The sequence below is a fragment of the Budorcas taxicolor genome, chromosome 11, assembly GCF_023091745.1.
Source record: "Budorcas taxicolor isolate Tak-1 chromosome 11, Takin1.1, whole genome shotgun sequence".
In the NCBI taxonomy this organism is placed as follows: domain Eukaryota; kingdom Metazoa; phylum Chordata; class Mammalia; order Artiodactyla; family Bovidae; genus Budorcas; species Budorcas taxicolor.
The window spans coordinates 139,249,118-139,393,296 of record NC_068920.1 but is presented as its reverse complement, the minus strand read 5'-3'; positions in this window follow the sequence as shown (position 1 = coordinate 139,393,296).

Here is a 144,179-nt window from a genome sequence, read left to right as displayed (position 1 = left end):
CTCTATGTACCAGGATACCTCCACTAGGCACATGGTTGATGCTAAAAGAGTGTCTGTTGTCTACAATAATGTATACTAAAATGATATGCAGAGTACATTGGGAAGAGGTTGCACTTAATACAGGACATGGAACTTTCTAGAGCTTCATGAGGACCCATGTAGATGACCTATTAGAACTAGACCTAGACCTAGACCTAGACTTACGTTCTAGGGTGTGGCCCAAGAATCGACACTTCTAACAGGTTCCCACATTGAGAACCACTGATCCAAGCCTGAAGTAATCCAGTCTTCCTACTTTTAGATGAGGAAACTGAGGTGCAAATCTGTGAAATAATGTGCTGGACGAAGCACAGGCTGGAATCAAGATTGCTGGGAGAAATATCAATAACCTTACATATGCAGATGACACCAGCCTAAAAAAGCAGAAAGGAACTAAAAAAGCAGAAGAAAGAGAAGAGGAACTAAAGAGCCTCTTAATGAAGGTGAAAGAGGGGAGTGAAAATCCTGGCTTAAAACTCAACATTCAAAAAACTAAGATCATGGCATCTGGTCCCATCACTTCATGACAAACAGATGGGGAAACAATGCAAACAATAAGAGACTTTATTTTCTTGGGCCCCAAAATCACTGCAGATGGTGACTGTAGCTATGAAATTAAAAAACAGTTGCTCCTTGGAAGAAATGCTATAACAAACCTAGATAACGTATCAAAAAGCATTACTTTGTTGACAAAGGTCTCTATAGTCAAAGCTATTGATTTTTCCAGGAGAAGGAAATGGCAACCCACTCCAGTATTCTTGCCTAGAGAACCCTGTGGACAGAGGAGCCTGGTGGGCTGCTGTCTATGGGGTCGCACAGAGTTGGGCTGACTGAAGCAACTTAGCATGCATGCATGCATTGGAGGAGGAAATGGCAACCCACTCCAGTATTCTTGCCTGGAGAATCCCGGGGATGGAAGAGCCTAGTGGGCTGCCATCTATGGGGCTGCACAAAGTCGGACATGACTGAAGCAACTTAGCAGCAGCAGCAGCAGAGGTAATCTGCTGCAGAGGTGCAAAAGTAACTGGTACAAGGTCATATAACCAGTCTGAGGCACTCAAAGTGTTCTTATTTCTAAATAGTTTATCAAAATGAACTCTTATCTCATATAGGGATTAGTGTGTGTGTGTGGAAATGTATAGGAAATAGGTCTTCTGTTTGTTTTTAGTTTATGTGTAAATGCTTAAGACTTGGGTCCTTTAATTCTAAATCTCATGGTCATTTTAAAACAAAGTCATTCACAACATGCTGTGATTATGTTAGGAGGCACTATAGTCATCCAACCTAAATACTGGCCAAATATTATCTTATGTGTCTCTTATATTCCTTATACTCAATGATGCTTTCAGAAATGTCTGAGGAGAAACTCACTGGTGAACCCAGATTACAGAAGAATCAGAGAAGGCATCTGAGCAGCACAGGGAAGACTTGGCCTCCCTGTCACTTAGGTCAGGTTAGGCATCACCTAGGTCAGGACTTTAACCCATCATGCTGGTGGGAATGTCGAGCTCCTACAGCAGCTGTCATAACCCTGAAGAATGAGAAGCAACAACCATTGCCTATGGAGGTGGGAGGTTTGAAGCTGGGTAGGCCAGCTTTTGTTTTCACTTCCTCATATCCCCAGGAGAACAAAATTGCTTACAGGATTTAACCTCTAGGAGCCTCATTCTGCTACTCTGTAAAGTAGTAGGGCAGGGAAACACTTCCCTGGTGGCTCAGTGGTAAAGAATCTGCCTGCCTAGAAGGAGACACAGGTTCGATCCCTGGTTCAGGAAAATCGCCTGGAGAAGGAAACGGCAATCCGCTCCAGTATTCTTCCCTTGGAGAATCTCATGGACAGAGAAGAATCTCATGGCTATAGTCCATGAGGTCGCAGAGTATCGGACACGACAGTGACTGAGCACACACATAAAGGAGGAAACGTCTACTTCAGGGTTATTGTAAGACTCACGACAAGCAATGTTTAGCCGTCTTATACCATGTCTGAAACTTACCTAGCATGTTTAATGAGGTCTTACCTTCTCTTTCTCTCTTCATCTCCTCCCCTTTCCTCTCCCACTATCACCTAAAAACCAATACTGGCAGAACATGAGTGAAAAATGTAACCCAGCTGGAAAAATAAGCAAAATATAATGTCTTTTTTTTTTTCAACTTATGTCTTTCTGATTTACTTACTGGTCTTTCCTCATCATTAATTTAGCTATGTTTTTTTTTTTTTTTCCCATAGAAATCCATTTACAACTTTTAAGAAAGAAATTATTTGTAGTTAAAATGATGACCTTTCCATTAAATATAATTTGGGAGGCAGTAGTACTAATTGTAACTATAATGGAATTTATGTCTGACACATTATACTTCAAGTGATGAAAGAAAGCCAGACATTCTTCAGAAATCAGTGACAAGTTTATCAGAATATTAATCTCCTTTAGTTACTCTTTAAGAGAATAAATAACTAATCAGTCACTGACTGCTAATATAACATTTTGCTAAGATGGATGATAATTTAAGCTTCAACGGACTATATTTATTTAACTGACAGGAATCAAGACTCAATTTTGTTTGTTTTAAATGACAATGCAGTAAAAGTCAGGCTAGCTATAATGCTTAGGAAATGAAAAATTTTGAGTAATTATTTTTTTAAGTTAAACTTTGTTAGAAAAGCATTGAACATATATGCAAAATGTTTTTTGATTATCCAGTTTGAGTAAGTGGTTTCTAAGAAACATTCTTTTTTTTTTTTAGGTAGCTTAATCTTTTTTTTTTGTTTGTTTGTTTGTTTTTTTTTTTTCATTTTTTTTTAAATTTTAAAATCTTTAATTCTTACATGTGTTCCCAAACATGAACCCCCCTCCCACCTCCCTCCCCATAACATCCAGAAACATTCTTAAGTCTGCGTCAGGTCTATACTTAGAGTGCGGTTATTTTGACCATTGTGTGCGTGCATGCTATGTGGCTATAGTCGTGTCTGACTCTTTGCGCCACCATGGGCTGTAGCCGCCAGGCTCCTCTGTCCATGGGATTCTCCAGGCAAGAATACTGGAGTGGGTTGCTGTGCCCTCCTCCAGGGGATCTTCCCGACCCAGGGATCAAACCTGCATATCTTACAGTATCAATCACTTTTGTTGTGATCACTTTTTTTCTCCTGTTGGGGAATAAGAGGACAAGGTCCCACTGAGAGAGGAGAACCCTCACTTGAATTCTGGTTAATTTGATTTTTATTCATTTTCTCCAACAGCAAGGGTAATCTCCATGGACTGTTGTTACTTTACCGTGATAATGCCAAAGCCTAACTAGCGAAGTAGGACCAGCTCTTCTCTTGCTTGGGGAGCAGCAGGTCACAGAGAAGTTGTATGCAAGTATTAGCCACATCAAGAGAGGGGAGTCCTCCTCTTTCTATATGGAGGAGCATTTAGCCAGTGTAACTCTCTAGGCCTCTCTACTGTTTATTCCTTGTCAGAGGAGGGAGAGTTCAGTTGGTGATCTGGGAAAAGCAACTGAAATCAGCATAACCTGTCTCATTTGAGACCAGTCTGCCTGCAGAGAGAGTACCATCTGGTTTGTGCTTGATTGTTTGGAGAGCAATCTTGGAGCAGAAGGTTCTGCCCCTACAGGGACTCCAAGAATTGTTGTGCACTGCCATTACTGGATAGTAAGTTTATCTAAAATGGGGTAAAATATTTGCAAACCCATTTAGTCAACAATCTAAAATTATGATAAGTATCTTGTGAATTAACTCAGGATGAAAGGGGGCACTTAGTTACTTTGTTGGGCCCTCTGTCAGTCCCCAGCAGAGCCTGTGGGAATCCTAATTCTCCAGGACCTGATGCAAGTAGCTCTGTATGCAAGTAGCTCCGTAGCCATGCATGAACAATCAAACCATGTTAGGGCTCACTCAAGGTTTAATAGATGAAAGACTGAATAAAAGTCTGAAGTCTTGTGATTCTCCGTCCCCTGATGTTCATTTGTCTAACAAAGCAAAAACAGTGATGGAAATGCCTCTGATGTCCCATGCCCTCTGTTCTTACCTAGCCCCTTCTTTCTATCTACACCTCCAGTAGAGGCATGGGTCTCCCCAGACTTCCATTTCTTGTTGATCAGGGCTGCTCTCAGAGATGGAGTTCGTGTTTAATGTAATGTGAACAAGAGAAGAAGACAGGCTAGTCTGTTTGTGAGCTTTCCTGAGACCAAAAGGAAGGTGCTCCAGATGGCCCTGTGGAAGCATTAGCCACACTTGTCATTTGGGTGTGTGCTGTTTGCTACCTCCAAGTACAGATGGGCCTTGGTGTTTCTTCTGAAAAATTGTCTTCTTAGGAGTGTAACTGGGCTGACAAGGGCAAGGCTCACTCTAAATCATGCTTTTGTCTGAGATAGAAGCAGCCCATGAAAATCCCAGGTGAGTGATGCTAGAAACATTTGAACAAAGGAGGAAGATAACCTGCTCAGTGAGGAAGCTCTGGCTGCTAAACAATGTTAATTCATCTACTCTCAAGGAAGTCGATTCTTCTCTGCATCTGACAGTGGTTTTCATGACTCCATGATTCCACAGGGTAGACTTTCACCCAGAGAAAAGGAACTCGGAAACTGTTGTTTCTTTGAGATGTGGTTTACTGAGGATTTTCCTGCCTGTGTTTTCATGGTGAGTGACAAGACTGGGGAAACCTGTTAATGACTCAGAAATCTGTCTGAACTTTCAGCTCAGAGATTAAGGAAATGGTTGTCCATTCAATCTTATTTATTCATACATTCATTTATTCAACAGATATATTTGAAATGCTTATTCTATATCATTCTATGTTAGCCAGGGGCTGAGTGGAGGATACAGAGATAAATAAGACATAAGTCCCCGGAAACTCACAGGCTAGCGGAGGAAACAGACATGGATGCACAAAATCATAATGAAGTGTGACTGGGGGGCACAGAAGAGGCTCAGGAGGCTTTCTGTCCTCAAGAACCAATGATGGCTTCTCGGAGGAGCTGGTGTCAAGGGTGAGACCTAAGGGATTATTATTAGGGAGCCAAATCCTTCTTCTGCAATGGGGGCTGTCAAGAGTAGGAGAAGTGTCAACTGAGTCCTGCTTGTTAGGGATCTGGTAGGGCTTATCTTACAGGTTTTTAGGAGGGTTATTTCTTTAGGGGCCATTATGCATATTGGCTTCCCTGGTGGCTCAGATGATAAAGAATCTGCCTGCAATGCAGGAGACCCGGGTTTGATTCCTGGGTCAGGAAGATCCCTTGGAGAAGGGAATGGCTACCCACTCCTGTATTCTTGCCTGGGAAATCCCATGGACAGAGGAGCCTGTCCATGAAGTTACAAAGCATCAGACACAACTGAGTGACTAATGCATGTATGAATCTTGGGGGCCTCCCAGGTGGCTCAGTGGTAAAGAATCCACCTGCCCATAGGAGACATAGGTTTGGTCCCTGGAAGATCCCCTGGAGGAGGAAATGGTAACTGACTCCAGTATTCTTGCCTGGACAGAGGACCCTGGTGGGCTACAGTCCGTGGGGTCACCAAGAGTTGGACACAACTGAGCAGGCATGCAGGAAACACGACAATGCCTCTTGAGACAGCTGCATATTGGTGACATTGCAGTTTATATCAGACACCGTGCTTAGCCATTTTACATGTTACTTTGATTTCTTACAGCAACCTTGTGAGTTTAAGACCATTATTCAGGGTGGATAAATAAATGAATATACCCAGGACCAGGACTACGGGGTTGCACAGAGTCGGACACGACTGAAGCGACTTAGCAGCAGCAGCAGCAGGACATAAAACCAGGGTTTCTCAACTTCACTGTCTGGGCTCTTTCCGTTATCCACGCTGCCTTTCTAAGGATCAGAAGGTGAGCAGGAGCAGAGAACCTGTGAGCAAGCAAATGCTCCTGCTGAAACCTGGCTGGGCTCCATTGCCTCCACTCTCAGGCCAGCAGCCTTTGAAGGGGAGCAAAGCCACTTATCTTTAGAAATTTATTATCTGTAGATTCAATTGCCCCTCTCCCTGTAGCACTACTCCCACCAATTTTAATTATTTTTTTAAATTTTAATTTAAAAAAGCTTTTTTTTTTTTTTTTTTTTTTTTTGCCACCGGTACAGTATGTGAGATCTTAGTTCCCCAGCCAGGGATCCAACCATCACCCCCTGCATTGCAAGTGTGGAGTCTTAACCACTGGACTGCCAGGGACCTACCAGTTTTAGTTTTGATTTCAGCTTTTTTTTTTCCCACCCCAGTGGAGTGTATTGCCAAAAATCACATCCCCTAGGAAGCTTCACTCCTCTGCCTCTAACATGCCAGAGAGTCTGGATGTCTCCCTCCTATGAAGCACTTTTCAAAATGTTTGAGGAAGCATAGCTCTCCTCTTCACTCACTTCTTTCCCCAAGCTGGTCCACACTTAGCATCTTTTACAAACAATGCCGCAAACCACTGGGGAGGAGGGAGGGGCTGTACAGCTGAGAAGTTGCTTTCCTGGTTGTTTCTTTGAGTTTCAAATGAAACTATGTTTAATCGGCCTCCTGGTTCTCAAAGATGGAGTGGGTATTGTTTGTGGCTCATTTTCTCCACGCGGTTTTAACAAAGTATGCTTTCAGAGATATCACATAACTGAAAGACAGAATTAAGCCAGAATGGCAGAACGCTGGCAGCAAGTCGCCCTCCCCTTGTGTTTTTCATTGAAAAACATATAGGATTACCTTATTGTTCCAGATATTAGCTTTCTGTACCCAGCGTATACATATTTAAACAGCATAACAAATGGGCTATATTACAAAGCACCTACATGTCACCAAGGCCCAGAAAGCCTGGGGTGTGCCAAGGCCTGGAGACATCCTTCCAAGTTCCCTTCCCCACGCAGAGGCAGATTGTCTCCGTGCTTGGGGTGGGCCAGTCAGCCTGAATTTAATAGCAAACATTCTCTCTTTTTTTTTTTTCAGATCCCATGTGCAAAAAAACAACTTTTATTTGAATGTGACATCTACCTGCAAAGGAGCAAATCCCCAGCACCACCAGTGTATCGTGTCATGCCAAAAGCCAGAGAAGCTCTATGTAGGGTTTTCTACCAAATGCCAGGGCTCAGACTGCAGACGATACCCTTGCTCATTCTGGAGAACGTTATCAAACTCATGGTTTGGGGTTAAGGGTTGGGGTTGGGGTATTGTTAGTGTTTTCATCACTAGAGGAAATGTATGGTCTGACAATCACCATGCCCGCAGATCAAAGGCAGAGTGAGGCGTTATCTGCCGCCGCCTGTGCTGCGACTCCAAGCGCATTTCTGGTGGGCTGACCCTGAGGTGAGCTGCGGTGGGAAAGAGTTCTGCAGCAGGATGGCTCTCTAGGCACGGGCTCATGTAGGGTCGCATTCTAAGAGCAAAATCTTGGTCTCTTCCTTTTAGGTAGTCCCACTCTGCCTAACTTTAAAAGCTCTGAATACTTTGTAACTGGTTTTTGATCAACAGGGCGAGAAACATCAGTTTGTGCAGAGATTGTCCTGGGAGAAGTAGGGTGCTCTGAATCATTATCCTAGTGTGCCACTGGTCTGCTTTTTGACTTGGGGAAAGATCCAAGCTGCAGTCACACTGACCCCTCAACCAGTCTCTTCGTGGAGCATAAAATGAGGTGAAAGTCACTCAGTCATGTCCGACTCTTTGACCCTATGGACTGCAGCCCTCCAGGCTCCTCTGTCCATGGAATTCTCCAGGCAAGCATACTGGAGTGGGTTGCCATGCCCTCCTCCAGGGGATCTTCCCAACCCAGGTATCAAACCCAGATGTCCCGCATTGCATGTGGATTCTTTATCATCTGAGCCCTTTACCCCTGCTGGTAAAGAATCTGCCTGCCATGTGGGAGACTTGGGTTTGATCCCTGGGTTGGGAAGATCCCCTGGAGAAGGGAATGGATACGCACTCCACTTATTATGGCCTGCAGAATTCCATGGATTGTATAGTCCATAAGTTGGATAATAGCTGTGTAACACCCGGAGGTTACTAAATACTTCCAAAAATATTTTTACATTGAGCACAGCCCTTGCCAATGCTGGTTTACACATGATGCCCCTGTGGATGATTTTGTTCTGTCTTCCCTGCAGGACAAACTGAAACTTTGTTCCCAAGCCTCAGTTTGTATGCACTTCGTTTCTGCTTGTGAGCATTTCTACTCCCTTAAAGGAATAATCTTTCCCTTCCTCTGTGCTCCCACTGTTGCACATTTCTGTGGTGTTCTCGCCTCCAGGCATTCTTCACATGTCACTGTTTGGTGTGAGCGCCTCAAGGGCCACCTAGTCATTGCGTTCACCAGGTGCCTATTACGACAATCATAGCTGAATAGATGTTGGATGAATGAGTGATTGAATGCAGGAGAAGACGGGTAGACGAAATGGATACAAAATACTCTGCATCCCTGTGGGAAAAAATCATTTCATTTGGGAAAAGGGGTATTTCTGCAGGAGGGGTGTCTCTGTTTTTGATGAAACCTGGGCTAACACACCTCCCTTGCCCACTTAGGTTAAATTGACCTCCTTTGTGCTCTCAGAATACCATGCGCATATTGTTCTTACTTTTCATAAACTATTGCGATTATCTATTTAGGTATATCTTTCTCCTTCTGGATTATATATCTGTTGAAGCAGAGACCACCATGTACTTATTTTTTGAATCTCTGGCCTCTAACACAGTACCTGGCATAAATTAGAACTCTGAAAATAGTAAATATTTGCCGGATGACTGCCTAAGGAAGAGAGCTAGCTTTCCTCTGATCAGAAGGAATTTCCAGCAGACCTACACAGTATTTTAAATGGTTTGCTGTTTCAATGGGTGGTCTCTTTTGGCTTCACCCAAATTGAGTCAGAGATTGTGCTAGCAATTGCCTCACACAAAAGATTATAATTATATCCAATGATTATGAGAATAATTGCTACAATATGCTTGGCACCTATATGTTATCAGGCTATTAGATATTTCACATGTATCATCTCATTATCACAGCAAACCTATTAGGTTGTTATTATATACTTTGGGCTTTTTGGAAATGTACCTGGACAACTGGCCTTGACCGAAGACATTCTTGAGAATATATTAAAACTCGTTTTAGTTACAATTTTTCAAGGGTGTTGAAAAACCCCTTAGTGGTTAACATTGCATCTACCATTTACCAGCACATGAACGTTCAAGGGCAGGACAGCTTTAAAAAAATATATAATCCTCACTTCATCCTTAACGTTAATGTGACTTTATATCCCAACAGCCTTACTCTACTTTTGTCCATAAAAATGTGCAGATTATACTATGACATTGCTTAGGGCCATAGAACTAGTCACCTCACTCACCCTCTTTCTCCCTGTTTCCACTGAGGTTATGGAAGTTAGCAAGATGTAATGGAGGCATCTGTTCCCAGGGCACAGTGAACAATTATGGGATTCACAGTTGATTTTAACCTACTGCATTAGTCCTTAGGAATCGCACAAATATTTTGCATGTATATTTTAAAGGTGTAATTTTCTAGAGTGAGGCTTATATCACATTCTCAAATAAGTTGAGAATCACTGTGTCTAATTCTATGTGAGCCTCCAGTTTGAGGTAGATTACGAAGAGTAGGGCAGAGCTCTCAACCTCAGAGGTCACCGTTGGCCAGCTGAACTCTGAATCATCAGGGCCCTCGGTAAAAACTGTCTAATCGCAAACTCTCTTTAGGCACCTGGGTTGGAGCTTTGCGCCTCTCGAGAGTATATGCTTTTCTCTCTTAAAAGCTGTGGGAGTCTATAAGACCCAACCTTTACTCTTTGCTTGTCCTCCCTGTAGTGTGGCTCTGTTGTCAAAACTTCATATTATGATGTAACCCAGCACAACTTGTCCAAAACAATATTAGATTTATTCCATTTGTTAAAAGGAAGATATCACTAGTATGTGGCCCTTTGGCAAAATCTCAACGCCTAGTTCTAGGCATGGGTTCAATCACCTGTTGCTAAGATACTGCAAAAAATATTATCTGTTTTTAAGTGTTTCTTTTTAATTGAATAAACTGTTGCTTTAAAAAAAAAATCAGTGCAAAGGTTAAATAGGTCTTTGAAATTGTGTGTTTTTTTTTAAGCTGGCAGAGACATTTCTGAACATTTTAAATGGAACAGCTGCCGTCTCAGTGGATTTCCTTGATGCTGTTTTTAAATTACGTATAAAGGAGCACTCACAGCACAACTGGATTATGGAAATAGCAGGGAAAGAGGCTTAGCTGGATGAGTACATACTGAAAATGCTGGCCACGGTCATTGATTCTGTGTCATACATGTGAGGGAAAATGCAGACATGGGTCTACAATCCTGATTAGCAAACCTAATTAGCCAGGTTCAGAGATTTCTGGTTTTCAGAACAGTACTACAGAGCATATATCCCAAGACGGATCTGGCGAAACATGATGTAATCCAAGATCATTAATGTTTGTCTGACAAAACGTTTTAGTACTTACACACAGTTCTCACATCAGTTCACATCCAGCTCTGTGGTCAAGTGACTTTGCTCAAACTCATGAAAACACTTGGGTTTGAAGAGCATCTTTGGGTTTTTTTTTTTTTTTTGGTATTACAAATAAGTGATTGTGAACCACTAAAATTGAGAGAAACTCAGGATACACATGATTCAGAATAAATCCAGAATCAACTTAGACCCTAAAATGGCCTGGCCTGTAAGCGTGGAAGACAGGAGACCAAGTAGGTGGAGAAGCCTGGAAGGAATGGGTTGAATACTCACACAAAGTCCAGACTAGGCAAAGTCAGGAGAGGTCAGCAGGGAGGGCCAGTGGTCCAGGACTGTGGGAAGAAAACACATAAAAAATTAGAAGTGTTGGCACTATCCTAGATGTCTGCTAAATCCAAGCACTTCTCTTTTCCACACTATAGTTGCACTAGACCAGGTTTTCTATAGATGCCTACCAGTCTCTGGACTGGTCTTCCTATTTTATTCCACTCTTTTTACCCAATTGGCCCTTTTCATCTGCCTCCATTGTGACTGTTCTATGATGTAAATCTTATCTTTCAACTTTCCCTATGAAACCTCTCAGAGGTTTTCCATGACTAACAGTGTAAATCCCTGATAATATCTTCATTTTGTCTCTAAGTGCTTTTTCCTCATCTTAAGCAACACAGTCACCTCTGGATCACGTTTACCATTGTCTCTACCTTTAGAAGAGACAGTACTTGTTTCTTAACTTGGGCAATGCCCACCTGTTCTGCAAGATTTGACATTCATTAACTTCAACCCTGAATACTCATTGGAAGGACTGATGTTGAAGCTGAAGGTCCAATACTTTGGCCACCTGATGTGAACAGCTGACTCATTGGAAAAGACCCTGATGCTGGGAAAGATTGAAGGCAGAAGGAGAAAAGGGTGACAGAGAATGAGATGGTTGGATAGTATAACCAACTCAATGAACGTGAGTTTGGGAAAACTCCAGGAGAGAGTGAAGGGCAGGGAAGCCTGCTGTGCTGAAGCCCATGGGGTCTCAAAGAGTCAAACATGGCAACTGAACAACAATAACAACTTCTGTGCCAGGCACCAGGCTGACCTAAGTGCCTCCGCAGGTACCCCATACCTATGTCAGTAGAGCTAACATTTTTCTTAAAAATGTTTTATTTGTTTACTTCCCTCTTTCATGTGGCTATGAGCTTTTAGAATAAAAACTCCATTTCTCTTCTACTGTATTACTTCTCATTGTTTAGCATAGTGTTTGGGATATGGTATATGCTCAGTAAAAAGATAATGAATTTTCAAGAGGAATGTTGAGGCAGGCGAAATGGAATCCACTCATCCAGGTAACATGAAGAAGCAACCCCTGACTTATGAACAAAAAAACTCCCAAGTGACACAAGTAAGGACAAGTAAGTGTAATGTCCTGGAGGTTTTAGAAGTGCTATGGAATAGTAAAGGTGGATCCTGTAAGTTACTCTGTCACCAATAACATGAGCTTTCATTTCTTCTGCCCCTAAGGATATGACAAGGGGCAGAAAAGTTACTTTAACCACATAGAAGAGGTTTTCTTATGGTGAAGTTGGGTGCATAGTGCAGTCACTTTAGGAGAGTCCTTTAGGCAATAGACTCTGTGCATATATGACCCTCGGGGCTTTCCAGGTAGCTAAGTGGTAAAGAATCCACCTGCCAATACAGGAGACACAATAGACACCAGTTCAATCCCTGGGTTGGGAAGATCCCCTAGAGTAAGAAATGGCAACCCACTCCAGTGTTCTTGCCTGAAAAATTCCATGGACAGAGGAGCCTGGTGGGCTACAGTCCATTGGGGTTGCAAAGACTCGGACACGGCTGGGCACGCACATGCGATAAATGACCCTCTACATATAAAGTGTGGAGTAACTAGGGAACTATGTGGTAAATCAGCTCGTCATGGTGCCTAAAATACAATCAATTTTTTTAATAGTTTCTTGCTGTACTTCCCCCTCTGTGGAGTAAGCTGGACTGTCTCACACAGGAGTCACACTGTCATGATGACCTTGGGATTTTAAGCAGAATCCACAGAAGTCAACTCTGATGGAGTGAATTAAGCACCAGTCCAGGAAACAGAAGTCCATCCAAACCCTAGATCTGTGATTTACTGTGCTCCTAGGATATTAATTACCATCTCTGTGCCTTTGGTTGTTCTCTAAAAAGGAGATAATACTGACCTGAAAGAGCTCTCTTAAATTTTGAATGAAAAATATGAGTGAAAGCATCTGCCAAATAACATGTACTCAAATATGTGTGGATGCTTTAGAACTTTTGTTACCAGGATGGTCAATGTAATAGATTTTTAAAATCATCCTATTAATATTATAGATGATTTTTAATGTTATGATAGAGAAATACATTACTTACTTTTTCTTTCCACTTTGATTGGAATATAAATGGGCTTCTCAGGTGACTCAGTGGTAACAAATCCACCTGTCAATGCAGACAACTTGGGTTTGATCCCTGGGTCAGGAAGATCCCCTCAAGTAGGAAATGGCAAACCACTCCAGTATTCTTGCCTAGGGAATCCCATGGACAGAGGAGCCTGGTGGGCTGTTGTTCATAGGGTCACAAAAGAATATGAAAGATCCAGCAACTAAACAACAGCAACAAATTGCCAAATAGAACTGTATAAATACAAGGTATGTTTGTAATGTTTCACTTTTATCTATCATGAAATGATTTTCACAATAGAGATAAAAGAAAAATAAAACATTTTTTCCCCTGTGAACAAGATTCTTAGGATTTTGCACTCTTAACTCATGATAATATGTGACAATGTTAATTATATTTATTATGTTGCACATTACATCTCTGGTACTTGCTCCTTAGAAGGGAAGCTATGACAAACCTAGACAGCATATTAAAAAGCAGAGACATTACTTTGCCAACTAAGGTCCATCTAGTCAAAGCTATTATTTTTCCAGTAGTCATGTATGGATGTGAGAGTTGGACCATAAAGAAAGCTGAGTGCCAAAGAATTGATACTTTTGAACTGTGGTATTGGAGAAGACTCTTGAGAGTCCTTTGGACATCAAGGAGATTAAATCAGTCAATCCTAAAGGAAATCAGTCCTGAATATTTATTGGAAGGACTGATGCTGAAGCTGAAACTCCAATACTTTGGCTACCTGATATGAAGAACTGATTCACTGGAAAAGACCCTGATGCTGGGAAAGATTGAAGGCAGGAAGAGAAGAGGGCAACAGAGGATGAGATGGTTGGATGGCATTATTGACTTGATGGACATGAGTTTGAGCAAGCTCTGGGAGTTGGTGATGTACAGGGAAGCCTGGCATACTGCAGTCTATGGGGTCACAAAGACTCAGACATGACTGAGCAACTCAACTGATTTGAACTGATCTATCTTATAATTGGAAGTTTGAACCTTTCGACTAACTTCATCCAATTCCTTCTCCTCTCAGCCTCCTGCCTCTGGTAACCACAAATCTGATCTTTTCTATGTTTTATCTTTTTTTGTTTGTTTTTGAACTATAATTGACTTTCAACACTATGCTGTTTCTAATGCACAACATAGTGACATATTCCTAAACATTACAAAATGATCATCATAAGTTTAGCTGCCATCTGTCACCATTCAAAGATATTGCATTATTACTGACTGCATTCCCCATGATGTGATTCAAGAAAAGTTTTTTTTTTTTTGTACCTCTTAATCTCCCTCACCTATTTCTCTCCTGCCTACAGTCTCTTCCTTCTGGCAACCACCTGCTTATTCTCTGTGTCTATGATTGTCTGTTTTGCTTTTTCTTTTGCTTTGTTTTTACAGATTCCATATGTAAGTGGATTCATGCTGAATTTGTCTTTGACTTTTTTCAGTTAGCATGATACTCTTAAGTCCATGTTGTTTCAGACTGTTGCAAATGGAAAAACTTCATTATTTTTTATGGAGGAGTAATATTGCATTGTATTTATATACTATTTATTATTTAAATATTAATCCGTTGATGGGCACTTTATTTAGTTCTGTATTTTGGCTATTATCCATAATACTGCAATGAACACAGAAGTACATATATCTTTTCAAATTAGTGTTATCATTTTTTTTTGGATAAATACAGGAGTGGAATTGCAAAATGGTAAAAACACATTAACATGTGGAAGCTAAATAATGTGCTACTAAATAATCATACATCATTGAATAAATTGAGAACTATCTGGAGACAAATGAAAACAAAAACCTGATGATGCAAAATCTGTGGGACTAAAACAAATCTAAAAGAGAAGTTTAGAGCAATATAAGCCTACCACGAGAAACAGGAAAAATATCAAACAACCATCGTTATACTTAAAATAACTAGAATAAGAACAAACAAAACTCTAAGTTAGTAGAAGGAAATAATACAAATCAGAACGGAAACACATGAAATAGAGACTAAAAACAGTAGAAATAAATTGATGGACCTAAAAGTTTGTCCCAGGGATGCAAGGATGATTCAATATCTACAAATCAATCAATGTGATATACCACATTAACAAGCTGAAGAATAAAAATAGTATGAGCATCTCAAAAGATGCCCAAAAAAACCTTTTAGCAAAATTAATTATCCATTTATGATAAAACATCTCAATAAAGTTTGTATAGAGGGAGCAAACCTCAACATAATAATGCCATTTATAACAATCCCTCAGCTAGCATCATATTCAGTGGTGAAAAGCTGAAAGCATTTCTTCTTAGATGAAGAACAAATAAAGAATGCCTACTCTCAAAACTTTTATTGAACGTAGTTTTGAAGTTCTAATCACAGCAATCAGGCAAGAAAAAAGAAATCCAGATTGGAAAGGAAGAAATGAAACTCACTATTTTCAGGTGATATGATACTAAATATAGAGAATCATAAAGACATCACAAGAAACTATTAGAACTCATAAATGATTTCACTAAAGTGTAGAATGTAAAATTAGAATACAGAAATCTGATTTATATAAACAAAAAAACACTCTTCAAATCAGAAGTTAAGAAAACAATTCCACTTAAAATTGCATCTAAAAGAATAAAATTCCCAGGGATAAATTTAACTAGGGGGTAAAAAATCTATACTGAGACAACTATAATACACTGTTGAAATAAAAAGGACACAAGAAATGCTCCCTGATAGGAATAATTGGTTTTGTTAATGCGACCATACTTCCCAAGACAATCTACACATTCACTGTAATCTCTATCAAACACCAACAGAATTTTTCATAGAACTAGAAACAAATAATCCTAAAACTTGTATAGAAACACAAAAGGCACCCCAATAGCCAAAACAGTCTTGATGTACCATGCTACCATGTTCCCTGACTCCAAACTGTACTAGAAAGCTAGAGTAATCAAAACAATATAACATTGGCACAAAAATAGAACAGAAGAGAGAGCCCAGAATTAAACTCATATTTATATGTGTAATTACTCTATAACAAAAGGGGCAAGAATATACAAGGAGGAAACAACAGCCTGTTCAAAAAATGGTGCTGGGGAAACTAGATAGCTACATGCAAAAACGTCAAAATGGACTATTTCTCATAACATATGTAAAAATAAACTCCAAATGGATTAAGGGCTTAAATGTAAACCTGAAACCATAAAACTCGTAAAAGAAAACATAGGCGGCATGTTCTTTGACATTTGTCTTAGCACTATTTTTTGAATATGTTTCCTTAGGCAGAGGGAACAAAAGCAAAAAATAAGCAAATGGGATGATATCAAACTAAAAGGCTTTTTAAGAGCAAAGGAAGCTATCAATAAAACAAAATAGCAGCCTACTTAATAGGAAAATATATTCTCAAATGATGTACCTAGTATGGGGTTGATATCCAAAATATACAAAGAAGTTATACAACTCAACATCAAAAGAACAAACAACCCAATTTAAAAATAGGCAGAGGCTCCCTGTGTAAAGCAATCATCCTTCAATTAAAAAATAATTAAAAATTTAAAAAAATGAGAATACCTGAATAGACATTCTTCCAAAGAAGAGATACAGATTGCCAACAGGTGTATGAGAATATGCTCAATGTCACTAATCATTAGGGAAATTCAAGTTAAAACCACAATGAGATATCACCTCAAACTGTCAGAATGGGTATTATCAAAAAGACAACAAATAAAAAGTGCTGATGAGGATATGGAGAAAGGAGAACGCTTGTGCACTATTTGTGGGAATGTAAATTGATACAGACACTATGGAAAATAATATGCAGGCTTTTCAAAAAATTAAAAATGGAACTTCCATGCACATATAATCCAGCAATGTTACTTCAATCATTTGCAAAATCATTAGCTCAAGAGTGACTTTAATTACCCACCTGGAGTATAATATTAAAAAGATTCTAAATACCTCAATATATTTATTAATAAAAAATCTCATGCTGTTTTTGGTTTTTGTCTATTCATACAAAGTTCAGTGTTATTTCTGCTCTCTAGGAACAACGTGAAGTCAACTCTATTCAAAGTAACTCTATCCAACTATCAGTAAGACCACATGTAGGTATCAATATTAGCCCTGCAAGGGTTCACAAAAAATATACAAACCAGGGACTTAACAGATAATAATCAAGTCAATAAGTACAACCCCAAGGTAACAATTTAACAAGGGGGTAGGGATGGGAAGGGAGGAATAATAGAGCTAACATTCCTATGACGCATGACAAGAAGATGAGAGATAATGTTTAAGATAGGTGAGTCAAGAGACCAATTATATGTGTGTTGTTAAACGTATGTGATAAATACCTGAAGGAACAATTCTAATCTTTGAAAGTAAGAGTGTCCAGGAAGAGAGCGTGTTGTGGACTGAAGAAGGAAATGTAGATGACTGTGCCTGTATATACACAAATATGTACGTGCACAAGTATAAGTAAATATGTATATAACCATACACATATCTACAGTTACATATGTAGATAAATAACATTTATACACACAACACATGGACACATTGTATACTTTTCACATTATGAGCTGTGTGTGTGTGTGTGTGTGTGTATAAATATATTGAAAAAGATCATCAAGCAAGTTTTAAACATAATTGTAGTACATGTACACATATATACACTTACATTTCCAGTAGCAGAGACCACACTATACCCTTTAAGATCCAGGACTCTCAGTTTTTAAGTGTTTACTGAATTTAGAAGAATCTTTCATTGTAGAATAATTTAAATTACTCAGGAAGATACCTTTATATCATTATTTTTGTAATTTTGTTGTTAATACCTAAGCTCAATGTCCTTGCTGACAGGTTATTGCTTAATACAATTAAATACCTGCTGTGCCCCCAGACATATTATATATGATGTTTAATTTAATCCTCTACTCCTCTGAGGTTAGTGTTGTTATCTGTTTTTTTTAGCTTTACTGAGATATAATCAATATACAAAAAATTGCACACATTTAATGTATAGTTCTTATGACACCATCACCACAACAAAGGTATTAAATATGTCCATCACCTCTATAACTTTGTAATGCAAGTCACTCAGTCATGTCTGACTCTTTGCGACTCCATAGACTGTAGCCCACCAGGCTCCTCTTTCCATGGAATTCTCCAGGCATGAGTACTGGAGTGGGTTGCCATTCCCTTCTCCAGGGGATCTTTCCGATCCAGGGGTCAAATCTGAGTCTTCTGCATTGCAGGCAGACTCTACAATCTCAGTGACCAGGGAAGCCACTGAAACTGTGTTCTTTTGTGGTTTTTGTTATTGTTGTTTTGGTAAGACACAGTATGAGATCTGTCTTTTTAACATGTTTTAATTCATAATGTCATATTAGTAACCGTAGACACTATGTTCTATAGCAGATCTCTAGAACTTACTCATTTTGCATAACAGAAACTTTATACACATTGAAAAACAATTTCCCATTTCCCTTTCTCTCTTCCTGATTGCTCAGCTGGTAAAGAATCTGCCTGCAACTCAGGAGACCCCGGGTTGATTCCTGGGTCAGGAAGATCCCCTGGAGAAGCGATAGGCTACCCACTCCAGTATTCTTGGGCTTCTCTGTGGCTCAGATGTAAAGAATCTGCCTGCAATGTGGGAGACCTGGATTTGATCCCTGGGTTGGGAAGATCTCCTGGAGAATAGAAAAGCTACGCCTCTCCAGTATTCTGGCCTGGAGAATTCCATGGACTGTACAGTCCATGGAGTCACAAAGAGTTGGACACAACTGAGCAACTTTCACTTCACTTCACTTCATTCCCCTTTCTCTCTAGCTTCTGGTAAACACAATTCTATTCTCTGCTTCTATAAGTGTGACTGTTTTATATATCCCGTATAAGTGGAATCACACAATATTTGTCCTTTTGTGACTGAATTATCTCACTTATCATTATGCCTAGTTTCATCCATGTCACAAAGGACAGGACTTTCTTTTTAAAGTTTTTATTTTCTTCTGTAATATGATGTAACACATTTTCTTTGTCTATACATCTGTCAATGGATATTTAAGTTGTTTCCATATCTTAGCTATTGTGAATAATGCTGTGATAAACATGGAAATACCAAAGCCTCTTAGAGATCTTCTCATTTCTTTTGGATATAAATCCAGAAGTAGGATTACTGGATCATATAGTAGTTCTGTTTTTAATATAGAACTCAGCACTCTTTTCCATAGTGGATGCACCATTCATAATCCCCACCACCAATAGTGTATAAAGTTTCCATTTTTTAACATCCGCACTGATACTTTTTGTTTTATGATAGTAGTCATCCTAACAGGTGTGAGGTGATGTGTTCTGTTTTTTTTTAATTTTAATATATCTGATTATTAGCACCATCAGGCAGCTTTTCATATGCCTTTGGCCATTTGTATGTTGTCTTAACTGGTTGTCATTCCTCTATATTCTTATTTGAAAGCCAGCATGGTGTAATAGTGGATTTTGGTGTATAAAATTTTGAATTTGTCTTCTAAGTACTCTGAGGCAGATTTCTCAATTCTCTCATGTAAAAATGATAACCATATATAACTTTTCTAGTAGCAGTAGAGACTTAAAGTATATGAAACTTAGAGCACAGTATCTGGGTCATAGTGAACATAATATAAATGCTAGGTAAGATTGAGTTAGGTATTAATAACAATAATAATTACAATATATTGCTATCACAGCTCACCTCCATAATAAGAACAATTGTCCTTGGTCTTTGCTACAGAAGTAAAGTTGAATATAGAAGCATTTTCCGTAGTTCTCATTGTTCTTAACCTTTTAAAGTCATTTTCTCAATTCAGCCATTACCTTACTTAGAAATTTAAAGCTATTACTCCTACCTCTGTCTTCACTGACTAATCTCTTGATCTGAGGTCTTGACATGAAATGAAAAAGCTGCAGTGCTTCTTCCAGTATTCATTTCTGCAGACTAAACATGTCCAAGTTGTCTGATTTTTTTTTAACCATATGAAATAATATGTATGTGCACAGTAGAGTTATTGAATTTTGAAGCTTTGAGGGGGCTTTAAACCGAAGGCCATGCAGCTAGTCAGCCGTTGAAGTTAGTCTAGAACCCACGTCCCCAGATTCTTACTGAGAACTAAACAATAACATGCATGTGATAGTAACAACCAGAAAATAAAAATATGAAAGAGTGCTTGGTAATCAAAAATATCTCCATCTAGAGGGCGCATGTGGGCTTTGATGTGGGGCTGATTTTGGTCTATCTTGTCAGGTTCTTTGAAGTTCATGTTAGTGCAAGATACTGATATATGCCCAATGGGACTTCACAAGCATGTCTTCCCCAGATGGAGAATTTCTCCATGAAGTTATTTCCAATTTTCTCCCCTGATTCTAAACTATACCAGGAGGGCTCATGAGGGCTGCAATGACACTCAACTCAAACTGCCATTTCTCAGAGGTTGGTCAGTCCTGCACCATGATAGCCCATGAAACAAAGCTGTGTGACTAGGAAGAAATATGAAACGCCTGCTTTTCTAGCACTTTTTTTTTTTTTTTTGCATTTCTAGCATTTTTTAATGGATTCACCATTTGTTACTTTCAGTTTCTTTTGTGGGAGGTGTTGAGTGCTAAGGGTGCTCCTTGTCCCCTGGTCCTGACCTTTTCTGAATACTGGAGCCTAGAGCACTGGGCTGCTGGGGCTGCTGGGTGGCTCATAGCCTGATGTACAGGCAAGAACTCTCCCCTGACCCTGAGTAGAAGTCAGACAAAATGAAACTGACTCTCTTGGAGTTTGAATAGGAACTCTTTAGTGATATGGGCTACTTACTTTTCCTTCTTCTAAACTGAAATATGTATATCTTATTAAATCCATTACAAACAGTGAACCATCCTAGGCACTGTTAGGGGGTTCAGTTCAGTTCAGTCGCTCAGTCACGTCTGACTCTTTGTGACCCCATGAATTGCAGCACGCCAGGCCTCCCTATCCATCACCAACTCCCGGACTTTACCCAAACTCATGTCCATCAAGTTGGTGATGCCATCCAGCCATCTCACCCTATGTCGTCCCTTTCTCCTCCTGCCCCCGATCCCTCCCAACATCAGGGTCTTTTCCAATGAGTCAACTCTTTGCATGAGGTGGCCAAAGTATTGGAGTTTCAGCTTCAGCATCATTCCCTCCAATGAATACCCAGGGCTAATCTCCTTTAGGATGGACTGGTTTGATCTCCTTGCAGTCCAAGGACTCTCAAGAGTCTTCTCCAATATCACAGTTCAAAAGCATCAATTCTTCGGTGCTCAGCTTTCTTCATAGTCCAAATCTCACATCCAAACATGACCACAGGAAAATCCATAGCCTTGACTAGATGGACCTTTGTTGGCAAAGTAATGTCTCTGCTTTTGAATAAGCTATCTAGGTTGGTCATAGCTTTCCATCCAAGGAGTAAGCATCTTTTAATTTCATGGTTGCAATCACCATCTGAAGTGATTTTGGAGCCCCCCCAAAATAAGGTCTGACACTGTTTCCACTGTTTCCCCATCTATTTCCCATAGAGTGATGGGACCAGATGCTATGATCTTAGTTTTCTGAAAGTTGAGCTTTAAGCCAACTTTTTCACTCTCCTCTTTCACTTTCATCAAGAGGCTTTTTAGTTCCTCTTCACTTTCTGCCATAAAAGTGGTGTCATCTGCATATCTGAGGTTATTGTTATTTCTCCCGGAAATCTTGATTCCAGCTTGCGTTTCTTTCAGCCCAGCATTTCTCATGATGTACTCTGCATGTAAGTGAAATGAGCAGGGTGACAATATACAGCCTTGATGTACTCCTTTTCCTATTTGGAACCAGTCTGTTGTTGTTCCATGTCCAGTTCTAACTGTTGCTTTCTGACCTGCCTATAGGTTTCTCCAGAGACAGGTCAGGTGGTCTGGTACTCCCATCTGTTTCAGAATTTTCCACAGTTTATTGTGATCCACACAGTCAAAGGCTTTGGCATAGTCAATAAATCAGAAATAGATGTTTTTCTGGAACTCTCTTGCTTTTTCGATGATTCAGTGGATGTTGACAATTTGATTTCTGGTTCATCTGCCTTTTCTAAAACCAGTCTGAGCATCTGGAAGTTCACAGTTCACGTATTGCTGAAGCCTGGCTTGGAGAATTTTGCGCATTATTTTACTAGCGTGTGAGGGGTTATAAAGAAGCAATTTCTCCTTCAATTACAAAAGGTAGTTGAAACATATGTATATAAATAGTGATATGAATGACAACTTAGATGGCAAATAATTGTTCAAAATGATGTTTCACAAGTTCCTCTCCCTAGTTTACTAGACAGAACAACTCAGATATTTTGTACTAGTTAGGAAGGTAAAGAGTTTATGAATAGCAGCAGTTTAAAACAAGGAGGGTTTTTTTTTTTCCCTAATAAACCAAGAAGCCTGTGATAGGCAACCATTCACCTATCAGTGTTTTGATAGTGATAAGACCAATTGCTCTGTGATTTTCCTGTACTACAAAGTGTTCGACTCTCCTTGTCAAAAGAGATCAAGAAAGACTCTGCATGCTTTTGAGAAGGCACTCCTTCCCTGGGATGACATTAGAGTGACCATCAGCTGAGGATGGTGGAATGGATCATTTATGAGAAGACCTCATTGGCCATATGCTGATGAATGTTTGATTTCAGCTGCGTAGCCCAGTGTCTCATGTCTACATTATAGCTGTTCCACCTACAGACCTGTGTTCAAGGCTGGAAAAAGATGACAGGAGAAAGGACCTATGCCAACCACATCTTTGAAAAACACAGACTCTGTCTTTGGACTCATTGACTGCACCTGGATTATATAGGAATTCTTCCAAAGAAGGCTTGGAAATTAGGGGAAGGGAATATAATAACTGGCCAAAATGAATTACAACTCATCCCTTGGGTCTTGGCACCTGGCTGTTCTGAATAAAGGTGGCATGGATGTTGCGCAGCCATTGTCAATATGTCACACTCTTCTGTGTCCTTCTAGGTCATTTGCTTTAAGTAGTTGAGTAGATACCCCATAGATGTATAATCAATTGCTTAACTGTTTTCTCTTCCAATTAAATCATAGCTTCTGTAGGGCAGGAACTGTGTCTTATTTGCTCTTCTATTATGCAATTTATCATAGGGCCTAAAATATAAATGTTGCCTAGCATTCTATTGAATTGAATTAAGTGCCTTGAGCTTAAGTGCATTGCCTGTGTTGAATTATAGAATTATAAGAATAGAGTACTAATATAGCATTATAGTTTAGAGGTGTGAGTGACCATGTTAACTTTTGGGTGGGGGAAAAAAAAAGGGATTTACAGTGTATCTCAAGGAATGGATAAGATCCTAGTCTGATTTAGTTTTATACAGCACCCATGGCACCTAGCCCAGTGTATTTCAATGTTCCTTGAACTGAATTGAATTTGAGTAAAGGTGGGGGGGGATCCAGGTAAGGAAACTTTGCAAATAAAAGTTTATAGGTAGAAACACAAAGAGGTGTCTCTCCTTTTTTTTTTTTTTTTTTTTTTTTTTGCTTTCCCTTCCCTCCTCACCTACAAGCCAAGGGTCCCAAGGGTTATCTGATGTTCATCTCTCAGGTACTCTTTTCATGGAATGTAGTGTTGATTTCTTGGGCTGAAAATAAGGCTGTTTTCCACCTGCATCTACTCAGAGATCTGGTACTCATCTAGTATTAATTGGAGGCATACAGGTAACAGAGCTGATACATATATAGCAGTTACTTTTGAACAAACTGAGCTGAACTCTAGTCCTTTGCTGAGAATGCTTGTTATCCAGAGGTTGAATGGAGCTCTGGTTTTAAGGTCTTTGATAAGATTCTCCAATACCAGCAGTGATGCCAAGTCAGCCTCTGCTTTATCTTGCTGAGGTCATGTCAGCTGGATCAAATTTATTGGGCGTTCAGATGGAGCTGTAGACCACATACCAGACATATTGCTAGTAGTTACCTATTGATTAGGAAGCAAATAGCAAAAAAATCTTACTGAGTTAGTTTGCTTTGTATGAACAGAGGTTCAAATCATCAAAGTTTTATGATTCTTCAAAAACAAAACAACAAGAATAGCAACAAAAACAACCCCCTCCCCACAAAAGCCCACACACTGTCTTAGAAATGATCTACTTCTATAATGTTTCAGCAGTACTAACATTGCTGACACGTATCCATCACAGAGATGTATCTTTTGCTAGAGCAGAGATTGAGTGGGTAGAAAAAGAAAGAATACTGGGACTTCCCTGGTGGTCCAGTGGTTAAGATTCTGCACTTCCACTCCAGGGGGGCACAGGTTGGATCCCTGATCAGAAAACTAAGATCCTATGTGCTGCCTGGCCCAAAGAATGAAAAATAAAAATTGTAGAAAAACTCTGAGGTTAACACAGAAAAATATGGCTAACCCTCACCTCTAGTCAAGGGATCTTGGTCCTATTCAAGCAAGGTTTCTTCATTGCACTTGTCAGTCAGAACCCAGAAGTTCTCAATGGGGCCCTCATCACATACTGTAACTTATCATTTGGAAATCTGTTTCTGTAAAATATTACTACTCCATTTATCCAACATGGTTTTCTGAAAATATGCTCCATGTGCCAAGCACTGCATTCCATATAAAAATTTCTATGCTTTTAAAGCAAAGAGCTTTTAAAATAATTATTTCATAAATGTGGCCTGGTAAAATAAGTCTGTCACTTCCCATCATAACACATTCGACAATAGAGAAGACTGTTTGAGTTAAAAATTGCATCTGACTGTTGATAAGAATGATGTGAAATAGTGTCTTAAGCCAATGGGGAGATTACTTTTCTCTTGAGTAAAAGAAATCAGGAAGGATACAGTCCAGAGACAGTGTGATGGATGAATGCTATCATCAATGTTCTGGGTCCCTTTTATCTTCATGCTCCACTGTCCTTAACACACGACATCCATCCTCAGGGTCACAAGATGGCAGCTGGAAGTCTCACTGTTGCATTCATATTGTGGGAAGAAAAATGAAGGAAGGGGAAATGAACAAAATAGAACATCTCCCCACTGAATCAGACCCCTTGAAAAGCTTTCCTGCCAGCCCCACCCAACTACTTCTGACTGGGGTCCTCTGGATACAAGAAAATCTATGAAATGTCTCATAGTTGGTAACATTGCTATGCTCAATAATGTAGAAATTTTGCTACCAAGAAACACTGAAGAAGATGAATATTAAGGATGTAGTTAGCAATCCCGGCCACAAGGCAGGCAGGAATAAAGAGAAAAACATAGACATAGCTGTCAGATAAATGTTAGCATTTACTAAGCTAATCTATGGAATCATTTGACCAACGATTCATTAAACATTTCTCAGTTTTCTCACCTATAAAACTGTAGTTTACGGTGAAAATCTTGCAGATTTGTCTTCAGGATTAAATAAGATGCTTCATAGTTTAATGTAGTGTTTGGAGAGCAACTTTTGTTCCTGGTTGTTTTGTTTTATTCTTCTGATTTTCTAACAAAATATGGCAAACATGTATGATGATCAAGATTAAAGACATTGACAAAAATGTCAAAATCTGAAGGGAATTTCCACTAACTGTAGGGTCTATATGATATTGAAGAAAGAAAAAAAAATCAAATAAAAAATACTTTGTTAGTCTTTTGGGGGAAAAACAAGACTACACAGAAAAAGATAAGAAAATACTTAATTGCATCATTCTTTTCTTCTGATACAAAACCCAACATCTGTATCAATAGGAAAAAAAATAAAGACATTGCTGTCTCATTAGAAGGCTGATATTGGTGGTTATCAAAAGACACTCCTTGTGTACTTCTGCCAAATATTACACAACTTCCTTCTTTCAATTTTTGTACAGATGTCACCATCTTAGTAAGATCTACCCAACATGCCCCCACCTAATACTCCCTTCGGCTTTGCCTTAGCTTACTTTTTTTCCTTAGAATTCTTAATCATCTACTATACCATATATATATGTTGGAGAAGACTCTTGAGAGTCCCTTGGACTGCACGGAGATCCAACCAGTCCATTCTGAAGGAGATCAACCCTGGGATTTCTTTGGAAGGAATGATGCTAAAGCTGAAGCTCCAGTACTTTGGCCACCTCATGCGAAGAGTTGACTCATTGGAAAAGACTCTGATGCTGGGAGGGATTGAGGGCAGGAGAAGAAGGAGACGACCAAGGATGAGATGGCTGGATGGCATCACGGACTCGATGGACATGAGTCTGAGTGAACTCTGGGAGATTGTGATGGACAGGGAGGCCTGGCGTGCTGCGATTCATGGGATTGCAAAGAGTCGGACACGACTGAGCGACTGAACTGAACTGAACTGATACCATATATTTTGGTCTTCCCTCGTGGCCCAGAGGTTAAAGCGTCTGCCTGCAATTCGGGAGATCCAAGTTCAATCCTTGGGTCGGGAAGATCCCCTGGAGAAGGAAATGGCAACCCACTCCAGTATTCTTGCCTGGAGAATCCCATGGATGGAGGAGCCTGGTAGGCTACAGTCCATGGGGTCGCAAAGAGTCGGACACGACTGAGCAACTTCACTCACTCACCATATATTTAATATTTATCTATTTTTGTCTCCTTCTAGTAGAACATGAGCTCTTTGACAATTTGGATTTCTGTCCATTTTTCTTTTCTTTATGCAATATTGTATTACCAGTGTCTAGAGAATCTTCTTGTATATAGCACATGTTCAATGAGCATTGAAGTTTTCATGCACTCAGTATTCCTCTTTTCATCTTTATTTTTTCACAAAGCACTTGCCACCTTCTTATTATCTATCTATCTATCTTTTTGTGTCATTCTCCTGAGTAGAATATAGTTTCCAAGAATTCAAGAATGTTGTCTATTTTATTTACTACTCTTTGCCTAGAACCTGCAACAGATCCTGACATATTGTAAATGTTTAGGATATATTTGTTGATCTCCTGACAATTCCCCCAGAAATAGCAACTCACTGAAGACATCGAGCCAGAAAATGTCAGATGAGAAAAACCATGATGCATTGTATCTTGAAGCTAGCATCCTTGTATTGGCAGGAGGGACAGAAACAGGAAGAACACTGGTGGTAGCTTTGCTAGACTTTTCATTTTGACATATTTTTCAGGTTTAAAATATTTTTTAAAATGGTACTTCAGAAGTATAAAGAGACAGTACTTGCATGACTGATCGAATGTTATAATTTCTCAAGGGCTGTGCAACCGCTGTGTTGATTGTAGCCATTGTATACATGTGTATTAATATTTATATTTGCTAGATACCCTCTCCCCTTGAAATAAATCCCTTGTAAGCGGGAATTGTATCATATTTTTTGACATATATATAACACCTGAAACACTGCTTATTGGACATCTGAGGGAAAAAAATATATTATTGGGTAATGGTTATAGATTTGGTAAAAATCCACAGAGAGTGAATAGAGAAACTTGGAAATCTGAACTGCATTAGACTTTAACCCAGCATCAGGAAAGAGAAGGGGAGGGAATATTTGAACAGCATTGGATCAAGCAAATCTCCTGGTGAGTTCTACTTTGATTCTGTTATAGTGAGAGTTCACTAGGACTTGATGACCACTCTCGAACTAGAAGCAACTGGGGGGTATTTTTGTGGGTTGGTGGAACATAGTGGCAGCCACCCCCATCCAGGGCTATGAGACCTCAGGATAAATAGAGAGCTGTTTCAGCCTGGTATATAGAGGAGGAAACACAAAGCATCACGGATTTGTTTAGCTTGAAATAGGAAAAAATAAATGATGTTAAATAGGTGTATCCTTGACTCTCATTCAATGAATCGGGATAAGATTCTGAGGCTAGCATGCTTGTATTGGTAGGTGGGTAAGAGAAGGATTAAGTCTCCAAGCTGAGTGTCTTAGGCATGTGAATGATGCCTGTGGGTTCCAGGAAGCAGAATGTGAACCTTGATGTGTTCGGTACAGAGACCCCAGTTGCCATGCACGAAGTTTGACTCCTATGTCCCCATTTGTTAAGTTCACCTTTCTGATTTCATGCAACTTACTTTCATCGATATCATGTCCTTCCTAGACCAGCATTTCTTTTGAAATGTCCATCTTTCCCTAAGCGTGGCTTTGTAAACTCCTAATTGTATTTGTTTGTTTTAATTGAACAAATATGTTCTGTGTCTTGAGTACAAGTGATGGCTCCTAATTGGTTACATGTTAGCTTGGCTCACAGTTTCAGAGGATGGGGTTTCTCTGATTTAGGCTGGATGTGTAGAGGGGGAGATAACTTTAGAGCTTGATTAAAGCAAGTTTCTCTAATGTCAGGGTTCCTATAAAGAAATAGACATAATCCTGGAAGAACAATGGAGGCTCGCTTGCATTTAGAAAGTTAGAACAGAAGTTTAAAAAAACAACCCTTGGTCCAATTTTCAACTGGATTGTATAATGTTCAAAAAATGAAAAAAATCCCCCCCACTTGAAACCACAGGAAGCCAAGCATTAAAGTCAGAAAAAATGAACCCCCCTAATCCCACCCCTAGAATGAACTGCACCATATTGTTTTCCTTTTGTGCCTGCCGATTTCAGATTTTCATTTTCTGTACATTAAAAAGCAAAGGAGACTTAAGAAAAATATATTCGTTAGCGGTTTCTGTCTAAATCTCATCATCTAATTATTTTCACAGTGAACATTTGAAATGGCAGAAGCAATTCTGCCAAGAGCCTTCTCTCTCTGGATTCCAGGAGATGTTTCACAATAATTAGAAACCCCAATGGGTCTCTTAAGAATCCTTAAAGGGTTCCATATGCAGAATTCCATATGAAGTGGTACAATGTGTAGTTCTTCGTTTCCCACAATAGGGCCTGACAGGTCTTAATGTATATTATTACATTAAATGAGATGCACATTAGTTGGTTAGACTGCTGGGTAGCTGGCCCCAAATTCACTGAGAAATACAAACCAACCTGGTAACCCCATTATTTGACCCACCCCACCCCACGCACACAAAATACTGTTAGTCATTGTGCAAGTACTCAAGTTCTAATTGGCCTCTTGGACCTTGTCCTTGAGTGTGGAGCACTAGTTTCATTGATTTTATGGAAACTCTTTTGTTGTTATTTAGTCGTTAAGTTGTATCCAACTCTTTTGTGTGAACCATGTCCTGTAGTCCACCAGGTTTCTCTGTCCATGGAATTTTCCAGGCAAGAATACTGGAATGGGTTGCCATTTCCTTCTCCAGCGGTTCCTCCCCACACAGGGATCGAACCCACGCCTTCAGCATTGGCAAGCAGATTATCACTGAGCCACCTGGGAATCCCTAGGAAATGTTTGGGCTAAGTTAAATATCTCTTTTCCATTGAACTGCCAGAAGAGTTTATTTGTCCTTTGGGAAGCAAAATACAGTAGTTTCAAAAGGTCAAAGGATCAGGGTGTCCTGTATTTAAAATATATGGTTTGGCTAGATCTTAGGATTCCCTTATGCATTGCTGCTGTGATATTCTGTACTCAGGTAGCAGAAAACAATTTTATGTAGACATACTGGATACCTTGTCAGATCTGTTATTTAAAATGTCCTGCTAAGCAAGTAGCACTGATTGCCAACCATACCACAGCCAAGAGAAGTTGAACTGGTACATGTTTGGTGACAGTAAAATGTTGTTTTCTTCTTAAAGGTTGTACATGGTTCACTGAGGGGGCAATGAATACAGAGTGTTTGGTCCACTGGTTGGGGGCAGTCTAGGAAACTTTGATTCCTGATGTTCATGCATCCTAATGAGGCCATACTATGTAACTCAACCAGGCCTCCAGAGAGCAAGGCAACTGCTAGATCAAGAAAAAGACATCTTTAATGCTTGAGGCTTTTATGTTCTTAGTAGACTAGATGGCTATAGTCTCACTTGAAAAAAAAAAAATTTGTGAACTTCTCTGAAAACAAAAATGCTTTACCACTATTTTTATCTTGATAAACTGTCAACCCACCTCTCACCTTCATCCTTAGGCAACAGCTCCTCTTTGCCATCATTATTTTAGTGCAATGACCAATATGTGTGCCGTTTGCAACTTTGTGGGAGAGTTGAGGCACAAAAGAATAGCAGACCATTTCTTTTTATTATGTAGAAGAAATGTGGCTCTGGTCAGCATTTGACACATGATTATTTGTTTCTCTCCCCTCTCCCTGCAAGTAAGTAGTCAAGATAGAAATGCTAAGTATTTCGAGATGATGTTTATCAATATTATTTTGAAAATGTGAAATGGCACCCTCCCACAGTGGAAAAAAGGCAGCAAGTAGATTGATTCATTGAGATACTTAAAATCCTCTTGGTCTGTGTGTATGTTAGTTGCTTAATCATGTCCAACTCTTTGCAACTCCATAGACTGTAGCCCACCAGGCCCCTCCATCCATGGAATTTTCCAGGCAAGAGTAGTGGAGTGGGTTGCCATTTCCTTCTCCACCTCTTGGTGTAACTAAGTACAAAACTTGGAATCTAAATGAAAAGAAAAGATGGTGTATTGCTTTTAGGAATCAGAGTATCAACATTCCATGTGCTGATAGTTTTTTTTAAATAAATAGATTATTTCTTTCCAGTAACAAGAGCTAATCAAAAGTAAGATAGTATAGGAGATCACTTCCTCCTAGCTCTTGAGCCCTCTAGTTCTTTAAATTGTCATATAGTGACATAAAAGGTTAAAATGTCTTCATCAAAAGCTATTAGTTAAACAGCCCTTAGCAGATCTGTTGCCTCCCTTGGCCCTGTAGCACAGAAATTAAGTTCTGCAACTGAAGACAATTTGCCTTAAGAGTAAACAGAAATAGGAGATAGAGTATGAAGGAGGTATATAGTAGAGAGCAAAATGTAAGAATCACACTCAATTGATGTTCCCATCCAATAAAGGGAACAGAGTATTGTATCAGGTCCTCTGAGAGATACAGAAATGCAAAAGCATTTGGAAAGAAAGGGAACTAGGGGGCCTAGATCTCTGATAGTGAAACAGAGGAGTCTACAGGTTTTTGCAGAGGGGCTCACAAGAGAATAGGAGAGTGGAAAATTCTAAGAGAATGAGGTTACCAGACTGCAAAGTATACTCCTAAAGACATTCATAAACATTCATATACACATGAATGTGGGCTTCCCTGGTGGCTCAGTGGTAAGGAAACACCTGCAATGCAGGAAATACAGGAGATGCAGGTTCGATCCCTGGGCTGGGAAGATCCCCTGGAGGAGGACATGGCAACCCACTCCAGTATTCTTGCTGGGACTATGCCAAGGACAGGGAATCCTGGCAGGCTACAGTCCATGGGGTTGCAGAGTTGGACACAATGGAAGTGACTGAGCATGCACACATGAGCATGTAGGTACCTCCTCACCACTCACACACACACACACACACACACACACACACACACACACACATATGCAATAACAGATTTCAGGGGGAAAAAGAATCTGATGGCAATTTTGAACTCCAGCTGCTCACACTTAGCATAGAGTTATTTTCAGGGTGGCCAAATCCTGTAACCAGTACTGATTCCCACTTGGGCATTTGGAGATCTGGAAATCAGTGGTGACAAGATAATCTATAGCATTGACTAGGAAAGCGTATCCTGTGACTACGGCAACAAATAGAAGAAAGAGCCTGCTTTAAACTCTGAGGTTTCTACATGTCTTTGTGGTGCTCTGTTTGTGTCTGAAATGTGGGAGAGTAGGAAGATAAACTTTATTTTGTGACAGCCTCATGAATAGTCATTGGAAGGATTGATGCTGAAGCTGAAGCTCCAATACTTTGAACACTTGATGCAAAGAACCGACTGATTAGAAAAGACCCTGATGCTGGGATAGATTGAGGGCAGGAGAAGGGAACAGCAGAGGATGAAATGCTTGGATGGCATCATCAACTCAATGAACATGATTCTGAGCTAACTCTGGGATATAGTGAAGGACAGAGAAGCCTGGCTTCCAGGCTGCAGTCCATGGGGTTGCAAACAGCCGGACATGACTGAGCAATAATGGAAGAACAACATGAGGTCACTGTTGGTTACAATTTTCAGATAAAAATATATTGTATCACAAAAACATTGCTGCGATTCTCATATACTTATTAATAGCAAGGGGACTTGAGAGAATCCACATCATCTAAACTTAGAACAGCAGCCTAGAGTATAGATGCTACTTACATGAATATACACTAACTCAGGGCTACTCAAAGGGTGAACTGGTGCCATAAGAAAATGCTTGTTACTGGTTTGCAATGACAGAAATCTAGAAGCTGAGTCTGAGTTTAGAAAATTTAATAGCAACTTAGAGTAATTTTATAATATCTACTGAATCTAGTAAGAAAAAAAGTATTATAGTGTCATAGTTTATGTCTTCAAATTATCTTCTTATTGAATTTTATGAATGTTTGAATCAAGATGGGCAAAAACAAAACTGATCCTCAGTCACAGTTAGTTTGAGAACACTTGCCTAATTGAAATGTTACAGCAATCCATGAAATGGACTAAGACTTTGCCTAACATTTGGGCTCATTTTTTATATTTTATTCTCAGATCTCTAGCTTCTTTAATAGCTAGATGCTAAAAACACATAGCATAAAGTATCTATTAAGATAATTAATGTTATTGGAACATTAGTGCCTTACAGCTGTTCTGCCAAAATAACCAGAGGCAAATACATTCGAGAAACCTTGCATATGCCACGCTCACCTTGCTTTTGCTGTAGTTCAGTCTCCGTCCAACTATTTGTGACCCCATGGACTGCATCGTGCCAGATTACCATGTCTCTTGAAGTTTGCTCAAAATCATACCCACCTGAGAGATTCACAATGCTTGTTAGCATCCTAAAGATCCTGAGAAATGTTTCAATAAACAAAAAATATCAGCTTAACAGAGTTTCCCAAAATTAATTGGTCACAGAACTCCTGGGTATTCTGTAGCACCTTAGCATATACTAACTTCTTGCGAACATTTGTGTTCCATGGACCATGAATTCAGTTTATTCATGACTGGAGACTTCAGTGAGAAATGAAAAGAAAAAGGATCATATGGCGGTAGATAATGTTAAAGAAAAGAAACAGATAATGCACACACTTTATAACCACATAATATGTTGATTTTCCTCAGACTGGATTCTACTATGAAATCTCGCATTTCCCCAGCCTTCTTTCATCCTCCCACCTGACTTTCCAAATAATTCTACCTTCTCAGCAGTCCCCTTATTCAGATAATTAGAGAAAGATTTCTGCTCCCCTTGAGTCTTCACAGTTGAGCCAGAAATTATATAGAATTTAGGATTTTGCTAGTTTCTTGATTTTTAGACACTTGGTTCTTTCTATACATTTCCAGGCATTTATTCAAACCCCAATGATTTGGACTAACAACAGAAAAGGTCAACCTAATTTGGTAAGAAGTCTGCTTTATGAGATATTTTAGAGGAGTTTTCATTTCATTGTTTTCTAACACCCATCATGTTAGAAGCTGATTTTGGATGTATACAGAGTAACTATTTTATAGAATGACTTCAATGATTGTATTAATTGAACTTAAAATAAGGTTTTATATTAAGTTTAAATGTCCTTTCCTTCCCCCCAACCCATTATAGTGATGATAAAATCTTTAATTTGTTTTAAAATATAGCTAATAGCTAAACATTTACTTTATTGCAAGTACTGTCTCAAAAACAACTGTTCAAATTAGTGGACCTTAGAGAATAAAGATAGTTTGCATTTGGTTTCTAGTTCCACAAGTGTGGGAAATATATGAAACATTGACAAAAGCAAAGAATTCAGAAATCTCCATGCTCCTACTTTCCAAATATTTACTTTGAAAATGAATCTATTTTTCAAAGAAAAATGTATGCTACCTCTCACTGCCTGTCCTCGTAATTATCACCTTATTTTATTTCCCTCATAGTAGCAATCACTGTTTGGAATGACATTGCTTATTGATCTTATGTATTTTCTGCCTCTCCACACTAGCATGTAAACTCACAGGAAGAGGTGAATGCAATCTATGTGGAATACTGTAGGAGATGGTCTTCTTAGGATTAGCATGTACAAAATAGGCGTTGCAAACAGAACTGTAGATCAGTAGCCCTGTTGTATATCTTCATCTTCACCTCCACCCTCACACAAGGACTTCCTGGCAAACCAATGAAGAAAAAACAAAACCAAAAAAGAGTATTCTCCTTTGACAGTATTCGATTTACTTCTTATGAAAGACTGGCTTCCCTGGTGGCTCACAGGGTAAAGAACCTGCCTGTAATATAGTCGGCTCGGGTTCAGTCCCTGGGTTGGGAAGATCCCTTGGAGAAGGGAATGGCTACCCACTCCAGTATTTTTGTCTGGAGAATCCCATGGGCGGAGCTACATTCTGTGGGGTCACAAAGAGTCGGACACAGCTGAGCGACCAACACTTGAGAAAGACTAAGGCTTCTAAAGGCTTTATCATGTCTAGCCTCGTAGCTGTCTTAACTGTACCAGCGGACTTCAAAGCAAAACCCTCCAACTGACAATTTCTACACTAGACAAAGTTCCCAGTAGCTCATCAAAAAGGAGGACTACAAGAAAAACATTATTCCAGGATCTAAAAAATCAAGTGTCCTTCTTGCTTAAAAATAATGGATAACCAAGATTTCACCAGAAGAATAAGGAAAATAATAGCACTAATGAAGAAAAAATTAAAGTCCAGATCAACTAAACTTAAAACAAATAGATAATTCACGTAATATAAGTGAACTTCTAAAAATTCACAACTATTAGAAAGATCCAGAAAGATATTGTTGCCTCTATAAAATAATAGTCTGTGATAACAAAAATAAAAATTGAGAAGTAAACTGCAAAAATCCTATTGGAAATTAAAGATTGTCTTTCTAAATTTGAATTTTAGTAGAATGGCTAGGAGCCAAAAATTGATAACTTTTTCCCAAATAGAGTAAAAAAAAAGAGATAAATAGGACAGAATGATTAATCTATATGAAATACTCAAAAAAATTTAATAAAATTTTAGAAAGAGGGAAAATAGAAAAGAATTTAAACGAATAAATGATAGAAAACAATTTACCATAGGTTTATTGTTGTTTTTCAGTTGCTAAGTTGCATCCATCTCTTTGTGATCCCATGAGCTGCAGCATGCCAGGCTTCCTTGTCCTTCTCTGTCTCCTTGAATTTGCTCAAACTCATGTCCATTGAGTCAGTGATGCCATCCAACCATCTCATCCTCTGTTGCCCTCTTCTCCCATTTTCCCTCAGTCTTTCCCAGCATCAAGGTCTTTTCCATTGAGTCAGTTCTTCGCATCAGGTGGCCAAAGTATTGGAGCTTAGGCTTCAGCATCAGTTTTTCCAAAGAATTTTCAGGGTTGATATCTTTTAGGATTGACTAGTTTGACCTCCTTGCTGTCCAATGGACTTTCAAGAGTCTTCTCCAGCACCACAGTTCAAAGTTTTTTAATTCAAAAAGTATACTCAAATAATCTCGTGGTAACACAAACACACATACACACACAGGTGCATACACTTGGAATACATTCTTTCTCCAGCATTTCAGAGCGCAAAAAGATAAAATCCTTAAAAGACATCATTGCATAACTTCAGAGAATTCAGAGAGTGGAAATCAAATTGGCATCAGAATTCTCAACAACAACAATGAGTGCTTGAAGACAATGAAATTGTCTTCCTTTCAAACACTAAGAATAACTTAGTTTGAATCTAGACTTCTATACACAGCTCAGTTAAAAGAATATGTGAGAAAAACAATTAAAATGTCTATAGAAATTCTTTATGCACTAGTCTCAGTAAGTTTCCAGATGCTACATAAAAGAAAAGCTTAAAAAGTTGAGAGAGAAATAGAAAACATGAAGAACAAGATACATGGAATTAGATGACAGCTGGCCTACTATAGAAGTTGGTCGGCAGCAAAAAGCAATTTCTTTTTCAAGAAAAAAGAATAAATTCTTTTAAATTAGTAGACTGAATAAGCAAGGTTTTTAGCTATAGTGCAAAAACCATCAAATATATTTTTCATCAAGGATAAAAAAATAAAATTAGCAATGCCTTATAAAGATGTATATACTAATCATGGTAAAGATAGGAAGCAAATAAAAATGTGTCATTGTTTAAAGAAATTTCATGGAATGTAAAAAATCTGCCATGATTTCATTTATGGTTTCTGGTTTCCTGTTTGGCTGAAAAGGCATTCCGTACCTTGAGGTTATATCAATATATTCTCCTAAATGATTCAGTTTAAAATTTTCTATTTTTATGTCCTTTACATTTAGATTTCTAACTCATATGAAATTTTATTTTACATGGAGTGTAAATAGGGATTACATTTATTTTTATCCCAGTGAGAAGATAACTATGCGAATGTCACTTATTAAGTACATCATTCCTTCTTTAATGAATTAAAATGTCACTTTTATTGTTGTATTCTGGATACTTTAGGAAACAGCTTATGCCAAATGTAAAAGAAACCTGAAAGAAAGCGAGAGGCTTGTCTTTTTAATGGAGAGAAAATTGATATTTAATAAGTCAAAATAATGACAAGTCATAATAACATATATATGGATGACATAATTGAAGTCCAAGAACCATAGCTATAAAAATAGAATGTAAGATTTTTAATATCAGAGAAAACAATTTTAATTATTCATAGGAATGCAGAAAAATGTAAAAGAAAATACAGAAATTTAGAAACCTGAAATGATGTGAAAATTTTACTGAGAGAACAGAACATGTACTAATTATAAACTGATTGATCTCCCTTAATAAAAGATCAAATGAAAGACAGGTTTGATAAAAAATGTATACATACATACACATAGGCTTGTATACACTCTACCACTTCATGCTCTGTGAATAAGATCAGGGACTTGACATCCTGAAATGGGGATTTTGTTTACTGAATCAAGATCTGCATTCATGAAGAATGTGGGGAAAGCTTTTGACAAGATGCCACATCCATTCCCAACTAAAAAATAAAGAAACAAAAAGACACCCGCAGCAAACAATGATAAAATGGGACTTCTTCAACCTCTGAAGAATAATAAAGGCCTCTGGGAAAAACCTACAGCTATTGTCATCCTTAATGGTGAAAGGCTCAATATTCTTTCACCAGTTATCAATAGCCAGACAAGGATGTCTGTTCTTCCTGCTATTCAGTTGGAGGTTTTAGCCACTACAATAAAGTAATAAAAAGACTATCTCTAGATTAGGGAAGAAGAAGTAAAATCATTTTTATTCATAGACAACATGATTATCTCTGTAGAAAATCCTATGGCATTCACAGCTACTAGACCTAAAGTGAGTTCAACAAAGTTGCAAGATTGAAGCTCAATATACAGCTATTAGTTGTATTTCTATATACTAGCAATGGACAATAAAAATGGGAAAAAAAAACACCATTTACAAAAGCATCACAAATGTGAAATACTTAGAGATAAGTTTTACAAGAGCCATGTACACCAAAACTACAAACACTGATAATTAAAATTAAGACCAAACAAATGGCCTGATATGCTGTGCTGGTGAGTCAAAAGACAGATTAAGATATCAGCCTTCCCCAAATTAATATATAATTTCAAGGCTAACCCGTTTAAAACCTCATTGCTATTTTTGTAAAACTGACAAGCTGATTCTGAAATTCAAGTAAATCCAAAGGACCTACAGCAATGAAAACTTTTGAAAAATAAGAACCTAATTTTGGAATAATAACACTCCCTGATATTAAGACTTAGTAAAGTCTTCATTAATCAAGGTTCTGTGGTATTAACATAAAAATAAATGAATAGATCAACTGAAAAGAATAGAGTTCAGAAACAGAATGACACATAAATGAAAACTGATTTTTCATAAAAGTACAAAGGCAATTCAGTGTAAAAATGGTAGTCTCTCTTTGTTGAAACAAATGGTGCTGGATTAATTGGATATCTTTATACAAAAAAGAAAATGAACTTCATATTTTCCACCACATATAAAATAATTAACTTAGAATCAATTTTAAATCTACGCCTAAAACCTCAACCTATAAACCTTCTAGTAGAAAACAGAAAAGAAAATTTTTATAACTCTCGGTTAGACAAGGAGTTCCTAGTTCAGAATTAAAATAAAAATGGTCTATAAATGAAAATAAATATGATAAACTTCATCAAATTTTAAATGTCTGCTCTTTGAAAGACAAATATTAAAAATGTAGACCGTGGACTGGAGAAAATATTTGCCTGTCATATGTCCAATGAAGACTTGTATCCAGAATATATGTTTAAAAATTCTCAAAACTAATGTAAGAAAATAATAACTAATTTTTTAAATATGTAAAATATTTGAACAGATGAGAGGTATGAATACTGATGTGAAAAGAAAATAATTATTGACACCTTTAATCATTAGGTATGTGTTCATTGAAACCACAATGAAATACTTTTACATGATCTTAGAATGCCAAAAATTAGAAAGAATGGCTATATCAAGTGTTTTATACAGAAACTGAAACTCTCCTATTCTCTTGGTAAGAACATATGGTGGGACAGCCACTGGTAAACAGTTTAGCATTCCCTAAAATGTTAGCCATATACCTGCTATATGATCCATTCATTCCACACTTAGGCATTAGCCTCTGAGAACTGAAAGAATATTACCATGCAAGACTTGTATATTAATATTCATAGAAACTTTAATTTTAATGGCTAAACTCAGAAAATAGCCCAAATCTTCATCAACAGATTAATGGATAATCAAATTGCAGTATATCATGTAATAGTTTATTTTTCAAAAATATAATAAATGAACACATACAACATGGATGAATATAAAAATAGTTAACACTTTCTGGAAAAATTCAGACAAAAGAGTACATGCAGTGTATTTTCATCTATACAAAATTTAGGAAATACAAGTAATTTATAATGGTAATTAAATCAGTGGTTGTCTATAGATGGGAGCAGGGGTTGGGAAAAATATTCCTTATAGAGTACAGGGAAGTTTGGGAGATCAAAGGGGAAAATGAACAGTTAAAATGAGAGAGCTACCGTATTTGAACTGATCATAATAAAGCAAATAAGTTTGCATAAAAGCAAACTTATTTGCATAAATAATTCAACCCTCTATACCTGAAGACCAAAAATAACAAACTAAGACAAAGAGAAAACTAAAATTTTTGCTGCTAACAAGTACTAGACACTGTAGTTTTGAACACTGATACTTAGATTTCATTCAAGCATCAGTGGCAGGAACTTGACCTTTCATTGTGGTCAATGCCAAGGACAGAGTTCACCCACCTCTCCCCACTTACATTATTACATTCTGGGTGAAACTATGACATGTCTGAGACTGATGGGTGAATCCCACAAGACAACCCTGTGCCCTAAATACCAGGAAGGCTGGAAAAGGGAGTATCTTATATTTTCATTATTCAAATTAGGTTTGGTCACTGCACTTTACAAAAACTGATAATTTGGGAAAAGTTACCTAGATGTGATGAAGTATTCTGAAGCTGGATGGCCAAACAAATCCCAAATAATATTTTTTGTCAATTTAAGAATTATTTGATTAGTTTGTTGGGCATGTCTCTAGGATTACTTTTTATATACTCTGCCTATTAACACAGTGTAACATATATTACATATCTGGAAATTTGTAAAACAGCACTGGCCACCAGACTGGAAAAGGTCAAAGGTCAGTTTTCATTCCAATCCCAAAGAAAGGCAATGCCAAAGAATATTCAAACTACCACACAATTGCACTCATCTTACACGCTAGCAAAGTAATCCTAAAATTCTCCAAGTGAGGCTTCAGCAGAATGTGAACTGAGAAATTGCAGATGTTCAAGCTGAATTTAGAAAAGGCAAAGGAACCAGAGATCAAATTGCCAAAATCCATCGGATCATAGAAAAAGCAAGAGAGTTCCAGATAAAAAGCTACTTCTGCTTTACTGACTACACCAAAGCCTTTGACTGTGTGCATCACAATAAACTGTGGAAAATTCTGAAAAAGATGGGAATACCAGACCACTGTACCTACCTCCTGAGAAACCTGTATGCAGGTCAGGAAGCAATAGTTAGAACTGGACATGGAACAACAGACTGGTTCCAAATTGGAAAAGGAGTACATCAAGGCTGTATATTGTCACCCTTCTTATTTAACTTATATTCAGAGTACATCATGCAAAATATTGAGCAGGATAAAGCGCAAGCCAGCATCAAGATTGCTAGGAGAAATATCAATAACCTCAGATATGTAGATGACACCACCCTTATGACAGAGAGTGAAGAAGAACTAAAGAGCCCCTTGATGAAAGTGAAAAAGGAGAGTGAAAAAGCTGGCTTAAAACTCAACATTCAAAAAACTAAGATCATGGCATCCAGTCCCACCACTTCATGGCAAATAGATGGGGAAACAATGAAACAGTGAGAGATTTTATTTTTGGGAGTTCCAAAATCACTGCAGATGGTGACTGTAGCCATGAAATTAAAAGACTCTTGCTCTTTGGACAAAAAGCTATGGCTAACCTAGTTCAGTTCATTTCAGTCGCTCAGTTGTGTCCAACTCTTTGCAACCCCATGAATCGCAGCATGCCAAGCCTCCCTGTCCATCACCAACTCCCGGAGTTCACTCAGATTCACGTCCATCGAGTCAGTGATGCCATCCAGCCATCTCATTTTCTGTCGTCCCCTTCTCCTCCTGCCCCCAATCCCTCCTAGCATCAGTCTTTTCCAATGAGTCAACTGTTCTCATGAGGTGGCCAAAGTACTGGAGTTTCAGCTTTAGCATCATTCCTTCCAAAGAAATCCCAGGGCTGATCTCCTTCAGAATGGACTGGTTGGATCTCCTTGCAGTCCAAGGGGCTCTCAAGAGTCTTCTCCAACACCACAGTTCAAAAGCATCAATTCTTTGGCGCTCAGCCTTCCTCACAGTCCAACTCTCACATCCATACATGACTACTGGAAGATAGCATATTAAAAAGCAGAGACATTACTTTGTGGATAAGGTCCATCTAGTCAAAGCTATCATTTTTCCAGTAGTCATATATGGATGTGAGAGTAGGACTATAAAGAAAGCTGAGCAACAAAGAATTAACGCTTTTGAACTGTGTTCTTCGAGATGACTCTTGAGAGTCCCTTGGACTGCAAGGAGATCCAACCAGTCAATCTTAAAGGAAATCAGTCCTGAATATTCATTGGAAGGAATGATGCTGAAGCTGAAGCTCCAATACTTTGGCCTCTTGATGCCAAGAACTGACTCATTGGAAAAGACCCTGATGCTGGGAAGGATTGAAGGCAGAAGGAGAAGAGGACAATAGAGGATAAAACGGTTGGATGGCATCACTAACTCGATGGACATGAGTTTGAGTAGGTTCTGGGAGTTGGTGATGAACAGAGAAGGCTGGCGTGCTGTAGTCCATGAGGTTGCAGAGAGTCAGACATGACTGAGCAACTGAACTGAACTGAGTCTATATTAATGTTGATCGATCTGTATTATTTTTCCCTTGAAACATGATGTGCCTATTAACTGTGAAGATTAACATATTTCTAGATTTCAGAAAAGCTTTCCCAAAGTATATATATATGAATATTTTATTCCTTCTCCAGTTCCATCTTTTCTTTGGGGACACCAGTCAGGCATATATTGACACTCCTTCATATTCATTCTGCACCCATCATTTTTGCACTAATCCTTTAAACTCTTTAAGATGTGTCCTTTATTTCAAGGTTTTTTAAGCCTGCCTTTATTATTCCTTATTTTCAGTAATGTTTGCCTATTGCTTTTCTGCTTCCCTCTGATGGTTTTTATTTACCCTTCCACTTCGTTCCTGAGCTTTGCCATTTTGGTGTTCTAATCTTTTATCCATCAATCCTTTCTTGCTCCATACTGGATTTTCCTTATAAAGGTCATATTTCCTTTAAATTCTTCAATGCTTTGGGCAATATTTGGTAAAACATACTGCTGGTTTATAGTGTAATTTTTTCTGGTGTGATTCTTCATTTGTGTTATTTGTATTGTTCACTTTCTCATTTTTTGATTAAAAATTATGTTCCATATATTTGATGTAAAATTTTATTGTTATCTTATTTTTTATTACTACAAAACCTTGACTAATAGTAGTAATAATTATTTTTGTTATCTTTGAGTAGAGGAATTTCTCCCTTCATTTATGAACAGAATCTGCAGACACAGGACCAGGGGAGAAAGCTGTGGTTGGAAGCAATCTGAGTGGCTGGGAAACAGGGAATTTGAGTCTGTCTACAAGAACTTGATGATCATCACTTTGCCTTGTAGGTAAAATTTAGAGCCAGGAGAACAGAAAAGTTCTTTAGTTTACCATAAAACTCTAATACATGGTACCATGTGATGAAGATGTATGTATGAGAGTATGAGTGAGTGAGACTGTGTGTGGATGTGTGTGAAAGAGAAGTGAGAGGTGATGCAATTTTATTTACGTTTCAAGGCTGTTTGATTCCCATTCTTTTGCTACCATCATCTGCCTCTTCAAAAATGGTCCTCATTTGCTATTCTCTGCCACTTGGTGGAAGCAAATTGGATTCAAAGAGGCTCGTGCAGTGTGTCTGTATGCACTTCTTCTATCATCCAAAATGAGGAGGTACCTGACCCATCTGGCCCAAGATCTTTAGAAACAGGGGCCTTTTCTCTTTTTATTTTAATTTTATCTATTTTTTTTAATTGCTGGAAAATTGCTTTACAATTTTGTGTTGATTTCTGCCATACAACGATGTAAATCAGTCATGACCCAGGTGCTTTTTCTTGGTGTCCTCTGTTATTACCACTCATTTCATTTTCCTCAACAGCCCTTCTTTATATGTTGTACTTTAAAATTATATGTCAAATAGACTCATCAAAGATGGCATGTTCCTTTCCTATCTCATATTCTCCTGCTTTTTTTGAAGTTAATTTTAGAGACAAGAAAAGAAGACATTTTACTTTCCCTTCTAAAAATTGAAAGAACCTAAGAAATTTTCTGAATGGTGATGTCAGCTCTGTGGCTGCGAGCAGCTGAATAGTGTGATGTTGGGGTAGCCCACTTAAGAGGAAGGCCAACTTCAGGTCCCTGACTCAAGGTCTTGTCTTCCAGCTGTTAAGAAACATTAAATAGAGAAAATGTTACATGAAAGCTCTTTAAACCATGTTCCCCCCTCAGTGCAATTATTCATGTATCTTTTACCCAAGAATCACATTTGTAAGTTAAGTACAAATTATAAAGATATATGCTTCCCTGGTGGCTGAGTGGTAAAGAATCCACATTGGCAGGAGACTTGGATTTGATCCCTGGGTCAGGAAGATCTCCTGGAGAAGGAAATGGCTACCCACCACTCTAGGATTCTTGCCTGAGAAATCCCATGGCCAGAGGTGCCTGGTGGGCTACTGTCCATAGGCTTGCAAAAGAGTTGGACACAGCTTGGCAACTAAGCAACAACAACAACAAATGAAGATATACTCCTTTGAAAATTTTAGTTTTACTTACCTTTCCATTGAAGATGCTAGGCCAAGTCAGAAGATGAGCTTGAGCAGCATTTTGATGTTCCGGCCCCTCTTGCTTAGGCATACATATTGTTCTGATATAATATTTATTAGTTGTTTAGAATAGACATAGTCACCATATGTCCAAGTATTCTGGAATATGTGGCTCTCCTGTGGACAGTTGTTTCACATGCTTTGACTTGGGACTAACAAGGGCCTGGGGCTGAAGAATATAGTGATTAAATAAGCTCAGACCCTTCTATCAAGAAGTTTCTGTGTGAAGATACCTCAATTGAACTCATAATTAAATACAAAGCAAGTCTCATTACCACCTCATAGTATTTTTATGTGGTTTAAATAGGAATATTACATGGCATGTACTAAACTTATTGCTCTTGTTTTTATCATCATCAGAAAGGAAGAGGGTAATGACCACATTCTATGAAGGAAGGACATGGAACAATTCTAGACTCCAAGGATATTGACAAGGACTGCACTTGTAGTCTTTGGACCAAGAATAGCTTATTTGGAAAAGCAGAATTTGACATAAAGGCAAGCAACAAAGAGAACAGGGCTATGTCTGATGCTGCTGTATCAGGGTGCATTGTGAAAAAAACAGCTTCAATGTTGGGTCCCATGCATTGAACTTTTGGTTCTGTTTCATTCTCTCTAACTAACTCACTTCAACTTGGTGTGTTTTCTTTAGCAGAGCATTTGGCATCAGGCTGGTCCCTTTATAACAATTTTGAGAGGATGAGAGACGCGGATGGAAATAACCCCTCTAAAGTTACGACGGCCTTCTCCCATAATGTATTGTAATGTGGTGGTAATGATAGATGCACTAGCTTCTGTATTTGAAGTTAAAAGAAAATTCAGTTGTGTTTTCTTTTCACCATCCACAAACTGTTATTTTGTAATAACAGAGGGAAGAGTTTTCTATAGCAGCCTCGTCAGTGGTTCCAAACTGGAAATAACATCCAACCACTAACTGCTGTTTAATTTTTTTGTTTTTACTTTATTTCATGCGTAACTATGTTTGCACAGCAGGGCAGCAAACATCTGAGGAAATGTCACTTGGAATAGCAAAGAAGCTAGCAAAGTCCTCCCTTCTGCCTGAGGTTTTGCCTTCGGTGGGTCTGCACAGACCTAATTCAGCAGGAAGATATTAGTTCAATAAAAAGAAATCTGTGGGAAGATACAGGATAGCAAGTGACACTACTTGCCAAAATATGAATTTTGTGCCTGTGGTGCTTTATTTCACTAGAATAGAAAGAGGTCCCAGGAAAAAACTCATGAAGAGCATGGTTGACTGCTGAATGACTCAGGAGGCATAAAGAGGGGAGACTTGGTGAAAATTCAGCACAGGGGCAAAACCAGCAGAAGCCCACTACATAATCGTTATGTGTATGTAACTAAACACCAGACAGACTTCTTGTGTTTCTGAGAGATGCTTCTGGCTTTTTTCAGGGGTTTCTATTTTTTTGGGGGGGTGGCACAAAGAGCCGTCATGGATGTTGGCAGAAGCCATGTCTCTCCCCAGTTGCACCAATGGAACTCATCACTTGACAGTGACTCATATTTTTCCCTTTGCCAGTGGCATTTTGTGTACCATCATCTCTGCTCAAAGCCATGCCTAGGAATTAGGAGCAAGAGGAATAATTCTAGGGCCCCTGGGATTTTATGATTCTGAGATTTAGGAGCCCCAACTCAAAGGAAAAGCTAAGGGACATAAATACTTACAGATTAAGACTGTATCACATTAATACTATGGTCCTCTATGATCAAAGCATTTCTCTTGCTTCACAGACAGGAGAGTGGGGTAGGTAATGGCAGGGAGTTTTGTTTTTCACAGTTTCTGTGACATAATTTGCCCTCTTCCTTTACAGATTAACTCTTGTAAGAAAAAGTATAGCATTTAAATTCATGAGTTCTGATAGAGTCTCAAGTCAGCGATTTTAACTACTTTGCGTTTTAGTTTACAGAACTGTACCATGTGAATCGTAACCACTTCCTCAGGCCTGTTGAGAAGACAAAATTAGATAATTGAGTTTAGTGCATGTGAAAGTTTCCCACCAAAGTTCTTCTGGAGGTAAGACTTAGATCCAAGATTTTCAATCAAAGGATTACATTCAGCAGAACTCTGGTGGGAAACTTTCCCATGCATTCAACTGAACTGCTTTATCCATGATACTAATATTTTTCTTTTGGATAATATCTTCCTCCAAAGACAGATCTTTGTATATAGCAAATATTCTACCTAGAGTTTTTCTTTACTCATCATTCCTTACCGAAGCATGTAGTAACTTCCCACAATGTACCCAGGGTAGACATTATGTCGATTCAAAACTACGCTCTAGATACTAAGATGCCTATAAGACTGGATTATAATCATGGAGCAATTAATTAGGCATAACCCTTGCTTTTCAACAGCTCACAGTTTGATAATATGATATTCTAAAAATATGTATTCAGTTCAGTTCAGTTCAGTCGCTCAGTCATGTCTGACTCTTTTCGACCCCATGAATTGCAGCACGCCAGGCCTCCCTGTCCATCACCAACTCCCAGAGTTCACTCAAACTCATGTCCATCGAGTCGGTGATGTCATCCAGCCATCTCATCCTCTGTCGTCCCCTTCTCCTCCTGTCCCCAATCCCTCCCAGCATCAGAGTCTTTTCCAATGAGTCAGCTCTTCGCATGAGGTGGCCAAAGTATTGGAGTTTCAGCTTTAGCATCATTCCTTCCAAAGAACACCCAGGACTGATCTCCTTCAGAATGGACTGGTTGGATCTCCTTGCAGTCCAAAGGACTCTCAAGAGTCTTCTCCAACACCACAGTTCAAAAGCATCAATTCTTCGGCGCTCAGCTTTCTTCACAGTCCAACTCTCACATCCATACATGACCACTGGAAAAACCATGGCCTTGACTAGATGGACCTTTGCTGGCAAAGTAATGTCTCTGCTTTTGAATAGGCTATCTAAGTTGGTCATAATTTTCCTTCCAAGGAGTAAGCGTCTTTTAATTTCATGGCTGCAATCACCATCTGCAGTGATTTTGGAGCCCCAAAAAATAAAGTCTGACACTGTTTCCCCATCTGCTTCCCATGAAGTGATGGGAGCAGATGCCATGACCTTAGTTTTCTGAATGTGGAGCTTTAAGCCAACTTTTTCACTCTCCTCTTTCACTTTCATCAAGAGGCTTTTTAGTTCCTCTTCACTTTCTGCCATAAGGGTGGTGTCATCTGCACATCTGAGGTTATTGATATATCTCCCGGCAATCTTGATTCCAGCTTGTGCTTCTTCCAGCCCAGCGTTTCTCATGATGTACTCTGCATATAAGTTAAATAAGCAGGGTGACAGTATACAGCCTTGACGTACTCCTTTTCCTATTTGGAACCAGTCTGTTGTTCCATGTCCAGTTCTAACTGTTGCTTCCTGACCTGCATATAGGTTTCTCCAGAGGCAGGTCAGGTGGTCTGATATTCCCATCTCTTTCAGAATTTTCCGTAATTTATTGTGATCTACAAGTCAAAGTCTTTGGCATAGTCAATAAAGCAGAAATAGATGTTTTTCTGGAACTCTCTTGCTTTTTCCATGATCCAGCGGATGTTAATTCCCCATAAATTTTCCTGGAGTAGGGTGTAGGGAAAAGGTGAAGCAGCATAGAATAGACTCTGTGGAAGAGCTGGGTTTGGTATAGGACTTGAGTTATGTTAAGTTGTTGTTGTTTAGCTGCTCTGAGTCTTATCCTACTGTTTGCAACTAGACTGCAGCATGCCAGGCTTTCCTGTTCTTCACTATCTCCCAAAGCTTGCTGAAATTCAAGTACATTGAGTCAGTGATGCCATCCAACCATCTAAACCTCTGATGTCCCCTTTTCCTTTTGCCTTCAATCTTTCCCAGCATCAGGGTCTTTTCCAGTGAGTCAGCTCTACACATCAGGTGGTCAAAGTACTGGAGCTTCAGCTTCAGCATCCTTTCTTCCAATGACTATTCAGGGTTGATTTCCTTTAGGATTGACTGCTTTGATCTCCTTGCAGTCCAAGGGAGTCTCAATAGTCTTCACCAGCACCATGATGCAAAAGCAGCAATTCTTTGGCCCTCAGCCTTCTTTATGGTCCAACTCTCACATCCATGAAGGGGTTATGTTCAGTGCATTATATATAAATATATGGATTAGGAAAGATCAAAGAGTATTCAGGAAATTGGTAACTGGCTGGATGCACAGAACATTTACCATTTAGGCCTTAATTTTTAATTCAATGGCCATTCTGAAATTCATTATAGAGACCCATGAATTGTGACTATATCATGGTTTTGAGACGGAAGGAAACAGTGAATGTACCAAATCTCCAAAACTTATTCTGAGTTACTTTTTCAGTCACTGGTGCATGGACCAGCACAGAGGGCACAGATTAGTTTATGTCCTAGACAAAAAGGTTGTGCTACCTTTACACAAGGTTATTAGCTGTGATTTAGGTGAGTACATTTGGAAAATATATCAATTCACATTAAAAAGAATTTCCCTGATGTTCAGAAGATGGCTTAGACAGCTCTGAAAGAGTCCTCAAAAGAAACCAGACCAATCTTTCTTCTACTAAAAGTATTCAGAAATCTAAGAAAAGAGCTAATAAGATAGTTCTTTTTCTGAAAAACGTAGAAAGGGGCCATGCATTCCTTGGTGATGTGCTCCAGAAAAATGTTAACAAAAAGATGGTTTTTACTATTAAACCATCAACTGACTTTGGCCTGCAAAACACCAGCTGGCTTACATTACTTGTAATGTGCTTTGGTGTGTCTCTGATGATAAATATGAAGGGTCCTTTAAGATATACAGAAATATTAAACAGCTAAATATGCTTTTTCCCCTCCCTTTGAAAACTTAAGGAGTTGAAAGAAACATGGAGGCCTTTTAAACACAGGGAAATTGCATATGGCTAACTTAATTTTTTTTCCCATTACAGTGAGCCAATGAGGCCATCTCCTTAAGAGAGAGAATCATAGACTCTGAGCTCCAAAAGTCAAGACTTCAGCTGTGCATTTAAAAACAAACAAGAACAAAACCAAACAAACAACAACAACAACAACAACAACAACAACAAAACACACAGAAAACAAACAGGAAAAAACCTACCTTTCACAATCCAACCTCAGTCATGTAGTATCTCATAATTTTATTTTTCTCCACCAGAACTTATTATATAGGCAGGACAAATCTTATCCAGGTACACACCAAGCATATTGCTATTACCAAGTCTTTGTATACATATTTTGTTTTCTAAGAGTAAAGCCTTCCCTAGTCTCTCTAGCTAGCATGGATCTCTACTCACATTAGCCTAAATGCAAGTCTCTCCCACCCCCACCGCCCACTGACTGTCCTCTGGGACCTAGTGCACAGCTTCTGAGTTGAGTGGCTTTTAGGTGCAATCCAGTCTCATAGCCAATGATGTATATGCCCTGTAAGTCCTTTATCTGCTCAACTTTACCTCTCTTTAACATGGAATAGAGAACCTAGGGCACATGAGAGACCAAAATTATGTTTGGTTTGGTTGGTTAACTGATGGACTACATTTGGAAATTATGAGATTTTTCTACTCAAGCATATGTCATATCACAGAGTTTTCCAGTGTGCTTTCCAAATTCAACTCCTCTTATAATTTTATCATTGGTATAGAAATGTCGAAGAATTCATCCATCCATCCATTCATTTATTAATAGAGCGAGACTTTCATCGCAGGCTCTGTCTTAGGCTTTGTCAGTTAACTTGTAGGCACATGTGAGTGACAGACATCATGAAATAATAGCACAGTCAGTGTGAAAATGGATATAGGGGAAATAAAATGATTCCTGTTACCCATATGGTGTTTCTTCGCTTTCTGTGCTTGTACCATGCTCTGCTTTGAGTAGAGTAGCCAGAAGGTACTTGTGGAAAGAACTAGGTAGAACACAGTGTAAGCACAGAAAAGTCATCCTCAGAGAACTCTGTGGTTTGTGATGTACGTATTAACCAGGAAAAAAGAAGAGTTTTCCCTTCAGGAGCAGAGACCCCATAGACTAGGGGAGTGCAAGTGTTGATCTGAACAATCAGGGAAGCAGAGCACCTGGAGCCAGTGCTCTGGGACAACAAAGAAGGATAGGGGAGGCAGGGAGGTGAGGGGGGGTACACATGTGTATCTATGGCCGATTCATGTTGCTGTATGGCAAAAACCATCTCAATATTGTAAAGTAATTATCCTCCAATTGAAATAAATTAATTAATTTAAAAACACTCCTCAGAATGGGGACAGGTTCTCCAATGCATGGAGAAGGCAATGGCACCCCACTCCAGTACTCTTGCCTGGAAAATCCCATGGACGGAGAAGCCTGGTAGGCTACAGTCCATGGGATCACAAAGAGTCAGACATGACTGAATGACTTCACTTCAGTTCACTTCACTTCTTTTCCAGCGCATAGTATAACCATTCTACTTCTGAAGTAGAACAAGATGTCTGGCAAAGTGAAAAAGATGCAAGTCTCTGTCTTGTCCTTTCTCCTTCTAAGCCTTCATTTCCTTGGAAACCTGGGAGTTGGAATGATTTGGTAGAACAGTTTCAGCATTCAGGGATATATTTTTTTTTTCATACAACATTTAACTTGGAGAATGATTGCTATCTGATGATCCATTCCAAGAAGCCAGAATCCCAGTGCCTGTGTCTGGAAGGAGATTTTAGGAATCCTTTAAAGGAAAGGGGGATGATTATTCTTGGAGGATACTGAGGGAAGGCAGGGAAATGTGGGTATAACCAAGCTAAGTACCATATCCAAGGAGCATAAGAACTAGATTCAGAAGTTAGGAATGAAAAGAAGGTAAAATAGAGCTAACGGGTTGTGACAGGGCCCCTGGAAGACTAACAGACACAACAGGGAGAGAGTTCTGTACCCAACTGGTTCAAACAATCATAAAAACTGATGCTTGAGAAGGTAAAGTGCTGAGGACAGTGTGTGGTATAGAGCAGACACTCAAAATCTGTCTCTTACCTCCAGAGTTGTTCTGGGGTCAAGTTATGGATTATGTAAACAGCTTTAGTGTTTAACACCCTTATTGCACGTGATCTCAAGGGAATCAGGATCCCGTGTGGTGGCCAAGGCCTCTCTGAGGTTCTATTTCCCCTCAATCTGTGGGATGGAATGTGAAGCTCTGAAGTTTTACTTGATTTGCTCAAGTTTTCACAACTAATGAGATAACAAAGTACAAAGTTGGACAGACTATCTTGTACAAATCAAACATTGTTTCCATGACTGATGGTTCAACATGGCAGGACCAGAGAGTCACTGGAGGGAGTGTTAAACAAAATGAAGTTTTCTGAGCCACTCCAAACTTACTAAATAAAAATTCTCAGAGGTTGGTGGGCAGCAACCTGTATTTAAAAACTCACCTTCAGTAATTTTGAGATAGTTGCCTTGCAGTGGAGGCCAAGTCATCTGGGTACTTCTGCTTCACCCCACACAGGCATCCACAGTGTTAAGATCTTGTTATTGACCCTAATTACTCACCCAGTTAAAGCTCAGTTTGCCTATATAACTCTGAGTTTCCCCTTTAAAAGGCTATAAAAGAGACCCTGTTTTCACTCCTATTTTCTCTGACATTTTTTTTAACATTTGCTATCTAAAATTTACTTTTAACAATTAAAAAAAACTTTCTTTTAAGAATAATTGGGGAATTTACTTAATCTAGACAATCAGTTAATATAGATTTGGGAACCTGGTGAATAAATATGTTTATATTTAAATTTCTCTCTTAAAACTTCACATAAATGGAAATGTCTTCTTGAATTCTATGGCATAAAAAGGCAAATGACAAAATAATTTTATACAAGATATCTTATTAAATGTCCAAGAAACTTTGAGGATTGGAATAGTATTAATTCTTCTGTCTTCCTCAGTACAATCACATCTAGGGAAATTTTTACCTTGATGTCAGCAGATTAACTACATGATATAGGATGAGATTTTTACCTTCTCTGAGCTTCTATTTCCTCATATGTTAAATACAAAACCTTGTATCTGCCTCATAGTATCCAGGTAAGGATTAGGAGATATTATATACATGTAGGTGTCTGCAACTAAATCAGATTCATAAATGACACTCAACAAAAATTAGCTGTGTCTAACCTACTTTTAAAAAACATATTTGTGGTGAAATGGTTCTTCAGTTAATTCTTTCTCTTCCTTCATTTTCTTATCCATAAATGGAGGTTTGTTCAGACAAACTGATTCTTGAATCTGTTACAAAGCTGAATTTCTGCATTTTTATTATTCTAGAAAGATTTTCTGTGTGACTCAAGTTATCCAGAACTGCTTCTGAGAAATTGTATTGCTTACTGAGAAGTCAATGAGAATCTCTAGTTAATCAGTAACAAGTTAAAAGATTGATTAGCTAGAGTACGAAGGATTTGAAAAGGGCATGATAACCCACTCTAGTATTCTTGTCTGGAGGATACCATGAACAGAGAACCTTGTGGGCCACAATCTAAGGGGTCACACAAAGTTGGACATGACTGAAACTTCTTAGCACACATACACATAGGATTTACTTGTGTTTTAGGGAATTACAACGCTAATAAAAATAAATTAAAATGAAAAGTGTTATATGCCATTCGTTTTTGCTATGAAAGGAACTTCAAGATCTTATATGGCCTTTCATTTACTCTTATAGGATAAGAATTATTGTGCTATTGTCACATTGACACATCATGTAATGGAAATTTTCAGAAAAAAAAATTGGAAACTAGAGTTCTCTGTTTATCTATTCAGTGTTAGATGGATTCTGGCTTCATTATCATAAGAGTTAATTTTGCCTTCTCCCAATCCTGATGTCTGTGATATTGTTGCTACTCAACAAGTCCAAGGAATCAACAACTGTATTTTTCTACCGCATTTCATTAGTTAGCGAGATGTAGTAGAAAAGCATTAATTTGAAGTTCTCCTGCTCCAATTCTTTTCTTGCCTTTAATTTTTAAATTTCGTTTTCCTATTTCTCTCCCACTTATTTTTCACCCTTCCCCAGGTCATCAGCTTGTCCAACACTGATCTCTTCTGCCATGCTATGGGAGCCACCAGCAGTGGCCTCAGGAAGCTGCAGAATGTCAACAGGCAGAAGACGACACAGAGGGCAGCATGTCCCCAGAATTGTATTTTCATCATTGACAATGGAATATGACATTTCCTGAGTCAGTGTCTGATTTAGGCATTCAGTAAAAGGAAATTCTGCATGAAGAGTTATAGGCAAAAAAACATTCCTATGGTGAATTAAATCATTAAGCAACCTAGTTTATAAATATTCCCATCCCATCTCTTTTGCAAGAATTAAGCCACACCTAAAAGCACATGCCTCATTTTGTAGGGAAATATATGGCGATGCACACTTTGTCCCACTGTGCCAAGACTTCTTCTTAAATTTAATTTCAACCTTCTTGTTTTCCCCCTGTTCTGTAGTATGATTTCACAGTACATCCTCCCATCTGTTGAAACAGAGAAGTGCTTGCATTTTAGACTGAGATGACTAATATTCATGAGGAATGAATCCAAATTCAAACTAAATGCACATTTTTGCATTTGTCCAAACGTAGCCATGAATTATCTCAGGCTATCAATAGAAGAAGAGGAAAGTTACTATCTGTAAATCCCTATTTGTTTTCCCAAATTGCACCCTTGGCAATGGGTGTGACAGAAAAATGTTCAGTATTCCTAGTAGCCTAACCTGCCAAGAGAGATAAAGCCACTTTGATGTCCTGGGACCAGAGACTGCACAGATTTTTACCCAAAATGGATCTCAAATCCTTTTCAGAGAGAACTGGGCTCCAATGGCCGCCTGCTTCCCAGCCTTCTGAACCCAGGAGATAGACTAGTGGCTGTGCCGTCTCCAGATGGTGGCAAATCTGAAGTCAGTAAAGGTAAAGCTTTTTCAGCTACTCTGGCCAACAATGATGAGAGTGATAATGCTAATAGGAACAATCATAGTAAAAACAAATGCACTTGTAGTTAATACTGTCAATGTGTACATTTAGCATGTGGTTCCTACTTGCCAGCACTATGCCTAGTGATTTGCCTACATTATTCCATATGCTTCTTAATGGAATCTCTGTAATGAAGTAAGTGAAGCTTTGGATGGCTTAGTTCCAAAGGTCACCCCGTGAGTAGTGGGACTGACTCCTATCTCCCTTTCTCTCCCTCTGAGACACCCTCCCCTCCCCTTTTCTGTGTGTGGTGTAAGTTGCTGCCTTTCTCAGGTGAGGCCCAACCTTGGCCTCTTTCTGGGACAGATTCCATACCATTCAAAGCAGAGCTTGCCTACATAAACCAGACACAAGAAAATGATCTTTTCTGGAGACCAGGTGGAGAGAATTTTTCTGGAAGCCCCAGAAGAAATCTGATTGTGTTCCAAAATAAATGACATTTGCAACTTTTTTTTACTTTAATGAAGTGTTCTCATGCTCCTGCCCTCAATGGAGTTTCTGTCACTGCTCACCTGGTTAGGGGGCAGCTGGTTCCCAGGAAGAAGATCAGAGGATTCTGTTTTTTTCATTTTATTTCATGGGCAAGAAGGTGTTCACTCAGCCATATTGTGAGTGCCTATCTAGCACCAGCTGCTGCTGCTGCTAAGTCGCTTCAGTCGCGTCTGACTCTGTGCAACCCCATATATGGCAGCCCACCAGGCTTCTCCATCCTTGGGATTCTCCAGGCAGGAACACTGGAGTGGGTTGCCATTTCCTTCTCCCCCTAGTACCAGCACTAGACTAGATACTGTAAACATTATCATTTCCATTAATCCTCACATAAGATAAAAAACATTTTATAGTGTTTGTTTTTATATTGACTTGTTTTAACTGGTGAGGAAAATTTGATCGGAAGCATTATATAACTGCCCAAGGTGCTAAGTGCTATTAAACCAGTGGCTTCAATCCATATGAAATGCTGCCCAGGGTCAGAACCTCAATCAGAGAGATTTTTCATTCCCTTTATGTTGGCTTGTTTTGGCTGCCTTGTTTCTCCCAAGAGGATTTGGCAATGTTTGGAGACACTCTTGGTCATTAGGCCTGGAGAGTGAAGTTGGGGGTGGGGGGTAGAGTTTCTACTAATATCTTGTGGGTAGAGGCCAAAGGTGTTGTTAAAGATCCCACAATGCACAGGGAAGCTCCCCATAAGATGATCGTCTGGTCCCAAATAACCAGAGTTGAAGGTGAGAAGCCCCAGACTACACTGAGAGGTTTCTAGCTGGATTTGCTATGTGGCTGCTTTGGCTGGGGGCTTCGATGCTCCTAGATGGACAGCTTTGAATCAGAGCCTCTGGCTCTTCTGCCAGGAGAGTGTCTACTCTCCTGTCATGTGCAATAGCCTTGGAGCTGGGGTCCCCCCAGCTCGGCCATCTGGCTCTCCAGAATGTCCATGGCTTAATGCCTTGATGCTGCTGCAACTAATAAACCCCTCCAGACATGCCAGACTCCCACATTTTGTGGTGATGGTCAGTCAGGAAACATCCATGGTTCAGGAATCTTGGGACTCTGAATGTTCTTAAGATTCAGGGACCGCATTGCAGAGAGAAATTTTGCTTTGAGGAATGGCCACTTAGCTGGCTCCTTTATACTGGTTCTTGGCTAAAGAACAAGAGGCAAGGGGGCTACCCAGTGCTTTTCCAGAATATAGGCCAATTTCAGTGAGGCAGAAAAAGGACTCAGGATTCGGGCAGCTGCTCTGTCTGGGAAGAAAGAAGGAAAGTTTGATTTCATTTCTGTACCATCAGGTGACCTGACAGTTTTAAACAGAGAAGTGATATTCATGATTATTCAGCATAAATAGATGTCTGTTGGGGCAAAACTTAAACTGGTGATGTAAAGACCAGGACTTGAAGCCTTTCCTGAGACTTAATCCATTCTCTTCTTCCCTGAAAAAATACGCTATTGAGCCCTTACAATATTCTTGTCTGACACTGAATGAAGCTTGGACTGTGTAGAGTTCAGTCTTGCTGGAGGGAAATCTTAAAGAAAGTGACATAATTAAAATCAGACAAGACAGTGAATAGTTATAGCAGAAGGAAATGGGAGCAAACAGGGGAAAGAACTGGAAAGGCATTCCATCCGAGGGAACGGCCCATGGGAAGACCTTAAGGCAAGAGAGAGCATGGGAATTAGAGAATTGAAATCAGTGAAGTATGGTTGGAGCTCAGGAAGCAGAGGAAAGAAACTTGGTGAGGAGGGTGATCTGGGGAGCACAGGCATTGGAGAGTCAGGGCAAGTCTGAGGGTCTGGACTTACACTGATGTCAGGGCCACGCTGTGAGGACTCTAGGTCAGATCTGAGGGTCAGCAGGAAGAGCCCAGAGATATCAGTGAGGGCATTGCTGTAAAGATGCTGACAAGGGTGCATGGTGGTTTGACTTGATCTGCGGTGAAGAGCATGCAGAGAAATGGATGGATTTGATGTATACTTGGGTGAAGTCTTCTCTGATGGCTCAGACAGTAAAGAATCTACCTGCAATGCAGGAGACCTGGGTTCGATTCTTGGGTTGGGAAGATGCCCCTCTGCCCCTCCCAGAGAAGGGAATGGCAACCCACTCCTGTTTTCTGGCCTGGAGAATTCTATGGACAGAGGAGCCTGGAGGGCTACATCCATGGGATCGCAAACAGATGCAACTGAGCGACTAACACCTTGGGTAAAAGGAAAGCCAGTGATTGGTGGTGAAGGAGCTGGGACAGGTGAGGGAGATGGAGTCAAAAGATTCCATCCAGCTTCCCTTTCCAGGCAAGTGAGTGAATACCATTGGCCAAGACTGCGTCATTCTCACTTTGCTCATCAGTAAAGTGGGAACAAACTTTCGACCTTTCTTACCTCACAAATCTGTTTTGATGTTCAAGTGATATAATAAATATAAAAAGATTTTATATAAATAAAATAAATTTCTAATTTTATATAAATAAAATAAATATAAAAGGAGATTTTAAAGTATGGTCAATGTCTGGGCTATGAAATGATTGTTTCTAATTATTATTACATGTTCATGTCTATGGCTTCATCATCAATCTATAGTTGTAAAACACCAAACGTTGCTCTGTGATAATATCATTTGGGTGCCTTACAGCTTTTTGATCCACTGTTACAGAAAGAGTTTACAGAACTTACAAAACAAGAGAAAAGGTGTGGCTGCTTGTTCTCTAGCATGAACTTAGTTTTAAATCTTGAAATCGACTCTGATTGCCATGAGAAAACCCAAACCAGCCCAGCTTAGCTGCTAACATGATCAGGGAATTGGGAGTAGACAATGGAAACTGTTTCTCCTGTATCATTTTACTGAGTTGCCAAAGAATGGCTGGGTCTCACCAGTCTCAGCCTGGTAATTATCCAAAAGCTCTGGGTCATCAAAACCGCAAGAAAGAACCTACTGGCTTGCTGCTACTCCATGGCTCCAAAGCTATGATTTTTTTTTTTTTTTTAATCCTTCTGCAGAGAATAGAATGGTGGTTGGATGAGCCCAACTCATGTTACAAGGAAAATATTTTGGGATCAGTAGACTTGGATTCAGCCCCAGCTTTGTCACATCACTTTTGCCTCATTGAGGAATTCACCTTGAGAAGTTTCAGTTTCCTTGAGCATTATTTGGGGACATAAATAACTGATCCATTTCAGGAAGAGGAGATAATGAATACACTTGGTAAATTGCAAGATGTTGAGAAAATCAGAATGGATGGGTGGGCTGAGTAATATTGGTGAAAATGACTATAGCAAGCATACAGAGACATAGTTATAGATACGGATTTAGATATACCTTTAAGTCTAATGTGCTTCTCTGGTGGCTCATACAGTAAAGAATCTGCCTGCAAAGCAGCAGGATTGGGTTTGTTCCCTGGAGAAGGGAAGAGCTACCCACTCCAGTATTCTTGCTAGAGAAACCCATGGACAAAGGAGCTTGGCAGGCTACAGTCCATGGGGTTGCAAAGATTTGGACATGACTAAGCTTGGGCAGGAGGAGAAGGGGACGACAGAGGATGAGATGGCTGGATGGCATCACTGACTCTATGGACGTGAGTCTGAGTGAACTCTGGGAGTTGGTGACGGACAGGGAGGCCTGGTGCGCTGCGATTCATGGGGTCGCAAAGAGTCGGGCATGACTGAGCGACTGAACTAACTAACTAACTAACTAAGCAACTAACACTTTCACTTTAAATTTAACTCTCTCTTTCTGTCTCCCCATTCCTCCCTCCCTTTCTCTCTCTCCCTCTCCCTCCCTCCCACCTTCCCTGTTATTTTGTTTAGTTCCTTCAGCCCTGTCTGACTCTTTTCAATCCCATGGACTGCAGCCCTCCTTCTCTATCCAGATATATATTCCTCACTTGAGACAGAGGATAATGTTTGTTGGAAAAATTATATTACTTTAGAAAGTGAAAAAAATAAGTGAGTGTGAGTCACTCATTCATGTTCAACTCTGTGACCAAATGGGCTATAGCTTGCCAGTCCCCTCTGTCCATGGAATTCTCCAAGTTAGAATACTAGAGTGGGTAGCCATTGCCTTCTCCAGCAGATCTTCCCAACCCAGGGATTGAACCCCGTCTCCTGCACTGCAGGCAGATTCTTTACCATCTGAGCCACGAGGGGAAGTCCACACTAGAAAATGAGTAATCTACATTTGTCCACTAATACAAGTCTTCAAACTATATTCCTCTGTAGAGATACAAATATTGTAACCTGACTATATTTTAGAATGTTCCAGAACTGGAGATTATCTCAAGGTCTGCACAGATAAGTTTTAGGAGTTGTCCCTGAGGGAGGCTGCTTTCTGTGTGAATCCTAATTTGTTCTTGATGATGCGTCTAGGCAGCAGTGGTTTAGGGCTGAAGCACAGACCTCTGAATTCTAATCCAGGACTCTTTACTCAACCACATGCCCTCTCAGGAGTGTTTGTATTTCCTGACAAACATCACAACCCTCCTTGAGCAGGCAAGGGAAGGTCAGGGTCCCAGTCAGCTGGTGGTAGTGATGTCTGTAGGTCTGATGGGGGCGGCATTTCACGTTTATTCTGCTCACTGCTCTGGCCAGGCAATGTTACAAATGTAATTCACATAATGGGACTTTTTTTTTTTTCCTTTAAAACTATGATTTCAATGTTTAAGATCATCACTTTAAACTATTCATAGTTTTTCAGTTTTATTTCATTTTTAAAATAAAACAAACTAGCTCTATTGCTTTACAACAAAACAAAGAATCTAGTGAGTGTTAAAACAAGAACTATGGATTATTCCATTTGATGGGCAAAAAAAGGCTTTCCTGGGAAACTAACTAACCTGTACACCCCAGGCACCCCAATTCTGCCTTTTCTTTGGCAGATCAAGAGTAATGTCAGGGGGAAAGGAAGAACATAGAGGGGCACTGTGTTTGTCAAAACATCTTGAACAATTTTTCAAACATTTTGAGTTTGTTAAAATCCAGACTGAATAGTGCCAAGCAGTTTTGCTTAATTTCTAAACCCCTGGGTATTTAAAGGGAAATTTAATCGGTATTTTTCTGAATCGTTTCATTTAACTCATCAGTGTGCTGTTTCATAAGAGCCATTTGATGCCAAAGAAGTCCTTCTGTGCCAATTTAGAAATCTTATTCTGGAAGGCTCTGAAGAACTGAGCGCACAAAAAAAGAACAGAGGCCCAGTGGTTCTAGAATCTCACAAATCAGGATCTAGAAACAACTATGGAGAGGGCTTGCTCAAGTTTGCTCAAGCCACCAGTGGGAGAGGTGGAAGGTCAAACCCAAAACAGTTCATTCTGCCCTGGGCACTCCTCTCTTTGTGTTTGGATAACTTAAAGTTCTGTGTTGGACAAACATGAACTTCTTTTTAGCAGACTATCCTGTTTGTATGGGGGCTTCCCTGGTGGCTCAGCAGTAAAGAATCCACCTAAAAGGCAGGAAACTCAGGAGACATGGGTTAGATCCCTGGGTTGGGCAGATCCCCTGGAGGGAGGCATGGAACCCACTCCAGTATTCTTATCTGGAAAATTGCATGGACAGAGGATGCTGGCAGGCTACAGTCAGAGGGTCGCAAAGAGTCAGACACAACAGAAATAACTGAGCATGAGCGTGCTGTTTGTAAGAATGTGGCATTTTCGTGATTATAATTCATAGCAAGGACTATTTCCAAAATGTTTAGCAGTAATTGGCATGCCTATGCAGCTTGGCTATAAGAAAGCTTTTGCCTCCTCAGGGTCAAGGCCAAGGACCTCAGGGGTCAGCAGTGTCCCATAGCTAAAAATTTACTAAAGTTCTCTCTCTTTCACCACCTCCTTGCCTCCCCACCTATTCAATGGAAGCACTCAGAGCCAGCTTCTGCTTCTGTGCATTCAATGGTATAACACACACACACAGATATTTAAATGCCATGTGTACAAGGATGTTCTATATTTTGCGAATAAGCTAATGGATGGTCCAATAATAGGGGACACATCAAACCTATAGTGGTGTGGCAACATTAACACAGAGACTGCTGTTTCAAAAGCTTGTTTAGTGACGATTCTATCCCAACCATGGTGCCCATGGTTTACACATCCTTAGTCATTTCATCTTCTTAATTATCCTGTGGGTCTAACAGTATTAAGCTGATTTTACAGTCATGATATTGGTACTTAGTGAGGTTAAGCAGCTCATCCAAAGTCACCCAACTAGTAATAAGTGACAGAGCTGGATTTCAGCAGAGATCACAGAGCTGGTGTCCTTCAAAGTCCAGGTTATTTCCATTTGTCATTCTGCTTGCTGAAAACACTGTGCAGTTACTCTTTTTTAGTCACTAAGTCATGTCTGACTCTTTGCGACCCCGTGGACTATATACTGCCAGGCTCCTCTGTCCACAGGATTCCTCAGACAAGAATTCTGGAATGGGTTGCTATTTCCTTCTCCAATTCGTTATTGGACATAAGTTAATAAAAGTGGTGTACCCACATGAATGTTAATCAGATCTGACTAAAGGAAGCTTAGTTAGGTAGTTTTCAGGTAAAAATGTAAGTACCGATAGGCTTTGTCTAACCTGTGGACAGTTATGCTCTAGAATTTTGTTATAATTCAGCTAAACAAAAATAGCAGTGCATTTGCCCATAGAACTAACATGGAAATGATAGGCTTCTGGGCTAATTCATAAAGTGTTTGTAACTCAGGAATGGAGAGTAATTCTGGAATTATGGGCAGGGCCAGTGGTTGGTCACTTCACGGGGCAGTGCCATGGGAATAACTGGGGACATTAATGATGCAGGAACTGGGTTCTGCGGGCTGCACAGCTCAATCATAGGCATGGGGCTCTTTGGTCAGAAATACAGCCAACTCACTGAGGCCCATTATCATTGCTTTAGTTTGCAATGAAAACCTTCAGGGGTAGCATTTATCGTTCATCAAGAACTTGGGGAGACTGAAGATTTGCTCTCTTCCTGTAAGCCTAGGGATATGACAGCCATCCCCTCTCTGGACAGATTCACAAGCCTAGCTCATAAGTAGTTTTTCATATGACACCTCCACTCCACAGTCCTGTAAGCACCCAAAAGGCAGAAGCTTCGTATGTTTTACCCACCTTTGCAAGTTTGCTGTAGGGACTATGAATATGTTATGTTACATAACAAAGGATAATTCAGGTTACTAATCAGCTGATCCTAAATTAGCAAAATTATCCTGCATTATCCTACACCGAGAGGGCCCAGTGCAATCACAAGGGAAAAGGGGGCAGAAGACAAGGACAGAGTTACGCAATGTCAGAAGGACTTGACCCTCCACTGCTGGCTGTGAAGACAGAGGAAAGGAGCCACGAGTTGAGGAGTGCAAGCAGCCTCCAGAAGCAGGAAAAGGCAAGGAAATGGATTCTCCCCTAGAGCCTCCAGAAGGGAGCACCTGCAGGTACCTTGATTTTAGCCTGATGAGACTCACGCCAGACTTCTGACCTGTACAATAACAAATTTGTTTTATTTTAAGGCATTGCTTGGAGAAGTAAATGGCAACACATTCCAGTATTCTTATCTGAAAAATCCCGTGGACAGAGGAGCCTGGTAGGCTACAATCCATGGGGTCCCGAAGAGTTGGACACAACTGAGCACACATGCAGCATATGAATAACGAACCTGGGCAATGATATCCCAGAGAAGACTCCTCAAGTTCCCACACATCCAAATGAGCATAAAGTCCAGTCTCTCGGATCCCTCTCCCTTGTTTGTGCAGGAATTCACAAGTAGTTCAGTTCAGTTCAGTTCAGTCACTCAGTCGTGTCCAACTCTTTGCAACCCCATGAATCGTAGCACGCCAAGTGGTTACCAGTGTCCAAATGATAAATCCTGCTGTGGATCTCTTTGATTTTCCTGGGGCCAGAATTTAAGAGCATGTATTTTGGGGCTGGACAATGGTACAATGGGAATCAGAATGTGTTCCAATGCCACCAGGTGTCATGATGTCTTTACAAAAGGCTGCACCTGTTCCTTCATGAGTGACCTTCATAAAGAAATGTGCTAGAGAAGAAAGAGTCAGGGGCAGAATCTCTGTGTCTGCAGGGATGTAGTCAGGCTGGCATTTTGCTCCTGCTACCGCTGCACATGTCAGAGTAGACGGTTGCCCAGGCCACCAATTATTTTAGAGGAATTAGTTTCTCCTTTCCTGGGTCAGACCCAACCAAAGTCAAGGCATCTCAAGTAAGTATGGCCTCCCTCCATCAAATAGTGCTGTCAGGTATCTGTTCTGAAGCACTGTCATTAACAAGGGTCCCATTTGAAACCCCATGGGTAAGGCTTCTGGATGTTGCTAGATCACTGAACCCCACTCTGATCAGACTTCGAGGCTCCACTCACAGTTTCTCTAGGACACCAATTGGCACAAAAATGCTTGCACCAGAACAGGTTCCCGGCCACCCACCTAACATCCCACATTAACATTCCATTTTCGCTTCCCCAAGGTCAGTGCAGGGACCACTTAGACATCCTCAAAGTAACTTGATTTTTCAGGAAGCTCGTTTTTCTTTCTTGATCTACCCCAAACTGTCTCCCTAACTTTGAATCTGAAATGAAGAATCAAATGTATCCCTCCATTTCCCCCTTTCTGCAAGATTCTGAGTTACTTATGCAAAATCTTCTCCTCTCTGCCTTACAGTGCATACTGGAGCAAGCAGCCTGCTGCCCCCCTCACAAGCTTGCCCACACACACAAATACACACACACATCAACCCCTGACACAAAAATTCTTGTACAACCTTATATTTATATTTATATAACAAGCACTATTTCATAATAGAAATATTTTTCAATATGTGGAGATAGTGGAATTTTTAAATGGCAGGTTCTTTTTATGAACAAGCCCTCCTTATCAGATAGTCAACATATATGTGTTGCTTGACTGACTGACTTATACATGTGTGGATGAAAAGAAGAAATTCCTAAGGATTTTTAGGATAACTGGAAGAAAGCAGAGCTCATATAATGGGGACTCACTGAAGGAAGATGATTTGGGTTGCAAAGGGGTGGGGCGAGGAATTTGTTTCCATCCATACTGATAGCCAGAATGTGAAGAATTCAAGAAAATTAGATACATTTGTTACTCAGGAAAGGGCACAGTCCACTGGGGTGCAGGGCCCAGGAATGGTGACCTAACTGATTCCGGGAGGAGTCCTGGAAGCACATTCTCCTGGAAGGGTTAATAAGGGGCCAAATGGTTCACCTTCTTCAGCACTCTCTCCTCCCCCAAGTTAGAAGATATAAATCATTGACCATCAGGATAATGAGAAGCAGATTGGCCTCTGCTAATTTCTGGGATGTGGCAGGTCTTTAGAAAAAGCCTCGTAAGACTTTGCTGATCGCTATGAGCCCTACCGCCTTGAGAGAGGACACATGTGGGATGCAGACCAGGGAATGTGGGTTCCAGCCTGGCGGATGCTGCAGGGGAGGGTGACGCTGCACAGATACCTGTAAACCATCACAGGCCTGGGAAATGAGGACCCTCCTGCCTTTAATTTGAATATCAGGGCTGAGGACAAGGAAAATGTACCCCAACCTTCTGGGCAGTCTAAGTGCATACATCCTTCCCTAAGACTAAGGCTGAGCCGTCCTTTGGCTATCTGTCTCCCTGTATTTTGGATAGTGGCTGATCAGAACCTAGAGTCTTCCCTGAATCAGTAGCTAAGATGAAATGGCTAGGGATGCAAAGAAACAAAAAGTGAGCGCAAAAGTCTGCTTCATGAAAAATTAAGTTACTCTAAACTAGAAGGGAAAAAGCAAGGAGAAAGAAAGCTTCCTGAAGAAAGGCCTGCCTCTAGGTTCTGCCTCTAGAAAAACAAAGGCAGGACAAAATGCAACAGCAGAAGTAAGGTACCTGGAATCTGTCTTCCTCTTACTGGGCTTCAGAAACTCTTTTCTGTCAACTCTGCCTGTCAACCTGGCAGAGACCTTCTGCAAGGGCTGGTGTCCCTCAGGAGTAGCTGAATGTCTTGCCCTCTGGTGTAGAATTAGGCAAGCCCAAGGCGGGCTCTCCTCCCTAATGGATACTGCATGGTGGGATATTTGGGGCTCTCCAAACAGTATTTGCCAATGCCTTTAAGTTGCTTAAGATGCTTTAAGTTGGTTTACCCTCATACCTACTTATTCAGGGAAGACTTTGGGTTCTGATCAGGCACTATGCAAAACACAGGGAGATGGCTTATTCTAAAAGAACAGTTTTGCAATGTATTTTATCCCTCAGACACTGACTCCTATAAACCTATGGCTGATTCATGCTGATGTTTGGTAGAAACCAATGCAATATAGTACAGCAATCATCCTTCAATCAAAACTCATTGGAAAAGATCCTGATGCTGGGAAAGATTGAAGGCAGAAGGAGAAGGGGACGACAGAGGATAAGATGGTTGGATGGCGTCACTGACTCAATGGACATGGGTTTGGGCAAGCTCCGGGAGTTAGTGATGGACAGGGAAGCCTGGCATGATGCAGTCCATGGGGTCACAAAAAGTCAGACACAACTGAGTGACTGAACTAATTAAAATCCAAAAGAAAAAAAAAAAGGAAAACAATATACAGCAGAAAGTAACACAACATTGTAAAGCAATTATACTCCAATAAAAAAAGAAAATCTTTCTCTGAAATTAAAAAAAATAATAAACTGATTCCTCATTGCAACGTGACATGCAAGCAAAAAGTCAAGGGATGGAAAAGAAGCTGATATATTTTACTCAATCAAGTTGCTTACAGGGTAATGGGACTCTGACAGAGAATAACAAATGCTATAGAAGGATATGCATGTAATTAATTTATTCTTAAAATAAATTTACTAGGTGCCTGCATTTCCCAGGACAGAAGCATGGCTGTGTCCCGTGGAGTCAGAGTTGTCAGCAGGGTGATTTTGAATGAGTAGGTGTTAGTATTTATACTTGATATATTACAATAAGAAAAGCATCATAAGATGAGAAAGAAAAGAGACAAAATCATTTTAACAGCTTTAAATGTTTACCACAATGAGAGAGACTGTTTTGTGAAAGATTTAAATGTATTATGAATATTATTGGTTTCATACATTGGCTTAGTTTTCTTTGAAGAGAAGAACTCATCACACCTGCATTAATAATATTGGAAATTGTTACCCTCCATGAACTTTTATATTCTAGAAAACATTTTGGAAGTAAGTTAATATAATGAGAGCAATTTGCAGCTGGTTAATTATTCAGTAAATCAAATCAACAAATGTTTTTTGTAACCCAGTGTGTGTGTGTGTGTGTGTGTGTGTGTGTGTGTGTGTGTGTATGTATGCTGATGCAGAAACTGAGTGAAAGTGTGAAGTGAGCCCTGATCAGAATAAGAACCAAGTGTTGATGAACATTCTGGAGAAGGCATGGCAACCCACTCCAGTATTCTTGCCTGAAGAATCCCCATGGACAAGGAAGCCTGGCGGGCTACAGTGCGCAGGTTCTCAGAGTCAAACATGACTGAGTGACTAAGCACAGCACATATATATATGGTGGCTTCCCCGGTGGCTGTCAGTAAAGAATCTGCCTTCAGTTCAGGAGATCCAGGTTCGATTCCTGAGTCAGGAAGATTCCCTTCAGGAGGAAATGGCAACCCACTGCAGCATCCTTGTTGGGAAAATCCCATGGACAGAGGATCCTGGTGGGCTATAGCCTATGGGGTTGCAAAGAGTCGGACATGACTTAGCATGCATACATGCATAACTAGCATGAGGCAGCTTTGGTAACACATTCTATCACCTGTGTGAGCTAAGAAATATAACTCACAGCCAATGCCACCTCAAATTCTCATTGTGAGAGGGAATAAAGTCTTACTTAAGGTCCTCATATCTTTGACCCTTGATTTCTTTGCTTTGCCAAGAGTGATATGAAGTGGTACCTGAGTCCTGGGGAAAGCCTCAACCCTCATCTTCAAAAGCTCCCACCCCCGATCCTATGTGCAGTCAACTCTTTGACCTCACCTTAGCTGCCATGACCTTCAAGTAAAAGGAAATAAGAAGACGAAGAAACCTTCCAACACTGGCTTCATGTTTTGCTGACACAGCAAGGTGCCCTGGTGGAATGAAAGGAACAAGAATAATGTCCGCAGGTGAATAGGATGTGGAAATTGTGTTTGAACCTGGGCTGAGAAGGTGAAGGTAAAGATGACACTCTTGTAAAATCTGGTAGGGACCTCACAAGCTCCCCCAGACTTATCCTAATGAAATCAAGGAGGGTCTAGAGATGGATATATATTTTTGAAAGAAATGAATATATTTTTAAAACTGCTCCAAAGTTGCTCTCCCAGGCAAATTCAGAGAATGAGCCATTTTACGCTTGGTCTCCTCCCAAATTTCAATGATCAACTTAACCTTTAATTGAATGATTAATGATTTAGTCATTTAAATTTAAATAATTAAATCATGTGGTTTCTGAAAACTGACACTGACCTTCATTGTGTCTGCCCTAAGTGACTGCCACTTACTTGGTTTATTTCTAGCAGGTGCTTTTTCTTATACCTTTGGGGACAGCTCAGTTCAGTTTAGTTCAGTTCAGTCGTTCAATCTTGTCTGACTCTTTGGGACCCCATGAATCGCAGCACGCCAGGCCTCCCTGTCCATCACCAACTCCTGGAGTTCACTCAGACTCACGTCCATTGAGTCCGTGATGCCATCCAGCCATCTCATCCTCTGTCGTCCCCTTCTCCTCCTGCCCCCAATCCCTCTCAGCATCAGAGTCTCTTCCAATGAGTCAACTCTTTGCATGAGGTGGCCAAAATACTGGATTTCAGCTTTACCATCATTCCTTCCAAAGAACACCCAGGACTGATCTTCAGAATGGACTGATTGGATCTCCTTGCAGTCCAAGGGGCTCTCAAGAGTCTTCTCCAACACCACAAATCAAAAGCATCAATTCTTTGGCACTCAGCCTTCTTCATAGTCCAACTCTTACATCCATACATAACCACAGGAAAAAAGGTAATTCAAGGAACATCAATAAATTGTAAGATTATTACATTTCTGAGATTCCCAAGTAGCTCAGGGGTAAAGAATCTGCCTGCCAGTGCAGGAGACCCAAAGAAAGACAAGGCCAAAGAATTCTCAAACTACCGTACAATTGCACTCATCTCACACACTAGCAAAGTAATGCTCAAAATTCTCCAAGCCAGTCTTCAACAGTAAGTGAAGTGTGAAATTCTGAATGTTCAAGCTGGATTTAGAAAAGGTAGAGGAATGAGAGATCAAATTGCCAACATCCGTTGGATCATAAAAAAGCAAGAGAGTTCCAGAAAAACATCTATGTCTGCTTTATTAACTACACCAAAGCTTGTGTGGATCACAAAAAAACTGTGGAATATTTTTAAAGAGCAGGAATACCAGACCACCTGACCTGCATCCTGAGAAACCTGTATGTAGGTCAAGAAGCAACAGTTAGAACCAGACATGATACAACAGGCAGGTTCCAAATTGGGAAAGGAGTATGTCAAGGCTATATATTGTCACCCTGCTTATTTAACTTATATACAGAGTACATCATATGAAATGTCAAGCTGTACGAAGCACAAGCTGGAATCAAGACTGCTAGGAGAAATATCAATAATCTGAGATACTCAGATGATACCACTCTTATGGCAGAAAGCAAAGAACGAAAAAGCCTCTTGATGAAAGTGAAAGAGGAGAGTGAAAAAGTTGGCTTAAAACTCAACCTTCAAAAAACTAAGATCATGACCTCTGGCCCCATACTTCATGCAAGTAGATGGGGATACAATGGAAATAGTAATATACATTATTTTGGGGGGCTCCAAAATCACTGCAGATGGTGACTGCAGCCATGAAATTAAAAGACACTTGCTCCTTAGAAGAAAATCTATGAGAAACATAGACATCAGATTAAAAAGCAGACACATTATTTTGCTGACAAAGGTCCATCTAGTCAAAGCTATTGTTTTTCCAGTAGTCACGTATGGATGTGAGAGTTGTGCTATAAAGAAAGCAGAGCACTGAAGAATTGATGCTTTTGAACTGTGTTGTTGGAGAAGACTCTTGAGAGTTCCTTGGACTGCAAGGAGATCCAACCAGTCCATCCTAAAGAAATCAGTCCTGAATATTCACTGGAAAGACTGATGCTGAAGCTGAAGCTCCAATACTTTGGCCACCTGATGTGAAGAACTGACTCATTTGAAAAGTCCCTGATGCTGGGAAAGATTGAAGGTAGAAGGAGAAGGGGACAACAAAAGATGAGATGCTTAGATGGCATCATGGACTCGATGGGCATGAGGTTGGGCAAGCTCCAGGAGCTGGTGATTGACAAGGAAGTCTGGCTTGCTGCAGTCCATGGGATCACAAAGAGCTGGACATGACTGAGTGGCTGAACTGAACTGAAGAGATATGGGTTTGATACCTGGGTAGGGAAGATCCCCTGGAGAAGGAAATGGCAACCCACTCCAGTATTCTTGCCTGAAAAATCCCATGGACAGAGGAGCCTGGAAGAGTATAATCCATGGGGTTGCAAAGAGTTGGACATGACTGAGAGACTGAGCACTTTACATTTCTAAAGAAATAAAGGACACACCAAGCAGATAGATCAATCTGTTGTTTGGTGTCTTCAACATTCTTCTCCTAGCTATCAATTAATTAAGGTATATAGCAACCTTGAGGGAAAACTCATCCATCATTTTGACAGAGAAAACCCACTTTTAATGACAAAATGGGCAGCATTTCACCAACCAGATTGAGCAAACGTCTCAGTAGATTTTTGTCTCACAAATAGTCAAAGAAAAATTTCTTAAAATTACTTGGATTTGCAGAAATAAATATCTTGTTTTTCTACTTTCTCTTTTGCACATTTTTTAAAAAAGCTGTCCTTGGATTGAAAACAAAACTTGAACTCCTCAGGGCTGTGTGTCTGTGCACCTGCATGAGCATGTACACGTGTGCATGCACTTGTGTGCTCTGTCACGTCTGACTCTGCAACCTCATGGACTGCAGCTCTTCAGGCTCCTCTGTCCATGGGACTCTCCAGGCAAGGATACTGGAATGGGTTGCCATTTCCTCCTCCAGGGGATCTTCCCAACACAGGGATCGAACCCAAGTCCCTTACTTCTTCTGCATTGGCAGGTGAATTCTTTACCACTAGTGCCATCTGAGACGCCGCTTATTTGTCTTTTCTTTTTTCTTGGACCATTGTTTTAGAAAGTTCTTCCTCATACTAGTCTAATCTCTACTTCCCTATCACTGTGTTTCTTGCTCCTCTTCTGAATCTCTGGGGTTCCTTCTATTTTACAGTCCTTCAGGGACATGCAGACGCTGCCTTCTTCCTTTCCCACCCCTCAGCCATTGTCTTCTCTAGGCCCGGCACACTCAGTCCTCACAACCGCCCCCTGTAAGATCTGTCTTCACTCCCCTGGTCTCCCTTATCTGGACTAATTATAATTTGCCTCAAGAAATGTTTTCCTTCAAATAGGAAAAAAAAATGATATTCCAGGTGAGTTGAATACATCCCTTAGTCTAAAAACCGGATATCCAACAACTGCAACGTCTAAATATAAATGTTTAAGAATGGCAAAAAGAGTAGAATTTCTACTAAGAGTGGTCATTAGACAACTTTAGAATTTTCTTTAAGATCTTAAAATACAATATCAAACAAGTAAAAGTGATAAATTGCAAAGGCACATATGCAGATGTAGACGTGTGTGTGCACACAGGGTGGTCCACTTGACAGAGGGTCCTTATAAACCACTTTAGGTCCAGAAGCTTCCAGAATGCCTTGAGTTCAATTTATGAGGTAGGCTTTCTTTAGGAGTCTATAATGCATAAATAACTATTGATTAGCTTCGTAGAGTCAGGTTTTTAGTAAAACTCTGAACAAGGGCATTAGAGAAATGCCTCCAATGGGGTCATTTTTGTTGACCTGGGACTACATAAAAATGGGAGTATTGAATGCTTAATGTCACATTTTATTGCTTGGTTCAGCTAATTTGTCTTGTGGGAAGCAAATGTTTTTGAAAGCATTCCAGAGCCTTTGTAGTGTTAAAGCTCATTACCTTGGATTTCATATGAGCCAAAAAATATACAACCAACTAAGTGCTCTGAACCTCAGGAAAATTTCATGACTAGACAGAAGCAAAGCTGCTAGTATCATGTCGTGCAAATATAAGGTGAATTGAGCTAAGGTGAATTGAGCAATTTGCGTTCTTAATAAAACTAAATATAATACAGTTGGTGGGTTATTATTGTTTTCTTTAAAGTGCTAAAATAGTTTAATGAACAGATTAAAAAGCAGATAGCATATACCTTCTTTAGAGAAATTATATTATGTTTCTGTTATTCTTTAACTCTCATATGAATGTATAAGCTTGCAAAAAGACTTGGCATATTTTACCTAGACAATCCTTTTATAGACCAGAATACATTTTTCAGTTATCTAAAGCAAGCCTTGTCCTATGCCAGGTCTGTTCATCTATATAATTTAATTTTAACTATAACTCTTGAGGCGTTTTTTATCCCATTTTACAGATAATGAAACTAAAGTCCTAAAGTATCTATTCTAGTATTTTTAAAATAAACGATTCACAAGAGCTCAAAGAATGTCATTGTTCCATCTAGTCCTCAGCATAGCCACAGTCTGATCTTCTCAACCTTCTTAGACCTGCTCGCCACTCCTGTCTTTAAGTCCTGTGCGGTACTGTGCTGTGTTCAGTCACGTCTGCCTATCTGCCATCCCATGGCCTATAGCCCACCAGACTCCTCTGTCCATGGAATTTTCCAGGCAAGAATACTGGAGTGGGTTGCCATTTCTTTCTCCAGAGGATCTTCCCACCCCAGGGACTGAACCCGCATCTCTTGCATTGGCAGGCAGGTTCTTTACCACTGCCCCACCTGGGGAGCTCCATTGTTAAGTCCCTCCACTACTAAATCAATGGATCAGGTAACAGTCATCAGTTTGCATGTTCGGAATCCTACAATTTTGCTCTCTCTGAAATATGCTTTCTTATCTCTCTGTCAATATGATTAAACTTCCAATCATTGAATGGTTCTTTCTGTAGGAAACAAGGCATGCGAATGTTCTCTGTGTCCTCTTAACCCCGTGCCCATAAGTACTGAGGGGGTATTTCAATAATTTACTACTAATGGGGTAAAACAGATCAATGTATGAAGCAAACAAAAAAAATTCTTTTTATTCCATAGATAAGCTAAATTATATATGATAGGACTTTTTACCAAGTGATATAAATTGTGGTCCAAATTATCCATAAAGTCATTCTTATAATTTCCAGGTCACTTAATGATGTTAACATATTGGGGGCATGAGCATTTTGATATGTGTCATCAATTAACTAATGACCCTGTTTGCTATTGTGACAGGGATACAAACAGCTTTCCAATAACTTCTCATAGTCATTAGGTGACTCTGCTCAACAAGTAAAAAATTTCTCTTATCATCAATTTTGTTATTCATGGTACCAAAGCCACGAAAAAAAATTTTAGTTCTAAAATTTATACAATTACATTAAATTATTTAGGCTATATTTTTTGTTTGACATATTAACATAATAAATATCTCTACTATTAAGGAGGTCATGAGGCTCATTTCTTAAAATGAAATGTAAGAAAATGTAAATGTATGTTTATGAACTTGATTTTCTTATATTTTGTTCACCTTGATTCCCAGAGATTTGAAAGCTTCTTTGATCAAATACAAATTCATTAGATTTTTTTTTTTACTTTTGGTCATCAAATGATGGTCACATTTTCATATATTAAACAATTTAATAGTTATTTTTCTTGGAATAATGCATTTTTATAAAATTTTATTGTCTTTATATATCTTTCACTGCTCTTACCTAATTACTTTCTAAGTTTCTCTAACCAATAACTAAAAGATTGAAATTCTGTAAAGCTAAAGAAAGAATTGAAACTAGAACTCCCTTTATTAAATTTCTGTTTTTTATTTGTATAATGTCTCCAATTAAGGATCTTTATTAGATTGACTATTCAAGCTTTGTTTCAAATCAAAGTCTTTTGCAGCTCTCACACCATAGGTGACCACTGAGATATAAATATCCTTTCAAAAGTCATGGTTTCCATTCTATCTATATCTCTCTGATGTTTATTTGATACATAATAAGACTTATTGATATGTATCTTTATTGTATTTATTTTCATTTGACTTGGATGGTGCCAGACTAAGAGATCCAGAAACATTTCTCAAACTGTGACTGCCTCTCCAACCTGTCTTCCTAGCCGCGGCACATCTATTAATATACAGCCTAAGTCTTCGCTCTTTAGTTTCTTCACCAGTGCAGAGGGGGGGTTACTTTTTCATGTATATTTGTTATGAGAACTACCTGAAATGCAATTGTCCATAAAAACATGACATACCTCCAGTTTTTCACAAATAAGACAATAATCATAATTATCTGTGATGTACAATTATTTCTATATGCCCAGCATCTTTGCACCCTTATTTTAGAAACAATAGAAACCCTTTCTTTGGGGACCTTCCCCTCTCCTACTCAAACTATGGATTTCTGCCTGTTGCCAAGCCCATGACCCAGTCTCCAAGCATGAGCACATGGCCCAGGCCCAGATAATAATATTGTCCAGGTTCTGCTGACAGTGATTGATCCGGGAGTGGAAATGTTACCCAAGCTATAGCTATCAGAGTTTCCCCTTTTATTCTCTTAAGTGAAACAAGCAGAGAAAGCTCCTCTTCCTCTCTGATAAAGGCGCATCTTGGACGTGATGAGTGCCAATCTAGTGGTGACCTTGTCCTCTACACACTCAAGATACCAGAGAGAGTAAAGCTGACGCCTAAGGACAAATTGCACAGACAGCATCCTGGAAACGGTAAGTCCCCGTCACAGAGGTTTCCAGTTACTGCAACTCTTCCATTACATTTATGAGCTTTCATCTCTTCTTACAATGAGCATGTGTTCAAGCAAATTGGAATCCAGTTTTTGTCATTTGTACCCAAGAGCACTTCTGACAAGCACATGAGTTTGCATAAAGAAAAGCAGTGCTGTTCGAAAAAGCAGCAGAGAAGACCCATTTCAAGTAACCTTGGGGGTGTCAGCGACTTTTAGATGTGGCAGTCTCTGCAACAGGAAGAAGTATGACAGAGCCCAGGCTTTCCAAAACATAACAGTGTAGTTAAAAAAGGAAGGCGGCAAGATGGAACACAGGTGCAGATCCTTGAAAGAGATAAACTCCCCCAGATGGTCGCCTCCAGGCACCCTGTGGAAGGCTGTATGAAAGAAGCCACTCAGGTTGTGGAGATAGAACCTGGCAGAAAGGGGAATTTGTAAGCACGATAGTGCACTGTGCTTTCCCCTGACCTAAGGTGCCATCTGTGTGATGTAGATCTCTGAAAGAGCTCAGTTATAATCAATAAATGTTACTTTCCTTTCCGCTATTCCATCTTGTACAAGGCATCTAAATTTTCTGAAACTCTTCCCCATATCTGCTAAGTTCCAAAGACCAAGCTCTCGAGCACTTCAAGGTATCGGATCAGCGTTGTTTGAATGAGCCGGCACTGAGCAGGTAGGCATTTCTGCAACCACTTGGCTGGAACATGCTCTACTTCTCGGAGCAGACCAACTCTCCTAGTCTGGAACTATGGGGAGGCTGATCCCCAGATAGAATGTGGCATGACTCTTTAGGCTTGATGAGTTTCCTTTTAAGAGACTTCAGAAGAGCTCTGAAATTTCTCACATCTTCATCCTGGATAGTGCTGTTCAGTCACAAAGTTGTGTTTGACTCTTTGTGACCACATGGATTGCAGCACACCAGGATGTTAGCCTCATGAGAATTGGCCCCTCACCTGTGTGTGTAGGGGGATCTCTCTTGCAAGGATGTGTTTCTCAAATTCCCACACATCAAAACGTTCTAAGTCACTCATAGCTCAGGGTGAAAGCTTGTGGGGGGAGGTTGGGTGAGTTTTCATGCTACTCGCCACCTCCAAGGAGCAGGTAGCCTCCTATGATCTGATCTGGGGTATAACCATGGGATGTTAGAGCAAAATGAGAATGACGACACCACCTTCCCCACAGTTTGATCTTACTTTGCTTGGACATCAAGGGAGAGAGGCCCACATGTGGCTAGTGACAGAGCTAGGCTGATACCACATCATACCACTAAGGAGGTCTGAACTTGATGGAGTTTGCTCTGCACTGAAGCTCATTCTATTTCTTTGCATTGATCGCTGAGGAAAGCTTTCTTATTTCTCCTTGCTATCCTTTGGAACTCTGCGTTCAAATGGGTATATCTTTCCTTTTCTCCTTTGCTTTTCACTTCCCTTATTTCCACAGCTATTTGTAAGACCTCCTCAGACAGCCATTTTGCTTTTGTGCATTTCTTTTTCTTGGGGATGGTCTTGATTCTTGTTTCCTGTATAATGTCATCAACCTCTGTCCGTAGTTCATCAGGCACTCTGTCTATCAGATCTAGTCCCTTAAATCTATTTCTCACTTACTAGTCGTAAGGGATTTGATTTAGGTCATATCTGAATGGTCTAGTGGTTTTCTCCACTTTCTTCAATTTAAGTCTCAATTTGGAAATAAGGAGTTCATGATCTGAGCCACAGTCAGCTCCCAGTCTTGTTTTTGATGACTATATAGAGCTTCTCCATCTTTGGCTGCAAAGAATATAATCAATCTGATTTCAGTGTTGACCATCTGGTGATGCCCATGTGTAGAGTCTTCACTTGTGTTGTTGCAAGAGGGTGTTTGCTATGACCAGTGCATTCTCTTGACAGAACTCTATTAACATTTGCCCTGCTTGATTCTATATTCCAGGGCCAAATTTGCCTGTTACTCCAGGTGTTTCTTGACTTCCTACTTTTGCATTCCCCTATAATGAAAAGGACATCTTTTTGGGGTGTTAGTTCTAAAAAGCCTTGTAGGTCTTCATAGTACTGTTCAACTTTAGCTTCTTCAGCGTTACTGGTTGGGGCATAGACTTGGATTACTGTGATATTGAGTGGTTTGCCTTGGAAATGAACAGAGATCATTCTGTTGTTTTTGAGATTGCATCTAAGTACTGCATTTTGGACTCTTTTGTTCACGATGATGGCTACTCCATTTCTTCTAAGGAATTCCTGCCCTCAGTAGTAGATATAATGGTCATCTGAGTTAAATTCACCCATTCCAGTCCATCTTAGTTCGCTGATTCCTAGAATGTCGACGTTCACTCTTGCCATCACCTGTTTGACCACTTCCAATTTGCCTTGATTCATGGACCTAACACTCCAGGTTCCTATGCAATATTGCTCTTTACAGCATCAGACCTTGCTTCTATCACCAGTCCCATCCACAAATGAGTGTTGTTTTTGCTTTGGCTCCATCCCTTCATTCTTTCTGGAGTTATTTCTCTCCTGATCTCCAGTAGCATACTGGGCACCTACCGACCTGGGAAGTTCATCTTTCAGTGTCCTATCTTTTTGCCTTTTCATACTGTTCATGGTTTTCCGAAGGCAAGAATACTGAAGTGGTTTGCCCTTCCCTTCTCCAGTGGACCACATTCTGTCTCAAAGAGTCTGACACGACTGAGGAGCTGAACTGGACTGAAGCTCATTCTGTGACCAGATTAGGGTCTTGGTCCTGTAGTGGCTTGTCTGTGCTTCACACTGCGGTGAGAGGGTAGGGTGAGTAAGACCCCTGTGCCTGAGACCACAGAGTCCTGGTTGCTCAGAACTACAGTGGCATGGATTCATAGGGGCCTGGTGCCTGGGAGTCCAGGGCTGTGTGCAGTGCCGTGGGTGTCATTCTAAAACCACTGGGAGATTAAAGAGACAGATCTTCTGCCAGTGTGGAGTTTTCTCATCTAAGCGGCTCTTTGATCCTTCAATACATTTATCTTGAACACTTTCTGTGTACTCAGTTCAGTTCAGTTCAGTCATTCAGTCATGTCTGACTCTTTGCAACCCTGTGGACTGCAGCACACCAGGCCTCCCTGTCCATCGCCAACTCCTGGAGTTTACTCAGATTCATGTCCACTGAGTTGGTGATGCCATCCAACCATTTCATCCTCTGTTGTCCCCTTTTCCTCCTGCCTTCAATCTTTCCCAGCATCAGGGTCTTTCTAAAGAGTCAGTTCTTCACATCAGGTGGGCAAAGTATTGGAGTTTCAGCTTCAGCATCAGTCCTTTCAATGAATATTCAGGACTAATTTCCTTCAGAATGGACTGGTTGGATCTCCTTGCAGTCCAAGGGACTCTCAAGAGTCTTCTCCAACACTACAGTGCAAAAGCATCAATTCTTTGGTGCTCAGCTTTCTTTATAGTCCAACTCTCACATCCATACATGACTATTGGAAAAACCACAGTTTTGACTAGATGGACTTTTGTTGGCAAGTAATGTCTCTGTTTTTTAATATGCTGTCTAGGTTGATCATAGCTTTTCTTCCAAGGAGCAAGTTTCTTTTAATTTCATGGCTGCAGTCTCCATCTTCAGTGATTTTGGAGCCCAAAAAATAAAGTCTGTATACTAGGTAGGCCCTGTGCTAAAACCAGGTGTGTAGTACAAAAGAAATCATCCCATCCTCAGTAAGCACCTATGACAGAAGGATAAGCTCCGTGTAAAACAGGGAATTCCTTTGTGCTGTGGAAACAGGCCTCATGTACTTCCCAAGATTTGAGCTTCAGATACTTCAACTCTCATCTTTATTTGACTGACAAATAAGAAAGCGCATGGCCTCCACTTTTACAATCCATTTCTACAACAAGTGATCATGGGTGCCTGCCATTTTATTACATTTTTACCTAATCACAGGACTGGGGAGCACGAGATTTGGGAAACAGGCTATTTACAGGTCCAGTGTTCCTCTTCCACCCTTGCCGCCCACAACACTTACCCCAGGAGAGGTCCATCTCACACTGAGCCACCATTGCCCATTCTTCTGGCTACCTCCTAACCTCTACTGTTGGCCCATGAGGCCCATGAATGTTAGGTTCATTCTTTTTATTTCTTGAAGCAAACATGGTCCTGCACAAAAAATAAAGAACTCTCAGAATATCTGTAGAACAAAGACAGTTCCCTTTCATGTCTTCTTTAACCTTTCTTCAGTCCCTAGACCTCAGGGTACTTAGTAAAATAAGGGTGTTGAGGTTTATGATGCCCGTGGTCTCTGCACTGCTATTTGGTGCTTTAATGAGCTATCAGAGCTTAGCATAGATTAGTGCATCCATGCATGTGTGTGTGTGTGAGTGCACGTGTGTGGCAGGGTGGGGGCTCAAGTAAACATCCTGAGATTTGAAAGTAAAAGTTACAAGGGTTTCAAGGTTGAGGCAAGGGGGCAGGTGCTTATGCATCACTTGAAGAAAGCACCACTGGAGAGAAAGCTACAGAAAAAGGTGAGGATGGTGAGCATGGGGCTTTCAAGCACTCAGAAGAGAGAGACAGAGGAAGGCACTGTGACCAAAAAAAGTCACACCATGGTCAGCTGAGATCATGTGTTAAATCCTCAGCATTTTCTGTAGGGAAGAAGGATGGGTTATAGTACATTTGCTTTAATGAAAAATTCTGAGTCCTGAATTTATCGTGCATTTGAAAAAATTAACTGTTTTTGTATGTGCAAAATGGGGAAAAGAATACTTGCTTCATAAAAGAGTAGAGAGAAATCAGGAAGGACGTGGCAGTAAGCCAGCTCTTACAGTGCCTGTTACAGAGAACATCCTCAGGAGTGTTATCACTGTGGTCAGTATTATTACTTTTGCTGTGGATATTTCTTCTAGAGAACAGTGCTCAAGGCCAAGGCATGCCCTTGGGAGCAGGATCCAAGGATTGTGAGTGTGCCTTGTCTTCTCACCTGATCTGGACACTGGGGTGCAGAAACCAGACCTGACATCTGTAGCCTAAGCCAACCTAGATGTGAAAAGAAAGGGGGTGGCCTTTAGCATAAGCATACAAAGGAGCCAGGTCCTGCCACCAACAGCCTGGCCTGACCTGGGTCTTCGCTGGCGACTTGTGTGTCCTCGAGGGAAGGGAGCTTACCTTCAACCCTGTGGAGCCCTTCCTCCTGAAAGCCACACTCCAGCTTCATGTGCCTCCCATACAGCAGTCTGGCCTTGTGCCTCTTTTATTTTGTGTCTCCTACTCATCTGCTCCATCACATAGCATCCTCCGGAGGCTTCTGGCTTGATATCTTAAGCAAAGCCTTGAATGGCATTATCTATGAATGGTAATATCTATAAAATTGTCTAAGAATATGTATGTGTTATGTACAAGTGCATCTCCACGGATGTGTGCATGGTGTAAAACACTCTCTGATCTGCTGGGGATGGTTCTAGGGTCTTTTCTGGGGCAAGCCAGTGGTTGATTCTGAAAGCTTTCTGATGTCCCTGGTCTGTGCTGTGCAAGGGAGATTCTTGTATCCACCCCTCCCAACTCTAGACTCATTATCAGTCATGGTATCCCTGGAGAAGCAAATGGGAGGGAAAATTAAATCATTTCCACATATGCAGAACCATCAATTCACCAAATGCTAATATGAATTAAATAAATGCATACAGATTCGAAGCATATTATCACGTTTGGACCAAACTGTAGCTATTACCAGGCATCCGGGCCAGAGGTTTTTCAAATTTGTTATTCTTAAAAAACATGATTGATTTTGGACTTTTTTTTTTAAACTTCAATGTCATGAACCAGACATCCATAATTATATTATTTGTCTTATACAAATGAAAAAGAATAAATTAAAAGTGGACGTGTTGCAAAAGGACTGTTGACATTATATACAAAGCCTGCTTATTGTCATGAGATACTCTTAACCTTCAAGCCAAAATCTTTCAAAACTATTAGTGTTAAATCTAGCAGCTGTTGTCAGAGTTCTCCTGTTCTCTGTTTTATGCACTGTGCTTTATTTGAAATGTTTGTTATATTTGTGTATAGAACTTTCTGTGAGCTGTTCCCTGAAAGCTCCAAGGATTAAACATGAAGGTTGAGCTAGTTCAAAAGGAACAAAGTTAAGAAAATTAAAGAAAACTTGCTAAAATGAATGTTTAAACCATTAAAATATTTAGCAAGGTTTGCCTGGAGCTGTTTCCTTTATGTAAAACATAATGCATTTCTTTTTTCTCTTTCATTCTTTCTCCTTTAAAACAAATGGGGTTAAGATAAAACATTCTTCTTCTCGGAAGTTTTTTTTTCTTTTTTAGAGCATTAGAAATTTAATATCTAAATATTTTATGCAAATAGATATTCTCAATTGAGGCAGGGCTATCTGAAACATCCCAAGTATTTGGGCTAGTGGTTTATGAACATACTGGATAGGTGAAGGAGATGCAGAAGCTAAAGGGCTATCATCTTTGAATTTGAATCAGCCTGGACTTTAGTAAATCATTAAGAACCATATGGTAAGAGAGTATATGGGGCTTTCCAGGTGGTTCAGTGGAAAGGAATCTGCCTGCCAATGCAGGAGATGCAGGTTCGATCCCTGGGTCAGGAAGATCCCTGGAGTTCGAAATGGCAACCCGCCCCAGTATTCTTGCCTGGAAAACCCCATGGATAGAGTAGCCTGGTGGGCTACAATCCACGGGGCCACAGAGAGTTGGACATGACTAAACAACTCAGTATGCACACAAGAGAGGATATAGTCTTTTAAAATGCAAAAGAAAAGATAAATTTACAAAGTTCAGTGCAGATTTATCTGGAATTCTGGGTTTACTTGTGAAGTGTCTAATGAAGAGTGATTAATTGATATATTTGACTTCACACAAGGACCTATACTGTTCAGCTTTCTCCACAAGCCTGTGGCTTTTGGAGTTTCCACTCTATCCCCTCTGTTTAGAAATGTTAGATCTTTAATTTGTCCAGGCATCTATCATCTAGCCATGCATCCACCCTGCGGAAGTGTGGTATAGCAGAAAAGCATGAGTTTCAAATCAAAATCTTACGGGTTCAAATAACATATACTAACTGTGTGACTTACAAATTTACTTAACTTCTCTGAGCCTTGGTTCACTCATCTGTAAAATATAATACTAGATAGGATGCCCATTGCAGTGGGGCATCATGAGAATTATACAGGGCTTCCCATTTGGTGGTAGTGGTAAAGAATCTGCCTGCCAATGCCGGAGATATAACAGAAGCGAGTTCCATCCCTGTGTTGGGAAGATTCCCTGGAGGAGGGCATGGCAGTCCACTCCAGTATTCTTACCTGGAGAATCCCAAGGACAGGAAAGCCTGGCAGGCTATGGTCCATAGGGCAGCAAAGAGTCAGGCACGACTAAAGTGACTTAGCAGGCAAGCATGCAGAATTATACAATATGCTTATTTTTTACTGCCTGGTTCAATAAATATTAGGAGAAAATATTCCTGAACGAGTATTGAGTGGGTAGCCACTGGAACAAGTTACTTCCTTCATCCCCTCAGGTCTAAGCCTAAGCTAGAAATAGGAGGCTTGTGGGTTGTACTTTCACAAAATCTCCAGCTGTCTTTGCCTAGGGAAGATGGCCTCAAGCTTTCTTAAATCACAGTACCTTTAGTGACTCAAAAATGTTTTCAGGGTATCCCTAGACCAGAATAAAAACCCAATATTTCAACATCTCCATTTATTAAGTAATTAGGTGCAAATTTTGAAAGAGATGGGAATACAAGACCACCAGACCTGCCTCTTGAGAAACCTGTATGCAGGTAAGGAAGCAACAGTTAGAACCAGACATGGAACAACAGACTGGTTCCAAATAGGAAAAAGAGTACATCAAGCCTGTATATTGTCACCCTGTTATTTAACGTCTATGCAGAATACATCATGATAAACGCTGGGCTGGAAAAAGCACAAGGTGGAATCAAGATTGCCGGGAGAAATATCAATAACCTCAGATATGCAGATGACACCACCCTTATGGCAGAAAGCAAAGAGGAACAAAAAAGCCTCTTGATGAAAGTGAAAGAGGAGAGTGAAAAAGTTGGCTTAAAGCTCAACATTCAGAAAACGAAGATCATGGCAACTGGTCCTATCACTTCATGGGAAATAAATGGGGAAACAGTGGAAACAGTGTCAAACTTTATCTTTTTGGGCTCCAAAATCACTGCAGATGGTGATTGCAGCCATGAAATGAAAAGACACTTACTCTTTGGAAGAAAAGTTATGACCAACCTAGATAGTATATTCAAAAGCAGGGACATTACTTTGCCAACAAAGGTCCATTTAGTCCAGGCTATGGTTTCTCCAGTGGTCAAGAGTTGGACTGTGACCAAGAGTTGGTCAAGAGTGGTCAAGAGATGCAAGAGTTGGACTGTGAAGAAAGCTGAGTGCAGAAGAATTGATGCTTTTGAACTGTGGTGTTGGAGAAGACTCTTGAGAGTCCCTTGGACTACAAGGAGATCCAACCAGTCCATTCTGAAGGAGATCAGTCCTGGGTGTTCTTTGGAAGTAATGATGCTAAAGCTGAAACTCCAATACTTTGGCCACCTCATGCGAAGAGTTGACTCATTGGAAAAGACTCTGATGCTGGGAGGGATTGGGGGCAGGAGGAAAAGAGGATGACAGAGGATGAGATGGCTGGATGGCATCACTGACTCGATGGACATGAGTTTGAGTAAACTCCTGGAGTTGGTGATGGACAGGGAGGCCTGGCGTGCTGCGATTCATGGGGTCGCAAAGAGTCAGACACTACTGAGTGACTGAACTGAACTGAACTGAATTTAATACACATTTATGTGATAACAATTTAGTACTATTTCCAGTTTTTTAAGGAATCTCCACACTGTTCTCCATAGTGGCTGTACTAGTTTGCATTCCCACCAACAGTGTAAGAGGGTTCCCTTTTCTCCACGCCCTCTCCAGAATTTATTGCTGGTAGACTTTTGGATAGCAGCCATTCTGACTGGCGTGAAATGGTACCTCATTGTGGTTTTGATTTGCAATTCTCTGATAATGAGTAATGTTGAGCATCTTTTCATGTGTTTGTTAGCCATCTTCATCTTCTTTGGAGAAATGTCTGTTTAGTTCTTTGGCCCATTTCTTGATTGGGTCATGTATTTTTCTGGAATTGAGCTGCAGGAGTTGCTTGCATAGGGCCCAGCAATCCCACTACTGGGCATACACACCAAGGAAACCAGAATTGAAAGAGACATGTGTACCCCAGTGTTCATCGCAGCACTGTTTATAATAGCCAGGACATGGTGGAAGCAACCTAGGTGTCCATCAGCAGACAAATAGATAAGAAAGCAGTGGTACATATACACAATGGAAGATTACTCAGCCATTAAAAAGAATACATTTGAATCAGTTCTAATGAGGTGGATGAAACTGGAGCCCATTATACAGAGTGAAGTAAGCCAGAAAGAAAAACACCAATACAGTATACTAACGCATATATATGGAATTTAGAAAGATGGTAATGACAACCCTATATGCGAGACAGTAAAAGAGACACAGATGTATAGAACAGTCTTTTGGACTCTGTGGGAGAGGGTGAGAATGGGATGATTTGGGAGAATGGCATTGAAACATGTATTGAAATGAATCGCCAGTGCAGGTTTGATGCATGAGACAGGGTGCTTGGGGCCGGTGCACTGGGATGACCCTGAGGGATGGGATGGGGAGGGAGGTGGGAGGGGGATTCAGAAAGGGGAACACATGAACACCCGTGGTGGATTCATGTCAATGTAAGGCAAAACTACTACAATATTGTAAAGTAATTAGCTTCCAATTAAAATAAATATATATTAAAAAAATAAAATGAGTAGGAAACAAAAAAATTAGTAGCCTTTTAAAATATGTATACATATTGTACTGTATAAAACTGAAGAGAAAAAAGGGAAATAAAACACTTTATTTCATTTTTTTCAAAAGCTCAGTTATTCACCAGCGAGATATGTGTGCTTGTTGAGTCCTGTGTGACCTCACAGAACTTGGAATCAGCTTGGATGCCTCCACTCTTCTGTGCTGCTCCATGGTGATTTTCATACAGTGCTCACTTTGGCACTAGTGGTAGAGAGTCTGTCTGCCAAAGCTGGGCACATACAAGGTGTGGATTCGTTCCCTGGGTTGGGAAGATCTCCTGGAGGAGGGCATGGCCACCTGCTCCAGTGTTCTTGCCTGGAGAATCCCATGGACAGAGGAGCATGGTGGGCTATAGTCCGTGGGGTTGCAAAGTGTAGGACACAGCTGAAGTGACTTAGCACGCACACAAGGACCAAAAATCTAGCTTTGCAAATCTAGGTTGTGTTGAAACCATGCCCTGCGTTGAGTCAGTAGTACTCAGGCTGTGCAACCGATTCAGAGTCATTATGCTTCCCTTGATATTATTTTTTAATTAAAAATGCAAATTGCCTATTGAACCTCTGTGTATTTGCTGCAGCATGCTAGGGCACCTCAGCACACAGTTTGAGAACCTTGGCCCAAGAATATCCTCAGAAGAATTTTGTCTTGCTTCTGCAAATAAATGATCTTGCTTCCAGCCCCATATATGGATTCCACAGGGAGGACTGAGGAGCTTGTGAAAAGACTGAAAAAGTAAAGTCTAGAGCTTCTGCATATTTGCATCTGTCCAGTAGCTCAGGGTACCAGTTCCAGCCTCAGCTGTATGTATCGTGAGCCCTCTGACCGAGACACTACAGACAGAAGTCAAATTGAAATACAGGAGCTAAAGGAATTCAGCCAGCCACCAACTGACCTGCTGTCTGGAATAGCCAGCCGTCTCCAAGTAGCTTTCCAACAGAATGACCAATCATTGCACTTCTCTCTTTAGAAAGTTCATCATATTTATCATCAGTAGCATGAAGAGTCAGAGATTGCCATTTGCAATCATCCACCAAATTATCTACCCGTTCAGTGCTTGGCACTGTGTTGCCCATCTATGTCTAAGTTTCCTGTTTCTAAACTTTATGGGGCACATAATCAAGTTCATGTCTTTTCCATACCTCATTCCATTCTACCCTTCACAGGACCACTGCCCCCACTCCCAACACTGTGGCTCAGTGTCTTTACAGTGTATTTCAATTAGCAACATTCAGAGGTGCTGCAGAGACGTGCTCTGGGCTACAGTCTGTTTATTCTCACACAATTGAACATATATATTTTGTGTGTTTCAATTTAGAAATTTCCAGATGCCTGCAACTATATTATATTCTGTGGGTGTGAAACGAAAAGCCTCTGACATTTTCTCTTGCCCTTGGATAAAGAAAAAAAAATGCTTCAGTTTCTGTTTAGCTATTCATTCGGCTAGTCTTACTTTCTTTGACAAATGCAAGTCCTGGGTTTTATTTTGAGGCTCTGGGACCTTTAAGGCATGAAGCTGATATGTGGGCAGAGTGAGAGGAAAAGGAATTGGAGAGGACCACCTCCGGGAAAGCTAACTTCTCCTTCAACTCTGACCTGAGAACTGAACACAGCAGAGGCCAGAAGACCACAGTCGCATGCATCTTTATCTGCTGATCTTTTAAAAATTTAATTTATATATTTACTGACTGTGCTAGGTCTTTGATGTTTTGAGGGCGTTTCTCCAGTTGTAGCGAGTAGGGGCTACGCTTCAGTTGTGGTGCACAGGCTTCTCGTTGCAGTGGCTTCTCTTGCTGCTCTAGGGCACATGGGCTTCAGTAGTTTCAGTGTGGGGATTCAGTATTTGTGGCTCCCCAGCTCGAGAACACAGGCTCGGTAATTGTGGCACGTGGACTTAGTTGCTCCGCAGCATGTGGGATCTTTCCAGCCCAAGGATCAAATCCGTCTCCTGCACTGACAGCCAGATTCTTTGCCACTGAGACACCGGAGAAGCCCTCTCTGCTGATTTAGATGCCCTGTAGACCTGCCCAGAAGAAATGAGCTCCTGGATTCTCAAAGCTTTGACTTGGCCTCTGACTTACCAAGAAGACCATTCTAGAACTTCTCTTCCTGCTGGTGAATAGGTAGAAAAGCCCCCTCCCCCAAGCACAAAAGTGCCAGAATAATTTTCCCCCCAGTCTCAAAGTTTAAACTGCCTGTTTTCAATGATATTAAGCTGTAAGAAAAGACCCTGATGCTGGGAAAGATTGAAGGCAGGAGGAGAACGGGACAACAGAGGAAGAGATGGTTGGATGGCATCACCGACTTAATGGACATGAGTTTGTGCAAGCTTCAGGAGTTGGTGATGGACAGGGAAGCCTGGCATGCTGCAGTCCCTGGTGTCCCAAAGTCAGTTCAGTTCAGTCGCTCAGTCATGTGTGACTCTTCGCTAAGCATGGACTGCAGGATACCAGGCCTCCCTGTCCATCACCAACTCCCGGAGCCTACTCAAACTCATGTCCATCAAGTCGGTGATGCCATCCAACCATCTCATCCTCTGCCATCCCCTTCTCCTCCTGCCTTCAATCTTTCCCAGCATCAGGGTCTTTTCCAATGAGTCAGTTCTTTGCATCAGGTGGCCAAAGTATTGGAGTTTCAGCTTCAGCATCAGTCCTTCCAATGAATATTCAGGACTGCTTTCCTTCAGGATGGAGTGGCTGGATCTCCTTGCAGTCCAAGGGACTCTCAAGAGTCTTCTCCAACACCACAGTTCAAAAACATCAATTCTTAAGCACTCAGCTTTCTTTATAGTCCAATTCTCACATCCATACATGACTACTGGAAAAACCATAGCTTTGACTAGACAGACCTTTGCTGGTTAAGTAATGTCTCTGCTTTTTAACATGCTGTCTAAATTGGTCATAGCTTTTCTTCCAAGGGGCAAGCGGTCTCAGAGTCGGACATAAAAGAACGACTTAACAACCAAAAACAGCCAGTCAAATAGAGAAAGAGAAATATCATATGATATCATTTAAATGTGGAATCTAAAAATAAATGATACAACTGAACTTATTTACAAACCAGAAAGAAATTCACAAGCTTAGAGAATAAGTTTATGGTTACTAGGTAAGAAGGGTGGGGAAAGGGGTAGTTAGGGAGTTTGGGATGGACGTGTACACACTGCTCTATTTAAAGTGGATAATCAACAAGGACCTACCACATAGCCCACGGAACTCTGCTCAAGGTTATGTAACAACCTAATTGGGATAAAAATCGTTAAAAGGATACACGTATGTGTATAACTGAATCACTTTGCTGTACACCTGAAACTAGCATCAACTGTTCCCCAATATAAAATTAAAAAGTTGAAAAATGTCTATTTTATATTTAAAGAATGCATCTTAAGTATTGCAGATAGAAATTGTTCATTACTAAAGAAAAAAAAAAGAAATCCTACCAAGAATCTTATCAAAATGTCATCTTTCCATACATTCTTTCCTTTAAGGAAAATTCTGAAAGAAAGAAAAAAAATGTTGAACTCTGCATACATGGCATCCCAGCACCCAGTTCCATCTTGAGCTCAGTTTAGATCCCTGCACTTCCAGAGCCTCCAGGTCCAATGATAACACATTCCATCTCCAATCTTAACTCTCTGCCCCTTTCTGCCCACACAGCCCTCTCCACTCATAGCCATGAACAGCCCCTGCCAACTGTATGAGGGGAAATATCACCTCCAAATGGTTTCGGAGAGGAAAAGCCTAATGAAAGAGATGAAGAAGTGGTTGGCAAGAGTATGTTGGACTCAAAAATCAGGTACTGTATTAGGAGAGGGACAGTGTTTATATTTTCCAGAATTTCCATTCCCTGAATCAATTTGCAAATACAGGTGTAGGGGCAAAAGATCATTCTACTTTTTTTTTTTTTTCATGGCAGCTAGCTCACTCTTCTCCAGAAGCATAGCAAGAATAGTCCTAAGTTATCTTTCTTGATACTTTTTTTGTGAGACTTCAGGTAAGTGGAAATTCTTCCAAGATTTTGGAAATAGGATGAGCTTCATATCTAGTTTTTGAAGCTGATGTCGGGATGAAAGTTATGGGGATGGCATGTCAAACTCACCCCTTGGAGACAATGAGAATTAAATGACATCCAGGGACTGCTAACCAGAGGCCATGTTAAACCTAATATTAATGTTAAACCTTATATAGATCATTTATTCATAGATTTATTCATTCGTATTTTTGTAGAGACTATATTTCAGAGCTTGTCCTAGCTTTGAGAATGAATACAAGCAGTGGTGGACTTTTCTGGTGTCTCGATTGTAAAGAAGCTGCCTGCCAATGTAGGAGATGCGGGGAAAAATTGAAAATAAATATTTACAGCATGAAATTTTATAAATGATGTAATAAATGTATATACAAGGGCCTATAGGGGCAAGAAGAGAAGGGGACGACCGAGGATGAGATGACTGGATGGCATCACTGACTCAATGGACGCAACTCTGAGTGAACTCTGGGAGTTGGTGATGGACAGGGAGGCCTGGCATGCTGCGATTCATGGGGTCACAAAGAGTTGAACACGACTGAGCGACTGAACTGAACTGAACTGATGGAAGTCCTAACTTTCCTGGAATGGTTATCAGACAGACTTAATGGAAAATATGATATCTGAATTGAGTCTTGGGTACTAATAGCCCAAACAGTCAGTATGAGGTGAGGACTTCACAGGTTGGAGAAAAGTCATGGGCCAGGGCAAGTGTCCTTGGGCATGGTGTATGCCAGGAGCTAAATATAGTTTGTTAAGATGTAAAGTGGATGTGTCTGGAGAGGGTCTTAGAAGATGAGAAGCAAGATCACAAAAGAAACTTCAAGTTGTTTTAAGAAAGTTAGACTTGCTTTATCATGAGGGAACAAAAAGAGGAATTTTACATATATTTTTGGCCTTGTTGTTGTTCAGTGGCCAAGTCATGTCTGGGTTTCTGCAACCCCACGGACCACAAGTTCTTCTGTCCATGGCTTCTCCCAGCAAGAATACTGGAATAGATTGCTATTTCCTTCTCTACAGGATCTTCCTGACCTAGGAATAGAACCCACATCTCCTGCGGTTTGACAGGTGGATTCTTAACTACTGAGTAAAAAGTATGATTAAAGTATAATTGACAAATAGGAATTGTGTACATTGAAGGTATACAACTTGATGTTTCCATATATGTATCCGTTATGAAATAATCACTACAATAAAGCTAATTAGCATACCCAGCACCTCACATGATTGCCATTTCCTTTCTTGTGTATGTGTGTAAGACAGAGAGAAATTGTGTGTGTGTGTGTGTGTGTGTGTGTAGTAAGAACACATATGATCTACCCTTTGTGTGTGTGTGTAGTAAGAACACATATGATCTACCCTTTTAGTAAATTTCAAGTATACAACATGGTATTGTTAGCTATAGTCGCCACACCACACTGTACATTAAGTCTCCAGAACTTACTCATCTGACATAATTGAAACTAGCTGTTGTTGTTTTAATATATCACTTTACCTGCAGCATGGTGAAGAGATGGAAATGGGACAAGACTTCAGTAATAAGACAATCAGAGAATGCCACCAGAATTCAGTTGAGAATAATAAACCGGGCTAGAAATGAAGGGGAAGTTTGATAATTAAATGTAGAATCAATTGGGCATACTGATAGAACCGATACAGAATCCAATCCTCTGGGTCCCTCTCATTAAGGCCTTCTCTCTCTCACTGTACTGCTCTCAGCAAACAATGGAGTGGCTCTGGCCAGCTAGACAACCCTTCCTTGCCTCAGGTCACCAGAGGTTGGGGACTATGAAGACAGAGACTTCCCTGCCCACCCCACCCCTCCCGTTGCCAAACTCAGCAGACCCTATTTCTGTTACTGAGTGCAGCAAAGGTGGTTTGCTCCCTGCTTCGAAAGGCCACGCAGACTCAGGGCCATGCTACAGAGAACATGTGGTTGCTATTTCATTTATGCTTTATCATTTTTCATTCTGACATTAAAGCTTCTCTGCAGCAGGGTGAGAGCGCTGTACATTGTAAGGCGTAATGTGAACCGAGGGCTCCTGCTTCGTGCCAGAGGAAACGTGATTCAGAAACAATTTGAGGGCAACTGCAAGGTGATGTGGCCCAGAGAACCAGAAGCTATTGAAACTTTAAACATCATTTCTGGACAGTATAATATGTTATGCAGGGCAGCTTGGAAAAACAGGAAAACCCTCCTTGGCCAATCCTTAGAGAATTAGAAATCTTTAAATATTATCTGAAGCAAATCTTTCTTAAAGAGCCCCACACCCTAGTAATCAAAGACCACAAGTCAAGCAGAAGCACCTTCATCTCATGACCCCCCAAGAAAGTTGAGGCCATTGGAGTGGATGGGCTTGCCTGGGGTCTCACACCCCTGCTGTAGACGTGAGCCTCCTGACTTTCGCCACCTCATAGCAGGCTTTCTCTGCAATGACCAGTTCAGCCAGTCTCTCCTTGCTAATCTCCAGCCAGGGGAGAGAAAATTCTGTTTGTGACATTTGCACTTATCTCTCCCACTAGGGGGTGTGTTATTTGTATGCCCCTCAGCACAGTGTCTGGAACAGAGTGGATGCTCAATAGTGTGGAAGCAAAAGTGGGAAAAAAGGGAAGAGGAAGGATGGGAGGGGAGGAAAGGATAGTAAGAGGACCATGAGGAAAGATAAATTTAAGGAAAAGGAGAGTAATTAAGCCTTCTGAAAATCAGTGTAGTCAGAAATTTAAATAAAAGACAATATGTATATATTCAATGCCATCTTTTAAAATCTCAAATTCTGTTCTTCAGTTCATCATTGAGAAATTATGGTTTAGCCATGAGCCAGGAACAATTGCTAGCAAAATGCATCAAAGTTTTTGGTAAATCTAGGCTTAAAATACCAATGTGTGTGTGTGATAAGTTGCTTTTAATTGTGTCTTACTCTTTGCAACCCTATGGACTCTAGCCCACTAGGCTCCCCTGTCCATGGGATTCTCCAAGCAAAAATAATGGAGTGGGTTGTTGTGCCCTCCTCCAGGTGATCTTTCCGACACAGGGATCAAACCCACGTCTCATATCTCCTGCATTGGCAGGCGGGTTCTTTATCACTAAGGCCACATGGGAAGCCCTTCAAATACCAATGACTCTAACCAAATGTTATCGCTACTCTTTTGTGGGTCCAGAGCACCTCTCCCATATTTTCTCCTTTTCATAATATCCATTCTTTCTGACTGTGGTGATTCAGCAGGAATGGGTACAATATATTCACTGTGATATGTAAAATAAAATTTTGCAAAGAATGTCTCATCCTAGTTTTTTAAGTAAACATTTTGAAATTTAGAACAGTTTTAGATTTACAAAAACTTTGAAAGACAATACAGTCAGTTCCCTTATACCCTTACCTTGTTTTCCCCTTTATTAGTGTTTTATGTTGCTATGGTTACACTTGATAGACAGTGTTGACACATTAGCTTTAATCAGTGTCCATACTATGTTCAGGCTTTCTTACTTTTGCTTCATATCATTTTTATATCCTAGGATCCCACTGAGAACACTACATTTCATTTAATTGTCATATCTCCTTATCCTCCTCTTGGCTATGACTGTTCTTATGCCACAGTTTAATAGAGATGAATAAAAATTTGCTTTCTCAGTTTGCAAGTGATAAATAGCTTTTCTGCCCAACATGAGTTTGTGACTGTAAACACATATTCCACAAATGTAAAGCTTTAAACGTGTTTACTCTGTTACAGTTAACTTAATGGCTATTTCTCTTAAAAGTGATGAACATGTAGTATACCCTAGTATATGAACGTATTTTAGAATGTACAGAAATTTATGAATGTATTCATAAAGAGTGACAAACAGCATGCAATATCCAATAATGTAGCAGTTAATGTGCCTTTTGTTGTCAGCAGTCGGAAGCCATCATCTGAATGAGAGGCATCCAGACAGCCCAGGCTCCTAATTAGCATATATGCCCAACTCCCACCGGACTATGAGGAGTATTAACCTCTGTGCTGCTCCAAAGCTGCTGTCAGCTTTGCAAAAATTAACCAAAACCCAATAGAGACCAAGAAACACTGGCTGGTAGTGAGTAGAGGCCAAAGCAATGAGTCACTGGCTGGTTCCTGCACAGATGGGATGTACGTACCTTGTAGCCCTATCCTTTATTGCTTGCCAACAGTTGCTACTTAACTTGTTGAAGGCGATTTTTAAATACTTAAGTAGAAACTATTTAAGATAAGTGGTATGTGTACATGATCAGTTGTGTACAACTCTTTGCAACCCCCAAAACTATAGCCCATTAGGCTCCTCTGTCCATGGAATTCTCCAGGCAAGAATACTGGAGTGGGTTGCCATTTTCTCCTCCAGGGAATCTTCCCAATCCAGGGATAAAACCCATGTCTTCTGCATTGGAAAGTGGATTCTTTAAAGCTAAGTGGTAGCTATATGCATTTCCTCTTAGCATTGTTTACCCTCCAATAAAATGCTCATGCTGGGTTCACTGGAATATTTCCTAGGGACTTTTTCTACCAAGGAACAAAAGCTAATAAGGAAGGCCCTTTCCTGCACAGCTTCTAATCTATGAAGATGGAAGCCCAGAAGTACCAGAATGGAGAAAGGACATTTATAATAGAAGCAAAAGAAGCTGCACAGAGAAAAGTGGGCAAGAGAAGTGGAAATCAAGGATAATGATATCAGCACCAAACATTCAGAGTCCTCAGATTCAGTTGCTCCTAAAGGCTGGTGTCATTGTTCTTCCTAACTTTCTACCCCTTTCCTTTGTGTTATTGTGTTTTCTCCCAGGTGAAAGCTTTCTCTCAGCTATAACTAAAGGAGTTCTGACAAATACATGCATTAAAAATATAAACCACTTAGTTCATTTCAGTTCAGTTCAGTCGCTCAGTTGTGTACGACTCTGTGAACCCATGGACTGCAGTAAGCCAGGCCTCCCTGTCCATTGCCAACTCCCAGAGTTTACTCAGATTCATGTCCATTGAGTCAGTGATGCCATCCAACCATCTCAACCTTTGTTGTCCCCTTCTCCTGCCTTCAGTCCTTCCCAGCATCAGGGTCTTTTCCAATGAGTCAGTTCTTCACATCAAGTGGCAGAAGTATTGGAGCTTCAGCTGCAGCATCAGTCCTTCCAACGAATATTCAGGAAAAATTTCCTTTAGGATGGACTGGTGGGATCTTCTTGCAGTCCAAGGGACTCTCAAGAGTCTTCTCCAACACAGTCTTTTGAACCACAGTTCAAAAGCATCAATTCTTCAGTGCTCAGTTTTCTTCATGGTCCAACTCTCACATCCACACATGACTGTTGAATAGGCCTTTGTTGGCAAGGTAATGTCTCTGCTTTTTAATATGCTGTCTAAATTGGTCATAGCTTTTCTTCCAATGAGCAAGTGTCTTTTAATTTCATGGCTGCAGTCACCATCTGCAGTGATTTTGGAGCCCAAGAAAATAAAGTCTGTCACTGTTTCCATTGTTTCCCCATCTATTTGCCATGAAGTGATGGGCTGGACTAAATGATAGTTTTCTGAACGTTGAGTTTTAACTCAACTTTTTCACTCTCCACTTTCGCCTTCATCTAGAGGTTCTTTAGTTCTTCTTCTCTTTTTATCATAAAGGGTCGTGTCATCTGCATATCTGAGGTTGTTGATACTTCTCCCAGTAATCTTGTTTCCAGCTTGTGCTTCTTCCAGCCCAGCATTTTGCATGATGTACCCTGTATATAAGTTAAATAAGCAGGGTGACAGTATACAGCCTTGATGTACTCCTTTCCTGATTTGGAACCAGTCTGTTGTTCCATGTCCAGTTCTAACTGTTGCTTTTTGACCTGCATACAGATTTCTCAGGAGGCAGCTCAGGTGGTCTAGTATTCCCATATCTTTAAGAAATTTTTACAGTTTGTTGTGATCCACACAGTAAAAATCTTTGGCGTAGTCAATAAAGCAAAAGTAGATGTTTTTCTGGAACTCTCTTGCTTTTTCGAAGATCTGCCAAATGTTGGCAGTTTGCAAAATGTTGGCAGTTTGATCTCTGGTTCGTCTAAATCCAGCTTGAACATCTGGAATTTCATGGTTCATGTATTGCTGAAGCCTGGTTTGGAGAATTTTGAGCATTACTTTGTTAGCGTGTGAGATGAGTGTAATTGTGCGGTAGTTTGAGCATTCTTTGGCATTGCCTTTCTTTGGGATTGGAATGAAAACTGACCTTTTCCAGTCCTGTGGCCACTGCTGAGTTTTCCATATTTGCTGGCATATTGAGTGCAGCACTTTCACAGAATTATCTTTTAGGATTTGAAATAGCTCCACTGGAATTCCATCACCTCCACTAGCTTTGTTTATAGTGATGCTGCCTAAGGCCCACTTGACTTTGTATTCCAAGATGTCTGGCTCTAGGTGAGTTCGGCATCTGGTTTAATACTATGCTTTCTTATACCATCCTTTTTTTTTTCCCTCCTAATATCTATCAGAATTTGTAATTATGTATTTTTTAAATGTTATTTCCCCATTAGAGTGGGTATAATGAGAGAGTGGGGACCATGTTAGTTAGGCTCACTCCTGAACACACAGCACCTAGCATCATGCTTAGAAAAGAATAAACATTTAATAAATATCAGTGGGTGAGTGAATGAGTGAGTAAATAAAAACCTCACTAGTTATTCAAGTTATTTTAAGTATTGAAAAAATAATGAACTTTCAACATCTTCCATAAAAATTAAATGAAGTTAGGTGCTTATGGATAAGTCATTCAAATTTAACAGACTGGGTTGTTTCATTGGGTTACTGTGTTGTGTTGTATTGTTTTTATTTTTAATTATTATTATTTTTTTAGCTGCTCTTGGTGTTAGTTGCAGGACATGGGATCTTTGATCTTCGTTACAGCATTTGAACTCTTAGTTGCAGCATTTGAACACTTAGCTATGGCATATAGAACCTAGTTCCCTGACCAGGAATCAAACCCAGGGCCCCTGAATTGGGAACATGAAGTCTTAGCCAATGGACCACTAGGGAAGTCCCCTTGTGTAGTTTTTAAGCTTGTCTTTTATGTTTGTTTTTGAAACTCAAATCTCCAGTCTTGGTCATTGTAGCCAATTAAAATAAGGATGCCTGTGATGTGGCAAATGAGGATGCCTGCAAAGGGTTTCCCTGGTGGCTCAGATGGTAAAGAATCTGCCTTCAGTGCAGGAGACCCAGGTTCAATCCCTGGGTTGGGAAGATCCTGGAGAAAGGAATGGCAACTCACTCCAGTATTCTTGCCTGGAGAATTCCATGGACAGAGAAAAGGATCCTGGAAGGCTACGGTCCATAGGATTGTAAAGAGTTGGACATGACTGAGCAACTGACACAATCACTAACAGCGAGCAAGTGAGCAATGCAATGTAGATAATGTGACAATAATAGGATTCTGTGTGTCTCACAAGGTAGTTGGGTAGCCAAATTAAAAATAAGAGAATTATCTATGCAGTATCTCATGCAAAAGCCCTATAGAAGTGTGATAGAATAGAATTTTTGCATGAAAACCAACACCACCTCTAAGAGCTAAATTGGTAAAATGGAGTCTGAGTGGATGATTTGAATTTCTGCAGAAGTCCTTATAGGTTACAGAGTATCTTCCAAACCAAAGCAGGAAAAGTAGAAATCTAGTTAAGTATGTGGTCTATGACACAGAAAGAAAAATTCAGACATACTCATTCACAAATATCATGGAAGAAAATCTGTGTATTAGCTTCCTAAGAATGTACTAACAAAGTAATGCATACTGGGTGGCTGATGTAACAGAAAGTATTATTCTCATAGCTCTGGAGACTGGGTTTCCTGGTGGCTCAAACAGTAAAGAATCTGCTTGCAATGCAGGAGACCTGGGTTCAATCCCTGAATGAGAAAGATCCTCTGGAGAAAGGAATGACTACCCTCTCCAGTCCACTATTTTTGCCTGAAGAATTCCATGGACAGAGGAGCCTGGTGGGCACAGTCTATGGGCTTGCAAAGAGTCACACACGACTGAGCAACTAACACTTTCAATTTTTAGTTCTGGAGACTGAAAGTCTGGGATCAAGGCATGCAAAGCTTTGCTTCCTTTTGAGGGCTCTAGACAACAGTCTGTTCAGGGACTTTCTCCTTCTAATGACGTGCAAGAGAGCTTTGGCGTTGGCTTGTAGAAGCATCACCTAGACCTCTGAGGTCTTCTTCAGTGGTGTTCTCCCTGCGTGTGTGTCATATTCAGTTAGAGTCTAACCCTGATAGCCCAGTCTTAACTTGATTATCTGCAAAAACCCTGTTTCCAAATGAAGTTATATTCTAGGTACTGGAGTTAGAAATTCAATATATGAATTTTTGGAGGACACAATTCAACCTATCACAAGTTAAACCCACAGAGAAAGGATGCTTCAGATTTTAGGAAAAGGGAGCAAAAGGGCCAATCTGTCACTCCTGCCTCGTCCAGGATAAAGAGTGCTCAGATGGACTGAGCTTAGAATTGACAGGTCTAGAGAAGACTCTGGAGAGTCCCTTGGACAGCAGAAAGATCAAACCAGTTAATCCTAAAGCAAATCAATGCTGAATATTCATTGGAAGGACTGATGCTGAAGGTCCAATACTTCGGCCACCTGAGTTGAAGAGCCAACTCATTGGAAAATACCCTGATGCTAGGAAAGATTGAAGACGGGAGGAGAAGGGGATGACAGAGAATGAGATAGTTGGATGACATCATTGACTCAGTGGATATGAGTCTGAGCAAACTCCATGAGATAGTGAAGAACAGGGAAGCCTGGTGTGCTGCAGTCCATGGAGTTGCAAAGGGTCGGACACCACTTAGCAACTAAAAAACAGCAACAACATTTCTAAGGTAGAGGGGAAGGATCATCTTTCTGTTGCTCCCAGTTCTGACCATATGCTTACAAAACAGAATTCTGAAAACTGTTTTAGTGTTCCCAGTCAGCGAGAGCACAGATGACTGATGGCATAAGCAGTCTCATCCATTCCGGAATGTTCATTCTCAGCATAAATTAATGTCATTGTCTCACCTATATGTCCTGTGAACTTAAGTTAAATCAGTTGTTCTGAGCTCAGTATCTCCAAATGTCGTGGCTGAATCCATTTTCCGGTTGTTTCATCTCCCTCCATACAACCCAGATGGTTTGGTCACCTTTTTCCAGAACACTAATGATAATGGAGGCAACTTTTAGTATAATTTAAATAATATTTTCTTATTATTTGTATATATGATCATTCCTAAATACGTCTCATCCATGTCTGTATTCCCATGGCTTATAAAAATGTTCAGTACATAATAGGAACTGAAAAGTTTTTTTTTTTTTTTTTTTTTGTAATAACAGTTCAGTTCAGTTGCTCATTTGTGTCTGACTTTTTGCGACCCCATGAACCGCAGCACTCCAGGCCTCCCTGTCCATCACCAGCTCCCAGAGTTCACCCAAACCCATGTCCATTGAGTTGGTGATGCCATCCAACCATCTCACCCTCTGTCATCCCCTTCTTCTCCTGCCCTCAGTCTTTCCCAGCATCGGGGTTTTTTCCAATGAGTCAGCTCTTCGCATCAGGTGGCCAAAGTACTGGAGTTTCAGATTTAGCATCAGTCCTTCAAAAGAGCACCCAGGACTGATTTCCTTTAGGATGACTTGGTTGGATCTCCTTGCAGTCCAAGGAACTTTCAAGAGTCTTCTCCAACACCACAGCTCAAAAGCATCAATTTTTCAGCGCTCAGCTTTCTTTATAGTCCAACTCTCACAACCATACATGACCACTGGAAAAACCATAGCCTTGATTAGATGGACCTTTGTTGGCAAAGTAATGTCTCTGCTTTTTAATATACTGTCTAGGTTGGTCATAACTTTCCTTCCAAGGAGTAAGCATCTTTTAATTTCATGGCAAAATGGGCTAAAAAGACCATGCTTTCTCTAAGTTACTGTTTACATGCCTTTTGTTAAATCTGAAAAAAACAAAAACAAAAAAAAAAACGCTCTGCTTTTTCATGATTCTTTCATGCTCTCTCCAGTCATTGCACTGGCATTCGGTTTCCTTGCTGTGAATTCCTTCTTTGTTTTTTAAAAATTTGCCAAGATCATATCTGGCCTTAGTAGTCTAGAAGAATGCTTTAGGAAGGAGCTTAGAGGATATTGCTACATCCTATGTTCCCACAACACCCTCACACCTTCCCCTTTATTAAGACTCATCACAACTATAAATGATTTTAACAGCTTCATTGATGTACAATTGACATAAATAACCTAGACATAAATAGTATAATTGGATATCTTTGACATATGTATATACTTATGGAAATATCATAACAATCAAGATAATGACACATCCATCACCTACAAACATTTATTTGTACTCCTTTGTAATCTGTCTCTCCTGCTCCCATGCCCAGACAAATCCTGATAGACCTTCTGTCACTACAGTTTAGTTTGCATATTCTAATATTTTATACAAATGAAGCAATACTCTATATACTCTATTTGATCTGTCTTTTCTCATTTACATTACATATTTCGAGGTGGTATCTATGTTGTTCGGTATATCAATATTTCATTCTTTTATTTTAAATAGTACTTCATTTACTTCATTGCACAAATATGACACAATTTGTCTGTTCATTTAACTGTTGATGGGCATCTGGGTTGTTTCTTGCCTTTACCTTCTACAAACAAGGTTTCTGTGAATACTTGTGTACAAGTCATTTTATGGCCATATGGTTTCACTCCTGTTCAGTAAATGTATAAGAGCAGAATAGATGAATTATACAATAACTGCATATTTAACTACAAACCTGCCAAATGCTTTTGCAAACTGATTGTCCCATTTTGCATTCACATCAACATTGCAGAAGAGTTCAAGTTCACCCATATCCTTTCCAAAACGTGATATGATATTTTTTCAATTTAACCATTCATTGTGGCTTTAATTTCCATTTCCATAATGACTATTGATATTGAGCATCTTTTCATGGGCTAACATGATTCATGCATCTTCTTTGGTAGAATGTCTGTTCAAATAATTTGTCCAGATTTTGTTTATAGCGTTGCTTATTCCCCTTCATATGTTTTAAATATAATGCCTTTATTAGATATATGATTTACAAACATTTTCTTCCAATGTGTAACTTTGTAAAATTATTCTAATAATGTCTCAAAAAGGGAAGATTTTTATTTTAATGACCCATTTTAGGGGTTGTTTTCTTTGAGGAATTATGCTTTTGTTGTAATATTTAACAAGCTTTCAATGAACCTATGAACATAAAGATATTCTCCTATTTTAACCTATAAGTTCTTTAGTTTTAGTATTTAAATTTAAAGTACAAAATTCATTTTGAGTTAATTTTTATACATGGTGAGATATATTGATTGAAACTTAGCTTTATTGCTTACAGTTTTCCAATTTCTTGAAAAAAATATTCTTTCTCCACTGAATTGCTTTTGTACCTTTGTGGAAAATTTAGTTATCCATACCTGCGTGAGTCTATTACTGGACTCTCTCTTCTGTTAATCTGTTTGTCTATCTTTACATCAATATTACACTGTCCTTATTACTTTTATGGTAAGTTTTTTAAAATGGATAGTGTTAGTCCTCCTACTTTGCTAATTTTGTGCAGTTGTTTTGTCTCTTCTAGGTGCTTGTAGTAGCATTTCTTCTAAAAACATTTTTACTGAATGTCAGAGTCAGTTTTAGAATCTATTGAACTTTAGAATCATCTTCTCTATTTAAAAACCAAGAAAAAATTAATGACAAAACAAAAATCCTGTATATTTTAAATAAAGATTACATTAAATTTATTAGATCAATTTATAGAAAATTGACATTTTAAGAATATTCAGTTTTCCAGTTATGAGCCCAACATATCTCTGGATTTCTTTTGGTCTTTTAAATACTCTCTCTGTATGTTTTGAAGTTTCAATATACAGACCTTGCACACCTTTTATCAAATTTTTCCCTAAGGTTTATATATATATATATATATATATATATATATATATATATATATATATATAATTTGAAGGTATCATGTACATTTGCTTCAATTTCTGATTGTCCTTGCTTGTACATATAAATACAATGAATATTTGTACACTGCTGTTGTGACTACTAATCTCACTCATTCTAGGAGCTTTTGGGTGAGTATGTTTCATCAAATGCTTTATACAGATGGTTATGATGTCTATGAATTTAGAAATGTTTACTTCTTTTCCAATCTGGATGCCTTTTATTTTTTTCTCTTGCCTGACTTCATTGGATGGAATTTTAAGTACAACATTGGATAAAAATGATGAAAGATCTGAGTAACACTGAGGGCTATTTCAATGATATCATCAATTTCAAAGTCTCCCAGTCCCTGCTTTCTAAATACTCATTCTAAGGCCCAGGTTCTATATTTGCCAATGAGGTGAACATAATAGCTCTCATTAAGTTCCTGCTTCTGTGCCAGGTTTTTGATTAGGCAACCTATGCATATTATGCCATATCATTTTCAAAACAGCTGTGTAGGGAGACAGCTTTTGCAGTGAAGAGGCTTTGGGCCCTCTCAGCATGGTGCCCAAAGTTCTTTAGTACTCTTAAAATTAAAATATTCACCTAAAAGGCGAATGAATATTTTCCAGGTGAGAAAACAGGTCACTATACTGGTTAAGTAACAGACTCGATAGGAGTGATGGAACCAAGATTTAAATGAAATCTCTGAATTCAAAACTTGTTATGGGAAATCTCTGCATCATGATCACCTGCATGACTCTGTTGCTGAGTCATCTGTTGCCCATGGCCCCATGCTTTCAGTCATGACATCATAACTCTACAAGGAAATACGGAAGTCACCATTTATACCCATCTGTTTTAGGCGGGGGTTGTGCCCATCTTGCAACCAACAAGTTGAAGCTAAAGAAAGGTTTACATCAGATGAATGTATATTTTTAAGAGTATATTTAGATTTTTACTTATCCTCTAAGAAGCATTTCTTGAGAGCTACTCAGTTACCATTAGAAAGCTAAAAAAGGTACATAAGGGTGCAAATCTGTGACTGTACTCCTGCTTCAATCAATGCAGCATTTATATCTGTAATATATGTTGAAATGATACTTCAGATTTCACTTTGAAGCTGATAGATCAAGAAAATAGGTAGATAATAGATAAATGATATATAGTTAGGGAGATAGATAACCTAAACAATAAAACATTTACAAAATTTCTTCTTTAAATAAAACCCTAGCTTTAGGGTTTCCCTGGTAGCTCAGACTCTAAAGACTATGTCTGTAATGCAGGAAAATCAGGTTCAATCCCTGGGTTGGGATGATCACTTGGAGAAAGGAATGGCTACCCACTCCAATTAGAAAATTAGAGATACCAAGGGAACATTTCATGCAAAGTTGGGCACAATAAAGGACAGAAATGGTATGGAACTAACGGAAGCAGAAGATATTAAGAAGAGGTGGCAAGAATACACAGAACTATACAAAAAGATCTTTATGACCTATATAACCACTATGGCGTGATCACTCACCTATAGCCAGACATCCTGGAATGCGAATTCAGGTGGGCTTTAGGAAGCATCTCTACGAACAAAGCTAGTGTAGGTGATGAAATTCCAATTGAGTTATTTCAAATCCTAAAAGATGATGCTGTGAAAGTGCTTCACTCAATATGTCAGCAAATTTGGAAAACTCAGCAGTGGCCATAGGACTGGAAAATGTTGGTTTTCATTCCAATCCCAAAGAAAGGCAATGCAAAAGAATGTTCAAACTACCACACAATTGCACGCATCTCACATGCTAGTAAAATAATGCTCAAAATTCTCCAAGCCAGGCTTCAACAGTACGTGAACTGAAAACTTCCAATGTTCAAGTTGGATTTAGAAGAGGCAGACGAACCAGAGATCAAATTGCCAACATCTGCTGTATCATCAAAAAAGCAAGAGAGTTCCAGAAAAACATTTACTTCTGCTTTATTGATTACATCAAAGCCTTTGACTATGTGGATCACAACAAACTGGAAAATTCTTAAAGAGATGGGAGTACCAGACCATCTGGCCTGCCCCCTGAGAAATCTGTATGCAGGTCAAGAAGCAACAGTTAGAACTGGACATGGAACAACAGACTGGCTCCACATTTACTTCTTGGGAAAGAAGTAAATCAAGGCTGTATATAGTCATCCTGCTTATTTAACTTATATGCAGAGTACATCATGCAAAATTCTGGGCTGGGTGAAGCACAAAGTGGAATCAAGATTGCTGGGAGAAATATCAATAACCTCAGATATGCTGATGACACCACCCTTATGGCAGAAAGCAAAGAAGAACTAAAGAGCCTCTTGATGAAAGTGAAAGAGGAGAGTGAAAAAGTTTGCTTAAAACTCAACATTCAGAGAACTAAGATCATGGCCTCTGGTCCCATTACTTCATGGCAAATGGATGGGGAAACAAGGCAAACAGTGACAGACTTTATCTTTTTGGGCTCCAAAATCACTGCAGATGGTGACTACAGCCATGAAATTCAAAGACACTTGCTTCTTGAAGGAAAAGATATGACCAACCTAGACAGCATATTAAAAAGCAGAGATATTACTTTGACCACAAAGGTCTGCCTAGTCAGAGCTATGGTTTTTCCAGTAGTCATGTATGGATGTGAGAATTGGACTATAAAGAAAGTTGAGCACTGAAGAACTGATGCTTTTGAACTGTGGTGTTGGAGAAGACTGTTGAGAGTCCCTTGGACTGCAAGGAGATCCAACCAGTCCATCCTAAAGGAAATCAGTCCTGAATATTCATTGGAAGGACTGATGCTGAAGCTGAAGGTCCAATACTTTGGCCACCTGATGTGAAGAACTGACTCATTGCAAAAGACCCTGATGCTGGGAAAGATCAAAGGTGGGAGGAGAAGGGCATGACAGAGTATGAGATGGTTGGATGGCATCACTGACTTGATGGACATGATTTTGTGTAAGCTCCGAGAGTTGGTGTTGGACAGGGAAGCCTGGCATGCTCCAGTCCATGGTTCGCAAAGAGGTGGACATGACTGAGCTACTGAGCTGAACTGAACCCACTTCAGTATTCCTGCCAGGAGAACTCCATGGACAGAGGAGCCTGGTGGGCTATAGTCCTTGGGATCACAAAGAGTTGAACGTGATTGAGTGACAGACACTTTCTTAAAATATAAATTTATTTATTTTAATTGGAGGTTAATTACTTTACAGTATTGTATTGGTTTGCAGGAATTCTTCAAAACAAAATGTAGCCATATAGGATGAAATTATTTTATAGTTGACTCAGTGGAAATAAATCCAGCATCGTGTGCCATTACTTATCAATTGAATGGCTCTTTAAAAGAAATGTTTGTAACAAACAGCACCTAACCCCTAAATCTACTCTGGGCCAGTCCACAAGGAATAGCTTGTCACTTGTTGTCACCAAAGTAAGGCAAGAGAGAAAATTTGCTGAGAAAGTACTGTTCCTGCCCTTCTTCCAAGGACATGACTACCTGAAGTAAATTGCCCCATGCTTGATACACATTTGTCAACCATATCATTAAGCTTCTGAAGGACTGTCAACAAATGCATGAATTGAAGTCAGGTTTACACATCTGCTGTCAACAGTCAGCAAATTGTTGAGACTGAATTTTTATTGCTAGTTATTAAATCATTAAATGTCAAAGGTTTATTCATCCAAACTGTGCTCAGTACAAGTCAATTTAATTTTTCCAATAGTGAAAAATATGTCTTGAAACCACAAGATCTTATGAAGCTAACAAATTATCACCCTTCTGAAAGGAACTCACAACAGAAGCATGATTTATAACTAAGGATAATTATTTGTTTACAGATATCAAACTTCTTTGCAAGCTAATACCTACTTACTGACTTACATTAACTTAACCACCCCATGTCCATCAGTGAGGAAGCAGAGAGGTAAACTGAAATTTGCCACTTATTATGGTATGGTATAAAGGTTAAATTGCTTTCAGCTGCAAGTTTCAGAAAACCACACCTCTAATTACCTTAAATAATAAGGAAATATTTCTCATGAGAAGAAATCCAGAATAATACAGTGGAAACATTATCTCACTCATCATACAGCCTTTCCCAACTGGATCTCTGGAGAATTTAGCCGTAATGCCCCAAGTCATATATATTGAGTATAATGAATCAACTTTTCTCCTATGCATCTAGAATGGTACGATTATAACCACCCTTGAGGGAATTAAGAAAATAGCCACATATATCATTTTCTTTGTCTGGTGGTTCCAAACAAGAAACCCAACTGAGGAAAGCTGACAACTTCGGGGGCAGGGGGAAACATATTTTTTTTTCCTTTGACCCTTTCTTAGAAGTAAGAAAACAAGAAACCCCCTGCTCATTTTTATTCACATATTATTGATCCAATGGTAAATCCGTCAAATCCAAAATATTTTTGCCTCATGAACTTCCACAGAGAATCAAACTTGTGTCTTACTGTTCTTAAATCCCCAGTTGCTAACAGTTTTCTCAGAGTGGTATAGATTATGAAATAGGTTCTGTAATATAAAATGTGTCATAATTATTATTTCTGATTGTGTTGTAATTATTATTTCTGATTCTCTAAGGAAGAAACATGCATCTGAATACAAACTCTAGTGCTCCATTACAAAAATGATACAAGTTTTGGATACTTTAGAATATTTTTCTAAGATGTAGCTGTATTACAGATGCATATTACATTAGCCACAAGAACTTCAATGTATTAAATGATTTAAGCACAGCTAAAAAATAGTCCCAGAATTTGTCCTTGAAAGTCACCTCTAATATTTGGCAACAGTGACTCAATTCTTTAGTAAACCATGCAAATATGTTACTAGAGATTCATATTTGCACATTTCCATCCATGTATTTCATAGTTATTTATGTATATACATGAATACATAAATATATTCATCTCCCAAACCTGTATACAGGTCAAGAAGCAACAGTTAGAACTTACATGGGACAATGGACTAGTTCAAAATTGGGAAAGGAGTATGTCAAAACTGTATATTGTCACCATGCTTATTCAACTTCTATGCAGAATACATCATGAGAAATGCCAGACTGGATGAATCACAAGCTGGGATCAAGATTGCCAGGAGAAATATCAACAATCTCAGATATACATATGATACTGCTCTAATGGCAGATATTGAAAAGGAGCTAAAATGCCGTTTAATGAGGGTGAAAGAGGAGAGTAAAATAGATGGCTTAAACACAACTTCAAAAAACTAGGATCATGGCATATGGTCCCATCAGTTCAACTTAGTTCAGTTCAGTCACTAAGTTGTGTCTGACTCTTTGTGACCCCATGAGTCGCAGCACTCCAGGCCTCCCTGTCCATCACCAACTCCTGGAGTTTACTCAAACTCATGTCCATTGAGTCGGTGATGCCATCCAGCCATCTCATCCTCTGTCGTCCCCTTCTACTGCCCTCAATCCCTCCCAGCATCAGGGTCTTTTCCAATGAGTCAGCTCTACACGTGAGATGGCCAAAGTATTGGAGTTTTAGCCTCAGCATCAGTCCTTCCAATGAACACCCAGGACTGGTCTTCTTTAGGACAGACTGGTTGGATCTCCTTGCAGTCCAAGGGACTAACAAGACTCTTCTCCAACACCACAGTTCAAAAGCATCAATTCTTCAGCCCTCAGCTTTCTTCACAGTCCAACTCTCACATCTATACATGACTACTGGAAAAACCATAGCCTTGACTAGACAGACCTTTGTTGGCAAAGTAATATCTCTGCTTTTTAATATGCTATCTAGGTTGGCCATAACTTTCCTTCCAAGGAGTAAACGTCTTTTAATTTCACTTCATAGCAAATAAAAGGGAAAAAAGTGGAAACAATGACAGATTTTATTTTGAGGGCTCCAAAATCACTATGGACGGTGACTTCAGCAATGCAATTAAAGGATGCTTGCTACTTGGAAGAAAAGCTATGACAAACCTAGACAGCATATTAAAAAACAGACATCATTTTGCCAACAAAGGTCCATACAGTCAAAGTTATAGTTTTTCCAGTAGTCGTGTACGGATGTGAGAGTTGGATTGTAAAGAACACTGACTGCTGAAGAATTCATGCTTTTGGACTGAGGTGCTAGAGAAGACTCTTGAGAGTCCCTTGGACAGCAAGGAGGTCAAACCAGTCAATCCTAAAGCAAATCAACCTTGAATATTCATTGGAAGGACTGATGCTGAAACTGAAGCTCCAACACTTTGGCTATGTGATGTGAAGAGCCAACTCATTAGAAAAGTCCGTGATGCCAGGAAAGATTGAGGACAAGAGGAGAAGGAGGCTACAGAGTATGAGATGGTTTGATGGCATCACCACAGACTGCATAGATATGAGTTTGAGAAAACTACGGGGAACTGTATAGTACAGGGACTCCTGGCATGTTGACGTCCTTGGGGTGGCAAAGAGTTGAACACAACCTAATGAATGAACAGCAACCGCTTATTTACCTGATAGCATCTTAAATGAATTAAAGTGCAGATAAAAGAATCCACTCTACCAAGTATAAAGAGAAAATGATTTATTGCAAAATATCATCTGACTTACAGGATGCTTTCCAGAATTAAAAAGGAAGACTCTGGCTAGAGCAGAGCCAGGCCAGTTTATAAATTCTTTTATTATCAGAGAGCTACTTAATTAACTAGGAAATTGCTACTACTACTTCCAGCCTCAGAGTAGGCAAAGTGGTATATATTTATGGTCTTCTTAATGCTACATTCTTTTGCCTGCCTTAATGTTTTAGACATTAAGGCACAGTTCCATTCCTTTACTCTTCAACGATAACTGTTAACAATTTAAAAGGTGATCTAGTCCCAGTTTTTTCCTTTAAATTCCTTAAGTTAATTATCTCCTACTATATCCCACTCTGGAGTCAAGTTCAAAACAAAGTTGTCTGGATTTCTCTCCTTCAAGATCAATTTGAATTTAGACACTTTCCAGTTCTTCTCTCAACACTTAGTGACTTCTCTTAAAGATATGGAATTTCTTGTTCTCTAGTGTATCTTTCCATAATCCTTATTATCTCTCCCTCCACCCTTCCTGTTTGACAGAAAAATATTGCAGAGGTATAGTGTTGGGTAAAGGGAGAAAAATGAAAATGTTTTCTTTGCAGAACTCTTCTCAATGCTTAATTTTCTTGGCTTGTAGAAATATGACAGTAGGAAAAAGTTAATAAATTAAGGGATTTCTTTTGTGTACCAAGAGCATGGCATTTTAATACAGTCTCAGTATTCTTGGGCTTCCCTGGTGGCTCAGCTTGTAAAAAGTCCGCCTGCAATGTGGGAGACCTGAGTTTGATCCCTGGGTTGGAAAGATCCCCTGGAGAAGAATAGATTACCCACGCCAGTATTCTGGCATGGAGAATTCCATAGACTAGTCCATGGAGTCTCAAAGACAATTTTCACTTTCACTTTTTCTATTTAGAAGGCAGCAATTATATAGATTCTTAAAGATAAGTAAAAGTATTTCTAACTTCTAACTGCTACTGATAAGTTGCTTCAGTCGTGTCCAACTCTTTGTGACCCCATAGACAGCAGCCTACCAGGCTCCCCTGTCCCTGGGATCCTCCAGGCAAGAATACTGGAGTGAGTTGCCATTTCCTTCTCCAAAGCTAGTTACAATTGCTCACAATTAGGCTATGGATTGAGAGATACTCTAAAATGTGGCACTTAATTTAACAAGTAAGATTGTTCTTAAAAATAAACATATTTCGTTGCCTATCTTCTGAAAACTTGGGATAATTCAATAACACTTATCAATAACAAGTTTTGTAGAGGACATATTAAAGGATTCTATCCTGGCTGAGAAAGCTGCTACTTCTGACTGTGGGAAAATGTTGTTCTAGAGATGCCACAAATTAAAACATTGTGTTGATATACTCTTGAGACTTATACAGTTTAAGATTAGCTAACTCTAGAGAAAGGGGAATTCTAAAATGTAGTCAGTATCACTACTGTGCTAATGTTTAAAATGGCAAACCACTTCAGTATTCTTGCCTTGAGAACCCCATGAACAGTGAAAAGGCAAAATGATAGGATACTGAAAGAGAAACTCCCCAGGTCAGTAGGTGCCCAATATGCTACTGGAGATCAGGAGAGAAATAACTCCAGAAAGAATGAAGGGATGGAGCCAAAGCAAAAACAATACCCAGTTGTGGATGGGACGTGATAGAAGCAAGGTCCGATGCTGTAAAGAGCAATATTGCATAGGAACCTGGAATGTCAGGTCCGTGAATCAAGGCAAATTGGAAGTGGTCAAACGGGAGATGGCAAGAGTGAACGTCAACATTCTAGGAATCAGCGAACTAAGATGGACTGGAATGGGTGAATTTAACTCAGATGACCATTATATCTACTACTGTGGGAAGGAATCCCTTAGAAGAAATGGAGTAGCCATCATGGTCAACAAAAGAGTCTGAAATGCAGTACTTAGATGCAATCTCAAAAACAACAGAATGATCTCTGTTCGTTTCCAAGGCAAACCATTCAATATCACAGTAATCCAAGTCTATGCCCCAACTGGGATGCTGGAGAAGCTGAAGTTGAATGGTTCTATGAAGATCTACAAGACCTATAAGAACTAACACTCAAAAAAGATGTCCTTTTCATTATAGGGGACTGGAATGCAAAGGTAGGAAGTCAAGAAACACCTGGAGTAACAGGCAAATTTGGCCCTGGAATATAGAATTAAGCAGGGCAAAGGCTAATAGAGTTTTGCCAAGAGAATGCACTGGTCATAGCAAACACCCTCTTGCAACAACACAAGTGAAGACTCTACACATGGGCATCACCAGATGGTCAACACTGAAATCAGATTGATTATATTCTTTGCAGCCAAAGATGGAGAAGCTCTATACAGTCAGCAAAAACAAGACTGGGAGCTGACTGTGGCTCAGATCATGAACTCCTTATTTCCAAATTCAGACTTTAATTGAAGAAAGTAGGAAAAACCACTAGACCATTCAGGTATGACCTAAATCAAATCCCTTATGATTATATAGTGAAAGTGAGAAATAGATTTAAGGGACTAGATCTGATAGATAGAGTGCCGGAAGAACTATGGACTGAGGTTCATGACATTGTACAGGAGAAAGAGATCAAGACCATCCCCATGGAAAATAAATGCAGAAAAGCGAAATGGCTGTCTGGGGAGGCCTTACTAATAGCTGTGAAAAGAAGAGAAGCAAAAAGCAAAGGAAAAAAGGAAAGATATAAGCATCTGAATGCAGAGTTCCAAATAATATCAAGAAGAGATAAGAAAACCTTTCTCAGCGATCAATGCAAAGAAATAGAGGAAAACAATAGAATGGGAAAGACTAGAGATCTCTTTAAGAAAATTGGAAATACCAAGGGAACATTCCATGCAAAGATGGGCTTGATAAAGGACAGAAATGGTATGGACCTAAGAGAAGCAGAAGATGTTAAGAAGAGGTGGCAAGAATACACGGAAGAACTGTACAAAATAAGATCTTCACAACCAAGATAATCATGATGGTGTGATCACTCACCTAGAGCCAGACATCCTGGAATGTGAAGTCAAGTGAGCCTTAGAAAGCATCACTATGAACAAAGCCAGTGGAGATGATGGAATTCCAGTTGAGCTATTTCAAATCCTGAAAGATGGTGCTGTGAAAGTGCTGCACTCAATATGCCAGCAAGTTTGGAAAACTCAGCAGTGGCCACAGGACTGGAAAAGGTCAGTTTTTATCCCAATCCCAAAGAAAGGCAATGCCAAAGAATACTCAAACTACTGCACAATTGCACTCATCTCACATGCTAGTAAAGTAATGCTCAAAATTCTCCAAGCCAGGCTTCAGCAATATATGAACTGTGAACTTCCAGATGTTCAAGCTGGTTTTAGAAAAGGCAGAGGAAACAGATCAAATTGCCAACATCTGCTGGATCATCGAAAAAGCAAGAGAATTCCAGAAAAAACATCTATTTCTGGAGACATCTAGTTCATCTATTTCTTTATTAACTACGCCAAAGCCTTTGACTGCATAGATCACAATAAACTGTGGAAAATTCTAAAAGAGATGGAAATCACAGACCACCTGATCTGTCTCTTGAGAAACCTATGTGCAGGTCAGGAAGCAACAGTTAGAACCTGACATGGAACAGCAGACTGGTTCCAAATAGAAAAAGGAGTACATCAAGGTTGTATACTGTCACCCTGCTTATTAAATTTATATGCAGAGTACATCATGAAAAACGCTGGGCTGGAAGAAGCACAAGCTGGAATCAAAATTGCCAGAAGAAACATCAATAACCTCAGCTATGCAGATGACACCACCCTTATGGCAGAAAGTGAAGAGAAACTAAAAAGCCTCTTGATGAAAGTGAAAGAGGAGAGTGAGAAAGTTGGCTTAAAGCTCCACATTCAGAAAATGAAGATCATGGCGTCTGGTCCCATCACTTCATGGCAAATAGATGGGGAAACAGTGTTAGACTTTATTTTTGGGGCTCCAGAATCACTGCAGATGGTGATTGCAGCCATGAAATTAAGATGCTTACTCCTTGGAAGGAAAGTTATGATCAACCTAGACAGTGTATTAAAAAGCAGAGACATTTCTCTGCCAATAAAGGTCCATCTAGTCAAGGCTATGGTTTTTCCAGTGGTCATGTATGGATGTGAGAGTTGGACTGTGAAGAAAGCTGAATGCCGTAGTATTGATGCTTTTGAACTGTGGTGTTGGAGAAGACTCTTGAGAGTCCCTTGGACTGCAAGGAGACCCAACCAGTCCATTCTATAGGAGAACAATCCTGGGTGCTCTTTTGAAGGAATGATGCTAAAGCTGAAACTCTAATATTTTGGCCACTTCATGCGAAGAGTTGACTCATTGGAAAAGACTCTGATGCTGGGAGGGATTGGGGGCAGGAGGAAAAGGGGACGACAGAGGATGAGATGGCTGGATGGCATCACTGACTCAATGGATGTGAGTCTGAGTTAACTCCGGGAGATGGTGATGAACAGGGAGGCCTGGCGTGCTGCAATCCACGGGATCTCAAAAAGTCGGACACAACTGAGCGACTGAACTGAACTGACACAAATAGAATGTTTAACATTGCTTTATAGCAGCAACTAGTAGGAAGTCAACTGGATTTATTGACAAGATATAAAATAACTTGTCTTATCATCTCTGTGCAACTGAACACTATTGGTATGCCTAACTAGCTTTGAAATATCTGCCATTAAATACTTAACCCAGCTTTGTGCTACTTTGTACTTAATTTGTACTCTGGATATATATAAAAAATAAAGTGTTAGTCATTCATTTATGTCCGACTCTTTACAATCCCAAGAACTGTAGCCCACCAGGCTCCTCTGTCCTTGGAATTCTCCAGGCAAGAATACTGGATTGAGTTGCCATTCCCTTCTCCAAGGGATCTTCCCCACCCAGGGTCTCCCACATTGCAGGGTAATATTTGCCATCTGAGCCACCAAGGAAGTCCTGGATGTATGTGGCTCAGGGACTATAGAAGAAAAAAGTAGGCTTTCATTTCATGTCACTGAGGAGCACAAACAGCAGAGAGGTTTTCTCTCCTTTGATACATCAGGGTTTACAAAATATATGTCTAATAGTATCCTTCTTTTAAAAAATAACCAAAAGATCATTAAAAATTAATAATTCAAGATTGGAGATAATTTTAATCTACTGATATTAAGTGTTGGAAGAAGTGCATATCATCAAACAATAATTGTAAATTTGGTAACAATATAGAGACCAACAGAGAAGGCAATTGCACCCCACTCCAGTACTCTTGCCTGGAAAATCCCATGGATGGAGGAGCCTGGTAGGCTGCAGTCCATGGGGTCGCTAACGACTGAGCGACTTCACTTTCACTTTTCACTTGCATGCATTGGAGAAGGAAATGGCAGCCCACTCCTGTGTTCTTGCCTGGAGAATCCCAGGGACAGGAGAGCCTGGTGGGCTGCCGTCTATGGGGTCGCACAGAGTTGGACACGACTGAAGTGACTTAGCAGCAGCAGCAGCAGTAGCAGCAGCATAGAGACCAAATACCAAAATTTACTCTTGTGAGTACACACACACACACACACACACACACACACTTAACAATAATTTGGGCTTGTGAAAGTGGAAGTCGCTCAGTCGTGTCTGACTCTTTGCGACCCCATGGAATACACAGTTCATGGAATTCTCCAGGCCAGAATACTGGAGTGGGTAGCCTTTCCCTTCTCCAGGGGATCTTCCCAACCGAGGGACTGAACCCAGGTCTCTCACATTGCCAGTAAAGCGTCTGCCCGCAGTGCAGGAGACCTGGGTTTGATCCCTGGGTTGGGAAGGTCCCCTGGAGAAGGAAATGGCAACCCACTCCAGTACTCTTGCCTGGAAAATTCCACAGACTGAGGAGCCTAATAGGCTACAGTCCATGGGGTCGCAAAGAGTCGGACACGACTGAGTGACTTCTTTTCACTCCCACATTGCTGGCAGAGTCTTTACTGTCTGAGCCACCAGGGAAGCCCAATTTGGGCTTACACCTGCAAAAATATTAACAACAACTCAGGAGTTAATCAACTAATTTTTTCTTATAATTAATAACTCAAATTTAGGTCACTGGGATAACATTAAAAAAACAAAATCAATAATTCCCTCATGTACATTCACAATTCAGTTTGAAGGTGATCTGGGAAATGCCCTATTCGCACTAATAATATAATACCCATAAAATATCCAGTCAAACAAGAATGTTCAAAGCACACATAAGAACATCATAAAACTTTAATAAGAAATTTTTTAAATGAAAAAAGGAGTCATATTCTGTCCTTGGATTGGAATACTGGACTTTATGGATATTGTAGCTCAGTCGGTAAAAAATCTGCCTGCAGTGCAGGAGTTCTGGGTTCAATCCCTGAGTTGGGAAGATCCCCTGGAGAAGGAAATGGCAATGCACTCCAGTATCCTTGCCTGGAAAATCTCATGGACAGAGGAGCCTGGTGGGCTGCAGTCCATGGGGTCGCAAAGAGTCAGGCACGACTGAGTGACTAACACTTAATTCTTTTATTCACCAGCAACAATAAAAATGACAACTACCTTAAATGTATATATATACATAATTAAAATCCTGAGTCAATTTGTTAGTTGGAGAAGGCAATGGCAACCCACTCCAGTACTCTTGCTTAGAGAATCCCAGGGATGGGGGAGTCTGGTGGGCTGCTGTCTATAGGGTCACACAGAGTTGGACATGACTGAAGAGACTTAGCAGAAGCAGCAGCAATTTGTTAGTTAATTCTAAATTAATATAAGATTAAATATAAAAGGAGAAACTCTGAAAGAATCATAAAAAGCATTAAGTTTTTAGTTGCCTCATCTTGAGGTACATGAGCCCTTATGTGTAAAAAAATAAAACAGCAACCAAAGAGTCAATAAATAACAATAATATAAAGAAAAGATTGCTAATGAAATTAAAATATTTTATTGCAAAATTATGCTCATCGACGTATCTTATAAACAAAATCTACAAGCAAGAAACCTGGGAAAAAATTTGAAACGAATATTAAGCTTAATATTTAATATTTTATATATCCTTAGAAATAAATATTAAAAGCTTGTTGGATCACAATGAGGAAAAAAAATCAGAAATCAAGAGTAAATTTTAAAATATCCCAAGTACTTATGAAAACAAATTTAATCCCACAAAAAATGTATAAAATTTTAAAAATACCATTCTTCACCTCTCATACTAGTAGAGATGAAAATCACCTTGTGGGTGAATGTGTGAGCAAATAAAGACTCTTTTTTGTCTTTTTTAATTTATTTATTTTAATTGGAGACTAATTACTTTACAGTATTGTATTGGTTTTGCCATACATCAACATGAATCTGCCACAGGTATACACATGTTCCCCATCCTGAACCCCTCACCCAAATAAATTGCAAACAGTTTATTTGGGGAAAATTAGCAATGTTCCTATAAGGCCTTAAGCTTTTTCATATTACTTCTCTAGATATCCCATTGGGAAAACAAAATTATGTCCTGACAAATAATAAAAAATAGGTAAATATATATTTGATTATTACCTGAAAAGCTAGCAAAAATCTAAATGCCCAAGAAAAAAATAATAGCTAAATAAATTATGAACTATCATAAAATGAAATACACTTTTGAATTTAAGAATTGTGGTTTCAAAAATGTAAAGAATGCGACCAAGGAAAAAGACAATAACAAAAGAGCTTTGTACAGCTTTATTACAGCATTCTGCCACACAGGATGTCTACATTAGATGGGAAGAGCATACAGGAAAACAACAGCAACTTTGATTTCTATGAAATCGGATTGTGGGAGGAATTTTATTTTTTTATACAAGCACTATCTATATGTTCTCAATATTTGTCTAGAACATGTACTTCTTTAAAAAGAAAATCTGAAAAGTTAACAACTTCAAATGTAATTATTGACTCTCCATCTTAGATTTTGGAGAAGGAAATGGCAACCCACTCCAGTGTTCTTGCCTGGAGAATCCCAGGGATGGCGGAGCCTGGTGGGCTGCCATCTATGGGGTCGCACAGAGTTGGACACAACTGAAGCCACTTAGCAGCAGCAGCAGCAGCAGCATCTTAGACTGGATTTTCATATGTTTATATAGTGAAAAAAAATAGGATCCCTGTATGTCAGAATTGGGCTCATGGTCATTTTGAAATAGTTTATAATAACTTGGAGGGTCCATATTTTTCTGAAAGAACTAAATGTATCTCACATACTAGTCAATTTTATGAGGATATTTTATTCATGGTGATTTTCCCTTTTCTTGGACTATTTCAGATCTCTCAGTTTTGTATTGTACAGCAGAGAGGCAGGGAGCTGCCCTTTGGACTAATATGAGCTGGACTCAAACCGTTTTATTGCCACAGGGAAATTACTTATTCTCACCAAGCTTTTGTTTTCTCATTAACAAAACTGAGACAACACCTACTTCACGGGTTTATCTCATGGATAACATAAGATAATATATGTGAAGAATGTATTGCAAAGATTCAACAAATATTAACCATTATTTTTACTATTAAGGGTACTATTCAACTGAACAGCTCCAATCTGTGTAATTATACTACACTCAACTCCAGTTACAATTATTACATAGTATAATTTTACTCCTTGAGCCTTTGGCTATGCCCCAGGATTCAATATAGCAGCTGTTTGGGCTGGATGAGCTTCACAGTTCATGGCACAAAATAAGTTGGCAACTTTTTTCTTTTATCTTTCTTTCTTTTTTGTTTTTTGAGAATTTAAAGTAAGCCTAGTCCAAGCTGGTGGGACTCATGGATGGAGACAGGGTACCTTGTCACATGACATTGGATGTGGAAGGGCACCTTTTCCCATAGACCACACACTGGATATGGAATCTTGGGAGCTTCATGTGTAGACGGGATGCTGATGAGTTGGGTCATCTACTATCAGGAAGAAAAATATTGTAGTGAGCAATACTGTGCAAGATGAAGCATTAAAACAAATGAACAGCTTTATTAAAGTATAATTGACATTAAAGGACTGCACACATTTAATGTATGCAATGTGATGAGTTTGGATAGATGCAAGCACTCATGATACCATCACCACAGTAAAAGGAGCAGACATATTAAAAAAAATTGAAATGGAGATCTAAAAGAAATATCTGAATTCCCGTGTTCATTGCAGCTTTATTCACAGTAATCAAGATATGGAAACGATTAAAGTGTCCATTAACAGGTGCATAGACGAAGGATGGATCTATAGATAGATAGATAATGGAATATTAAGCAGCCTTCAAAAAGATTGACATGCACTTATGTGCTCAGTTGCTCAGTCCTATTCAACTCTTTGTGCCCCCATGGACTGTGGCCTGCCAGGCTCCTCTGTCCATGGAATTTCCCAGGCAAGATTTCAGGAGTGGGTTGCCATTTCCTCCTCCAGGGGATCTTCCCCAACATAGGGATCAAAGCCGCATCTCTGTGTCTCTTACAAGGCAGATTCTTTACCACGGTGCCACCTGGGAAGCCCTGATGTATACATACTGATATATTTACAGTGAATAACCAACAAGATCCTACTGTATAGCACAGAGAACTATACCCAATCTTCTGTAGCACATTAAATGAGAAAAAAATTTGAGAAAAAATAGATATGTGTGTATATATAACTGAATCACTTTGTTGTTCATCTGAAACTAATACAACATTGTTAACCAATTGTACTCCAATATAAAACAAAAAGTTCAAAAAACAAGGAGACCCTGTCATTTGTGACATGACGGAACCTAGAGAATGCAATGCTAAGTGAAACAGACTGGTCACAGAACAAGTAGTGCATAATTTATTTATATGAGGCATCTAAACCAGTCAAACTCAGCCAAGCAGAGAATACAATAGTGGTTCCCAGGGCCTGGGAGGTGGGAGAAATGTGGATGCTGGATGCTAACTAAGTTCTAGAGATCTGCTATACAGCATTGTATCTACAGTCAATAACACCCCCTCATATGGTTTTATAAACTTCAAGATCAAGCACGTTCTGAAAGCAAAGCTTCATGGCTTAAGGAAGACTTCTTGGCGCACTTGAATGCTGAGCTCAAGGGAGAAATCCAGAGAGAGGGGCAACAGCACGTGTTCCCTCCACAGTGAGGCAGCACACAGAGCCTTCTGTTGGGGCCACTGAGAAGAGAAGGGAAAAAAGGAACCTGAGGGGAAAAGGAGTCGCTGTCTTTCTTTAAGATGGAGTGTAACTGGAAACAGCCTCCAGCCAAGGTCAAGGTCAAGAGTAATAGAATCCTGGCAAAATCTGCTAGTTTATCTTCCCCCAATGAACTCCTGCCAAACAATATACACAGTGTCGCACAGCGCTGGAGAGTGTCTGATGCATCCCCAGAGTATTTATGAGGACTTCTGTTTTGAAGATAGTCTCTTAGGTAACAGAGAGAAAACACGTATGGACGAGCTCTCATTTATCAGCGCCGTGGCTTCCTGTGAAAATTAAACATCAAGAATTGTGACATTTTCTCCTGAGCAAAGCAAGTTCTTCAAAGGGGCGGATGGGATGGGAGTCCTTTGAAGACGGTGTGTGCCCAACAGACCCAGCAGAAGGCCTGACATCTGCATAAGTTAAGGAGGTCTCCCTATCTCAGACAGAAAAGGCAAAGGCAGCTGTAGGCCTGGGTGAAGCGGCTTGTTAGGGTACACGGAGCGCCCCTGGCTGGGGAGAGTGCAGCTTCACTTTGCTTCTTTCAGTCACCTTCCGATGTCCCTGTGTTTCTCAAATTTCCTTCAGCTGCTCTGATGGCTAGAAGCTGTCAGACTGGAAATCCCAGATGATAGTTAGGCTTGAATCATGTACTTTTTAAAACAACTCCTTTCATTCTATAGCCTGAGTTGGTCCTCTGTTTCCAGAGATGAATTTTATGTCAGCGGAGTACAGCCAGTAAATTAAGAAGGAACCAAGGAGAATCCAGAAAACGGGGGACTCTGACATGGGCATGCAGGAGACAGCCAGCATGTGCCACAGGAGGCTCTTCCTAAAATCCCCCCTCAAAATCATTCATTTTAATATTTAAGAGCATCTATTTTTTATTACACAATATACGTCTTTAATCAACTTCAGAGAATTAGATTCTACTTCATAAAAAATATAAAAATCCAGTCTAATTCCAAAATGCACAGGTAATAGTCACATTTTAGACTGTTACTTTTCAGGGTGTTTTAAAAGAGTTATTTAATTATTTGACTGCCTCAGGTCTTACTGTGGCACACGGGGTATTCCTTGTGGCTCTTGGGCTCTAGAGCATGCAGGCTCAGTGGTTGCAGAATGCACAGGCTTCATTGCCCCTTTGGCATGGGGGAAATTTTAGTTTCCTGTTCAGGGATTGAACATGTGTCTCCTGCATTGCAAGGCAGATTATTAACCTCTGGACTACTAAGGAAGTCTCCAGGATTGTTTTCTTTAAAGGAATACATGTTCTAGATAAAGAAACAGAACAGATAAATAGTAATGCAAAATAATCACTCATAATCTTACCACCCAGAAATAAAAGTTATTTTCTACTATTTCATTTTAGTCTACTACTACAAGCATCCTTCTTGATGGAGTGCTTTAATAAGATAGTGAAGAAATCTTTTGTCTCTTTTTAATCAGGCACATCTTTACAGTTTTTGAAAACACTATTCCTAAATCCAGTAGTATATTGCATTTTGCTAATATTCTATAATATTTTGAGTCCCCAGGAAATAAATTAAATAAACAATGTTGAGATTCCTGACCTAGTGAGGTGGTAATTCCCAGAGATTTAGTGGCCATTCTGAAAAATGCAGAAAGTGAGTCTTACTATAATTAAAATACTTCATTTCAATTATATAGAAGATATAAGAAGGTCCAAAGGCCAAGGGAGCTAACACCTGCTTGTTGTTCTGTTGTTCAGTCTTGTCCAACTCTTTGTGACGTCATGAACTGCAGCACACCAGGCTTTCCTGGCCTCTACTATCTCCCAGAGTTTGTTCAAACTCATATTTACCGAATCAATGATGTCATCCAACCATCTCATCCTCTGTCATCCCCTTCCCCTCAGTCTTTCCCAGCATCAGGGTCTTTTCCAATGAGTCAGGTGGCTGAAGTAATGGAGTTTCAGTTTCAGCATCAGTTCTTCCAGTGAATATTCAGGACAGATTTCCTCTAGGATGGACTGGTTGCATCTCCTTGCTATCCAAGGGACTCTTACTCCCAACCAGCATTAGGCCAGGTTGTGCTTAGAAGCCTTTGTAAATGGTCCACAAGGTAAATACCATACACGAAACTTCTGAAATATCACTCTTGTATATTGGACCAACAGTCCAGGTAAAGCCGTCTGGTATGAAAAAGAGGGGAGACTGCAGCTGGGTTTGAGGTTAATAGTTACAGATTTAGCTGTTTGATTCTGTCACCGTGCTCTGGTCTCAGTGTTTCTCCCTATTCTGATGTCAGAGTCAGATTTTGCGGGACCTGCTCACTGAGAAAAAGTCCACATTTGGAAACCATTTGCTCTTACAAAATGTTTACTATTCCAGCCCCTGATAGTTATTGTTACTGGAGTCATTATTGACCGAGTACAGAGAGAAGAGAGTTTCAGAGAACTGATGTGCAGAAATGGACGTATACAAGGGGCACAGACAGAAAGCAAATGCATGTCCCACTAGCGCTGGTGTACCTGTTATGAAACATTGGCTTTCTCATCACATCCCATAAATTGAGAGCTTTAAGAAGAAGCATTCATGGCCATGTTTCCTCCAAAAAGATAACAAGTCTATCTTTAAAAAAAAAAAATTTTTATGGGTAATTCTCCAAATGTAACACATTCCTAGTTGCCAGAAGTAATCCCAACCTGAGTATTGCTTTGCACGTTGCTCGTGATGTATCTTGATGAATTTCCTGATGAGAAGATAAGTGTGAGTAATAAGAACTAAACTAACTATGGGCAGTTCCAAGTCAGGGAAGTCACCTCATCACATCCTAACCATGGATGACCCTTTGTATTTGCAGAAACAGGACAAGCAGAGCCCACTTGCCTAACCTCTGTTGTTCTTAAATTTTAAAGTATTTATTTCATGTAGTTTCTAGTTTTTATCAAAAAAAAATCATAAACAGATACGTAAAAAATATATCCCACAAACTAAAACAAAATTAACATTTTGGATAATATTTTCCAGCTATATGGGCACTCTGAGATAACGCATTTAAACCATACTTTATCAAGCTTAAGGTGTTTTGACTATAAGACCCTTCTGGTTTAGGTACCATCAAGAAAACCTATAACACAGTGCTTTCTTAAAAAAATATACTTCCATTTTTAAATCATACCACCTAAGTAGACCTCTGCAGAGATATAATTCAAGGTTATTTAAATTAACATAAAGTAAAATTGATATTTTGGAATACACAGTTCTATAGTTTTACCGCATGTATAACCATTACTACAGTCAAGATACAGGACATACAGGACACCTCCATCACCCCAAAAGCTCTTTGTGTTGCTCCCTTTCAGTCATACCCTTGCCCACATCCAGTCTCTGGCAATTACTGATTTGTTCTCTGCCACTATAGTTTTGCCCTTTCTAGAATGTCATATAGATGGAGTCCATACAAAATGTCACCTTTCACTCATCAATATGCCTTTGAAAGTCTTCCAATGTATTGTGTGCATCAGTAGTTTATTGCTTTTATTTACTTTCTATGATCAATATTCCATTGCTTGGATATGCAAATAGTTTGTTATCCCTTTATCATGAAGGGCATTTGGGCTATTGCCAGCTTTCTGGGATTATGAACAGAACTGCTGTGAACATCATATGCAGCTCAATTGTCCAGTGTGAATAACAAGCACTGGATTAAGATGGTTGTTTTGTACTAGTGACTGTTCATAAGAAACTGCCAGATTGTTGAGTAGATGAATAATTTGTATTCCCACTAGCAAGATATAAAATTCTAGCTGCTCCCCATACTTGCCAGCACTTTAATGCTGTTGGGTTTTTTCTTAATATTATTTCAGACACTCATGCATATATACTGGAGAAGGAAATGGCAACCCACTCCAGTGTTCTTGCCTGGAGAATCCCAGGGACGGCGGAGCCTGGTGGGCTGCTGTCTCTGGGGTCGCAGAGAGTCAGACATGACTGAAGTAACTTAGCAGCAGCAGCAGCAGCATGCATATATATATTCATCTAAGTTTTAATTTGCAGTTTATTAATGCCTGATGATGAAAAGCAGCTTTTCCCATTGACATAATGTATTCTGTGAAGTGTTTTGCCTATGTTTTTAGTTGTATTGCCTATTAGCATTGAGTTTTGAGAGTTCTTTATTTAATCTGGATATGTCATTGGTTGGATATATGATTTCCAAGTATTTCTCCCAGTCTAAAGCCTCGCACTTCATTTCTCTTAACAATCTTTCCTAGAACAAAAGTTTTAATTTTCATGAAGTCCAATTTTATCAACAGTTTATTTTCTTGATTTGTTATATAGTGTCTGAAAGATCTTCACTAGAAAAATCTTCAATAGATTTGTATTTGCAGAATCCAAAAAATCTTCAATAGATTTTTCCTCTATTTTTATCTAAAAGTTTTAGAGTTGTATATTTTATACTTATCTGTGGCTCATTTTGACTTACTTTTTATATAAAAATGATCCTCAGGGTTTTTTTGCATGAAGATATTAATTGTTCCAACATCATTTGTTGAAAAAGCCAATTTTTCTCCTTTTAATTGGTTTGTTGTTGTTGTTGTTTTCAGTTCAGCTCAGTCACTCAGTTGTGTCCAACTCTTTGTGACCCCATGGACTGCAGCATGCCAACCTTCCAAGCCATCACCAGGACTGGCCTCCCAACTCCGAGAGTTGGTCCATCACCAACTCCCGGAGCTTACTCAAATTCATGTCCATTAAGTTGGTGATGCCATCCAACCATCTCATCCTCTGTCAGCCCCTTCTCCTCCCACCTTCAATCTTTCCCAGCATCGGGGTCTTAGGTTCTTTGCATCAGGTGGCCAAAGTATTGGAGTTTCATCTTCAACATCAGTCCGTCTAAGGAAGACTCAGGACTGATCTTTTTTAGGATGGACTTGTTGGATTTCCTTGCAGTCCAAGGGACTCTCAACAGTCTTCTTCAACGCCACAGTTCAAAAGCATCAGTTCTTCAGTGCTCAGCTTTCTTTATAGTCCAACTCTCACATCCATACATAACTACTGGAAAAACCATACCTTTGACTAGACGGACCTTTGTTGGCAAAGTAATGTCTCTGCTTTTTAATGTCTCTGCTAAGTTGGTATTTTATAACTTTCCTTCCAAGGTGTAAGCATCTTTTAATTTCATGGCTGCAGTCACCATCTGCAGTGACTTTGGAGCCCCCCAAAATAAAATCTGTCACTGATTTCAGTTTCCCCATCTATTTGCCATGAAGTGATGGGACCAGAGGCCATGATCTTAGTTTTCTGAATGTTGAGCTTTAAGCCAACTTTTTCACTCTCCTCTTTCACTTTCATCAAGAGGCTCTTTAGTTCTTCTTTGCTTTGTGCCATAAGGGTGGTGCCATCTGCATATTTGAGGTAATTGATATTTCTCCCAGCAATCTTGATTCCAGCTTGTGCTTCAACCAGCCCAATATTTCTCATGATATACTCCACATATAACTTAAATAAGCAGGGTGACAGTATACAGCCTTGACATTCTCCTTTCTCTGTTTGGAACCAGTCTTTTGCTCCATGTCCCGTTCTGGCTGTTGTTTCCTAACATGCATCCAGATTCCTCAAGAGGCAGGTCAGGTGATCTGGTATTCCTATATCTTTAAGAATTTTCCAGTTTGTTGTGATCCACACAATCAAAGGCTTTGGCATAGTCAATAAAGCAGAAATAGATTTTTTTATTCTGGAATTCTGTTGCTTTTTCTATGATCCAATGGATGTCGGCAACTTGATCTCTGGTTCGTCTGCCTTTTCTAAATCCAGCTTGAACATCTGGAAGTTCATGGTTCATGTACTGTTGAAGCCTGGCCTAGATAATTTTGAGCATTACTTTACTAGCGTGTGAGATGAGTGCAATTGTGCAGTAGTTTGAGCATTCTTTGGCATTACTTTTCTTTGAGTATGGAATGAAAACTGACCTTTTCCAGTCCTGTGGCCACTGCTGAGTTTTCCAAATTTGCTGGCATATTGAGTGTAGCACTTTCACAGCATCATCTTTTAGGGTTTGAAATAGCTCAACTGTTGCTTTACCTTGGACAAAAATTGATTAATCATTATTGGTGTAGGTCTATTTCTGGACTTTTTATTCTATTCCATTGATTTATAATCTATGCTTTACCAGGTTAGGTTATTATAGTATTGGAGTAATACTATAATAATTGTATGACATGAATAATATGTTGTAATTGAATAAAATGAATAATCCCACTTTCTTCTTCCCTTTTGTTTGGGCTCCTCTTATTGTGCCTTACCATATAAATTTTATAATCAGCTCATCTATACAAAAAGTGTTTTTCATTTAACTGAAATAGTTGCCAAACTATTACTAAAGTTGTGTAAAATTGACATCTTAATGGTATTGGGTCTTCCAATCCCTGAATATTTGTGTCTTCCTATTATTTTTATGTTTTATTTCTTTCTTTGGTTTTTTGTAGTTCTTAGCATGTAGACCACATACCTATTAAAGTTCTGTTAAATTTATATCTACCTATTTGGAGGGGAACTGAGATTTCCACGACTACTTTTTAATACAATGGTGAAAGTAAGCACCCTTGACTTGCTTCCTTTCAATTTTGGTGGGGAAATTATTCAGCCTTTCACACTTAGTGAGGTTTCTTGCTAGCACCATTTTGCTCTAAGGAGATTATTTTAGAATTTCAATCAACAATGCAAAGTTCAATTTCTTCTGATTGCTGTTCTTAAATGGTGGTAGTACTCTTGCCTGGAAAATCCCATGGATGGAGGAGCCTGGGGGGCTGCAATGGGGTCACTAAGAGTCGGACACGACTGAGCGACTTCCCTTTCACTTTTCACTTTCATGCATTGGAGAAGGAAATGGCAACCCACTCCAGTGTTCTTGCCTGGAGAATCCCAGCAACAGAGGAACCTGGTGGGCTGCCGTCTATGGGGTCACAACAGAGTCAGACATGACTGAAGTGACTTAGCAGCAGTAGCAGTATGACTAAAAAAGAAAAAAATGAGGAGTGTTAGTTGTCCAGACATTTCAACAGGAATAACAGCTAAGTTCATACAATTAAAACCAATACACCATTAAGAACATTGGCCATCACTGTCACCCAATCGACAACGATTACAGGACACCATGAAATTTAAGATGCATTCTGATTTTGCAAATGTTAAAAGGTGAAAAATGTGTATCTTGGAGCTGGTAACATGTAGCAACTTTTATAACAGGCTTTTAGAAAATTAATCCAATTTCATGAGCAATTTCCCAGGTTATAAGAAATATTTATAGGCATATTATTTTAATGGTGTCTAATGTTTCATCATAAGGGTCTATCAAAACTTATTAATCACTGTCATCTATTAAAAATTTGTTTTGTTTTCAATTTTACTATTAAATATGATGCACTCATATGCATTTTTAGCATTATACTTAGCATTTATAATTATATGCCTAGAAGTGGATTTGACAAAAGAAATACTTTGTCTAATTCTTAAGATCATTGTCCTTCCAAGAGTATGATTTTATGCCAGGAGAAAGCCAAATGATTCCTGAGAAAATATGCCAGTTCTCATAATATAAACTTGTATTGTAAGGAGAACTTTGGTTACCACATCATGAAATCTGAAATAAAATTTAAATGATCATATTTTTCTTGTTCATCTGCCTAAGAGCAGAGTACAGGCAAGGGATTATTCTTTGTTTTTTCATAAAATTTACTGGTAAGATGAGAAAAAATAAATTTCATAACAATCCTCTTTTGTCATATTTCCACTGAGAAACTATTGCTCAAATTGTAGGCTAAAATGGAATGTTTACTGGATGAAGCGTAAGGATTTTTATATCTGACACAGAGCAAAGTAATTTAATAGGGGAAAAATGCAGATTTTGAATTGTAAAAAAATTGTAAAACTTTTATTTCTACTCAAATTTGTAAACCAAAATATTCCATTTACTCCATTTCATCACTATACGGGTAACTACAGGAAAGTTTGTTAACATATTTTGGATAAGAGTATCAGTTGTATTGGAGTTAAAACAAATATGTGTTGCAATACAATTTGCTCCAATGTTTGGCTTAGTTTAGAAACAGAAAATGTTAACACAGTAATTTCAAACTGTTGATACTGGTTTGTATTTTGGGGGCCAGCACTGAAACTGATATAAACAAAAAGTACTTACATTGGATTTTTAATTCATTCTGTCTTGAGGTTCAGGCTGCTGGCTGTTTAAATGAGGATGTAAGAGGGAAGAGATTAGGAATAACTGACAGCCACATGTATGCATTTCTTAGTAAGGAATTACGTAGAATTACGTAGAAACTGAATTTATAAAGGTACATATTTTTAGAAAGCAAAGCATACAGATGCAATGTGGTATTGTAGAGAAAGCCTTGGATGGAGTTACAAACTCTCTGGCCTCATATGGCTTCTTCATTTGTGATGCAGGGATCTCTGACTCCCTTACAATCTTATGCAAATCAGAGGTTAACTGATTAATGAATGGGAAAGTCTCTGTTTTTAGGCCTTTTATAATATTATGAAAGTGCAAGTCACTCAGTCATGTCCAACTCCTTGCAACCCCATGTACTATACAATCCATGAAATTCTCCAGGTCAGAATACTGGAGTGGGTACCAGTTCCCTTCTCCAGGGGATCTTCCCAACCCAGGGATCAAACCCTGGTCTCTCACATTGCAGGGAAATTCTTTACCAGCTGAGCCATCAGGGAAGCCCAAGAATACTGAAGTGGGTAGCCTATCCCTTCTCCAGGGGATCTCCACGACTCAGGAATCAAACTGGGATCTCCTTCATTGCAGGCAGATTCTTTACCAGCTAAGCTTCCAGAGAAGCCCTATATACTACTATAGACAAGCTTTATTATTAATTAAGGGCAAGATACTCATCTTTACTACTTACCAACATGACCTTTAGCAAATAATTTAACTTTTATAAGCTTTGTTCTTTTATCTGGAATATTAATATTTACCCTTCTAAATTTATTTTTTGGAGAAAGAAGTGGCAGCCCACTCCAATATTCTTGCCTGGGAAATCCCATGAACAGAGCAGCCTGATGGGCTACAATCCAAAGGGTCACAAAGAGTTGAACATGACTTAGAGACTAAACAACAATAGCAAAGTCATTTTAAGGGTGAAATGAAATAATTTTGTGACAGATTTGACACAGGAAACAAGATGAGGAAAATTTCGATGCATTCTCTTTAAAGTTTCCCTTTATTCGGTTGACTTGCAAATATTGGCCAAGCTCCTCTCCATAGTAGCATTTATCAGCTTAGACTTTCCAAAGATCACCAAAGGATGATTCAGGATGAGCTAGAACTCTTTTGTGGGATGTGTCCAAACAATTATGGAAGCAATCTCTGTAAGAAAAAAATAAAAACATATTAACGCCACACTTGTAGATGTTATTCACCTTTCTCTAGGCCACAGGTTGATATTAATAACCAATCCTTCTCACCAAATAGAAATGAAAGTTTTAGGAAAAAAGCTGCAGTTTTATTAATGTCCTAATTCTCATGCAGATTTTCACTTTCTATTACTAAGTACTTCTTTAACAACTAAAGATATTAATACTTTTCCATGCAAGTTACTTTAGTTTTCATGACTATTCCTATCATTCTGAATGATTTTATTTGAACTGGTTGATCAATTAGCCAGCTGTACATAGCTTTGTAATCATGCTGAATTGAGTCTTTCAAGTATATCCTCATTATCCATATTTCTAAAAATTTATTTGTTCTCTTTTTGGTACCTTACCATCCTAGGACCTACAAACACAGGTGATACAATATACTTCAGTCACACAGCAGTGCTACAGCTGTATTTGAATGGGCAGCCTGGCTAAGGAAGCTGGGGCTTCCCTGGTGGCTCAGAGGTTAAAGCGTCTGCCTCTAATGTGGGAGACCTGGGTTCAATCCCTGGGTCGGGAAGATCCCCTGGAGAAGGAAATGGCAACCCACTCCAGGATTGTTGCCTGGAGAATCCCATGGACGGAGGAGCCTGGTGGGCTACAGTCCATGGGGTTGCAAAGAGTCGGACACGACTGAGCAACTTAACTTAACTTATGCATTTGGAGAAGGAAATGGCAACCCACTCCAGTATTCTTGCCTGGAGAATTCCATGAACAGAGGAACCTGCTGGGTCACAGTCCATGGGGTCACAAAGAGCTGGACACGAGTGAGTGACTAACACCTTCACTTTCATGCATTTTGGTTAGAAGAAAACATGGGATCTTAGGACCCTTAGGCTCAGTCACTCAGTTGTGTCCAGCCCTTTGTGACCACATGGACTATAGTCCTCCAGGCTCCTCTGTCCATGGAATTCTCCAGGCAAGAATACTGGAATGGGTTGCCTTTTCCTTCTCCATGGGATCCCTAAGACCCTCTCAACTCAGAAGTCTTCCACCCTAGGGTTACGTTTAATGTCCCGGAATCAGAAGAATGCTCCTTCAGTTATGTCTCCTTGTTGTCTCATTTAACCTTTTAATCTCCATGCACATATGGCTTTCAAAAGCACTTTGTAAGTTAAAATTCAGTAGACAGGTATGAACTGGATTGTTGTTACAGTTTATAATTAGATCCTGTCTCTGTTGTATCCAAGACCTTAAGACAAAAGGTACCACTTCCATTCTGAAGGAAGGTGTGAAGCAGCCTAAGCAAGACTCCTTATGGGCCACACAAGAGAGACAGCCTGGACTTGTCCTAAATCCTGCTCCCAGAGGCCACCTGGAACGTGAGGAGGTTCAGCACACAGGGGCCATAGGTTTTCTTGCAGATATCCTCAGGCTGAAGGGCATCCTTAGTGCCCAGCCAGAGTGGACCACAAGGAGAGATCTCCAGTGGTGGGGGGTAGTTTTCCAAAGAATCCAAAGAAGCATCTAGAAGAGGAGGAACACAGACAGTCTGATAGTGCTTCCAGGAGGACCAATCAAATAAGGCCTCTCCTGTCACTTACCTCTTGTCTCTCCCCCTCTCTATTTCTGAAGGAATCAAAAGGCATTTCTGAGGTTAGGGAAGGAAACAAGCAAACACAAACTAGGAAAGCAGAGGAGCTTTTTCACTGCAAGGCCCTGCTTGGAATAGGCCCAAGCAGGGGAAGGGAGAGATGGAAATTTACATGAAAGGAAGAGCTTATTTTAATAAATTTATTTGTGTCATATTTTATTTTATAATCTTTCAGCTGCATTGTGTAGCATGTGGGCTTTAGTTCCTTGACCTGGGATTAAATTAGCAGTGTTACCCTATATTAGCAGTGTGGAGTGTTAACCACTGTATACCATGGCAGCAGGGGGGGCGACCAGGGAAGCCCCCAAAGAAGGAGTTTTGACTACTATATATGTTTGGACATTTTAATGAATGGCATATTACATTTTTTGCGACTAGCAGAAAACTAAACAAATTGCAGGGAAGTCATGACCTGTGTCATATTTCACAAAAGGCATGAGGAAAATTAACTCTGCAGAGCAGGTGTGACCAGGCAGTGGATGGGAAGGAAAACAGGTCACTTTCTGAGTGTATGCTCCTGTCTCAGTTGTGCCAAATAGTGCTTGAAGCACCAGGGCAGTAAATGACCAGCAGCACCAAGAATCAAGGACATTGACACAAAAGCTGCTGTCTTATTTCTCCCCCGGGGCACAGCTCTGGCCACCCAAAGCACCATGGTTAACAGACAGAAAGATTGGTGAGGAGAATCATGAAGCAGATATCTGCTGATGGTCCTTCTGCAAGTGAGGGGCAGGGAATCAACCCATCACAGGCACCTTCAAGAATGGCTCCTCTACATGGCTGTTCTCACATGATTTTTTAAAGACCATTTATTGGTCACAGAGAAAAGATATTTCTTGAAATGATTTCACAAATACCAAGGGCAAGACCTCATTTAGATAAAGCAAAAACTTCCCAAAGCCCAGCGGAACATTCCTTGCAGGGCTGTGCTTTCTGCTGAAGAAAGGGAGGTGTCTGAGATAAGCAGAGCAGACTGTGCTGGAAGAAAACAAACGTATTTGTTGTTCCCCTGGTGCATATATTTCCTAATATAGTCTGGGACCTTGAGAACTCTGGCTGCCCCTGCCCTGGCAGAGAGACTCAGAGTGAGTGCTGTCCTGTGGAACCCAGAGGCCTGTGCCCAGTGAAAACCCCAAGCACCACAAGTCCTCCGTGAAGAGGGCGGTCCAGAGTGGCCTGGCCCAGGGAAGGCGCTTCTCAGGTACTAGGGGATGAGGGCTGTCTACTCTCACCTCCTTGTAGAGGTTGAGCTGAATGATCTATGACCACCTCACTTCTGACATCATCCCTGAACCTCTAAAGAGGAAATGCTCACTGTGTTGAGATGTGTTCCACTTAAATTCACTGCAGGCAGTGGGATTCCTTCGATATTTACGGGAAAAAAAAAAAATGTTGCTCATTCAGTCATGTCTGCCTCTCTACAACCCCATGACTGTAGCCCACCAGGCTCCTATGTTCATGGAGTTCTCCAGGCAAGAATATGGGAGTGGGTTGCCGTTTCTTTCTCCAGAGGATCTTCCCTACCCAGGGATTGAACCTGGGTCTCCTGCATTGCCGAGAGATTCTTTATCAATCTGAGCCACCAGGGACGCCCTCAATATTCATGGACCACCTGCCAAACAGGAGGCTCTGCTGGCCACTGGGAATAAAACAGGAGTTAAAACAACCAGTGGTGTAACTGCAGCAGGGAAGTGAGAGCAATAAAAGTGGGCGTTGTCTGTAAAGAATTTTTTTTTAACCGAATTATAGTTCATTTATAATGTTGTGTTAGTTTCTGGTGTACAACAAACTGATTCAGTTGTATATGAAGTGAAAGTGAAAGTCTCTCAATTGTGTCCCATTCTTTGTGACTCCATGGACTATATAGTCCACAGAATTCTCCAGGCCAGAATACTGGAGTGGGTAGCCTTTCCCTTCTCCAGGATATACACATGTAGATGTATACATATATATACTCTAAAATATTATTTTCCATTATAGTTTATGACAAGATATTGGATATAATTCCTTGTGCTAAATATATATAATATGAAATCCCATACATGTAAGCCTTAAATGTGTACATTTCATTACTTTTCCTTTAATAAACATCCAACATAATTAAGAGAAATTCTTTGACACACATACATTCAGCTACATATCTATTTTGAAAATATAAGCTTAATGGCATTGAGAATTCAGTGGTTCAGAATTGTTGGACCTCATTTTTGTCTACCCTCTGTGTTAATAAACATTCTTGTGTTTAAAAGGAGGATTTGAAAAAAAAGCAATGATGATATCCCGATTTTTTTTAAGACACAGAAACAGAATCTGAGTGATTTCTGTAACTCCAAGTTTTATTTATTTTAAAAATTTGAATCAGAGTGCAGATTACAAGGTGATATAGTATCTCCTCATTTGGTAAGTTCACATTACATTCATGAATATTTTGCTGAATTTGAACAACTCAGACTGAAATTGTTCCTTAAAATGGTTAATTCTTACAGAACTAAAGAATTAATCAGTAAAATAAAATATCACATCAGTGGCATGACATAGTTATTGTGCTTTTTGAGATCATTTTTGTTAAAATTCAGTTACTGAATAATTGTTTACACAAATTATTTTCAGGCTATAATCAAAGAATCAAAATGCAAATGATTAGATACATTTAATAACTATTAAGCAAATAGTTGCATTTTTTTTGAACTATATTATTAACTATTTTTATGGATATGATTATGTACGTGAAGATGATTATGTACGTGAAGAAAATTTGTCACTGGGATTTTTCAATACTTATTATTATTTGTCTTATTGTTGCTGTTGCTATTTAGTTGCTAAGTTGTGTCTGACTCTGCAACCCAATGGACTATAGCCCACAGGCTCCTCGCTCCTCGGGATTTCCCAGGCAAGAATACTGGAGTGGGTTGCCATTTCCTCCCTATGATCTGGCTATACATGAAAATAATTTTGTCATGCAGAGGAAATGAGTGTGAAAAGTGATCTGTCTCTAATACAAAAAGTATGTCACTGACCACAATATTATTGACAATGACAAACGGTTACTAAGCAGCTACTATGTGCTGGGCACTGTTCTAGGGCTACAGATACAGCAGTGAACAGAGCAGACAATGTGTCTCTGTTAAGCTTATTATTTAATGAAGAAAAATAAATGATAAAAAAATAGCAAAGTAAATTATATAATATGTTAGGAAATGATAACTGCTCTGGAAAATGAATAAAGCAAAGAAAGCAAATCAATATCTACTTTGGGATGGGCTACCGTTTTAAATAAGGTGGTCAGAGTAGACCTCAATGAGAATGTCATTTGAGCAAAAACATGAAGGAGGTGAAATATATTTTTATCCGCTGGGATTTTATATGTCAGGACATTTAATAATCTTGTTAGTATCTGCAGTGGAAACAAAGTAATCAAGGTCCAGGGACATGACTTATTTGAACAAAATTTAAGCCTATTTAATATTATTTCCCTTTTTCTAACAGGAAAATTTTTTAAAAAGTTTATTTTTAAGAAAGTTTAAATAATCTAGATCTATAGTGATTAATTGGAGAAGGAAATGGCAACCCACTCCAGTGTTCTTGCCTGGAGAATCCCAGGGACGAGGGAGCCTGGTGGGCTGCTGTCTATGGGGTCACATAGAGTCAGACACGACTGAAGTGACTTAGCAGTAGCAGCAGTATAGTGATTAATAATAATATATATATTATTAGAAAAATATTCAATGGATTCCTACTCTATACAATACATTTTGATAAGTATTCTTTGCTTCTACTATGAACAAAATCAACCTTTATTTCCAAACAGTCAAGTGAAGGGATAAACTTATGCTGAGGAGGAGTGCTATAAACTTCAAGAAGCATTAGTACTTGAGAAGTTGAGGAAAGGCAAGGATGACCTGGCAGCATGATGTCAGAGGTGGCTTCATGAGGCAATGACTTTTAAATTGACTGTGAAACATGTCTAAGATTGGAATAAATAGAGATCATGTGGTCAGTCCATTCGAGCTAAGGCACAGAGTCGGAAGTTGGGATAATTGCTTGCTTGCAGATTCTTGTATGAGATGGAGACAAGCAAGTAATCAAGAAGACTTGAGAGAAATCAAGGACTCTTGCTAGACTGCCAGTGTTCAGACTGGAAAATACAGATTTAATCAAAAGAGTAGGGGTTTGGTTGTATGGTTTATTACATGTAGGCATATGTTGCTTAATGATGAAAGTCAAAAGATGACCATGCTTGAGGTTTGCTGAAATAGGCTGTGGTTAAGATCCAGAGGATTTAAGGAAGCCAGAACCAATGGGTAGGTGGTGGGAATCATCAGTGTGGGGTTGGAATCATGGAAGAAGAACACAGGGGATAAGCAGCAGGGGAAGACTGTATCTGACATTGATGTCTGCAAGAAAAGTGGAAGCCAGTCTTTGTACAAGAGTCATGATGGTGGGGAAACATTTAGTTGATGGCTCCTTGTTGAATTGGTAGGCTTCCCAGGTGACACTAGTGGTAAAGAACCCACCTGCCAATGCAGGAGACACACGAGATGTGGATTCAACCCCTGGGCCAGCAAGATCCCCTGGAGGATGCAATGCACTCAATGTTTTGCTTGGAGAATCCCATGGATAGAGGATTTTGGTGGGCTATGGTTCATAGGGTCACAAAGAGTTGGGCACAACTGAAGTAACTTTGTTGTTGTTTGTTGAATAAGACTGGAGTCCAGTCTTTCTTCTCCACTTTGATTTTCTATTGTGTTGACTGGGGTTGGGAGGAAATTCAGGGGACAGGGATTAGAAATGGGAAAGCATATATTTCTCATGGCATCAGATTAAGTAAATGTAAAATTCACTTGGGTCATGCCTGCAGTTAAATACCAATTGACTAAAGTGCAAAAACTACCAAGATGCTGTGCCTGTTCTTTTAGGTCCCCCATTATGTTTATATGATTCATAGCCAATTGACAAGGGATGCATTTTATAAACCAAATGTAGAAACTTAGACATTCTCAATAAATATGACCCACTAGGAAAACCCCAGGAGACCTCCAAACAGGGCAGTATTTACAAAAGACACCATAGATGCCTAGCCCTTTATCTTCTGGAAGGAAGGTGTATAAGGGGCAACTATTTCTGAACACTTGAGTACATTCCCTTGACAGCATATGCTAAGAGAGTTCCTTAAACGTACTGTTATTCTTCCAGACCACTTGGATATTGTAATATTCTTATCCAGCTGAATAATGCCACTTAAGGAGAAAAGAGAGGAGGCCTTTGAGCTGAGGCTAGATGCGCCACAGTCATTCTCTAGGCCAGCTCTTTGTAAGTTGGCAATTGAAGAACCATCAATCTATACGTGCAAAGTTGGTGAAGAATTCAATCCACTCAGTGCTTAGATGCCTCATTAATATTTCTAGGCTTTACCAAAATAACTTTAAAAAATAATCCATGTCCAGTTTTAGAGGAAAAAAGTGATAATATTCATCGAGCCATGTCCAACTTTTTGTGACCCCATGGACTGTAGCCCACCAGACTCCTCTGTCCATGGAATTCTCCAAGCAAGAATACTGGAGTGGATTGCCATGCCCTTTTCCAGGGGATCTTCACAATGCAGGGATCGAACCCCTATCTCCTGCAAGGCAGGCAAATTCTTTACTGCTAAGCCCTGGGAATCTAAAGGGCACCTCAAAACATTTCCAACATTTTTGCCCTTTGATGTTGGGATTAACACTACAAATTTTAGAGGTGTAACATTTTCACTAATGCTAGTTCAGGATTCAGAACAAACTGCAAGAACAAGTTCCCTAGGGAAGTCCTAAAGATCCATTTTTGGAAGAGAATGTCTGTGTTTATATTTCCAGTTTATAAAGCATTTACCAATCACTTGGCCTCAGATCATGTTTACAGAGGAGAAAAACACCCAGAAAACAAATAAACTGTTTCTTGCACAGTGTGGATCAACAAAGCTTAGCTCTCCCCCACAGAGCAGCACTAGTTTTCCTTGCCTGATAGAAACCCCCCATCAAGGGGTTTCTGTGGAACATCCATTCTTATAACCAAAGTTTAGTTCAGATTGCTTCCTGTCAGATGTGCTGACAGCTGATTGAAATTTGACCCAAAAGCTTCTTACTGAGTAGGTCCACTTACTAATCAACAAACCCCAGGTAGTCTCTCTTTAGGGCAGCATCCTGGACAGTGCAGACAATTTCCTGAGTCTGTTCTCCAGGGGGAGGTTCGGGTTAAATGGAGACTTGAATCAGCACTTCTGATTTTGATGCAGTTTCTCAAGTGGAGCATGGACTCAGGAAACCAGTTTTTCTGTCTTGTCAATAGAGAATGGCCTTTGAAAACCAGTTTATCTGTTTTGGTTTGTAGGTCCTAGAGAACAGATCACTAGGAGATGCACTAACTGGTTCCTTTCAGCCTTTGAGTGGTCATGAAAAAACATTACGAAGCAAAATCTAAGCCATGAATATTGCTTTTAAACCTGGTGAGAAAGAAATCCTTGGCTAGTGAGACCAAAATGATGAATGTAAGAAAGAAAGTTTGAAGGAACAACTGTGAGAACCAACTGCAGAGGGATCTGAGTCATACCCAGGAAAATACGAGGATGCCTGCACCCTGGGTAGTTCCTGGGTTTTTAATGTCAGACAGAGCAGCTCCGACCTTTTCATTAACTAGAGCAGCTTTCTGAGCTCCTAAAATGCAGCCAGCAGTAACTCTCCAAATAAATTTCAAGGAGTCATGCTTTGTGAAAACCTATCACCTTCATGAGTCATTAGGAAAATGTGTGTCGACTGTGCCAACTGTAGTGTTTCGTGGGAGCCCACAGTCCTGCAGCATTTGAGAACAAATCTCTTCTCTAGTCATTGCTGCTGGGCATGTAGTTAATTTTAAGTAAAGGCTATTTAGGACCAAATCAAGCACAAGTGACTCATATGCAGTGGGGATCCAAGAAATGTTAATTAAATGAATTCATCAATTAAAATAATTTTCTGATGCAAAAATAGGAGTCATGTGTAAGTGATGTAGGGTGGTCACCAGTGTTTCTATGTATTTTTCTATTTTCTTCCATTTTGGGGAATATATATCCTGATTGTTGGTTGGGCTTCCTATACTCAGATGTCTGTGAATTTATTATCATTTACTGACAACTTGAACTTGCATTGCAGAGTCTTTCTCAATTCCTAAGTTCCGTCAGTTGGGAAGATCCCTTGGAGAAGGGAAAGGCTACCCACTCCAGTATTGTGGCCTGGAGAATTCCATGGACTGTAGTCCATGGGGTCGCAAAGAGTCAGACACAACTGACTGACTTTCACTTTCACAGGAAGAAATTCTGGAAGGCTCTTCTCTTCCATCTCCATGAATAAGTCATCATTTCAATTAGATGGAAAGTGAAAGTGAAAGTCACTCAGTTGTGTCAACTCTTTGTGACCCCATGGACTATCCATGGAATTCTCCAGGCCACAATACTGGAGTGGGTAGCCTTTCCCTTCTCCAGGGGAATCTTACCAGCCCAGGGATCGAACCCAGGTCTCCCGCATTGTAAGCATATTCTTTACAAGCTGAGCCCCAAGGGAAGCCCAGATGGAAAGAGATCCTAAATCTTATCTCTATGACTTTTCTTTTAGAGTGCAAGCTCTTTGGAAGCAAGAGTTATGTCTGTTTTTCCCACTATTCTGTCATGCATTTGTCATAGTGCTTTGCACCAAATAAGTACTTGATCATTTTTTATAAATTAACAGCAGTTAATATATATTTAATATTATTTGTTAAATGAATAAAGGAATAAATGAATCAATATCTTTTCCAAACATATGTCAAATGAGTATTTTAGACTTATCCCCTACACATTAAGAAATTGTCTTAAATCCTGTGTTCATCATTTCCTTGCTTTATTTTTATTGCATCTCTATATATTCCTTAAAAATATTTATTTAGGTTAATAATTTTAATTTTAAAAAGCTGTGTCACTATACATAAAATAGATAAAAAATAAGAACCTACTGTGTAGAACAGGGAACTAGAGTCAATATCTTGCAATAACCTACAATGCAAAAGAATCTGATAAAGAATGTATATATAATATTATTAGCATCTATGTGTATGTATAATCACTTTCCTGCATACCTCAACATAAACAACACTGTAAATTAACTATAATTTAAGTGAAAAATTATTTTTTTTAAAAATAAATGTATCATGCAATACTATATGGAATATGCATTGATTTCTTTTGGTTTCTATTTAACATTATATCACCAATGTGAATTTCTATTGTATTTTGTCATAGTTCATCTTTTTGGACTATTGTAGAAAAGTGCTTTTCACACTTTGTTAATTCTAATGTTGATGGGTATCCAGGCTTTCACTATTAAAAATCAAGTTTCTGGGAGTATTCAAGTACACATCACCCTTGTACGTGCACAAGAATGTTGATAAGTGCATATTTAAGATTTTGTTTGTTGAGTCACAAGGTGTATGAAGGTATAAATTTATTTAGAAGGAAATGCAAAGCTGTTTTCCAAAGTGGTTGTAGCAATTTTATAGTCCCATCAGCAAAGTTAAGAAAATACTATTGATTCATCCTTTCAAACATTTAGAAATAGTGAATTCATGTCAATGTATGGCAAAACCAATACAGTATTGTAAAGTAAAAATAAATAAATAAATAAACAGGATACAGAAAAAAAATGTACCAATTGTAGAATTTATATGGTTGTTAAATGATACCTTGTGCAGTCTTGATTAGCATTCCCCTAAAAACTAAGATCATGGCATCCAGTCCCATCACTTCATAGCAATTAGATGGGGAAACAGTGGAAACAGTGGCTGACTTTATTTTTCTGGGCTCAAAAATCACTGTAGATGGTGACTGCAGCCATGAAATTAAAAGATGCTTACTCCTTGGAAGGAAAGTTATGAACAACCTAGATAGCATATTAAAAAGCAGAGACATTACTTTGCCAACAAAGATCTAACTAGTCAAGGCTATGCTTTTCCAGTGGTCATGTATGGATGTGAGAGCTGGACTATGAAGAAAGCTGAGCACCGTAGGATTGATGCTTTTGAACTGTGGTGTTGCAGAAGACTGTTGAGAGTCCCTTGGACTGCAAAGAGATCCAACCAGTCCATCCTAAAGGAGATCAGTCCTGGGTGTTCATTGGAAGGACTGATGTTGAAGCTGAAACCCCATTCCTTTGGCCACCTGATGCGAAGAGCTGATTCATTTGAAAAGACCCAATGTTGGGAAAGATTGAGGGCAGGAGGAGAGGGGGAAGACAGAGGATGAGATGGTTGGATGGCATCACCAACTCAATGGATATGGGTTTGGGTGAACTCTAGGAGTTGGTGATGGACAGGGAGGCCTGGCGTGCTGCGGTTCATGGGGTCACAAAGAGTCGGACACGACTGAGCGACTGAACTGAACTGAATCACTAATGACATTGATCACCTCTTCATATGCTTATTTGTCAAGAGATCCATTTCTGTATTAACACTTACACTGAAGATCCTCACTTTTTTCAGGTTACAGGATTTTTGGTGATTTCTTTTTGAAAGTTGTCCTGGCCTTATTGGTCACTCATGACAGTAAATAGACTACTTTCAGTTCCTTTTCATGTGCAACAGTCCTTTCAAACTCTGGTTTGTGGTCACAGTCCTGTCACTTCTATTAGTACCTCCATATTCTACGACAATGAACAAACGTTTGACACTTTGCATTTGTCATGTGTAAAATGGACAGGAGGATAAAATTATCATAATAAATATTTAATGGCATTTCTGTAAGTACTTCATCTGCTTTGTAATGTGTTCCTCCCTCAAAGCCAGGTTCTCAGTTATGCTCCTCTCATCTTGTGTCTCCCTCTAACATAGTCTGTATTAAATTTGTGCTGACTTGCTATTTCATATTTTGACTGTTAGAAAATAATTACAATTATTATGATACTGATAATAATACCTAACCTTTACTAGACAATGTACCAAAGACTATGATGAGCATGTTACAGACGTTGCCTCCTTTATGTCCTTTTTATGTAGCAGATACTATTATTGTCCTAATTTATGTATATCCTCTAAAACAGTGATCAGCAAACTTTATCTATAAACAGCTAAGTAATAAATATTTTAAGTTTTAAGAATTAACAACCTCTGCAATTACTCAACTCTTTGTCACTGTTGATTGGAAGCAGAAAGGAAACATATGAGAATGAACGGCTTAATAAAGCTATTTGCAAAAACAGGTTATGGCACAGATTTGGCTTGTGGGCTGTAGCTTATCTACCCAAGGACATGACCATGTCTGCAAGAGTGGAAGCCACATCTCAAAACGCCATGAGGTCTATAGGTTTACCTTAATAATTGATTTTCTAGAAAATCTTACCACAACACATGCTCTTCCCTTAAATTTAGGAAATGTTTATTGAATATTGATGCTGAAGCTGAAGCTCCCATAATTTGGCCACCTGATGCAAAGAACTGACTCACTGGAAAAGATCCTGATGCTGGGAAAGATTGAGGGCATGAGGAGAAGTGTGGTGACAGAGGATGAGATGGTTGGATGGCATCCCTGACTCAATGGACATCAGTTTGAGCAAGCTCCAGGAAATAGTGAAAAACAAGGAAGCCTGGTGCACTGCAGTCCTTGTGGTCTCAAAGAGTTGGACACAACTGAGCGACTGAATAACAACAAATAAAGTACCTGAGCTGTGCTAAGCACCTACTCCTGGAGCCAAGGATACAGAAATAAATCAAGTCAGATCCTCTGCCTTCTGGGCTCAAAGACTAGCAATAGGAAGATCAATTAGACAGACATGGAATTCAGCAAGTGCCGCAATAGAAATATACAGTCAGTATGTACAAAACATAGACAAGTGACCATCAGTTCATAGATACCATCAGGCACCTACTATGTTTCAAGTGCTCTGTTAGACCTGGGAATGGATACACAGAACAGACACAGCCCTCACCCACATATACTGACAGCTGAATGGGAAAACTGTTTCAACAAATAATTTAGTAGTAAATATTTACCAGTGTGCAAAATGTTGAGAAGTAACAATATGAGAGCATATGAACATGTGGAATCTGGGAACAAGGAATTTGTCTGGGGTGACTGGATTATGAGGTGGGGGATATGAACTGAAAGGTGAATGAAGGCCAGACCAGAAGAGCTTGAACACCAAGTTAAGGAATTTGGACTTTATTCTGGAGACACCTGGTAGGCATCAAAGATTATTGAACAGGTGAATGACAAGACGAGTCCTTTTGAAAGAAAACTCTGGCAACCATATGTAGAGTAAATTGAAAGTAGAGAGGACTGAGGCCAACAGTCTCAGCCTCATCTTGGCCTTAGTGGAAAACCATTTAATGAATGCATAAAGGTGTTGGGAAGGCAGACTATTGAATAAACTCAAAAAGAGATGTGAGTACTCCTTGTCTAGGCTTTAAATATTTTTTAATTAACAGCATATTAACTTTTTGCATAATTTTTTATAAAAGAGTGGGATATCAGTTATCTGTAAAGTACTTCATCATTTGCTAAAACACACTGGACTAGAGCGTTAGTTTTTAAAGTATTTAAACAAAATATCTGCTATTTGCCTATTAATTTTCTTAGTATCTACTTTCTGCATGTATTATAGATCAGTGTGGTTACAGACTGCAAGGTAGTGGCATTTACATATGTGAGATTTCTCCTTTGATCCGCTGATGTGCAGCCCTAGGCCACCTACTTTATAAAAAGTATGCCAATCATGTATTTCCCCTACTCCATAAGACTTCATATTCCAGGAGATTCCTAAAGGCAGTTTTCTCATTCGTTCACCATGAAAGAAATCCCTGAAACTCAATTCTCGAAGTTGACATTGGATTTTTCTCTTTCTATAGCTAGTTACCAAGTCCAGTTGAGACTCTGTTCAAACTGTATCTCAGATTCAGTTGTTGTTTTTTTTTTCCCATTGTCACCTCTGCCATGCCAAAGGATCGTTCAATTTTGTGTGTCAGAAAAAAAAAAAAAAAGAGAAAGAGAGAAATGGTAAGAGACAACGAGAGCCTTGATGAGACCAGGGGCTACTGAATAAAATGTGGCCCAAGGAAGCCCCAAGCTGGTGTCTGCCTGGTGGCACCAAAGGCTTCATGGCTGATCCGTAGCAAAGCAGGAATCCCCTTTGGGGCTCAAAACATCTCAAAGGCAGAAAAACAGATGTAAGAACTGTGAATAACAGAAGGTCTTGCAGAGTTGAATCCCAAAAAGAGAGGATGCCTGCGAGTGAGGAAAGGGTTACAAGTCCCCCGGGGCTCTCTTCATGCATGCATACGTGGACTGGGTATCCGCAGAAACACCCTTCTAACCGGAGGGCAGCTGATCACTTCTGCAGCAGTCGTTCGTTTTAATATCTGTATTCTAATTTACTTGACATCTGCAGAACATCCAAAGAAAATATTCAAGTACGAGATGGGCAATCCGGCTGCTTTCTGAGTTCATCAAATATCTCACACTCCTTTTTCAAATGTTTTCAGTTTTGCAAAACTCAAAATGCATTCTGCCAAACATGTTCTCCGTTAATGTTTATTTAGAAGGGAATTTAATCCTTATGCTGCTGATGCATTTACACTTAACTCATCAAAATGTTTTACTAGAGTCATTTGATGTCCAAGAAACCTTTTGAGTCTTTTTTATAAGCCTCTTCAAGCCCATTTTGCTTCGAAACAGGAAGTCGCCTGTTACTAACCATAAACGAATGCAATCCCCAGAGGATTTGGTTTCATTTAAGACACTGAGAGAACACAAGTTCTCAGCCTACCCTAAACTCCACAGAAGAGATTTTCCTCCTGAATCTACTGAGAATGGGCCATGCACAGATGAGGTGCTGTTATTATTTTCCAAAACAAAATCCTTTATGAAGAGGCATCTTTCATACAACTCTGGGAAAGACGTTTACCAAAGCAGAGTGCTAAATCATTGGCTTTGCAGGCTGCACCTGGTCAATGTAACTGTCTGCCATGATCCACTTACCATTCAGAGCTCGTTTGCTCGTATTAATAGAACAAATAAAATAGCATGGGAGATAAAGATCCCAGGACAGTGATTTCTTGCTTTAGGAAAACCATCCTGGGTTACAGACCAATACAATGTTCCCAGCCATGAGCCAAGGAACCGAAGCTGATATAAACACAGCATCCAAGCCACAGAACATGACTTGTTTAAGGCTTAATTCTGTGAAGTAAGGCAGGAAACAAGATTTATCCTTCTGGGAAACTTTTGGCATTTGCCTTGAGCTGGGCCTGACTGCTCTTTGCCGTCCTCACCACCCATTACAGTTATCTGAAGGAAATCAATTTTTTTTGCCCAAACTAAGGCAAAAGAGCGACGTCTCCATCTGAGTCCCGTAGAAATCCTTCTGTTTGACGTGGCGTTAAACAACGGAGTGCAAGCAGCCTCGATCTGTGAGGATGGACCGTTGCTATCTTAGGCCTTTTGGCTGTGAAGGGGAGTGAAACGAGTTGGGCGAAAGCCATTTTACAAACACAGTAAAAATAAATTTACTACGCTCAATAATTGAATCTTAAACTTGTCACTATGGCAAACTTTAAATTATTCCAAGAGCCTTCACTGGGACTTGGCAAAAGCCGTGGGTGCTGGAGGTCAGTTTTCATGTATGAAATCCAGCTTAGGTTATAACTGTATGGGCTACAGAGTAAACGTTCAAAGGATGAATGGACCATTCAGAAGTAAATCAGGCTCCCCAGACGCTTAGATAAGTCCTGAAAGGGTTTAAGCCATCAGTTTGGTGGGCTACCAATAGAATCGGGCTATTAATCCAAGAGAATTTGAGGTTGTTAATACCAGGCTTTTTTGTCCCTCTGTGTGTGTGTGTGTGTCTGTGTGTACAAAGAGTCTGTTTTTCTTTAACATGTCTTTAGTTTCATGTTGCTTTCATTGTATTAAGTGAACTCTGATTGGGCAGTGGAAGCTGTGTGACTTGGTCGTTGGCCCAGGCTCTGACTCCCGGGCACAGGGCTGGAGGGGAATATTCAGACTCTGACCCAACAGGGAGACATTTCGGTTAACATCTGGCTTTGCTTACTTGTCCTAAATATTAAATTATTAATGGACTATTAATAGTAGACCTTTTCATTGGTTCTTTTTTTTTCTCCTTAAAATCATGTTTAGAGGCCACTTCCCTTAGAATAATGTTGAAAACTCTCTCTTTTCATTCAGAATTCAGCATTTGTAAAAATCTTCAGGGGACTCAAGCAAAAGAATTATCAAAGAAACAAAGGTACAAAATGAACCCTTTTTTCTAAGTTAGGTTGGGGAAAATGAATTCATTTATTACTCACACTGAAGAGGTAAGAACGTTTATCTCCAAATGCTAGCATGACTGCTAATAGTTCATATGGCCCTAAGAAGCCACCTGATTTGGTAGCATAGGTAGTTGAAAATGCTGCCCAGAAATAAATATTTTACAGTTTTATTCATGTTAGTCTCATGCACTGTCCTTTGAACTAGGTCTAGAGAGTCACAATTGCCTAATTACTTAAGGTAAGATCACCTGTGCTTTAGAGCGAGGCATATATGTATTCACTGAGTCAATGCAAGTCTGGCCTTGCCAGAGTAAGTCACAGAAAGTTCATGTCTAATGATAGGAATGTCCTCAACTGGGAGACTGTTTTACCAAATTTACCCAGTTCATCATCACAAGCATGGCTGTAATATTTAAATGGAATGCTTTCAGAAAATATTAAAGTGCTTTGTATCACAGCATATGTGGTACATATTTCATATTTGAATATAGATGTGGGGCTTCCCATGTAGCACTAGTGGTAAAGAACCTGTCTGTCAATGCAGGAGATGTAAGAGAGTCAGGTTCAGTCCCTGGGTCAGGAAGATCCCCTGGTGGAGGGCATGGCAACCCACTCCAATATTCTTGCCTGGAGAATCCCAGGGACAATGAGCTACAGTCCATAAGGTCACAAAGAGTTGGACACAACGGAAGCTACTTAGCACACACTCATGGGTATAAATTATTAGGAAATGGCCCCCTTAATTTTAAAGAGCTTTCTTTTTTTCCAGAGGAATTCAAACTTGAATGGATCGTTTTGTCCCCATGTCTGCTGTACCTCCTGAGTCCTCAGTTTTTTGTTAATGATATAAAGATATTCTAACTTCCATATTTTCCACCTTGAAAGTGCACATAATCTTGACTTCAAATGTATTTTCAGCGTTCCTCTTTCTGTATTGGCTGGAAAAACTCAGAATGAATCAATCTCTTACTAGCATTACAGGGGTGAGAGCCGTGCATGTGCAGGGACTTTAACGTGACTGTATATGAAATGCAGGAGACCTGGGCTCAGTCCCTGGGTTGGGACGATCCCCCAGAGGAGGAAATGGCAGTCCTCTCCAGTAATCTTGTCTGGAGAATCCCATGGACAGAGGAGCCTGGAGGGCTACAGACCATGGGGTCGCAAAGTGTCAGGCATGACCAAAGCAACTGAACAAGCATACATGCATATGTACATTTAGAGATATACAGAGATGGAGTTCTATATTTTAACAATTTCTGTGAATTACAGTCACACTTATAAAAGCAAACCAAGATCGTTATTAACCAAAGAAGTAAAAATAAGTTGCATTTAAATAGGGCTTTGTGTTTTTACATATTTATTTCCAATCAGTTCCCATTAAATCTTCATGATTTTTCTCTCTTTTTCTTCTCTTCTTCTTCTCCTCCTTTTCTCCTCTTTCTTCTCCTCCTTTTCTCCTCTTTCTTCTCATTCTTACTATCTTACAATTCTGCCAAATAATATTTAGAGATTAAGATGACTCAGGCGGTGAGGAGTAAATTTAAGCTCTGAATCAGGTAGGTCTGATTCACTTAGGCCTTCTTACCAAAACCATCCTCTGATGATGTTCTTGCAGCTATTGTAGGGAAACCATTAACTTCTTTGCATGCAAACACACATGTGGGTCCTCTTTATGACAAGCTACAAGGAAAAAACAAAGTCAGTATCTACTTTTACTACATAAAGACAGATCATAGAAATGCAGATCAAAGCCACAGTGAGGTACTGTCTCACAACAGTCAGAATGGCTACTATCAAAAAGTCTACAAACAGTAAATGCTGGAGAGGGTGTGGAGAAAAGGGAACCCTCTTACACTGTTGGTAGGAATGCAAGCTAGTACAGCCACTATGGAGAACAGTGTGGAGATTCCTTAAAAAACTGGAAATAGAACTGCCATACGACCCAGCAGTCCCACTGCTGGGCATACACACCGAGGAAACCAGAATTGAAAGAGACATATGTAACCCAGTGTTTATCACAGCACTGTTTACAATAGCTAGGACATGGAAGCAACCTAGATATCCATCGGCAGGCAAATGGATAACAAGGTTGTAGTATATATACACAGTGGAATATTACTCAGCTATTAAAAAGAATGCATTTGAATCAGTTCTAATGAGGTGGATGAAACTGGAGCCTATTATACAGAGTTAAGTAAGCCAGAAAGAAAAACACCAATACAGTATATTGATGTATATATATGGAATTTAGAAAGATGGTAACAATGACCCTATATGCAAGACAGCAAAAGAGACACAGATATGGAGAATAGACTTTTGGACTCTGTGGGAGAAGGTGAGGGTGAGATGATTTGAGAGAATAAAATTGAAACATGTATATTACTATATGTGAAATAGATGACCAGTACAAGTTGGATGAATGAAACAGGGCACTCAAAGCTGGTGCCACAGGGATGGGATGGGGAAGGAGGTGGGAGGGGGGTTCTGGATGTGGGACACATGTACTCCCGTGGCTGATTTGTGTTGATGTATGGCAAGAAACCACCAGAGTATTGTGAAGAATTTAGCCTCCAATTAAAATAAATATATTGATTAAAAAAAAAAAAAACATCATGCAAAATACTTCATAATACCATACAGTCAGGGTAGCTTCGAGAGTGAGGCAAGTGAGGTGTCCAGGGCACAAAATTTAAGGAGGGCATCCACTCTTGGGGTCCTACAAGTGCAAGACACACCTGAGAGTAAAGGCCTCCTTAAAGTTTGCCCCCTGGATACCTCCATTGTCTTTTCCTAGCCATAACCCTGCAGGCAGCAATTCTCCTATGCTGGTCACCTTGCCCTAGTTCCACAGAAATAAAAGTGAATCAATGAGTGATTTATTAAACATTTATTATGTGTTGTAGATTGAGGGAAAAAAGGAAAACACTTTAAATTATGTTGCATCATCTTCTACTGAAAGATGTTATCCAACTAAAAAGATAAGACTTACACATGGAAAACAGTCAAATTAGATACATTGTTGGCTCTGTAAAATACCATACTCCCATGAGGTCACAGAAGGTAGATCCAGGATGGTAGAAAATGTGAGGTTACTGAAGATGCTCTCAAGGATAAGCCCTTGTGCTGTAAGTAACACATAGGTGGGTGAGGCAGGGCTGTGCTGGGGAGACTGTGGAACTCCAAGAAAGGCTGATTGATGTTGGCTGTAGGAAGCCATTTATGTGTTTGAACAGGGGAACAATGTGCAGAAAGCTCTGTGATGGATTATGCATCCTTTTGCTGGAGTGGGTCAGGGTGATGGATGGATGGTAGGTCCATCCAAAATAAGAATATTGTTTTAAAGTGGGGGCATATTAGTATAAAATTTATTTTAAAGTGATTACTGCTACAAAGTGGTTTTGATCTGTTACAGGGAAACTGAAGTTGGAAGAAAGGAAACAGTAGAGGTTGAAATGTCCAAATCAGGCATCTTATTTATACTATTCTGTCACATTCCCATTTCTCCTGAAGTTGGCTCCACGATGCACTTAGCTGTTGTTGTTGGCTCTGAACTCCTTATTGTCTGACCCACAGGGCTGGCTGCTCCATCATGGGCTGCCTAGTTCATGGAGCAGTTTGTGTGGGTGACTCTGGTCTTCCAGACTAGATTACCAAGTCCTTCAAGGTCAAGGCT